The sequence below is a fragment of the Triturus cristatus genome, chromosome 4_1, assembly GCF_964204655.1.
Source record: "Triturus cristatus chromosome 4_1, aTriCri1.1, whole genome shotgun sequence".
NCBI lineage: Eukaryota > Metazoa > Chordata > Amphibia > Caudata > Salamandridae > Triturus > Triturus cristatus.
In genome coordinates this window covers 421,791,558-421,906,028 of record NC_140585.1, presented here as the reverse complement: position 1 = coordinate 421,906,028, position 114,471 = coordinate 421,791,558, and the positions used below count along the sequence as shown (strand labels likewise).

Genomic DNA, 114,471 nt, shown 5'->3' with positions numbered 1-114,471 from the left:
TAAGGTCTTTGCGTCTACGTAGGGTTACCGGGGCAATGTCCTGGAAAATCTGGATCGGGTAGCCATTGTAGGCCAGGTAAGTGGCACCACACACCTTGTGCAGGATAGCTTCCTTCTCAACAAAAAAGTGGACTCTGGTGAGACTATCGGGAAGAAGTCAGAGCGAGTCAGGAGACTGGCAATACGATGGGCTCTATCCAGGCCAGGAGGGGAGGCGTCATCATCAGCTCTAATCATTTGGAGAAGAGCAGCCATAAAAGACATAATATCCTGTCCTAGAGTAACTCCTCTAATGTGGATGCTGTTACATCTACTTCGGTTCTCCATATTTTCCTGCTTCAGTTGAAGATCGTTATATTGGTCTTCTAGCACCGCCATTCTACACCACAGGTTTTCGGGATCTTCCAGCTGTGTGTCAGCAGAGTGCTCGAGGTCATACAGTTGACCCCCGATCTCCGGGATGTCCTGCCAGATCTCTTGCAGGCAAGCTTTAAACTCGGTTTTGAGGGATCCAATTTCCAATTTGATTTATTGTAGGAAAGTGTTCATGTAGGTCTGTGTGACAGGAGCTGGTGTGGGCTCCTTAACGGCCATAGCCCCCAGAGGCTCAGACGTAGGCAGTGGAGGAGGGTTAGATTTAAGCCATAATGTGGCCACAGGACATTCTTTAGCCGGAGTAGACAGAGCATCTTTGCTGGGTTTAGTGCATGGCATGGCCAAATGGGTGTCTCCAGCTGTACAGTATCTGTATGGGGTCCCCTGCTTGAGCTGGTGCACAGGTGGCCAGGAGGGCAGCCAAAGTGGTGCTTGTAGCCCAGTCAGCCCCCGGGTATGCAGCAGCGTCGATGTTACAGAAGAATTTGCAGGCCACAGGTGAGCTCAGTGTATGGGGATGTTTTGCTGGGCCCTGCTGGTCCCTATGGAGATCACGCCCGTCCAGGAGGAGAGATTCAGGGGTGTGGGGGCACCTTCCAGCCCCGGGTACACTGCTGCAACAGTGGTAGGCGGTATGTAGTCTCCGGTGTGGCCAGGGAGGGAGGACCCCGGTTAAGCACTTAAACTAGGCACATCAGTTCCTCCGAACTGGCCAGCCAAACGGGTGCAGCCGTGAAGAGGGGGGCCCCCAGTGTGACCAGAGCCGTAGTGTGCAACTGCTCCACAGCTGATCCCCCTTACCTTAGAGCTTTGCAGTTGACGTTTGTGCTCCTGTAGAGGGGGCCAGCAGATGCATATAGAGGTGGAGGCCCCAGTCAGTGGATGGCTGTTGAAGGAATATTCAGGTGTATAGGCAGATCTCCCCTGCTAGTGGTGGCAGGGCAACCCCAACGTCAAGAAAGTTTGTGGGCGAAGTCCCGACCCCGCCCGACAAAGTCTTCAGGGACTGCTGATGGGGCCACACCCAACTTCAACCACACAACGATCAGGGAAGGGGAGGCAGCTCCCAGGTGCAGCTCATGCTGATCTGACGGCAAGGAATAGTCCTCTCTCACCCCCGGGTTTCAGCAGGGGCAGAAAGGCAGTGTAATCCCTTTAAAGTGGCCTCCCTGAGGAATTTAGGTGGTCTTCAGGGCCTCGAGAGCACACGTCTCACTCCATTCACCGCTTGGCCACGCCCCCTCAAATCCTACCCTTTTTTGATGGTTAGTGGGCTAAAAAGCATGTCAAATAAAATCATTCATATCCCACTCGTCTCCTCTGACAACCTTCAGAGACACCTTTAGAAACCAAAACACACTCAACTGATAGTTGTTCGTTCAAATAATTTGCTAGTCCATCTACAAAATGAATTCTATAAATCTCCCTAAATGGAAGGGTAAAACAGCTAACTTTTACCGGTGTTTATTGAAGTTGACAAGGTTTCCAAAATTTCTACTATACATGTATATATCAAAATGCTAGATTCTTCTCTTAATTTTTGAACCATGTGATTAGCTTAAACTGATCGAACAAGACTCTTATCAAGTTCAGGAAATACCCATAGGGAAGATAGTTTGTTGCATGTAATTACCATTTTCATATATTTACCTTTTGGAGTAGTGTAGATATTATGTAATGTAATGTAATAGCCATTTCTAAAGCACGTGGCTATCTCTGCGGAGGTGTCCCGGTGCTAGTGGCAGGCTCACGTGAGGGTCAGCTGGCAATTATGCATGAGTGAAGAGCCAGGCTTTTAGTGCTCTCCTGAATTCTAATTCGGATTCTATCCAGCAAAGGTGAACTGGCAGAGAGTTCCAAAGTTTTGGTGCTCTTACCGCCAAAGACCTTTGCAGAATCTTAGAAGCTGTAAAAGCGGCATGTGGTTGGATGTCAAGGCACAATCTTGATGATATAGATGCACCCTCTTCCTAAAGTACCTAGGGTCCAGGTCTCTGGTGGCTCTAAACACCAGAATCAATGACTTGAACTTTACCCTCCTGGTTACAGGAAGCCAATGAAGCCATCTCAAATGAGGGGGGATGTGGTGACGGAAAGGTATCCGCCTGATCAGTCTTGTCGTGGAATTCTGGATGATTTGTAGCCTGCGAGTCAAGTATACAGGCAACCCCAGGTATAAGCTGTTAGCGTAGTCCAGCTGTGAGATCACCAAAGCATGAACCGTTGCTTTCAGGTATTCCTCTGACAAGAAGCAAATGAATTTCCGAATAGATTTCATTTTCCAGAAACACGTAGAGGAGATGTGTCGTACCTGAGTGTTGAATGACAGGTCCTTATCTAGCCTAATTCCCAAATTTCTAGCGGAGTCTGTTCGGGATTGGAGGTGGATTCATCTCTGGCAGCCACCAAAGATTAGATGGAGGGGGATGAGCCTGACTAAAGAACAAAACTTCCGCCTTTTCTGCATTCAATTCAGGCAGTTCTCATTCATCCATTCCGAGATGCATTTAGACATTCCTTCAAATTGTGAAAGGCCGCCACGGAGAGTTCTTTACAAGAGAACACAAGCTGCTTATCGTCCGCATAAGAGACTACCTTCACACCCCAAGATTCAGTAAGACTGACTAATGGGGCGAGGTAGAAGTTGAAAAGCAAAGGGCTCAATCCAGATTCCTGCGGCACCCCACACACCAAATGTTTCTGTGAAGATAGAAAAGGGCGAAGAAACACCTGTTGAGAGCGATTCTCCAGGAAGGAACGTAGCCAGGACAGTACCGTTCAACAGACACCCACCGGATTCACTCTCCTAAGCAGAATAGGATTTGCCACCTATCACATAATGCTGATAAATCTAGCAGCACCAGAATGGCAGAAGCCCCTTGGTCCACAGACTCTCGTACAGACACAGAGCCTTCCAAGAGATCGGTCTCAGTACTGTAACCAGCTCTGAAGCCCGACCGGGAATCATGTAAGAATCCATTAGTTTCTATAAAGCCAGTCAGTTGCTTATGGACCACCCTCTATAAACTTTTGGGAGGGGCTGGCAAGGAGATAGGCCTAAAGTTATTAAGCACCCCAGAATCAGCCTCAGGTTTCTTTATTAAGGGAAGCAGGAGCGCTTGCTTCCATGCCTCAGGTAAATGTCTGATTTCAAGGAGGAGTTCCAGATCTTATTTAGTGTAGGATTTAGCCAGTGCTCCAGCATACAAAAAAAATGGGCATGGCAGGGATCACCCAGGGAGCCTGATTTACATTTGAGTTGTTCCAACAATGACTCCTTAATTGACAGAGGGAGGCATTCTGGAAATGAGATGTGTAAATCGGGGATCAGCAGATGGGTGGTGGGTTCGACAACTGGTGGAAAAGTGGCATAGAACGTCAAGATCTTTTCCTCAAAAAAAGTTGGACAGGCTCGAGCATAGAGCGAGAGAGGGGAGAAACGGGATGTCTAAAGCTGTATGATCTGTAAAAGATTTAACAATCTTAAAAATGTCTTTGGTGGAGCTATCTGAGGTCTTAATACAATTAGCGAAGTAGTCTCTCATCTTGCAATGCTTCCACCTATGAAATTCTTTCAAGGCTTCTTTATAGAGGCCATTGTCTTTCAAATTATAAGACTTTCTCCAGGTCCGTTCCAACTTCTTGAAATGACTTCCCCATTCTTAGTTCCTCCGAAAACCAAGAGGCAGAAGGTTTAGATCTTTTCGAACTGGCTAGGGCAGTCGTAACCCATGCATTAAAGCAAGACGAGTCGCTGTCCAGGTTGCCTGACAGCTATAGAAAAGTTTCTGAAAGTACTGGCTCAAGGTCCTCTTTAGGGACTTTCTGTTAATCTCCTTTCATTGCCTCATTTGTCCTGTGTATGGTGACCTAGATTCTAAAATATAAGTTAGCGGTACCAAAAAGTGATCAGTCCAAGGTAAGCTTAGAGGGACTCCCACTCTAAAGATTTGGATTAATAGAGAAAATCAGATCTAGCATATATTATCTGGGCGTGTATGGTCAATTGTACATACGTAACAAATTTTGAGATGTGGCGTGCCTACGATATTAGATTTAAGTCTTCTTACTTGCATCTACTGCATTTCAGGTGTGCCCCTTCTTCCATCCTGACCATATATTTTTACCTTCTAACTCATCTCAATTTATTCCACTCAGTCTCTAATGTCCCATGCTCAGACAGCACCTACCTGGATGTTATTTAGTTAGCAGCAAAAATATTCACGTCACAGTTCAGATTTTACTGCCAGTCTCTTTCCGTTGAAATGCATACATTATAAGCTTGCTTCAGAATTCAATACAACAAAGCTTTCGTTTACTGTGCAATTCACCCACAAATGATATCATTGGTACTGCAGATTGGACAATGCTGCTTGTGACTTCCTCTGCATTTTATGTTGATGTGTTTCCAAGTATTTATATTCGTGGGGATCAAGTATCTATTCATTTTCAGCAGAATACAAATATTGAAAGGCTGATAGAGTGATCTTTCTATCAACAAGGATAATCCCAGCTGCTTTGAAGAGATTTTGTCATGGCACATATTTCAGGCTGTCAGCCTAATTATTGCGATCTTTTGTTTATGTCAGTATGGCTCTTTATCTAGAACCAAAGAGATGTTTTCATCAATGTACAACTGAACAATTTCCTCTCCTGATTTTTTTTTTAAATGGTATTGGTCCATGTTGCTATATGTTTGATGAGCCAAATTTAAAAGATTTTTTTCCAAACAGGGTTCCTGTCTTTGAGTGAATCCAGGAGTAAAAGTTGCATCAATTCCATCTCTGTAACGATTGATAACTTTAAATATGAGGTTAGTCATAACTTGATAGACTAAAGATTGTTGCGGTGCCAATGGCTCATAGATGTTCTGGTACTGGGACTAGTCTGGGAAGAGGTTGAAGGAGATGACATTTCTCTACTTCCTTACACTTGCAACATTTTTCACGCACCTCCTGTCCATCTTTGTGAGATCTGCCTCTGAATGGTAAAGAAACCTAATCAGTGGAGTTCTGTACCATGGATCGAATACAGTGGCACAGATGTATTTATGTGTAGTCACGGACACCCAGTGGGAGAGCTGCTGCCACCCCAAAGGTAAGCCTGTCTGTGCGCATCTGGATCGCAGCCAACGCCAACTATGCTGCCGGTAATCCCGGCCATAATGTATCCTTTTTATCTACACTAGGGCCAAATTATTATGTACCTCATTCTGTGATCATACACGCGAGTTCACCGTTGGTAACCCAGGAGTGAGACCCAATTGCCCTGGGTGCGTCTTCTCCCTTGAGGCCCCTAAACCAGGCAGCCCCCTATTCAACTAGGACTACGGACTTGTGCCATAGGGTGGGTCATGCAACTCTACTTCTTTCTCTCCAGGAGCCTCCTTTTTGGCAGGCCAATTGTCGCTCCTTACCTAGACATGCCCTTGATATTTTCAATCTGCCACTGATAACAACTGGAATCTGTTGTTTCCTTACTGAAACCTTGTTAAAAGACAGTTCAGCCGCGGATATTGCTTTGGCGATCCCACAGGACTTTGATATCAAATAATGACAAAAACTTGGGCAGGGTGGCTATTATACATCGCTCTGCCTACTCCTGCTGTGTTTCGAATCTAATCAACATGAATAATATTGAAGGATTGTTCTTCACCATTAGTTTAGCTCCCGTCTTTACAGTATCAGGTGCTCTTACCTATTGCACCCCTGATGGCTGCTCCCTATAGCTTTTGATTGTCAACTATCCTTCTTCACGCAAAGTATGTGGTAATGGCTGATTTTCACCTTCACATGGACGACCTTAATAATAAACCTGCACAGCAATTCATGAGCTATTTGGAGGACTTTAACCTTGAGCAACTGATTAAGGTGCCCACTCACAAAGCTGGTCACACACTGGACCTTATCTTAGCTAACTCTTTGACAGTTATGGTAACGGCAGTTTTGAAACTCATATGTTCTGACCATGTTTGGATCCATTTTAATGTTTTAACCACGACTTGCTGCAACCGCAAAGTCTGAGGAAAAAGATGTCCAGACCTGGTCATAAAATGGCTCTCTACTTTCGCTTCAGTCATTTACCTGCTGAAGGACTGGGAACTTAGAACAAGACCCACTGTGTTTCAACAGCTGGCTCACTAAGGCTATTGAAACCGTTTCGTCTTTGTAATCACACTCCTCAGAGACTTGAGCTCTCTGCACCTTAGTTCTCGGATGCCCATAAGTCACTGTGTAAAAGATTAGAAAGGCAATAGAGTTTTAAGTATGACAAGGGCACACAATTAATCTATCAGACCACTCTCAAAAAATAGCATGCAACTATTTGGATGGCCCCAAAAACATTGTTTCGTCTGTTTTAGTAGCTGCTTACATACCTCAAGAGTTGTTTAAAACTGGTCAACTCTTTTCTCTCCCCAAGGGCGACTAAAAACACCCTCACCCACTCTATTGAGCTTTGCGAGGGATTCTCAGACTTCTTTTATAGGAAAATCCAAGTCATATATCATCACTTTCCGGCCCAGATTCCCACCAACCAAGGAGCAATGTCCCAGGCCTTTTCCAGCCATTTACTGTCTAGTTTTGCCCCCATGACCTTTGAGGAATCTGCAGAGGAACTAGCAAACTGCAAGTCAGGCTCTCCTCTTGACCCCTGCCCCTGGCCATCCTCAAGCTTGCTGTCCCTGTGGTAAATCCCTGCTTGAATAGACTGCTCAATGAATCCCTTGACCGGACGCTGGTTCCTTTCTGGTAGTAGATGTACTTGCTTCTGTAATCTCTTTATGGTTAGTGGTGTGGTTTAAGCTTCAGCTCGGCTGTCGTGGCTTTTGCTGTCCCTGCCATGGTTCTTAATTTAATTTAATGAAATTAAATTAGGGCTGGTACAGCACTCTGCTAGTTGAAAAGGTGCACTGGTGCCATTCATGCAAATATGTGGGAGGAAATCAGCTAAATAAAAAAAGCACCAGGGTTTCAGAGCTTTGAACTGCAATTCTCAGCTGCAATAAATGGAAATGGTTCTAGGTCCATTTGTGATCCTGACGGGCTTTGGTGATTACTGGCATTTGAGCATCTGCTTATCTGAGATGGTGGATTTTCTGTCAGCAATGGAATTTGGCATAATGTAACACTAATTTATGTGGTTTTGTCTTTGCTGTGGTTGCTGCTTTTGTCTCTGTCATTGTGTCAGCTGTGGTCCCTACTGTTGGCTAAGCTGTGGTTAAAGCGTCAATGGTGTGGTGTCTGCAATTATTGTTGAAGGTCTCGATACTCCTGTTGTGGTGGCCATGCTCACCCCTGCTGTGTTTTCAGTTTGGCTCCACTTATCAATGCTCAGGTCCGTATTGTGGTAGAGGCTTTGCTGCGGTCATGGTTGCAGTTAGGATTAATGATGGATCTTGGAGGTTGCAGCTGTCCTCAATGCAGTCCCAGCTGTTGTCACAGCTGTAATCCTTGCTGCATCATTGAAGCTCTGGTGACAGTTATGGTCCCGTCTGTGCTTGCAGTTGTTTTTCCTGATGTGGCAGCTGTTGCTGCTGTGGTAGTACTGGCAGCTGGTGTAGCTGAAGTGGTTGCAGCTGTTGTCCATGTTGTGGTAGAACATGCTACGGTTGTTCCGGTTATTGTGTTAATAATAGTCACTACCATGGTTAAAATTGTGGTCGCTACTACTGTTCTTGACTTGTTAGCAGCTATTGTTGCTGTTTTGGTCCCTGGAATGGTGGCAACTGTGGTCGTTGCTGCTGTGGTCCCTGCTGTAGCAATAGAAGTGGTTGCTGTTGTAGTCCCTGCTGTGGTTCCAGCATGTCTGCTGCTGTGTGCTTGAAACAATTGTTGGAGTTCTGGTTGCTGTTGTGGTAGTAGCTTTGGTTACAACTATTTCAGCTAATGTTGCTGGTCCTGCAGTAGAAGCTTCGGTGCTGTAAAGGAGGCAGTTGTAGTTCATGCCATAATTTCTGCTGAAGTTCCAGCTGTGATCACAGCTGTAGTCACTGCTGCAGTGGCTTGGTTATCATTGCCGTGGTTGCTGGACTAGTCTCTGCTGCAGTAGTAGATAAATTGCTGTTGTTTTAGTGTTTTTTTGTCAAAGCGCCAGCTGTGGTCGCTGCTCTGGTCCATGCTGTGCTGGAAGAAGTTGGTGCTGGTAAGGTTCCGGTTGTTTTGAAATCCGTTCTCTTTGCTGATGACCCTGCCTTGGTGGCAGCTGTGGACTTTCATGTGATTACTTCCGTAGTCACTGCTTCTATTCTCCTTTTCATGCTGGTGGCTGTTATCACTACTGTGTTTCCTGATAGTTACAGTTGTGATGGATTCGGTTGTGCCTGCTGTGTTGCCTATTGTGCTTGGAACTACTGTTGCATGTGTTGTTACGACTGTATTGGTGACTGTGGCCAAAGCTATTGTAGATATTGATATAGTTCATGCTGTCGTAGAAGCTATTGTTGCTTCTTTGTCCCTGCTGCTTTTGAAGTTGTGGTCACTTCTGTGGTTCATATTCTGCGGAAGCTATCAACATTATTATGGTTACTGCTGTTGTCCCCTGCTGTGGTTACTACCTTGGCGTCCGCTTTACCTTGCACTGCGGTGGTGACAGCTATGAGCACTACTACTGTGGTGCCAAAACAGGCTAACCACAAGCACCTCTCAGTGTATTGTTTTTTTTTTTTGTTTTGTTTACAACGAGACCTACCATAATTTCTTCAGGTCCTTGGTGAATCATGCTGCAGCATGGAGGATGTCTTTCAGGAAAACCAATGCAGCATATAGGAGGCAGTGGAGCATGACCTTTGCACCATTTAGATGTAAGGGCGCTGAAGGACTTGAATGGCAATTCTAACGTTAATTTCTTAGAGGAAAGGTTTCATATATTTAATTGAGAAAGCTGGTACTAGGTCATCTTAGTGAACTATCCTTTGAGGGTGAGGTTGTTGTCACATAGTGAATCTGAATGATTTACTGTTAATAGTTGGGGAGGAATTATGTTTTTGAGCCAGGTTTGATCAGATTGCTGTTTGTTGTTGTCAAATAACAGGAACATTGTCTTTAACTCTCACATACATGCTAGATATTCAGGACTGGAATAGGCGCATGCAGGTTATACACTGCCACATACACCACTGCCACATACTTAATAACAATCATAGAAAAACATGAACATATTTTATCAAGGTCACTGTGCTGGTGTATATTTCCATGTTACAGTATTTGATGCGCCATACTATTAAACATTTCAGATGTCTTGACATTAAACTTTATTTTAGTGTTTACATCTTAATTTTTATATAATAAATCTAAGGATTATACTAATCATCTACATCCAAAGGGGCAACTGGATTAAACAATGGGCGCTGTGCCTTTGGCTGAATTTTATTGAAGCTGACTTCAAAATCCTTTTTTGTACCAATCAACTGTTCTGGCTGCATATATTTTTTATTGTATCCTAAACTACCGATTTTCTTAATCCTGTGCTGCACAATCTGGGTCGTTAGTTCCAATACAGAGGGTGATTTCTTAATCTGTTCCATAGAAATGCCTTCTGTTAACAGGCCCTCAATCCTCTCTCTTAAAACAGGAACAGTATAGTAAAGGAGGGCAGGACAGTTCACAATCATTTGCTTTAACTCTATGTCGTTACATTTAAAAATGTTTTTAGTGTAAACAGCACTGCTCTCCATATTGTTAGTAGTGACATTAAAAAGAAGCCCTTTTAACTTGGACAAGAGTCTCAAAACCTCTGAATCTGTGAAACCTAGTTTCTGGAAACATTCCAAGTTGTTTTTTACTGCCCCAGGAGACTTTGACAAAATAAATGGGTCTTGACACAATAACTTTACCAACCAGACTGTCATATTGACTTCTGGACCACCAAGTTTGAGGTAGCTCTCCTGCAATGCCTCGACCATTCTCTTGTTTTTATCAACAGAGTTACAAAAGATCTCCGGTGCAGTGACAAAAAATCGACTTATAATTTTCTTCCTTATTCCCAGCTCTTGAAAGTACTGGATATTACTTGTCTGATTCTCCTTGTGTATGAAAGTGAAGAAAGACTCAGGAAACAGTTCTATGTTTTTAACCAATTCCTTGTCGTCGGGATACACGGATCGCCAAAGATATTGCTGAGCTTTAATCACTTCAGGGGGCTGTAGGATTGCCTCAGGACAGCGTTCCAAAACTGAAGCAACGGCGGTACTATTCGCTCCCATATCTGTTAAAATATTAGCAGTTTCTTGAACGTACGCTTTGTCCCTTAAAAGGACCCACGACTTCAATCTTCGAATTTTGTGAACGTCCACATTTAGTCTGTAGAGGCTGTCCAACATCTGTTTATTTTCTTTTTGTGATGTTCTTTCATCTGTGTAACAGTAACACTGTAAGCAAGTCAGTTTATGTCTTGCACTCAAAAGGGACACGAATGTCAAAGGGTGGGAGCACTTCTGGCAACCAGATAGCGTTAATCGGAACATGTTTACGAAAGTATGGCGACTTGCTTTCAGCATGTTTCAGTAATACGCCACAAATATGTACCTGTAATGAAAAATATGAAAAACATTAATTTTTATATGGATTTAGAATTAACAAAATGTACAAGGATCTGAAGTCAACCAGAATGGAAGAATGGGCATCACTCATTCACAACAGATTTTTAAACAGTTCAATTTCATGGCCCTCAGACATACTTGGAGTTTACATGGCCTTCGTGTTATTTTCTCTAGTTAGGCCAGTCTATTCTAATAGTAAAGGGCATCCATCACTTTAATTGGTTAATAGACAGTGTTTCACCTTTTTAATTCCCTGTATACTTTCATTTAACTTTTTCGATTTTTTTTTCTGTTCTTGACAACTTTGAAAACACCCAGAAGGAGGCGTCTGCAGAACTTTTAACACCAGAAGTGTTATTCTGGAATTACACACAAGGCTTATTCAACTGGAGGTGCAACAGACGTATGAGAAGTGAATTTTAATTACCTAGCTCAAGGTTTATACCAATTTTTTTTGTGTGTAGGGTTTTAGATAATAAATATACGGTATAGCAAATGTCAGTGTGCTTGTATTTCAGCACACTGACTTACACGTGGTGCGGAGTCAGCCTAATCTATTAAGGAAGAAAACTACATCATATGTGATAGAAACATAAATAAGTTCCATTATACAGTTTAGTACTAACCATGCACAGAAGTTGACTCGAGTTTGTGGTATCACAAACCTTTCGATTCAGTAAATCAGGGTTGGGGGAAGGCAGTGGTACAGGGTGCTACTAAACTCTAACTGAAGTTGTTTAAAACTGAAAACTTAATTTAAAAAAAAAAAAAACGAAAAAGCAGCTCCATTCCCTTTAAAGAAATCTGGTTGTTTGGAAAAAAAATATATCACATTTTTAAATGCAATCACAGGAAATTTGGTCTGCTGTCCGTTGAATACCGCCATTCCTAGGATTCTAGCCAATCGCAGGGGGAGACAAACTTTAAACTGCTTAAATAATATTCAATAGGCATCTCATTCTGCTACTCCCCACGATTCCTTATTTTGTGAACTGACTTCTTGGTACATTCGTTGGTGCGCAAAATTAGATACTGATCACAAAACGTTGGTTTATAATTTGTGATCACTTTTTCTACTGGTATCTTAGTAATAATAATAATAATAATAATAATAATAATAATAATCATCTTTATTCGGCATATCTGAAAATATGACCATAAAAGATACAATTTCATCAACACATCAATCTGAAAACAGTGATCATAATGGTAAAAAGGAACTCTCAGGATAGAATAATACAGTAAAAAAAGTACTCAATAATTACTAAAAAGCATTTAAAAACTCTACCGCCTATCCTAATTGATACATAGATTCAATAGGTGGTCTACTGCTTTTATGATCCCCTGATATTTCTTAGATTTAATGCAGAGCTTAAAAAGTTCGAGACACAGAATAAGGTAAAAACGTCTGGGGCAAGTTTTAAAAATAACAGGGCCACACAGGCCTGTTTAAATCTGAGTTTCTTTAAAAGCCCCTTTAGAAACACTTTTCTTGGGAATGAGTAATACGGGCATAGAAGAACAAAATGTTGGGTATCCTGTGGAGACCTAGTGTCGCAGCCACAGGGCCCCTTTTGTTCAGGATGTGCCACGTACCCAGCCGGTACAGCCAGTAGATGGTGAAACAAATTCAACCTAAACCTCGTAATTAAAAATCTATCATGTGCACTGGCTATAAGGGTTAGATACGGTTCTATGCTTTGTGTCGACACGACCAAAATATAGTTTCTGACCGTGGGTTTATTCAGTTCGATTTCCTCCCTTTGGGCCACAGTATGTTTAAAAAATAGATCTTTAGTAAGCGCCTTGTCCTGTGCACACACCGTATCTGGACTGGAGAACAAATCTGAACTACCAAGGATAGTAAAGGTGTTTTTTACGTACTTCAGCCATGCGATTTCCAACACATGGGCCAGAGAGAGACAGTCCTGAATTATTTGCCTGTTAAAACCTATCTCTTCATTGGACCATATATTTACCCAACACAGAAGAGGCTTCACCGCCACCAAGTCGGAAATATATTTTGACCCCAGCTCCTCATGTACAATAAAAGCAGGGGTACTCCGGGTGACTTTCAATAAACACCTAAAATAACAGTTTTCTTCATTTTGGAGTTTGTTTGTCCTCACTTCCATATAGGACTTTAGAACTACAAAAGGTGTTATACAATTTTAAAATTGTTCCCGGTGACCATCTACCTAATCTATGGGCATAGCTTGTAATCGCTCCAGTAGACTTTATCAAACCGAGACACTTGCCCTCTAATAACTGTTTAAAACTGAGTTTATCATCGAACATGATGCCTAAGTATGAGAAGGCAGGTACTTTCCCCAGGGTATGTGTACCTACCTTATAGGTATTAGGCTTTCTACCCCAATTCCCTAATTCCATTATATAAGACTTAGTTAAATTAGGGGACAAATCCAGCTTGTTCATAAACCCTACAAACCCATCTAATAAAACCTGCAAGCCCTTCGGTGTACGAGCAAGGAGGACCGCATCGTCCGCATAAAGTAAAACAGGGACTGATCTTGGGCCTACTTTTGGGGTATCTGCTTGAAGTGCGGTTAATGCAGAATCCAGGCCATTGATGTATATTGTAAATAAAAAAGGTGCTAAAATACATCCCTGCGTTTCCCCTGGGCAGCCAGCATGCTATTTGAATTAGTACTGATGTTCTGATTTGCGCCCCCACTATCTTCTGCTCCAGCTCCCTCATTCAAGATGTCTCCAGCTCCATTTCCGGCCACATTTTCCTTACCAGTGCCATATTCCCATCCGGTGGTGATGCTGCTATAGTAGCACTTCCCCGTGAAAGCCTCCTCTCGGCTTTGTCAATTTATTTCGAGATAGCTTGCACTGCCTTTGTTAAAAAAGAGTCAATAGTTCCCATGGTAATATCCGGTGATGAGCCAGTGGCAGGGCACTTCCTTTTCCCCATAATATACTTGTGTGACGGTCTTATCCAAAGCAGCGAAACGCAGACCAGTTAAAAAATTCTTGCTGCCACTAAGCAACACCCCCGGCCCCCCTGCACAGTCACCAAAAGTTAATTATGAGCTGATCATTACTCACAGAGGAAGTCTTGTAAGATCGGAGGTAATAATATCCAAAGACAAATGTTAGAGATGTAGCCCAGCCCGGCCACCTCCGGTCAGTGACGGGCAAGGACAGGCCTGCCCTTGGCCCGGGCACCCCCGCACGCGTCCCGCCAAGCGGGAGCCGCGAGTAGCTTTATGCACCTCCAGGCGCGCGGAGAAACGCCTCTTGGCGAGAACAGGGCAGTCTGGGGGCTGAAGTCCTCCTGGTGCAGCAGGTGCCGGTGCCAGTGTTTAGGTGCACGGTATCTTAGTAGATCTTAGTAGATCTGGCTGTAAATATTTTGTTGAAAATTAGACAATAGAAAAACTATAAATGCTAATCTCTGGCCGAAATTGCCGATGGCAAATCCCATTTCATGCGCAAAATCCTGTGCTCCTGAAACCCAATCACATTGTCAGGTGCAAAATCGCACCCTGAGGATTTTGCCAGGTAAAATGTGGGGGAAAATAGAGTGCATTTCTGGCTTGTCCACCTCAGAATGGAGGAAAACATGCACGATTTGTGTATGCAGGTTTTAATCCAATTCGGAGGTCTGAGGTGAGCAAATTACCCCCAAGTACCTGCCATTTCTTTACAAGTGGTAATTTTAGGATGCGTGACTGAAAAAGCCTAAAATCTGTGTCACCATCGTTTTACTCAGTTTTCACTGATCTGTCCATGCCACTATTTTCCTTTATTCCCTTAGTTTATTCAAAACTAGGTGAAAGATGATGTCCTGCTTCATACAGAATGTCCATTTTAATACAGATCTACTTTAGATGAATAAACTGCAACATAATTGCAATGCATATTAGCACCCTTAAATACCTTTTTTCCCCAAAGCGCCTAAATTAATGCATGAATTGCCTGCCTTGACACGGCAAAACAACCCCTTAGTTTCTCGATTGTTCCAATCATCAATGTATGCTGAAACATGAATGTTAAGTATTTCTGCATCAGCATAAAATCACTTTGTTGATCCCAATGTATTACTGACATTGAAAATGCTTGTTTTGGTTGTTGTTCTAATCTAGATCAACTCTGATTCCAGACAAACGTCATGGAGAGTTTATGGACCAAGCTTTGCACCATTATATTGTCACTCTCATTTGAGCGGTCTTCAGTTAATCATCAATGAGTTTCAGAGCTGTGGTAAAATCACAATTTTCTATTTGGCACAAACAAGGACACGTGAGGCTACTTATTGCAATCTTGAGTCCTTTTGTAGCCTCTTTTGGTGGCGCCATAAGTGAGATGCCTAAAGGGGCCTCATTGCGGCACGGTCTTTGCTAAAGATAGTCCCCAGTAGCGACCTTGTCAACCTTACCTGCGAAACCCTCGTTATTAAGGAGTACCTACCAATTACAAAATAAAAGCTGCTCTAGCCTCACTGTCACAAACCAAGAACAGTGCAACACATCCCACGTGAATCAACTTGCCATTCATAATAACTTTTATCAGAAAACATTAAGGAACTCATTGGGAACATCAATTAACAAAGTATAAACAAGCCCGTTAATGTTTCAAGCAATCAAACAACATTTGTAGAGCGCACTATATACCAGTGAGGGTCTCAAGGCGCTGGAGAGGGGGGTTTGGGGGGGGGTTGGGGGGGGGGGAGTGGTACTGATCGAACCGCCAGGTCTTGAGTAGCCTCCTGAAGGTCAGCAGGTCTTGGGTCTGTCGTGGGTTCAGTGGGAGGGTGTTCCAGGTCTTGGCGGCGAGGTGGGAGAAGGACCTCCCATCAGTGGTTGTTCTTCATATGCACGGGACGGTGGCGAGTGCGAGGTCGGCGGACCGGAGCTGGCGGTTGGGGGTGTAGAAGGAAAGTCGTTTGTTGAGGTAGGCTGGGCCGGTCTTGTGCAGTGCCTGGTGTGCCTGGGTGAGGAGCTTGAAGGTGATCCTCTTGTTGACGGGCAGCCAGTGCAGGTTTCTCAGGTGGGGGGTGATGTGGCCGTGGCCTGGTACGTCGAGGATCAGTCGTGCCGAGGCGTTTTGGATGCGTTGCAGTCGTTTGATGAGCTTGGTCGGGGCTCCCGCGTAGAGGGCGTTTCCGTAGTCGAGTCTGCTGCTGACGAGGGTCTGCGTGACTGTTTTTCTTGTATCTGTCGGGATCCACCTGTAGATCTTGCGGAACATGCGGAGGGTGTTGAAGCAGGAGTTGGAGATGGCATTTACTTGTTTGGTCATGGAGAGCGTTGAGTCGAGGATGATTCCCAGGTTCCGTGCGTGGTCGGTGGGTGTCGGGGCTGTCCCCAGTGCCGTCGGCCACCAGGAGTCATCCCAGGCTGAAGGGTTGGAGCCGAGGATGAGGACCTCCATTATGTCCTTGTTCAACTTCAGTCGGCTGTTCTTCATCCAGTCGGTGACGGCCTTCATACCTTCGTGGAGGTTGGCTTTGGCGGTGATGGGGTCCTTGGTGAGGGAGAGGATCAGTTGAGTGTCGTCAGCGTAGGAGATTATGTTGAGGTTGTGCTGTCGGGCGACGTGTGCGAGCGTGGCCATATAAATGTTGAACAGTGTCGGGCTGAGGGAGGAACCCTGGGGTACGCCGCAGATGATCTCGGAGGCTTCGGATCGGAATGGGGGGCAGCGGACGCTCTGGGTTCTGCCGGAGAGGAAGGAGGTGGTCCATTCCAGGGCTTTGTCTCGGATCCCTACGGCGTGGAGGCGTGCGCGTAGTGTGCGGTGGCAGACGGTGTCGAAGGCGGCGGAGAGGTCCAGGAGGATGAGGACTGTCCAGCAGTATCCTGATGTCGTCGGTGGCGGCGATGAGGACGGTCTCGGTGCTGTGGTTGCTGCGGAACCCAGACTGGGACGGGTCCAGGATTCGGTTTTCTTCGAGGTATTGGGTTAGCTGTCTGTTGACGATCTTCTCGATGACCTTGGCCGGCAACGGGAGCAGAGAGATGGGCCAGAAGTTCTTGAGGTCTCTAGGGTCTGCCTTGGGTTTTTTGAGTATGTTTAACAGGGTCTGAGGCATGCCAGATGGTGGTTGAGTGAAGGCAGACTGATTTTGGCATCCTTTGTTTCCTAACTTAACTTATCGTAATCAAAGCATGAACTTCAAAATGATAATAATAATAATCCATTTTTGGAAAGCGCAAACATATCACCCCTTAAGGTGCAAGGCCCCAGGGCCGTTGTGGAAATTAAGAGAGCTATTACCCAGAACCACATTATGCTGAGCTGCCGCTGGTGATCGAACCGTGAGCCCTGCGCTTCGGAGTCAGCCACTCTGGCTGCTGTGCCATACCTCTCACCTTCAGGACACCCACAAAGGAAACAAGTCTTTACAATCTGTGGGCAATTAGGAGTAGGAGAGCGACTCATTGACTCAGAAGAGAGGAGAGATGCTTTCATAAATGGAAGGAAAGGGGATACATACTACCTCCCTATTCAATCACCAATAACCTATGTGGTATTTTTAACAGCGGTTTTAACATTAGGGTCGTAGGACCACAATATCCTGCTTGCCTGGCATATTTGCAGTTTTAATCTTTCCCATCCCCCCCCACGAATAAAGGGATACCTTGGGGTAGATGAGTAATTTTTATCCAATAGTATATAACCCCCACAAAACACAAACACCTATTCAAAGATCTACCTGAAATACGGTTAAGCCCACCCTGACCTTTAGGAGTCAGGGTGAACCAGATGATGAAGCATGCCACTACTGGAGAGGGCGAGGGTTGTATAAAAAAGGTGTTTCCTTTTCCCACCACTGAGTCTGGTGGAGTAGAGGTGCAGTTTAATCTCCTTACCACATTGCCAACTAAAGAGGAGGATACCACATAGGTTATTGATCTTTACAATAAAACCATGTGTCATTTCTCATTGTAACAACTGGAGGAAACCCAATCCCATCTGTGTTCATATGTGGAAGTTTTTTATGGTACCCATTTACCGGGTTTATAATAGATGGTCAACGGATTTGGACATTTCTTTTTAAACTGTAATGCAGCATAGGGCACTAAATATTTGCTGCAGTTAAAGAACAACATTAATTAAATAAAAGGGAAGCTACTGGATGGATGCCGATTTGGATACTTTTTCAGTAAGTGGGAGCCCATTCTGAGAAGACCTGTAGGCTTCACGTTTGAACTTCCAGTTTTCATGGTTCTTCAGTTTAGGCCTAATCTGGAGGCAATAGAAATGCATGAGATTTTAGGACTGAGCAGGTATGCAGCTCTACACATTCCCACAGAGTACTTTTGGAGCTAATGTGTTTTTTTAGATTCTAGGAGGATGTGGTATTGGTTAGACCTTTGTGGAGCATTATCAAAAGTGCAGAGACACCCTGCAACTAATAAAGGCCTAGGTACAATAAGAAAACAATAAAGGTGTCCACAGAGGGGTCAATTACTTAAATCTAGATTCAGTCCTTTTGTACATTCATCACAATTTGACTCTACCATGCAAAAATGTTTGCTAACACAATAAATGAAGCCAAAATAAAAAAATCATAAATATCCAGAAATGCTATTAAGAATCTGAGAATGTATACAAGTATATTCAGAAAACATCAGTGATAAAAAGTGGTTAAGGGTATGTACCGATTGCTCATATCATGAAACCAATATTAAAAGGAAGTCTTTGTTTTTGAGAAGATCACACATCTTTATTTTAAGTATACACATTTAAAAGGTTACAAACATTATATAGTTCTCCATTTAATGGTAAAACAAAAATTCAGATATTTCAACCATTCAAGTGAACATGGCTGGGTATTTATCAGGACTACATAATAATCAAAACAGCGTAATAATGGATCCCTGTACAATTAATATGATTGGATAATTGCTTGAAGGAGATAGAGGGGAAAAGGGCAAAAAATGATAGATGGCCCTCGATATGGTTAGTGGGCCTAAATGGTCAAACAAAAACTTAATTATTATGTATCCTGATACATGGGGTCTACATGTACCAAAGAGGATGGTAAGAAATACTTAAGAATTATTCTGTTTAAACAATGTTATTTAAAGGCACTGAAAAAACACGTTGCTCTTTATTTGCAAAGCTTGGAACCAGCAAAACCTTTAATCTGGATTCTTGACAGAAAATACAGATTTTCCACAGCTTAATGGGAAGGAAATTGCAATCTTGTAAAAGATTGCTAATATGATGCTAACTAAGACAAGAGCTTACCTGTTTATGTTTTTTCTTCAATTTTGGTGTTTCAGCTTAAAAATGCAGGTTGAACACTCAAGGTCCTCAAGTGAGATTTAAAGGTTATAGTATGAAGAAAACCGGTCACCCTGAGTATCCAAAGAGAAGCAAACTGGTGGTCTTTGTTATAAATATATCAGAATGCCTGCACAACATACAATTAAGCAAGTTGTGGTTTATTTCTCTAAGGAGGTTTGCAATTTCTTGATCAGAAAGTTCAATGTGAAGAAAAAAGTTTCAAAAATAGCGACTCATCAAGTATGTTGCCAATGTTCATTCTGTCACTAACACATTTCTTCAAAAGGGTGTGAAGTACAACTTCCCTCATGTCAGAATTGGCTTGGAATACCCAGAAACCATTGATAGGTACGTTGAAATCAAATTCTTAGCAGTCATCACATGAAAATAATCTTGCGAATGCATGTTGAGTATTACTGATCCTAAGGGATGGCATTACATTGGTCTGTAATGCGAGTGTGCACAATCGAGAAATATATAACAAATGCATTAAATGTATGGTGTTTGAGAATCCAGAAATTTACTAAGTCAGGTGTTCAGGAGGGCCTGGTCCATTTTAGATTTTAAGGAGCTCCAAATAAATTTAAATGTAATGAATCTAAATGTGACCTATTTACATATCAGAGGTTATACTGAAAATCTGGTTTGGATCAGGCTTTCCTGGCCCTATGCCGCACACTACTTTTACTATTTTACTAAATTTACTTTGAGTAGCAATAAATTAAGTAGATCATATTAGTCCTGTTATGTGTAATAGAATCAGGTTTGCTTCCCCCGTCAGAAATAAATGAACAGCTACATAAATTTATAAGCTTTCAGGTATGGTGCTAGGAACAATTTATTCAATTATCATTTATGAAAGAGGTTTTCCAGCAAAAACAGATTTCTGTTTTCGATTTTGCCAGATACTGCTTTTGGACATCAACCTATACACCAACACAAGACCTCAGTAGGGTTTCAGATTCCATTACCAATCTCCAGTAAAACCTGTAGATACAGTAAAGATGCACCGGTAGACTTAAATCTCCAGATTCCGACAGCGAGCTGGTAAAACGTGTCAGTAACAAATCTAGAACGGCCATTATCAGAGATCCTCACCATACAAGAAAATGAAAGATACACCTAATTAGAACATTGTAATGTTGAGTGCTCCATTGTAGACAATGGAAAGCTTCGGGATTCTACTGGCTGGTAGAAGCCCGGAGAGCAACATTCCAATGTGTTTTTTTAATTTCACAGCTGTTGCTGTGAACAAAGGCCTTTCGGAGCCAAAGGGGATGTAAAGCCCCTGGGACTCAGGGAGGGCTTTGTTTTTACAAATTAGAACATTCTGCCCTCTAGGGGCAGAATGTTCTATTAGCCTTAGAGCCCTCCGTAGCGGGCTCTACCAGCCATTAAAGGCTCGCTCCCTTGTCAAACTCTGGAGCGGGTCTTTAATGGCCGTTAGAGCCCGCTATGTCAGGCTCTAAGGCTATAATATATGTTTTGGTTCCATGCCAAGTATTGATTTAGGTGCCAGTAGAGAAAGATCAGCTTACTATTACATTCATTGTATTTACTTCCCTAATACCCAGTGGCATAGCTATCATAGTGCTTTTAATAGTATATAAAGGCCGGATAATTCCTGTGATCGGATTTAACCAGATGTCTTAGTTCAACTTCGGACCTGCAAATGCGGAGTGATTTGGCAGAGTGTTTTCAGAGTGACTGTTTTGTGTCACATCACCAATCAGGAATTAAGGTGGCATTTTCTCGATTATGGTTTACAGGGCAACCTCGAATAGTGTGTAACCTTTAGCACCAGTCTGACTAAAAATGCATCTCAGCCAAAAAGTTTTAGAATTTGTATGCATAATAGTTCAAGAATCAGGGTATGACACGTTGTTCTACCTTTCTTTTTTAATTTCACTTTCTCCAATACGTACGGCCTTGCAGCACCATTTGGATTGGCCCTGTTTTTGTATATTCCATCACAGACCGAAGTCTAGAGTTATTTGCGAGTTATATATACACATGCATATTTACCACAGTTTAATATGCCTACTAGTGTGATAGTAGAAATATGTTTGTATTTTCAAAAATACATTGTTGGTATCACTAGGAGTTCCAGTGCGACTGAGAAATTAAAGGGTTCTCATAAAAGCACAAAATATGTCTGGGTGACATCAGGTCTGAAAAAAGACCTGCTGGTATTAGTCCCAGGGTAAACACTTACAGGTGAGAGGCAACAGTATTAGCAATGAATTGTTGAGGTTTTCTCTATTTAGTTTTTTTAAAAAAAGTGTTACACAACAAATAGAAAAAAATACGATAGTAAATTGGCAAAGCATCATCCCAAATTCACCAATCACCAAAAGCTTCTAGGCAGAGGCTCCGTTCAAACATTACAGTCCGAATTAGGTGCTTTATCATTGGATACCAACTGGTTTAAGGATTACCAAGCCACACCATAGGACAAAGGCCAGCCTTGCTTTGAGTCTATGATCCAGTGTTTCAGCCCGGACCTCTCTCAATGGCCACATGGATGTCTGCATGTTGATATGAGCTCTGTTAATAAGGTGTGCTCTCGCCTAAAAGCTCCAGTACGTTTTCTAACCTTTATAATGGGGTTTTTGGACCCCTGGCCAGTAAAGAAAGCTAGGCAGCAAGAAGCTAGCCTAATAAGCGTGAAGGAGAGTTGTGCAAAGATCCTCAGTTGCTAAGACAGATGACCCGGAAAAACAAAGCAGGTCTACAAATCACCTGTATGTAGCACTTGAAGATGTAACAAAGTAAGTATTGCTAAAAAACTTTCTTCAATCATCAAAACATTTAGATAGGCTTAGTGGCAAAGGAGGCTTAATATTTTTAGGTGTACAAAAAGGAATTAATTTTCATAGCCCATCTAGAAAACCAAATATCATAGAAATGGGGTACTAGGAACAGGAAGCCAGGCGAGAAAGGGGAGCGTTCAAGAAGGCATCATTTCTCACCTGTTCGGTGTCGACAAAGGCCCAAGTTGGGGCACATTGAAGTTTAATCTAGGAGCACAGAGTTCCCATGTAATGCTCAGGTTTGATATGGATTGTGAATCAGATTTCGATCTCGTTAAAAGACTTTGAATTTTGCAACTGAAAGGAAATCAACATGGACAGACAATGTAGTATACATTATTGCAAGCTAGGAGAGGGGGTAACAATTGTCCATAGAGGGTCAATCATTATATTTCTCAATTCACAGGTTGAGACTGGTGCACAGTGTTCCCTTCTAAGAAAAAGACTGTCCCCTTTAACTAAAGGTCAATGGACAAAGGAAGAGTATGTTGTTAATGTGTAGCTGCTTGATCTTTTACCCCTTTGCATTATCAGAAGTAAGTCTAAGAGTCTAGGTAGTTTGTAAACGAGCGAGAAGAGATTAGTGTGGCCTAGTGGCATTTCCAACAGGCGGGGGAGATTCAGTGGAGTGCTGGAAAGTTAGAGTAATAGTGTATTTCTACATTAGGCCACTAAATACTCTTGCAAAAAGTATTTTGTGCAAGAGCATTTCCGTCATCTTAATGTGAAGAATGTTGTAGCATGGATATCAGATTTGATTGCTGAGAAAGGTCAAAAAGGTGGATGTCATATGCCGTACGGTTACATAAAACATTGATAAAAATGACTGAAACTAAAACTTCAAACCAGAAAATGCAAGTGGTGGTTACACACCAATTTAAGGGCCTAAAGACAGACTTTGGCCAACTTTGAAGTGCAGATTCCGATAGAAGAGACTGCAGATCCCTTACCTGTAGATTATTTCCCAGGTGCCAGCCAGACTGGCTCCGGAAGCTTTATCAGCAATACTCTAGCAGGTCACTAAATGGCGCCGTACGGTTCTGCATTGGCTCCATAACACCCTGGAAATGACAGCACAGAGCCGCATACAAGAACCACATCTGCAAGCTGATGTCAGTTCCTTTCTTTACGCACCGTGTAACATAGATCCGGAACACCACTCCCAATTTTGTCAGCCTTCCCTCCTAAACAGAAAGACATCCAGCGTGCTAAGGAATAATGCCCCATCCTAAAACTACAGATTTCAAACGGTGCCGACCGCCACAAAGTTTGGTTTTGGTATCAGGCTGGTGTTTGGGCTTGGGACACAACTTGAAGTCATGCAGCAAGTGTGCCCTAGTGCATTCGAAGGCGATCCGATATCGAGAATCGAAGCTGAACATCACCGAACACAAGGCCTCCAATAAATCCTGCCCCTGATCAAAGTTAAAGGTGCAGAATAGCTCCTGCCACCAAGGTCACTCCTGCAAGAGGTCTACTTCACGGTGTAAGTCCTCTGGCAAGTGAAACTTGAAGCCCAAAAGCAAACCCAGGAAAGCAAAGCAGTACTCAACCCATCCCGCCACTATCTAAAGAGAAGGTGCAAGATCATTTGGACCTCCAAACGGGAGGTAGTGAATTATATGCAGTGGTACTTAGACAAGCAGCTCAGATCTTGGACCTAGAACTGCCCTCTACTGAAGTTAAGACAAATGAACTTACAGAAATATTACAGACAAGCCAGCCACAGCTAAGCACTTGATCCCATTCAATTAAGCTCTCAATTACACCTAATAGGCACCTGGCCGAAAGCCCTGCTCTTGCCCATCAGTGAATAAGCAGGGGGCCAGACATCACAGACTGGCACATGGAGACCATGATTTCCTCACTAAAGCATCCTACTCCAGAGAGTCTGGTTCTTGAGGCTTCAACCAGCCTGAACCCCAATTCATTCAGTAGGTCTCCACTGAATGTGGAGTCTAAGAGGACTGAGGATTTCAGAAAACAAATGTTCTTTTTGGCTATCCTAGCACGGAGGCTGGTCAACTCACTTTGTTTATTGGGAATTCAGGTATTCAGTATGGTGAAGATGCGGCAAATATGTAATTCATGCTGCCCTTGATACTACTGATTGTCTGAGAAGGGCAGATGGTACCTGTGTAGTGCTCCACTGCCATGTATGGATATGCTCCACAGGAGTTTGGACACATAGACCTACCTCATAGATATAGCTTTCGATGACTCTCGCCTGTTCGGCGAAAGAGATGATCGTGCCAGAGGCTATGTCTCTGGAGTTGGTTGGACATCAGGGCATTTCTCAGATCTTGAACCACCTGGTGGTATCCTTGAAGGCCAGGGTGACCAAGCTCAGTCAGCAATGTCTGGAGGATCATAACTCCAGGTGACCCTTCCAAAAAATCAATTTATGAAAGGCACTGGGACAAATTTGTGGCCGGGTGTTGATTCTGCAAGAAAGACTCTTTATGAGCAAAGCTGCCAGATGTTTTATTGTTTTTTTTTTCTTTGGCCCATCAGAGACTTGCAATGGGCACCTTTAAAGGTTATTTGTAAGGCCTTTCAGCCTTTTTGCGCTTGCTGGATTACCCGTCCTAGTATCACTAAAACCCAATGTGAGCTAACAAGGTGTCATGGGGTGTGCAGTGCTAGTGAAATGGTGAGTTAAAACTAACTATAAGGTTCACCTTCTAACTTTTATTCTGGCTACCCTGTGCTAGGACTAAAAACAAGGATGCGCGACTGAAATCATTAGATTCAGTCGTGTTGAATAGTAATCAACATGTTTCAGCCAGTGGCCTAGCTGGTGTCGTGACTTTCTTCAGGATCGCTAAATAGCTACTGCCGAGAAAGGTGCGATTAAACAAGCGAAACAAAATAATGCATTGGTTATACATCTCCTCGAACAGAAAAACCTCAAGACATACTGGTGTGTGTGAACATCTTCTGTACCCTATCAAATCAGGTCAAAACGTTGATTAACAAGAACTGGCACATCCTAAACAAAGGCAAACAATCCTTACAAAAACCAATGTTTGCCTATGAACGTAGTCACAATCTCAGAGACGATCTGATACATACTAGACCATGTCCAGTCAAGTCACTAAAGCAGAACGCGCTTTAGGGTCTGCCTCCAGGGCAAGGTCATTATCCTTGTGGCGCCTGTGGAGTATGCGCCCAGACTACTGCAACCAAAACAATTGACATAGGCAATAATAAACTCTTGGTACTTAGTCATCATACTAATTGTAATAGTGAGAGAGTAATATATCTCATTACTTGCCCATGCGGAATCAGATACATGGGTGTGACCATCCACAAAGTAAGAACTCGAATATCCGCGCATAAGAGCACTGTAAGGTGTGAGAAGCAGGCAACTAAACTCACGAAACACTTTTTGGAAAAGAACAACCATGCAGATAGCTTGAAATGGTTTGTGCTGGACAAACCGAACTTGTCCCCTACAACACCCAACCTGACTGAGAGGTTACTGAGAATTGAAGAGAGATGGGTGTTCAGACTGGGCACTGCAAAAACTGGGTTGAACGATGAAATACCTTGGCTATCTCTCACCTAACACGCTTGTCAGTAATTAGGTGTATTTGAAGGCAGCACTAATATGTAGATGCAGTTCGACATTAGCTAGATCAATTTGATTAGATATCAAATATGCTGGATGTGCAGAGTCACCCCTACCTCAGACACGCACACTACTCATCCCACAACGGGTCATTTCCAGTTGTCCCCTGTTTTTGATACATGAGTTGATATACTATACCAACCATTGTGGGGCGTTTTTGCCGGACTATGTTTAAGTTTTGAGATTTCACAGGCACATGCACCACCTGTCCCACACACAGTGAGCTATATATATTTTTCTTCCAGTTGTCCCGTTTTTAGTATCCCTATCGTAATTCAACGAGATACTGACGGGGTTATCATTCATTTTTCCCAGAGCTCACATGAAATCGAGGGAGGAGGCCTGCTCTCCCGAATTTGGGAGCTTTTACGCCATCATAAAAGCCAAGTCCCGTCATACACCTTGACAATAAACTTGGAAACGATTTTAATCTTCTGTAATCGGGTTTGGACTACAAATCCCGGCAGGTCTCGGGAAACGGACCCATAAATGGTAGCTCGGCAAGGATTCCCATTCTATACAAGTTCCAGCACTCCAGCCGCACTCAGCTGACTTTCCTGTTCGAGTGCAGACAATCCTGAAGCTCCGTGCATAAGAGCGATAAGCGACCTCTGGGCATTTCCAGTCCCAGTATCTCGTTTCCTTGAGTGATATTGACAGCTGTCAAACAGGATGACATCGAGTATATTCAGATGACACATGAGCATGCTTGCAATTGATTAGAGCTGCTTCCATAGCGCACACACAGCCATAAGAGTCGCTCCGCTTTCTGCTCTTGTAGCGAAACCTTCTGATGGCACGATGCGTACCTAAGCATGCATGTAATTGATTAGAACTTCTTCCAGAGCACATGCACAGCCATAAGAGAATCGCTCAGTTTTTTGCCAATGTAGCGACATCCACCATATGACGGTGCTGCACACTATAAGCACCCTGGCCCCTGATTACATGAGATCACTTTTGTGCGCTATGATTCCTTATACCCTAACCTACACATGCTGGTGTTAGAATTATATCATGGCTAGTTAATTATGCACTGTTGCTCGCTGAGTTTACAATGATCAAGGCATATAACCAATGATTCATGCATTCTAATGCTTTTAATAGTTTTAAAGGATATATCACGAGCTTCTAAACATGCCTTCCCCCTGAGGAGAGAAAAACATTTCCTCTCCATTTTGTCCACTCATCCATCGCCCTAGGCTGGAAATAACACAAAGAATTGGTTGACTAGCTAGGTGATTAGATGGCTTCTTCTTCACAATGCATTGAACTGGTCTCTGTTTCCTCCTCTGTTTATGCTTGTCACTATGACCACATCATTGATGTGTAACTAATGCCATAACCTTTACCAAACAGGTTGGAGCTGCGTTTGCACCCTAGGCAATTTGCCATGGACAGATGGGTCACGATGCTGGACTTTTGCAGGTGAGTGGATCCCATTACAATAAGTGTTAGATTGAAACAACATACGACATAACCCTGTGAGAAGACATACTGTTAATGTTTATTTGACCCTTACTAAGAGTGCTCTGATTCTCACAAAGCTAAACTGGCGAATATGGGCTTTTATTCACCATTTTCATCCACCTTCCTGATTCCCGAGGATCACTGGTTTTGTATTGCAAGCAAATCTAATCAATGCTTGTTTTAGTTTCACTTGTTTCATCACACCTTTCACGGCAGTAGATATTTAGCGGTCCTGAAGAAAGTCACAACATTAGCTAGGTCACTGGCTGAAACATGTTGATCACTTTTCAACACAACTGAATCTAATGATTTCAGTTATGCATTCTTGTTTTTAATTCTAGTACAGGGTAGCCAGAATAAAAGTTAGAAGGGGAACCTTGTATTTAGTTTTAACTCACCATTTCACTAGCACTGCACACCTCACGACACCTTGTTAGCTCACATTGGGTTTCAGTACTAACCCTTTGTTAGAAATGGGGGGTCTCTAGTTGGCAGAGGTAGGTACCTTTGACCAAATAGGGACCCTTGCTTCTAGTCAGGGTAAGGGGGATACACACTTTAGATAACCCTTGCTCACCCCCTTGGCAGCTTGGCATGAGCAGACAGGCTTATTCCAAAGGCAATGTGTAAAGTATTTGTACCAACACTCACAGTAACACAGTGAAAACACCACAAATGGACACCACACCAGTTTAGAAAAATAAAATATCTTTATCTAAACTACACAAGACCAAAACGACAAAAAATCCAGCATACAGATACTTAGTAGAATGTCTTTAAAAAGGTTGCTACATGTATAAAAATAAAATGCGTAATATTACATCGGTGCTGGCAGCAGACGAGCTACTGATGATTATGGGGAAAGATAAGGGGGCATCAGGGCAAGCGTAGTGTCATTGTATGTTATTGTAACTATTCCGAGAATGTATGAGAAACTATTCCGAGAATAGACACTTAGTAATACATGGTTATATATGTACGGGTGCACTATTGGTAGTACGCAATAAGCAGTTGGCTACTTTGTATAGTGGGTTGACGGACGGGAACCCAGTGAGGGGGTACTACCTTCTGGAATTTCCAGATAGATAGGGTAAGGGTTTCCCATGGGAGGGTGAGGGGTAGGGTAGGACACCGGGAAGGGTTGCATTGGGTAAAAACAAAAAAATTCCTCATTTTCGTCCTTGTTTTAGTTTATGTTCTGAAGAGTTGCTATTGCTATTGTTGTAGTGTTGAAGGGTCACCTTCCTATTTTCTAATTAAGAAAGCTACTGGGTTTGTTTTGTTTTTGCTTTTGGATTGTTGGGTTTCTAGAATGAGGATGGTGATGTTGATGGTGGGAGGATTTCTTTGTTATGAGTAAGCTGAAGATTATCTCTTGGAATATTAATGGCCTGCGCACTAGCCCCAGGAAAAATAAGATAATGCAATATCTTTGCGACTCTGACGCACAGGTGATTATACGCCAGGAGACTCATCTAACGGAATGTGAGTTGCTCTCAGTGGTTAAAAAGAATAGATGGATCGACCTTTGTGTAATGACCTCGCAAACAGCACACATTAGGGGTGTAGCAATTCTTTAAGAAATCTGTAAACGTGAGATTAGTTTCTAAGATGGTGGATTCAGGGGGTAGATGGGTTATCGTATCTGTAATTATAGCTGGATCTCCTATTACTATAGTAGGATATTATGGCCCCAATTGCGATGACCCTTCAGTCCTGAAAACTATCTTTTCCCACTTGCTTTTGTTCCCAGAGCTAACTATCATAGCAGGAGACTTTAATATTGTTTTAGATCCTATATTGGATAAGTCCCCGACCAGTAGAGCTATAGCTTTGTCTAAAACCAGGTCCTTTTTGCTTGATAACATGAAACAGTTTGGTTATGTAGACATCTGGAGGGTAAAATTTGGGCAACAAAGAGCTGTTTCATTTCGTAACTATAAGTACCATCATCAGTCGAGAATTGACTATATCTTGATCAGTCAAAAATTGGTTAACTCGACGCAAACCATATCTTATCTCCCATTTCATCTTTCGGACCACGCGGCAGTTTATTTAGAATTGGGGGGCTTTTTTTAAAAGCCCCACGAGAAGCTGGACTTTTTATCGCTCTTTGCTTTCGTCGTTAGAGGTTATTAACTCTCTTAAAATTGAAGTCCAGAATTTTATGGATAACAACATTGGTTCAGCCTCCCCGGAGTGGGTTTGGGATGCATTTAAAGCGTTCTTAAGGGGCCTGATAACGAACAAGGCCACATACAAGAAAAAGATCTATAGAGAATTAGTAGCCTCATTGGAAGCTGAGATGGTTAGAGTGCAAGCAGAAATAGTGTTACACCCGGATGTCCCTGCTAACACTCTACAGGAGTGGCAGAACAAGTTAGATATCCTGAGAGGGGAACTGGGTTCAGTCTTGAATTCACGGGTCCTTGAGAGGCGGGAGGCGAGTAAGTTAGCTCACTTCCAATATGGTGAGGGGGCAGGGAAGTGGTTAGCTTGGAAGGCAAAAACCGACCAGGTTAGAAACAATATAGATTCAGTTACTTCTGGGGGTGTAACATACTCTTCCGATGAAGATATTAGAGGAGCATTCCGGGACTTCTTTAGCAACATATATCACGAAGACAAAGTTATTGAGGAAGTGCAAGTGGAAAACTGGCTGAAGGATATATCCCTTCCTGAACTGACGTCTGAACAGAGTATCTTTCTGGATCGTGAGATTTCGCAGGAAGAGGTTAGGCATGCTATCTTAAACTGCAAGAAGGGTAAGGCAACCGGCCCAGATGGCTTGCCATCTGAAATCTATATTGCCCTGGAGACAATAATCCTCCCTTTTCTTACAGCTTTGTTCAATCAGATTCTTCTGGAAGGTTTGTCTCCTCCTATTTCATGGAATAAAGCTTCCATAACCCTCATGTTGAAACCAGGAAAACCAGCTACCTGTTGCGGCTCATATAGACCGATTTCCATCTTAAATTCTGACTATAAAATCTTTACGTCAGTTTTGGCAGATAGGCTGGGAGCAGTAGTAACGGGGGTCTTACATCCAGATCAGAAGGGTTTAGTGAGGGGCCGACAGCTGCATGAGTTGACATATGATCTAATAGCAGCCATTGATATGGCAACTATAGAGTCTCTCCCACTGGCTGTACTTACATTGGACGCCACCAAGGCCTTCGATAGGGTGAATTGGGTGTACCTGTCGAGGGTGCCTGGGTAGGTTTAACATCGGGGAGAGATTCCGGCGAGCTGTGAGACTCCTATATCAGAATCCTTCAGCTTCTTTGTTGGTAAACGGAGAGTTGTCCATGCCATTTAACATTTCACGTGGTACGCGTCAGGGCTGCCCTCTTTCCCCCCTACTATTCGATTTATATATTGAACCCTTCGCTCAACGGCTGAGAGATGAGCGTAATATTAAGCCCTTCACTTATGGGGGGTGGGGAAAGAAGGTAGCCCTCTACGCGGATGATATTCTCGTCTTTTCCTCAGAGCTATATACGGCTTTCCCCTCAGTGATTGCTTTGGCTCTTGATTTTGGTAAAGTGTCAGGTTATGAGATTAATGCCTCCAAAACTGACATCATGGTTTGGAATGATCCTGAACCTGTGGCAGGGGCTCAGTTGAGCTCTAGTTTGCGGTATCTAGGCCTTAATATTGTCAAGGATATAAATAAAATTGTATTATTAAATTTTTCCAATGTTGCCAAGGAATGTCGAAGACTTATGCGATCTTGGTCTTCACTTCCTCTATCAATTTTGGGCAGAGTAAACTTAATAAAAATGTCTATTTTGCCAAAAATATCTTTTTTGTTTAACACCATTCCCCTATTTTTTGAACCCTCTTTGATAATTAAACTTCAGAGTGATATTAGTTCTTTCATTTGGAATGACCATACACCCAGGATTGCCTTGAAAAAACTTAGGCGGCGTAGAGAGAAGGGGGGCTTAGCGGCGCCTGATATACAATTATATGCATGGGCATTTCAACTCTCCCATGTCAGGATGCTGCTAAAAATGCCCACAAATTCTGGAATTGGATGTATGTTTGCAGCATTACTTAGTGGAGAGGGTGTGACCCAGCAGGGTTTTTTGTTTAAATTTGGAGATCCGAAATTTTAAAAAAAAGTGAAATTGAAGGTGTTGCGAGACATGGCAAGAACATGGGGTAAACTTAGGTGTCCTTTAAAGATTGGTTATTTTACAAGTAGGTCACCACTGTGGAGCTCACCGGGTAGCCCAGATTGGCTTTTGGATAGTCTTGCAATACCATTGAGAGAGGCAGGTTTGGAGGTCTGGGGGGATTTATTTGTTGAAGGTTGTTTGCTTCCATGGGAGGCTCTGCTATCTAAAATAGGGCCAGGATTCTCTAGGTTTAAGTTCCTTCAGATTGCAAGTTGGGCACACTCACAGATCTCCGCTAGGGTAGATGCGTGTTAGGAGGAGATAGTAATCTAGTGACGCAGTTATTGGATAAGCAACCAGCCACCCAACCTGACTGAGAGGTTACTGAGAATTGAAGAGAGATGGGTGTTCAGACTGGGCACTGCAAAAACTGGGTTGAACGATGAAATACCTTGGCTATCTCTCACCTAACACGCTTGTCAGTAATTAGGTGTATTTGAAGGCAGCACTAATATGTAGATGCAGTTCGACATTAGCTAGATCAATTTGATTAGATATCAAATATGCTGGATGTGCAGAGTCACCCCTACCTCAGACACGCACACTACTCATCCCACAACGGGTCATTTCCAGTTGTCCCCTGTTTTTGATACATGAGTTGATATACTATACCAACCATTGTGGGGCGTTTTTGCCGGACTATGTTTAAGTTTTGAGATTTCACAGGCACATGCACCACCTGTCCCACACACAGTGAGCTATATATATTTTTCTTCCAGTTGTCCCGTTTTTAGTATCCCTATCGTAATTCAACGAGATACTGACGGGGTTATCATTCATTTTTCCCAGAGCTCACATGAAATCGAGGGAGGAGGCCTGCTCTCCCGAATTTGGGAGCTTTTACGCCATCATAAAAGCCAAGTCCCGTCATACACCTTGACAATAAACTTGGAAACGATTTTAATCTTCTGTAATCGGGTTTGGACTACAAATCCCGGCAGGTCTCGGGAAACGGACCCATAAATGGTAGCTCGGCAAGGATTCCCATTCTATACAAGTTCCAGCACTCCAGCCGCACTCAGCTGACTTTCCTGTTCGAGTGCAGACAATCCTGAAGCTCCGTGCATAAGAGCGATAAGCGACCTCTGGGCATTTCCAGTCCCAGTATCTCGTTTCCTTGAGTGATATTGACAGCTGTCAAACAGGATGACATCGAGTATATTCAGATGACACATGAGCATGCTTGCAATTGATTAGAGCTGCTTCCATAGCGCACACACAGCCATAAGAGTCGCTCCGCTTTCTGCTCTTGTAGCGAAACCTTCTGATGGCACGATGCGTACCTAAGCATGCATGTAATTGATTAGAACTTCTTCCAGAGCACATGCACAGCCATAAGAGAATCGCTCAGTTTTTTGCCAATGTAGCGACATCCACCATATGACGGTGCTGCACACTATAAGCACCCTGGCCCCTGATTACATGAGATCACTTTTGTGCGCTATGATTCCTTATACCCTAACCTACACATGCTGGTGTTAGAATTATATCATGGCTAGTTAATTATGCACTGTTGCTCGCTGAGTTTACAATGATCAAGGCATATAACCAATGATTCATGCATTCTAATGCTTTTAATAGTTTTAAAGGATATATCACGAGCTTCTAAACATGCCTTCCCCCTGAGGAGAGAAAAACATTTCCTCTCCATTTTGTCCACTCATCCATCGCCCTAGGCTGGAAATAACACAAAGAATTGGTTGACTAGCTAGGTGATTAGATGGCTTCTTCTTCACAATGCATTGAACTGGTCTCTGTTTCCTCCTCTGTTTATGCTTGTCACTATGACCACATCATTGATGTGTAACTAATGCCATAACCTTTACCAAACAGGTTGGAGCTGCGTTTGCACCCTAGGCAATTTGCCATGGACAGATGGGTCACGATGCTGGACTTTTGCAGGTGAGTGGATCCCATTACAATAAGTGTTAGATTGAAACAACATACGACATAACCCTGTGAGAAGACATACTGTTAATGTTTATTTGACCCTTACTAAGAGTGCTCTGATTCTCACAAAGCTAAACTGGCGAATATGGGCTTTTATTCACCATTTTCATCCACCTTCCTGATTCCCGAGGATCACTGGTTTTGTATTGCAAGCAAATCTAATCAATGCTTGTTTTAGTTTCACTTGTTTCATCACACCTTTCACGGCAGTAGATATTTAGCGGTCCTGAAGAAAGTCACAACATTAGCTAGGTCACTGGCTGAAACATGTTGATCACTTTTCAACACAACTGAATCTAATGATTTCAGTTATGCATTCTTGTTTTTAATTCTAGTACAGGGTAGCCAGAATAAAAGTTAGAAGGGGAACCTTGTATTTAGTTTTAACTCACCATTTCACTAGCACTGCACACCTCACGACACCTTGTTAGCTCACATTGGGTTTCAGTACTAACCCTTTGTTAGAAATGGGGGGTCTCTAGTTGGCAGAGGTAGGTACCTTTGACCAAATAGGGACCCTTGCTTCTAGTCAGGGTAAGGGGGATACACACTTTAGATAACCCTTGCTCACCCCCTTGGCAGCTTGGCATGAGCAGACAGGCTTATTCCAAAGGCAATGTGTAAAGTATTTGTACCAACACTCACAGTAACACAGTGAAAACACCACAAATGGACACCACACCAGTTTAGAAAAATAAAATATCTTTATCTAAACTACACAAGACCAAAACGACAAAAAATCCAGCATACAGATACTTAGTAGAATGTCTTTAAAAAGGTTGCTACATGTATAAAAATAAAATGCGTAATATTACATCGGTGCTGGCAGCAGACGAGCTACTGATGATTATGGGGAAAGATAAGGGGGCATCAGGGCAAGCGTAGTGTCATTGTATGTTATTGTAACTATTCCGAGAATGTATGAGAAACTATTCCGAGAATAGACACTTAGTAATACATGGTTATATATGTACGGGTGCACTATTGGTAGTACGCAATAAGCAGTTGGCTACTTTGTATAGTGGGTTGACGGACGGGAACCCAGTGAGGGGGTACTACCTTCTGGAATTTCCAGATAGATAGGGTAAGGGTTTCCCATGGGAGGGTGAGGGGTAGGGTAGGACACCGGGAAGGGTTGCATTGGGTAAAAACAAAAAAATTCCTCATTTTCGTCCTTGTTTTAGTTTATGTTCTGAAGAGTTGCTATTGCTATTGTTGTAGTGTTGAAGGGTCACCTTCCTATTTTCTAATTAAGAAAGCTACTGGGTTTGTTTTGTTTTTGCTTTTGGATTGTTGGGTTTCTAGAATGAGGATGGTGATGTTGATGGTGGGAGGATTTCTTTGTTATGAGTAAGCTGAAGATTATCTCTTGGAATATTAATGGCCTGCGCACTAGCCCCAGGAAAAATAAGATAATGCAATATCTTTGCGACTCTGACGCACAGGTGATTATACGCCAGGAGACTCATCTAACGGAATGTGAGTTGCTCTCAGTGGTTAAAAAGAATAGATGGATCGACCTTTGTGTAATGACCTCGCAAACAGCACACATTAGGGGTGTAGCAATTCTTTAAGAAATCTGTAAACGTGAGATTAGTTTCTAAGATGGTGGATTCAGGGGGTAGATGGGTTATCGTATCTGTAATTATAGCTGGATCTCCTATTACTATAGTAGGATATTATGGCCCCAATTGCGACGACCCTTCAGTCCTGAAAACTATCTTTTCCCACTTGCTTTTGTTCCCAGAGCTAACTATCATAGCAGGAGACTTTAATATTGTTTTAGATCCTATATTGGATAAGTCCCCGACCAGTAGAGCTATAGCTTTGTCTAAAACCAGGTCCTTTTTGCTTGATAACATGAAACAGTTTGGTTATGTAGACATCTGGAGGGTAAAATTTGGGCAACAAAGAGCTGTTTCATTTCGTAACTATAAGTACCATCATCAGTCGAGAATTGACTATATCTTGATCAGTCAAAAATTGGTTAACTCGACGCAAACCATATCTTATCTCCCATTTCATCTTTCGGACCACGCGGCAGTTTATTTAGAATTGGGGGGCTTTTTTTAAAAGCCCCACGAGAAGCTGGACTTTTTATCGCTCTTTGCTTTCGTCGTTAGAGGTTATTAACTCTCTTAAAATTGAAGTCCAGAATTTTATGGATAACAACATTGGTTCAGCCTCCCCGGAGTGGGTTTGGGATGCATTTAAAGCGTTCTTAAGGGGCCTGATAACGAACAAGGCCACATACAAGAAAAAGATCTATAGAGAATTAGTAGCCTCATTGGAAGCTGAGATGGTTAGAGTGCAAGCAGAAATAGTGTTACACCCGGATGTCCCTGCTAACACTCTACAGGAGTGGCAGAACAAGTTAGATATCCTGAGAGGGGAACTGGGTTCAGTCTTGAATTCACGGGTCCTTGAGAGGCGGGAGGCGAGTAAGTTAGCTCACTTCCAATATGGTGAGGGGGCAGGGAAGTGGTTAGCTTGGAAGGCAAAAACCGACCAGGTTAGAAACAATATAGATTCAGTTACTTCTGGGGGTGTAACATACTCTTCCGATGAAGATATTAGAGGAGCATTCCGGGACTTCTTTAGCAACATATATCACGAAGACAAAGTTATTGAGGAAGTGCAAGTGGAAAACTGGCTGAAGGATATATCCCTTCCTGAACTGACGTCTGAACAGAGTATCTTTCTGGATCGTGAGATTTCGCAGGAAGAGGTTAGGCATGCTATCTTAAACTGCAAGAAGGGTAAGGCAACCGGCCCAGATGGCTTGCCATCTGAAATCTATATTGCCCTGGAGACAATAATCCTCCCTTTTCTTACAGCTTTGTTCAATCAGATTCTTCTGGAAGGTTTGTCTCCTCCTATTTCATGGAATAAAGCTTCCATAACCCTCATGTTGAAACCAGGAAAACCAGCTACCTGTTGCGGCTCATATAGACCGATTTCCATCTTAAATTCTGACTATAAAATCTTTACGTCAGTTTTGGCAGATAGGCTGGGAGCAGTAGTAACGGGGGTCTTACATCCAGATCAGAAGGGTTTAGTGAGGGGCCGACAGCTGCATGAGTTGGCATATGATCTAATAGCAGCCATTGATATGGCAACTATAGAGTCTCTCCCACTGGCTGTACTTACATTGGACGCCACCAAGGCCTTCGATAGGGTGAATTGGGTGTACCTGTCGAGGGTGCCTGGGTAGGTTTAACATCGGGGAGAGATTCCGGCGAGCTGTGAGACTCCTATATCAGAATCCTTCAGCTTCTTTGTTGGTAAACGGAGAGTTGTCCATGCCATTTAACATTTCGCGTGGTACGCGTCAGGGCTGCCCTCTTTCCCCCCTACTATTCGATTTATATATTGAACCCTTCGCTCAACGGCTGAGAGATGAGCGTAATATTAAGCCCTTCACTTATGGGGGGTGGGGAAAGAAGGTAGCCCTCTACGCGGATGATATTCTCGTCTTTTCCTCAGAGCTATATACGGCTTTCCCCTCAGTGATTGCTTTGGCTCTTGATTTTGGTAAAGTGTCAGGTTATGAGATTAATGCCTCCAAAACTGACATCATGGTTTGGAATGATCCTGAACCTGTGGCAGGGGCTCAGTTGAGCTCTAGTTTGCGGTATCTAGGCCTTAATATTGTCAAGGATATAAATAAAATTGTATTATTAAATTTTTCCAATGTTGCCAAGGAATGTCGAAGACTTATGCGATCTTGGTCTTCACTTCCTCTATCAATTTTGGGCAGAGTAAACTTAATAAAAATGTCTATTTTGCCAAAAATATCTTTTTTGTTTAACACCATTCCCCTATTTTTTGAACCCTCTTTGATAATTAAATTTCAGAGTGATATTAGTTCTTTCATTTGGAATGACCATACACCCAGGATTGCCTTGAAAAAACTTAGGCGGCGTAGAGAGAAGGGGGGCTTAGCGGCGCCTGATATACAATTATATGCATGGGCATTTCAACTCTCCCATGTCAGGATGCTGCTAAAAATGCCCACAAATTCTGGAATTGGATGTATGTTTGCAGCATTACTTAGTGGAGAGGGTGTGACCCAGCAGGGTTTTTTGTTTAAATTTGGAGATCCGAAATTTTTAAAAAAAGTGAAATTGAAGGTGTTGCGAGACATGGCAAGAACATGGGGTAAACTTAGGTGTCCTTTAAAGATTGGTTATTTTACAAGTAGGTCACCACTGTGGAGCTCACCGGGTAGCCCAGATTGGCTTTTGGATAGTCTTGCAATACCATTGAGAGAGGCAGGTTTGGAGGTCTGGGGGGATTTATTTGTTGAAGGTTGTTTGCTTCCATGGGAGGCTCTGCTATCTAAAATAGGGCCAGGATTCTCTAGGTTTAAGTTCCTTCAGATTGCAAGTTGGGCACACTCACAGATCTCCGCTAGGGGTAGATGCGTGTTAGGAGGAGATAGTAATCTAGTGACGCAGTTATTGGATAAGCAACCAGCCAGAAAGGAGGTTTCACTATGGTATGAACTACTACTAGAAGAGATGGATGGCGAATTCCAACAGCCAGAGTTGTTGTGGGAACCACCATTACTGACCAGAACATCGAGAATCTGTGGTTTACATCTTATAAGATCATGTGGGATATAGTGAAACCTGCTTGGCTTCGAAGGAACCATCTTTTTACCCTACATAGGGCCTACTATTCGCCACAGAGACTTTCAAATTGTTCTAAGGACTCGTTAGTGGCCTGCCCTAAATGTGGGCTGTTAGCTGCCTCAGATATACATATGTTCTTGGAGTGTTCCCTTCTGTCCCCCTATTGGAATGCGATAAGTCTATCACTTTCAACTGCTTTGGGTTTTGAAGTCCTGATAACCTCTCCTCTCGTAATTTTTGGAGTCTCACCTGAGGTTCGGGGTCCGGCGAAAAATCTTCTCTTCTACTGCATATTGTTGGCAAGAAGAGAAATTTGTAGAAAATGGAAGGACCCGAATCCACCTACCTTGCTGGACTGGCGCACTTTAGTTCTACAAACCTCTAAAGTTGATTTAATAAGAGATGGTAATCCCAACAAGAGAAGTTTTTGGCTTCTGTTGAACTGGGCGTAATTGGTACATCGGTCGGTGTTTTGTTTTTCTTTTTTTCCCCCCATGGTCCAATGATTAATCTGCTTGGGGAACTCTATGTGCTGTATATCCATCAGGGCGTTCTCGATAATAGCAATGGGTATTTGACTGCAGCAATATAACCCCTTCTTTCTCATTGGTTGTCTTGGGGAGGTGCTATGGAAGTAATGAGACAATACTGAGACACGATATTCTACAAACAGGTTTGCGACTCTACCAGTTTCTCTGCGACAGTACCTCTCTCTTCTTGCGCCTCTATATGGTAACCAAGGGCGAAAAATGAGGACCAAAAAGAAAAGGTTGCTGCAAAAATAAACTTGTAGATGGTGAATGCGACACTTTACTCTCAAAGTAACTTGGATGTGTATCGCAGAACAAGCAAAAGGGTTGCAGAGAAGGGGATGCGTTGATTCTTCCTGCGGTCCGGTTACGATGCGACAAGATGGCACCTCGATGCGTTGCGACGATCCGGTGCGATGCGACAAAATGGCGTCTTTGATGCGATGCGACAACGTGGAGGCGATGTGTGCATTCCCGACGGCCGTGCGGTGCAATTGGTGGTTTCCTGAGCCGTGACAGGCCCTGCGACACACTTCTCCTGTGACGCGATCAGCGGCTGCGGCGACATGATTCCTCAGCGATGTGACAGCCCTGCGACACGCTTCTCCGGTGATGCGGCGGTGAACAGCGGCAGCACGGCGCGCTTCCTCAGTGATGCAACGACACACTTCTCCCTCGTTGCGTCGCGCTTCCAGCTCCCAACAGAAAATGGCCTCACACACAGTTACAGGCACCTCCTGGCAGGCTAGAACTCCCAGCAAGGAAGTTCAGGGAAGCTGGGGGTGAAGTACTTTTGGTCCTGGGACTTCAGAAACAGGAGGCCAGCTCTTCTCAAACCTGCGGAGACTTTTCTTCAGATGGACACAGCACACAGCAAAGTCCCTTGGTCCTCTCCTCAGTAGAAACAGCAAACTGCAGGCCAAACCCAGCCACACAGCAAGGGCAGTACTTCTCATCAGTTTCTTCAGCTGATCTTCTTTGGCATAGAATCGTCTTGATCATGAATAGTCTGACTTTCAGGGGTTTCAGCTCTAGTATTTATACCCCAAAAGTCTTTGTTCTCTATGTGTGAGTGGTCCTGGACCCAGTCCAAACCAGTTCTGGCTTCACTCTGCCAGTGCACAACTTCTTCCTTTGTTAGTGTGGGCCAGGGTCATCAGACAAACCGCAGGAGGTGGAGCCAGCATTGTGGAAGGCAGGCACAGCCCTATTCAGGCCCAGGTGCTACTCCTCCCACCACTCCAAATGCAGATTGGCCTATTCAACCTAGTGCTGACTCACCCAGAATTCTGGAGCCACCCCAGCCCCTGTCGCTCTCAAACCAGAGTCCATCCACAAACAGACAGAGGCACACAGAAAGGTTGAAGAAAATAGCCACTTTCTAAAAGAGCTATTTTCAAACACAGAACTTAAAAAACATCCTTCCTAAAAGATGTGTTATTAATTTCGGAGTTCAGGGATACCAGACTCCAAGTTTCTATCTCACTCCTATGGGAAGATATGCATGTAATCATGTTGCAAAGCATTCCCTATTCTCTCCTATGGGCAGATAGCCTTTCGATAGTGAAAAACGAAATTGGCAGTATTTCACAATCAGGACATGTAACACACACTAGTACATGTCCTACCTTTCACATACACCGCACCCTGCCCAAGGGGGTACCTTGGGCCTACCATAGGGGTGTCCTAGGTGTAAGAAAAGGGAAAGGTAAGGCCTGGCAAGTAGGTACACTGGCCAGGTCCTCATGACAGTTAACAAACTGCTCACAGGCACTGCAGAGGCAGGCCTGAGACCTCTTTCCGGGCTACTCATGTGCGTGGCACAATCAGTGCTGCAAGCCCACTAGTAGCATTTGAATGACCAGCCCTGGCACACTTAGTGCACTTTACGAGGGACCTACTGGTAAAACAAATAAGCCAATCATGGATAACCAATCACAATAACAATATACACTGAGAGCATATGCACTTTAGCACCGATCAGCAGCGGTAAAATGACCAGAGTTCTATAGCCAACAACCACAGGTCAGGAAAAACAGGAAGAAGCCAAAAGTTTGGGATAACCCTGCAAAAAGGGCCATTTCCAAAAGCCTTCAATTAAAACATCCCTTAGCTCCTCTCTCGCTGTGAGGGAGTTGTAACCCGCACCATGACTGGGCCTCATGGTGCGAGGAGCATTCCCAATGATGAAGCATGCCACCATTGCTGGGTGAGGGAAACTGTCCTGAAAAGGGAAACCTCTCTGTAAGCTGGTCCCTATTTTTAGCAGTTTGACACCAACATTTTGTGGTCTTCGCTGGGGCAAAGAAAGAAAAGGATGTGCAGTAAGCAATTCTGTTGAGGTGGATAGTCCTCTGCATTAAGATTGGCTATGCACTGGGAAAAAGCATCCTCTGGAGGACTGAGAGCCCATTCCCTCAGGGCTAAGGCTGTTCCCCTTGCGTTAGCATGTGGAGTGACTGTCCTTGTCATCAGCTAGGCTGCAGCATGGCATCGGTGCACACATACGCGAAGCACTACTGCCTTGACAATTAGGTCCTTTAGAAAGAACATTTCGCTCGCTTGGGCCTGCAAGACTTTGGTGGTCTGAGTCCACTCCAAACACACTTCACCTCTGAGAGGAATTGCTTTGGTGTCTATTAAAAAGTTGAGTCCTTTTATGCAGCTCCACTGGGGAACATTCTGAAGGTGAGGAATCGGAGGTTAGATAGAATATCGACCAGAAAGGGTCTTACAAAAAGGTAAGTAACGTGTTCATTCATTTAGTAATAATTTTCAGAGCTGGACTTAATCAGCGAATGTACTCAGATGATTATTCAGCCAAAAGCAAGATATATGTGTTCTCTTCCAGTAATATCTAATAGTGCTTATTAACGTAGGTGTGTTTCTCATTTGTGTTGTGAAGCCTACAAAGCCTAAATAGACTTGTGCTAATCGTTATTTCCTCTTGTTTCACTTATCCTGTCAGCCATCTTGTAACACACTGGAACTAGGCTGCCAAATAATATAATTCAAATTCTGGGCTGTTTAGTTCGGTCATAGTGATCTGTAGTTTACATATTGATGTGACAGTAGTTATTTATTTCTTCCAATACACCTCCGGTACCTTTAACGAAAGGACAGAAAATAATAAAAGTAATCAAGAGAATATTATCATTTGACTAAGTCTATTCTCTCCAGAGCCTATAACGGGAGACAATTATAGTCTGCTTTCTCTCGGGTTTTTGCTGTTGCCCTGAGTATGCTGCTGGATATTAAATCTGTTTCCAAGTGGTATGTTATAATACCCAACTGTTTAAACGTGAGCATGCTCCAGCTCAGCGGCAGCTTCGGTTAAGTTTGGGTCCATTCCTTCCGGTGTTGGGTTTCAGTGGAAAAAAGCAGGATTTGGTTTTATTTAATCTAGGACTCAGACCTCCCTGCATAACTCAATAGCTCCCATTACTTGATCTAGATTCCTATTTGAGATTTTTTAGTACACCAACATCAACCACATATGAGGATATCATGTGGGGATTCATACCGCCTCCTGGTCTGACGCAGGACAATCTTGTGACTCTCTTTGTCGTTCCTGCAAATGCAAATCGCCGGACCCGCTGCGCGGGTCCCGCAGCGTCCGTAGATCATCGTAAGGGCTGCTACACGGGGTTGCCTCTGCCGGGGTGAGCGCATTTGGCCAGGGCTGCGAGCAGCAGGGGACTTCATTGTCCAGGAGTCCCTGCGAGCCCAACTGGCTACACCTGGGCTGCTCTCCCAGGACGCCACACCCCCCTCGCCTACGTGTTCTCTTATTTAAAGCAGTCACTCCTCCGCTGCGCGGGAGCGCCCGGGGCGAAGCCCGGGCAAAGGACAGGCCGTTTGAGGCAGATCGAGGACGGAAGAGACCGGACCGGGCCACGTCCCTAATTTTGTATAAACTTTGAGGTCTGTTTATTTATTACTATACTTTGCGTGAACTTATTACCTTCGTGTTTGCACGTTCCCAAAGCCTCAGCTGTGTTGATAACTTGTGTATATAAGTCCCTATCTACCCATATTGGCCTCTAGAAACTATGGTTGTAACGAGAGGAAAGAAAACCAAAGTAAGGGGGGGGGGGGGAAGCTTCTAGGTCCTATGGATGATTTTATTGTTAAGGCAAACACATTTATTGACCAAAGTATTAGTTTAATTGAAGGTAGGGTGTCATTGGACTTAGAACTGGCCAAGAGATCATCTATAGGAAATTTAAGGAACGCAAAAACCCCGGAAATGCCCAACAATACTGGGCGTCGGCCGCTTTGTGAGGGCAGGCGCAGCCTACCAAACAATGTGGACTTGTCGGCCTCCGAACTTTCTGATTTCCAGCTAAGTCTAGACCTAGAAAGGACACCAGAAATGATTCCCAAACTAACACCAGATAAAATAAGGCAAACAAGGGGGAGGAGAGAGGGTGCGATAAAGAAACGTAAGAAAAACTTAAAAAATCTTATCCCCCGTGAGACTAGTGACCACCATCTTGGGAAAGAGATAATGCCACTTAGTATAGACCAGTCAGTCGACTCTGCGGTCATCAATCAGTCCACACAAGAAAATCAAGATCCTATTAGTGTGGAAGCCTCTACCTACTCACCATCCAGTTAGATAATAAAGGACTACGAAAACTCACAATTGATAAATCACATCGCAGATCTCTTAAAATCTTTCCTTGCTCCACTTGAAGTAAGATTGACAGAGATTGAGTACCAGCTATCGAATCTTGTCAATATTACGAAATCCAAGCAACCAAAGGGGGACAAAAAAAAGGGAGGGAATCAAGCCGCCCCCTAAAAATACTCCATACAGACAAAATAAAACACTCGAAACCTTACCCCTAGAAATCTCATCTAAAATACCACCTCCTGAAGCAAGAAACATCAATAGAGCAGTGGAACCCCTCATTAACATCACTATAACCCCTCCCCAGGGTAATGCCTTGACAGCAAAAACTCCAGTCTCTAAAATATCTGCACCAAAAAAACTCTTGCCTAAAACTAACATTTTGTCTTCAAAAAAACTTGCCACTAATTTTGTGGCGCCCGGAACTAACAGAGACGATACTGGGCAAATTCCCGAAATTAGATTGGCTGTCGATTTGCCACCGGAAGCTAGTCCATACGTAGTAGTCATGACAGGTGTGCCTGAGCTAGAGGATCATAACACAGAACCCACATGGTCACTGAAAAATAAGGTCCAATACTGGTTAAACATTAATCGTTCCATTCCAGCAACTGGGTCATGTAGGATCCTGATGGTACGTAGAACCCCCTGGGTGGGAAACAGCAGGAAAACGATATCGGGAGACTGCATTCTGATCTCATTCGAAGACCCCAGGGCAGTAGATCATATTTGCTCATGGGAGTTTCCGAATGTTAAGGGAGAAATAGGAACTAGGCGACTTTCTTTCTTTTATCCTTTTAGGTGTTCTAGAGAGTCTCCCAATAATAACTACGATCATCCCTGGGAAACAGCAGCCATACGTTATGGTAAATATGCCAACCCATGGCAATTAGCGGGTCCTCGTCTCTGTGAGTATGGTGGGCCCCGGTATATACCGAGACCACGATACGGGGGTGGAGGACGAGACGAGTGGGGTTCCCACAGTCAGAGGATGCCAAATAGAGAGCCGCCCCAAAGGGACGCCTGGGCCAGTATTTCAACGGCAAATAGGTTCAGTGTTCTTGAATTGGTCGACTGACCATTAACTTCGACTGAATCTACTAATTCTAAGATACCTAATCCAACGTTCGAGGGAAAAACGATTCGATTAGCAAACGAAGTCGTGACCAACATAGAATCGCAGCCTTTACCTATCCTCTTTTGGAACGTAGCGGGTCTTCGCTCCAAAATTGAGGACGGGTCGTCTGCGAATTTTTTGGAGCAGGGTAAAATTATATGCCTACAGGAGACATGGTCCATGACGGAGCTCCATCTCCCGGGCTTTAAAACATACTTTACTCCAGCCCTGGGCAATAGTATAGGCAGACCCAAGGGGGGGCTGATTACATACATCGCTAATACAGTTAACCACCTAAAAGTATCCGTAGTTGCTTCCGACCCAAATTTTCAACTATTCATCCTAGCCTTCAATAAAAAAAGAGTCCGTCCTTCTGCTTAACCTCTATAATAACTTAGAGGAGGACCAATTTTTGACCCTTCTTTCTAACATCAAAGAGAAACTAACCCATAATCTTATGGCAGGAAAAGGGGCAGTTCATCTTATATGGGGAGGAGATCTGAACCTACATCCATGCCCACACGTCGGAAAAAACCGATGTGGGATAGTGGATGAACATGATGCCCCCATTATGCACTTTGTCCATAGCAAGGTGGGGACTGCCATGAATAATGTCCTATTAGACTTGGAACTTGTAATAGCTAATGAGCCAAGTCCAGGTTCAAATTTCCTGCAACCGACATATGTGGGTAGGGGTCATAAAACGACAGTAGATTACATCTTCTTGTCATCAGGACTGCCCCCCCGAGTTAGGTCCTTTGAGGTCCTGTTAAACATTTTAAGCGATCATTCCGCTCTCAGGATTGAGTTCTATCCAATCAAGTCTCAACCTTTAACTGTTGCTATAGCGAAAACTCTTGCACAGAATAACCTGGAGCTAGGAAGGCAAAATGGATATACTCTGAAATGGGGGGTGATAAATCCAGAAGAAATTACCAGAAAACTGGTGAAGGAGGCATATACAAACATAATTAAGTGCCTCGATTTATTAGAATCTGATGAAGGAGTCCTAAATAATTTCTCACAAATATTAGAGAAAATTAAGGGACTTCTTACAATAACTCCAAAGACCGTAAATCCAACTACCAAAGGGTGGTTTAATCATAACTGTACTATGGCCTTAACTAAGTTAAAGAAGGCTCTGAAGAAAACAGACAGAGACCCGGCCCAGATCCAACGTTTGAGACAGTAATACGGAAGTGTACGTAAGCAAAGAATTAATGAATTGAAACAGAAATTATGGGACGATTTACATACTAGTGCCGTCTCTAAAAACAGTCTGGCTTTTTGGCGAACTGTCAAATCCCCATACCTATTAGACAAAAATAGTCCCAAGATAGAAGTGGCCATAGACGAAGATATTTGGGTGGCCCACTTTTCAAAGATTTTTAAAGATACAGATTCATCATCAGGGTTAGAATTTTCACTCCCAAAAGTTGAATATCCAATTTTTCTGTACTTTGATTTTACTGAGGTTGTAGTGGCCCTGGAACTAAGTAAAAATGGGAAAGCCCCAGGCCCTGATGGGGTCCCAGTAGATCTCTTTAAATACAATCTGGATCTCTGGTCCCCTATCCTTACCAGAGTATGCACTGCAGCGGCAAAGGTAGGTCTGTTAAATTCTTGGACTAAATCAATCATGGTCCCAATCTTTAAAAAGGGAGATCGTCAGGACGTTAAATGTTATCGTCCTATCTCTCTATTGGATTCTTTTGGTAAGGTCGTTGGTAGAGTCGTGCTTGAACGTCTCCGGCAGTGGGCTGAGGAGGGACATATTATCTCAGATATCCAATTTGGATTTCGGGAGGGGTTTGGAACAGTGGAGCAGGCCCTTAATCTTAGCCCGATACTGGGAAAATATTTTCAAGCAAAGAAGGACACGGTGTATATGGTCTATGTAGACCTATCCGCCGCCTTCGATTGTGTTTCACACGTAAAACTCTGGACAATCCTGACACACATGTGAGTGGATCCCCCTCTTATAGACTTCCTGAGAGAGCTATACTCAAAAGCATCAGCAAGGGTGCGGTTTGGTACGAAGGGGGAGTTGACGGCGCCTTTTGAAGTAAAGCGTGGAGTCAGGCAGGGGTGTGTCCTGGCCCCCTTCGTCTTCTCTCTGTACACAAATGGCTTGGAGGTAGAGATGCTGAGGGGGGCTCTGGACCTTCCTCGGGTAAAACGGTGCTTGATTCCCGCCCTGCTCTACGCTGATGACGCTGTCATCCTGGCACGCACCTCATGTGAACTACAGAAGTCCCTGAATAGATATGCTGACTTCATGGCTGGGCTGGACTTACAAGTCAATGTTAAAAAAACGTTCGTCATGGTAGCAGGCAGAGGAAAAAAACGATCAAAGAATATCTGCCTTAAATACCAAAAACTTGAGGTAACTGCCCAGTACTGCTACCTGGGTATTATGATTGACGAAAGACTTAATTGGAGGCCAGCAGTTGAGGCTAGATACCATCTGTTCAAAAGAGCCATAATGTCCTTGATGAGTTTTTCACAGAGATTAGGGAAAAGGCCCCCAGTGGAGTTACTAAAAATTTACATAGCCAAGTGCCAGGCGATTGCTTTGTATGGGGCGGGAATCTGGGGATTTGTAAATGTTGATGCCCTTCAGGTGGCTGAAAATACTTTCCCCAGATTCCTCCTAGCTACACCAAGTAGTACCTCAATTTATGCTGCTCACCTGGAACCCCTTACTTAGAGGATCTATTACGGATCCAACCATTATTGCTCTGGCGGCGTATCTGGACCTCCGATAAAAATGCCTTAACCCAGGAAATTATGACAGACTCAATGACTCTTGATCACTCTCCAAAAATAAAATGGCTTCGGTATGTAAGAAACTTCTTCAAGGATCTTGGCCTGGAGAAATATTATCTAATACCAAAATATATTATTGAAATACCGAAGAGAGAGCTGAAAAAAGTGGCCCTGACTCATCTAGAGTCTTTGAGGCTGACATCTGAGTCAACAAAATCCTCGGTCCTCCATGCTAACATGATTCAGACCACTTACTCTATCCAGCCATATTTAACATTACAGATTAGTACCTATGATAAAATATTACTGACAAGATTCAGATTTAATTTTTTCTATAGACTAGTAACCTTCCCTGAGAGAAATATGTGGGATGTAACTCTCACTATTTGTCCTTGTGATGATGAATCAATGCAGTCTAATTTACATACAATTTTGTTTTGTAAATTTTATCACTCACACAGGAAGGTTTGGCTACTACCTCTATTAAAACGATGGGGACTTAGACAATGTCGCCCTGCCATGCTACGTCTCCAACTGCTAGAATCTGAACTGGTGTGTTATCTCGTTCTTAACTTTCTAAAATGTATTATAAAGCATAGGAAAAATCTGTAAAATTCATGCTGGACCTAATCCCTGACGATGTAATGATATTATGAGAGTCCTTATTTGTAGGATATACGATTTTGTAACGGTGTGAATTCCAATTTTAATCTTGTAATATTACTCTTGTTTTAACATGTATTTGTATGCTCAACATGTTTCTTTTATGGTTTTTCTTTGTGAAAAAAAACGAATAAAGAAGATATTATTATTATTATTATATCATGTGTTGATAATTGACAAGCTGTATTCCCCAGTTTACATTGTTTGCATTGAATTTGGTAGCTAGTGGCTTCATAGTGCGAGCTAACTGAAGCACAGCTGCGTCTTCTCCGCTAAGGCGGAGGAGCCCCGCCCCACTGCTCTTTGAGCAGTGTAAAAAGAAAAAACTAAATGATAACACAATGTTATTATAATTTTATTTTTCCGTAATGAGGCAGTTTTACGGGGCGGGCGGGGCTGTCACAGGGAGGGAGGAGTAGGCACTGAAGTGCGCATGACGGTTTGGCCGGTCGTCTTGGACCGTCCAAACAGCCATGCGCACTTAGCATGTTCTCCACCTGACTGTATTTCACATCCTGGGTCGAGAGCATACACAGGCTCCCAGTCCTCGTCAGACCAATCATGACTCTGCTGTCATGCTGGTGACAGCAGCGCTGTGATTGGCTAGGGGAGTCTGTGGGACTGAGTGCTTGAGGACAGAGGAGAGGTGCCAGCTGGCTTTGGGCAGGCAAGTCTTTTTTTCCTCTCTTTTTTTTCCCAACCCCCACTCCCAAGTCCCCTGCCACCGTTCCCTGGCAGCCGCCATTGCAGAAGAGGGATGTGGATAGCCATGTTGTGTGCCCTTTCCTAAACGGTCAGTCCTGTTGTGTGACTTCTACAGTTTTATGGCCATACTTTGAATGAAGATCGTGTGTCCGAAAATCCAGATACATCCTTTCTCTGGACAGCCCATCTAGTCAAGCTTCAACTCTGCCATGCTTGCATTTATTAGAGGTGAAAAAATAACTCCAATGCTCTTTTGTATGCCATGAAAGTCTCTAGGGCAAATCCATCTGCGAGCAATTGTTAAAGATTATCTGCCTGCAGACACTTCTATGTGTTTCCTGTCACAATCCTTAAGGAGATGGCATTTCCCAACTCACCAAAATGACAAGAAAGTGCTTCTTAAACTAGCTAGATTTCACTTTTTACAGGGGCTCAGTACTGACCTTAAGACAATAGCCAACACTGACTAAAATCTGATCTTTCAAAGGAATTGTTAAATGGCGACTATTATTAAGGTCATCGATTTAGGTGAAATTGAAAAGTTGTGCTTAATGCCATCGTGAAAGTTGCCTTTTTGAATATCCGAAACACCCACTTCTAAGCATCAAGGGAAAAGCTTTTCGTATGACAGAAAATAGTCTACTGCACATTCTGAGAAAATACAACGCCAAGATGCAGCAACACTAATAACTAAGCAATGTGCGTACACAGCACTTCTGTTAAAGATCGTGATTTAAAGGGAGCATTTGTGTACTAAAGAGACTAAGGACCAACAGGCCTGCATGTCTAAGCACTTATTAAACCAATAAATAATACACGATGCCTGAAGAACTTTTACAGCAGTCGGCACCACTAGTGTTTACAACCAATAAATCCAGCAGTGAGAATAAAAAAGAAAAGAGTTAAAGCAAACACAATTGGTTGCTCTAAATGGTTGTACTGGCATCAGTAGTTACAGGTTACTGGGCTATTGTAAAACTGCCAGCCATTTTCAATGCCCCCATTACTTACCGGCAATCTTCATTACTCTGATCATCCTTCCTCCTCCAAGTACTGACTTGTTGAGGTATGTAACATAACATAACATAACATGAGTACCTGTAAAATGCACGTTCACCCGTAGGCATCGTGGCGCTGAACAACAGATGTTTATTGTTACCCAACTCAATGGTACTCATTTGATCGACCTCAGATGGATGATAAGCTGAGTGGATCCACCTGGATTTGAACCTGTGGCCATGTGGTCGAACACAGTCCCCTGCAGTGGACGCATTAGTCCACTGAGCCACCAGACTGCTGACACCAAGCAATCTAACAAAAACGGATAAAAATCGCATCCCTTTCAACCCTCCTACAGACCCATTATCTCATGAGACATAAAGGAGGCGAAGACCACCAGACCTACTTGCAATACGGAAGTAGTAAGGATCGATGTTGTGACTCTTAGTAAGTCCTGGGACAAGGAAGGATAATAAATGTAATGAAGATTACTGTTAAGTAATTAGTGCATTACCTCATGAATCTTCCGTATACAAGTACTTAGATAGTGAGGATATGCCAGAGCAGTAATCTCACACCTCGGTCACTACTCAATACCTATTTGTTATTGGAACATAGATCACCAAGGGTAGTGTAGTTGGGGACGTCTGAGTTGACGAAAAACTGAGAAATCACTGCATACTTAAAAACCTTAAAGAAACCTACAAGCATGCCTGAATAGAACCTTTAACTACTGGGCAAAAGCCAGTGAAACCACAAGTCTTATAGTTAACATGAAAAGGGAGAGCCTCGAACAACTAGCTCATGAATTAACCTAAAATAGAGGTAAAAATAAATACAATGACCAGTGAAAATGGTAAAAGAGTTAAAAGCCCAAGGGGGTGATCCCAGTCTAGCAGTGAATTATTCCCTGCAAGAATGAACTAGAAAAAGACTTCCCCTGCCCAACAGGAAGTACTATTAAACACTAAAGCAACCAGTTTCTATAATCCCAAGCCCTAAGTCCAAGAAAGAGAACAAGAGGGAGACAGAGTAACGTCTAAATCAAATAGTGGCCAACCCTCCACCTTCCACGCCCAGCTGGAAGCGAGTGTGCAAGCCAGGGTGACCAGGTTCTAACACCTTCTTAAGCCCAAAGTCCAGCAGAGTGTAACAGGGAAATAAGGGAAACCTTAAAACCAAGTATTGGCCAGTCCTCTACTCTCCATGCCCAACAAAAAGTACTAGAGACAGTCAAAGCAACCAAGTTTTAATAGCTTTAGCCCAAAGCCCACCAAATAGCGTACGAGGGAACCAGGGTAAGCCAGCAAACAAATATTATACAGTTCTCCACCTTCCATTCCCAGCCCGAACTGCCAGCAAAAGCCAAAGGGTCTAATTTTAAACACCTCAAACCACAAGTCCAGCCAATGGCCAAAGAGGAAACCATGTGAAATCACACTCCAACTTGCAAGCCTTGCAAAGCTCTTTTGGATTCAAGCAAGTGAAGAAAATCATTGTGCCCTCCCCAGAAGAGCTCTCTTGTTTCGTCCATCCAAGCATCTAGCCATTTATCCTTCCTTCCACCCACAGATATCCACCATTTCACTTGTACATTCTGCATCCATTTATTCTTTAATCCATCATTGAGTCTTTCACCATTCTTTCTGTCCATCCATCCGCCCATTCGTATCCAAACCTATCCATCCATCTCCAAACCAATCCAGCAAACCTATCCATCCATCCAACTCTCGATCCACTGTGTCACTCAATCCTTTCGCTTATCCATCCATCCCCCATTTCACTCATACATCCATCCATCCATCCACCTTTTTACACATCTACCCATTCTTTCACTCATCCATCCTTCCACCCATTCTTTCATCCATCCAACTATCCATGCACCCTTTCACTCTTCTATCCATCCATCCATCCATTATCCATCCTTCCACCAACTCACCCACCCACACTTTCACATTATGAACCTTTGCCTGCTGACTTGCAGACAGAAGAGGGCCATCAAGAACTGCACCCCACTGTAGCCGCTGCTACTAACCCTGTCTAATCCTATCAATTCATCTCCAAACCTATCCATCCATTCTTTAACTCATCCTTCCCCCAATCCATCCTTTCAATCATCCATTCAGCTTTTCGCTCATCCATCCATCCTTTCACTATAGCCATCCGTTCATCCAGCCTCCCTTTTGCTCAACCATCCATCCACCCTTCCACTCCCGCTGTAGCTGCTAAAGCGGGGGGTTCACGATGCCCCTGTCCTGACCACTCAAACCCCATCCCAGCAAGTAGCTTAAAGGGGAACCAGGAAAAACTACCAAACAAATACTGGCCAAACTTCCATTGTTCATACCTGCATGAAGTACCAGTGAAGGTCAACGCAATCAAGTTCTAATACCTCAAACCCCAATTCCAATAAAAGTGCAAAACACCTGATGGTCCAAAATTGAATATACAAATTATGGACACTCTCAGAAGTTACACTGGCTACAGTTCAACACTCCATCATCCAAAACAGAAACATTTAGGTGAGCCAAAAAGTCACCCAGCCCAAACGTAGCCGGGGCCATAAATGGGAACCAAGGATTAACCCTTGAATCCTGCTACTCCAGACGATTTCAGATCAATATCCAATATCCCACTTCTAGCGAAAGCTGTGAAGAAATGTATACAACTTCAACTGAGCCAACATATCACTAACTTTGATCTGCTAGCCGAATTCCTATCTGGGTTCAGCCCTGGGCACAGCTCGGAAACTACTTTTCTCCATATTGTGGATGATGCTCTTCAAGCCCTTGAGTAAGGAAAAACATGTTGGATTTATCGTCCTGGGTACATGTAAGTACCGCTTTACTAGGGTCCTATAAGTAAATTTGCCAATAGAGTGTAAGCCAAATTTGGCATGTTTAGAGCAGAGAGCACAAGCCCTTTAGCATTGGTTAGCAGTGGTAAAGTCTACCGAGCCCTGAAAGTCAGCAAAAACTATTCACAAAACCGGAGTGAAAAACTCTATTGCAAGGCCTCTCCCAGGAATGTCATGTTTGGTGCCTGAACAATTGTGTTAAATACAAATGTTTTAATGGTAAAGTTGAATTTTAAGTTGCGATTCTGAAAATGCCACTTTTAGAAAGTTAGCATTTTCTTGCCTTAACAATTTGGTGCCTAGATCCTGTTCCTGGGTCACGACTAGGTGTAGATGGTAGCTGGCCTTTGTGTATTCCTCCCAGACACACACACATAATAGAGAGTCTGGGTGTAGGCAGGATGGGCAATCCTGACTAGATGAGGGAGACGGAGCTGTCACCTGTCACACGTGCACGTCAAAGTCACAGCCTCAGGTCACATAGAAAAGACTTCCCACAAGGCTATTGTGCTTGGAGGTAAATTGGGACCAGGACATAGAGGAAGGAATTTCCAGACATTTCTTTAGGGGCAAGACTCCGGAGCTTTCTTCCACTTCAAAGTGGGCACCAAGTATAAAAAGGGGACCCTCAGACCTACTCTTCAGCACACTCCTAGGCCTGCGGATACTACAGAAGAAGGACTGCCCTGCTGTGAGAGGCCTGCCCTTCTGTCTGAGAAGGAAGACTAAACATGCATCCTTCATTCCAGGCTGAAGTGACTCCAAGGGTCATCTTACTGACCTCCTGTTCTAAGCGACAGGGACACAAGTTTGAGAGGCCTCCCTGCAATTGCCCAGCAGACGTACTGTACTTCAACTGCAACTGGACTTGCTTGAGCCCTGCTGGCTCCTTTTAGAGTGAGTTTCTGATCCCCAAGAGGTGCCTCCACAGTCCTGGACCCTTGGCCGGCATCACTTGAGCTCTTTCTGAGAAGAAGAGAGAAAGTTCAAAGGGTTTGGGCTCTTCGCAACCGTGAACAGGCATTTTCACACCCAGACTGCCATCCGCGACAACTGGCAACAAGAAGATCCGGTAAACCTGACTCTTAGTGCTACAGCAACCGCTGGCGACGACTGCCAACGTGAAACCTGCTCTTCACGCTACAGCAGGCACAGCCCGTGATGACTGCCAACACAAAGTTCTAGGAACGACAGTATCCGACCAGCTCTTTGCACTGCAGTGACTAAAGCCCGTGCCACCCAGCATACTCTTCGCACTGCAGCGACGACCATTCGCAATGCTCTCCCTGCTCCTCGCGGCTTCCTTTATTGCACCGGGCTTTAAACAAGTTAACTTTTTCAGCAGAACTAACCTAGTCCCCGTATCTGGCTGGCGGTTGGCCTAAACTTGTGACTTTTTCCTGGTCTAGTGTTACCAGATGACCGCAAGTGGTGCTTTGTGCTTTTAGGCGCTATAGTGACCTAAAACTTTGAAATTGCATATCTCCGGTTCTACTGATTAGATTTTTGCCATTCTGGTCTCATTTTATTTATAAAAAATGCACACTATCTAAATTGGATTGGGACATTTCTTGTGCTGTGTATCTGTTTGAGTGCTGCATAAATACTTTATGCATTGCCTACAAGTTAAGCCTCACTGTTTTTGGGTCATGCTACCAGAGGGTTTAACACAGGTTAATTTTGTGATTCTCCCCGACAGGGATTGTGGCTGTTGCTTGAGTAGGATTTCACACCCCCGAGACCCCCTCAGAAGACGCACTAATATTGGCCAGCCAGGCTGGAATTATAACCGGCGAAGTGGTGAGGGCATTTACCAATACATTTCACTTATAGCACTATAGATCGTTTTTGTTTCATTAATTCCTATTTCCCTGAACTTAGCTTACTGGAAAGAATACACACTTGAAGGACAGGTAGCATAACTTTGAATATCAATTGAATGGTTCGAAATTAATGTACTATGCACTGAATGAATATTTCCCTATTTATTTTTGTAAGTTGGTGAATTCTGCTACTGCTAATTTTAATGTCAAATCACTACATACCATAGGCACTTAATAGATAACTAGGATACATTGTGACCGTCCTATCTCACTCTCACCTATCTAATGAAGCAAATAAAGAGTCACGTTTGATTTTCATGACAAGTTTAGGGTTTCCAAGATAAGGTGAAAATGTTTCTCACTCAATTTTTTAACAAACCTGGAGAGGCATGTGCACCTCCGACCTAACTTCACAAAATGTGAAACGATGTAGTTATACATGATTTATTGTCTCATTCACAGCCCTGAAGAAGTCAAGGGATATTTCCTGTTGACGAAACACATGTTGGCTGGATGCTCTTGTTTTTTTTCGAGCATAGAACAACGAGAAACCTACTCATGGAACTTTATTGACATTCGTATTTGAGGAACTCTCATTGAGTAATCATAAGCGCGTGCACAGGATCTTTGTTTAACGTCAGATGGTTGACTGTAATGACGCTACTGCTGGAAAAACACAGTCTCGCCATGAATCGGTGCAGGGCCACTGTACCATCGAAGGATGACTGTATTAACGATATGGTGATTTGCCATGATGCAGTGGACACATAGCATTCATGCAGCTGTGGAAATATGGATTTTTCTGGTCAGTTATGTCCCCTATCTTGGACCCCAACGGTTCTATGTGCATGTTACAAGTACATGTATGTTCCCTCCAGTTCCAGTTATGAAGACGCAAATACATGTGCGTCCACCGTTAACATGTCCTCTTTTAGATCCGCCATGAATGGGCCGGATATTCCATTCCTAAGTACGAAAGGCCACCGCCTTTATATGGTTCACTTATGCCATTTTACAGTTCAGACGAGTAGGCCCCGATTCTGTCATCAAGCTTTTCTTGCTTTCTATCTCTGAAGCTCCAGTCCGAGCCTGCATCTGTGACCATGAACTTTGTCTCATCCTCTGCACGGCTCACGATGCCTGACATCAGCTTGCTGCCTGCCAAGAACTGTATTTCACCTTCGAAATTATCTGCTCCGCTCCCTGCCCAATGCATTCCTGTCTAGTAGTTTAAGTAAACATTCTGCCAGCTACCGAGCAAAGGCCCGGCTTCTCTGTCTTTATGCAAGTAATTCATAGCCCTGTTACTATGGAAGATTCCTGCCCTCGCATCTAGTGTAGACACTTAGACGCTTGTACACGCACTAACAGTCAGTATAGTCAGTATAGAATAAGATTCTACTCCAAGAAGGCCTCTCTTTTGGATAACATAGTTCTTTAAACATAGGATGTTAGATATGATTTGGGATTAGGTTGACTTGACCCTCCAGACATCTGTCGCCACATGTAGAGCTAAATGTCAAGTCCCCTTCACCCCCTAGCTGCACGTCAATCACACGTCATGCTGCTGCGCGCGCATCTCTGCCAAGTATTTCTGCTGACATTGCGAAATTCTTTCATGGAACCACCCCATTATGACATCATACCTGATGACGTTCCTTTGTTACGCCCAATCACGCCCATTTTCAGCTACGCATGTAAAATGTTATCTTTGCTATCAATTGTTACGCCTCTCGCATTTGCTTCACTGTAATGCCTATTGTATAAAAGTGATTAATTATCAATAATGTATGTACTTCACTTCCTGAACCTCCGTGGTGATGGAACCTGGAGGCCACGATTCTGAATCGTCCATTGGAATAAAGCCCATTCCGAACCTCTAATACCACGGATTCTGCCTCTTATTTATTGAGCTATTCTTATTATGTTCTGTATCAAATTAAGTCCCGGTAATTAAATTATTTACCACAGAAATGGCGCCCGAACAGGGACACTTTCTCATCTCACGCGCCGGCGGTGCGTTGCAGGCCCGGTCTCCTGCCACAGCTGGACGGACAACAACACGTACCAGCAGGATTTCCTGTATCTCCCTCCGGTCAAGCGGGGGCGACTGAGGCTGCGATCAACACCCAGACGAGGCGGTGAGAAGTGCGAAGTATCCCGACCAGAGCCTAGCTGAGAGAGCAAGATCCGAGGTATACAGAGGCCCACCAGATTTCCGATGTCCTGAAGTATCCGAAGTTGTCGAGTCGAGTCCAGTCCGGTCCAGTTCAGTTCAGTTCCGTTCCGAGGCCTTCCGTTCCGAGCTACCCGGTGAGTACCATTACTGGGGAGGCGTTCTGGCGTGCACATAAGTTGTGCCGGTCCAGACGGGTTTGGGTACACAAATCCGGTCTGCACTGTTTTAGCAGTGTATCTGTACTGTTTAGCAGTATATCTAGTATATCAAGTATATAAATTCAGAATAATTTCCGTTAATGTCAAGAATTATGTTTTATGATTAAGTTTTCTTAGATCGTCATCATCATCGCTGCTCATTTAAATGTTAAATGTTAAATGTATTAATACGTCCTGCATATTGTGGTGTGAATGACTGTTCATTATTGTGTTTTATTGTATTAAGTTTGTTCAAGACCAAGTATCAGACCAGTTCTCAATATGCCGCTCTTTTCGAAACTAAGACAGATCACAACTAGAAAAGGGGTACTCGAAGAAGCTGTTCCCATTCCTCCTAGGGACACTCCAGGGTACTTCATGTATCATAAACACGGCCTAGACGCTATATTATTTCTTGATCTATGGGTAGACTACACTAAGGAATTACCAGAAAGTCAGAGGTGGCCCGCAGCTGGGACCTGGGATGCAGATTGCATCGTTAAAGTAGAGGAAGAGTTATGGAAAAGGAAAGCCAGACAGTCACAGAAAGACGCCATTGAATTATGGCGTAAAGAATCGTATAGACGTACAGAAAAAGCACGTAGACATGAAGAGAAGAGTAAAGAGAATTCAAATAAAGTCCGAGAAAATCTATTAATTGAAGAAGGTACACGAGTGAAATCAGAACAAGTAGACAGACAAAGAAATGCCCTTATGAAGGGTATGTATCCCCTTCTGGCCGAGGGATTACCTAAGGCTACTCCGGGGATACCAAAAGACTTGCCACCCCCGTTATTTCCAATAAAGGTACATCCTAAGGGGCATCCTAGAACCGCAGAAGATGTTTTTCTTTCCTCATATTTAGATGACGCAGCTCCCGAGTATGCTAGCCCCGCCCCGCATAGACCGTCGGCCGGGGAGGTTCAACGCCAAGATCCTGTATCTGTATCTCTACAACAACAAAACCTGACACAAATTCCGGCAAGCACGTCCGTTTCCACATCTGTTCCTACAGCTACTTCTATAGCTGTGTCCACACCTATAGTTGCTGTATCGCGTTCTACGAATCCTTTCATGCCCGATACTCCAGACGGGGCTACTGGAGGTGCTACCAATATTTTTTCTACGCCACCCAGAATAAATAAACTCACCTTTCAAGAGTCAGCACATCCACGTACCCCCAAACTCATAAATTCCCGCACGCTTAAGGAACTTCTTATAGATTGTAGATATGACCCTGTGCCCGGCAAAGAGGACGAAATGATCCTGGCATCATTACGTATCAGACGAGCCGCGGTGTATTTAGGAAAGCTACCAGGAATGACTATGCATTTAGACAATATATATCATTTTGTCCAAACAGGGCGAGATTCTGAAAGTATTAACAGAGCTATGGAATACCAGAAAGTGGAGATACAGGGGGAACTGTTACGTTTCCTCATAAATTGTGTGATCAGAAATCAAGACCGACCGGGGGTAGACCCGGAAACAATGGAAACTCTTACCAGATGGAGCCAGAATATATCAGAAGGGAGACATGATAGGCAAAAATGTATAATAGCCATGTGCAGAAAGATCCGTAAAGAAATAGAACGCCTACACGAAGAGAGATTAGCGGTAGACCAGTTTGAACAAAACGAGGAGGAGGAAGGATCAGGACCGTCCATAGGACAGTCAGAAACCATAGCCTATGTAGGTAGAGGAAGATCTTGTAATAGTACTAGATGCTTTACTGACCCGATACGTCCGATATGTCCAGATAATAACAGGAATTTCCAAACACCTATAATAAATATGAGGTCCCCCGAGCATTCGTTCCAAGCCGCTGATAGATTACTCCGAGAACGAAGGGGTTATCATTTACTCGATTCTATGGATGAACAAGAATTAGCCAGGTCAGCCGTTCATTGGGTTGACAGTCCCGGAAAATATGGTGATGATACAGTAGCACACACATTTTTGAACCTCACCCCAGATGAACAGCGTTTAGCTGGGATTTATATGATTCAACAACTTCTTATACTATATAAAAGCCAACATTCAGATCCTGGTCCCTTACCTGATATATTGACTGAATTACTCACGAATAGATGGAAAGGTTCAGGTACTAAGTTAATTAAGGAAATACTAGAATCCAGAAAGCAGTACATTCTTTTTGTATGTCCAGAACATGATTCACTGCCTATCAAGGAAAGACCGATGTATTACATGGACAGACAGAATCCCTTACGAGAAGTACACCCAATAAAGGGCGAGGACAATCAGTTTAAACGTGTATATGTATATACGCCCATATCGAAAATAGAATTGTTAGAAATGAAGAAAGTGGTACCCAGTCATGACAAAGACCCAGCGGGTTTCCACCGAGAAATTAAAGACATGTTACTCATGGGAGAGTATACCTATCCCGACATTATGACAATATTAAAGGTATTAATGCCTGCTGGCATTTATGAAAAACTCAAGGAAAAAGAGTGGGAGGTAGGAGACCAAAAGATAGATTGGACAGCATTAGAAAATGAAGAAAAGGCCCGAGGTCCAGGTTCGGGGCTTGGGGACAAAACTAAAGCACTACCAGGTTTACTAGTACAGGTACTGCCACGTTTATTAACCACGAAAAAGGAAGACTGGGGTGCAATTTCAGCCTGTAAACAAAAGCAAGATGAAGACACTAGTGATTTCTATGCCCGATTCGAAAAATGTTTTGGTATAAATAGTGGTATAAAAGCAAGTAGCGAGTCATACCCACATCTGTTTGTGACAAAATTAGTTGAAAATTCCTTGCCCCAAGTGAAGAATAGAGTATTAAAATTCGAGAGTACCTGGCAAGGTAATACCCCATCACAAATGTTACAAATGTTACAGTACCATTACAATAGAATTAGAGAGGAACAAGAACATGAGCAAAGACGCATGAAAGACACGAAAATGAAAATGCTAGTCTCCCAGACAGTTCCAGCTGAAGGTCATAAAAAGGGTACGACACAGTCCGGTGAGTCAGCAGGACCTGTAAAAGGGACATGCAACTATTGTAAACAGCCAGGACATTACATACACGATTGCCCAGTCCTGAAGCGTAATATCGCCACAGGTATTACAAAAGAAAGACCACGGCCACCTAGACAGGATCAGAATGAACAAGGAGCACCGCAGCATGCACAGTCCATGCCAGCTCCACAACAGTCTATACAGTTTGTGCCAGCCGCACCAGCGTTGCCTGCTGCTGCCACACAAACCACGACACGACAGCTGTACCAGACCGCACAGTATGACTATCCTGATTATCAACGATATGCATGAACCAGCCTAGAGAGGGAAGTTGACTTACCCCTTATCGAGGTCCCTGTAGACCAAGAAGGACCTTATGTACATAGTGAATTATTAGGCCAAGATAGAAAATTTTTACTTGATACAGGGGCAAGTCGAACAACTATAAAACGTAGTGAAGTTCCAGGGGCACCCCTCTCAGGCTCACAGAATATTTCCCTTGGTTTTTCAGGAAAACCTATTGTTAATGAAGTATCACAGCCTCTTCCACTTACGATAGGACCCTTGACCAGAACTACAGATTTATTGCTTACTAAATCATGTCCAGAAAACTTGTTAGGTATAAAAACACTGAAAGCTCTAGGAGCTATAATATGTTGTTCTCCGGAAGGAGTAAGATTGTTTTTACGTGATTTCAAAGGTCATTATGTGTCTCGAGACATGGATTCCCGACTGCAGACTTTACCCACACATTTATGGGCACAAGGCCCTACAGATGTTGGTTGCATGAACATTACACCATATCGAGTCACACTAAAGGCAGGAGTGGTACTACCACGAATGCGACAATACAAGTTACCCCCAGATGCTGTAATGGCTTTACTGCAAATCATTGACGAGCTTATTGGCCAAGGAGTGGTTGTGGAGACCGACTCCAATGTATGTAATTCACCGATAATTCCGATTCTTAAACGAACTGATCCAAAGGCTCCCCCAGTATATCGATTGGTTATTGATCTGCGCGAATTAAATAAATGTATTATACCACAATACCCCGTAGTTCCAGACATCTCTTCATTACTGACAGCTATTGATTCCGAAGCAACGTTCTTTACTGTAATTGATCTCAAGAATGCCTTTTTCAGCGTCCCAATAGATCCGGAAAGCCAATACTTGTTCGGATTTAGTTTAAATGGACGTAGCTTTAAATTCACACGCGCACCTCAAGGATTTACAGAAAGCCCCAGCATCTATAGCCAAGCACTGAAACAAGAACTTGACAGTATACACATGCCAGTCAACACTGCTCTGCTTCAATATGTCGATGATCTGCTGATCACCGCCCGAAGCGAACCTGAATGTGAAAAAGCATCACTGACGGTTTTACAATTTCTAGCCGAAAAGGGGCACAAGGTGTCCCCTTCTAAGCTGCAATTCTGTGTCCAGCGAGTTATTTACCTTGGTCACTCGCTGTCCAAGGAGGGAAGGCAGCTTACACCAGATCGTATCCAGCTAATTGCAAATATGCCAATACCCAAGACACAAAAGGAGGTGCGGGCTTTCATAGGCCTCACTTCATATTGTAGGCAGTGGATCCCTCAGTATGCATTTCTAGCAAAACCACTCATTCAATTGACAACACAGGAGGCAGCCACATCGACTGTCCTCCCGTGGACTCAGGAACACACACTAGCTTTTGAAAGCTTAAAGAAAGCTCTATGCCAAGCACCTGTTTTAGCAACACCATGTTACAGAAAACATTTTACACTCTTTGTTACAGAACGAGAAGGTACTGCCTTGTCAGTACTCACACAGGAACAAGCAGGATCACACAAACCGTGTGCTTATTTTTCTAGTACATTAGATCCCGTAGCTCAGGCTCTGCCTGCGTGCCTGAAATCAGTGGCAGCGACAGCTTTAGCAATCAGACAAAGCGATGCCATAGTGTTAGGACATCCGTTGACAGTCCAAGTACCACATGCAGTAGAGGTTCTTGTGAATCGAACGCAAACACAACACTTGACCATAGCAAGACTTACAGGTTACGAATTAACATTGTTTCAGCCACATATAGAAATCAGACGTTGTAACACATTGAATCCTGCCACACTTTTACCTGTAAATGGAACAGACCCACTAGCTCATGATTGTATTGAAGTTATTACAATAACGACGAAACCCAGACAAGACTTGACAGATGTCCCATTGTCAGACCCAGACCTGACGTTGTATGTAGATGGTTCATGTATGAGAACAGGTACAGGAGAGTTAGTGGCCGCTTATGCAGTCACAACAGACACTGAAATTATTGAAACCAAGTGTATAAATACCTTGTCCGCTCAAGCAGCAGAGCTCGTCGCTCTGACACAGGCCTGTATTCAAGCCACAAATAAAAGAGTCAACATATACACTGATTCACGTTATGCATTCGGAGTTGTACATGACTTCGGCGTGCTGTGGCGAGAGAGAGGTTATTTAACTTCTCACGGTGCCCACATTCAGCACGGACCCCTCATTCATGCCTTATTAGATGCAATACATCTACCCATTGCAATATCGATTATGAAATGCAAAGCTCATACGAAAATTACTGATATTTCTCAAGGCAATGATCTAGCTGACAGAACAGCTAAACAGACTGCTCAAACTCAAACATCCGACATGACAAAGACAATAGTCCAGACACCAACACATTGCATGATGGTTAAGGATCCCGCTCTTGATGTAATTGACATACAGACACATGCTACTCCAGACGAAATAAGGAAATGGACTGAATTAGGAGGGATCCAAACGGATCAAGGATGGATGACGAAGGAAAAATCTGTGTGGTTCCTTCCTGATTCAATGGTCCAAGTCATTATTAACACTGTCCATAGTCCAGCACATCTAGGAGAGAAAGCTATGCTAGACAGCATTCAACATATTTGGTTCAACAAGCATTTACGAGCAGCAGCGAAACAAAAAGTTCGTACCTGTATGATCTGTTGTCAGTTCAACCCAGGAAAAAGCATTCCCGTAGAGCAGGGTGGATTTCAGCCTCCTGATCACCCTTTTGAAATTCTCCAGATGGAACGATGTCGAGGATTCAAATATGTTCTCGTAGTTGTCTGTGCTCTTTCCCGTTGGACAGAGGCATACCTGGTTTCAGATTACACTGCCCCAACTACTGCCAAACAGTTAGTTCGAGAATTCTTCCCACGATACGGTTTACCACGTGCTGTCTACTCAGATAACGGCCAGCCGTTCTCATCCGAACTAATGAAACACGTTTCACTTTTGTTAGGCTATCAGTGGAAATTCCACTGTGTCCGACACCCCGAGGCAGCAGGTCTCGTGGAAAGACATAATCAGACCCTGAAAATTAGATTGTCCAAGATATGCAGGGAGAAAGGTGTCGACTGGGTAGTAGCATTACCAGTTGCACTCTTTTACATGAGAATGGTAGCACACTCTCGAACAGGGCTATCCCCGTATGAGGTGATCTTTGGCAGACCACCAAATATGTGGGGGACGCCTATACTACGTAAAATAACTGATATTGACTGTAATATGCTGACAGATTATTTGGCTTCCTTGATGTCTGCACTACAATCTTGTCGTTCACAGGTAGCTGCAGCTTTTCCTGACAACACTGAGGTGAAACCCCATGACGTAATTCCGGGGGATCTCGTTTTAGTGAGGAACTTTGATCGAAAGACTCAGCTGGATCCTAGGTGGAGGTCGCCGCAATTGGTCTTGCTCACCACAAGGACAGCCGTGAAGATCGAAGGCAGAAAAGGCTGGGTACATTCAAGTCATATCAAGAAATTTTATGGACTACCATCAGATGTAAAACCTACACCTCGCGTGTCTTCACCCATTGACTCAAAACTTCCTTTGGTTGAAACAAGTAGTCACGAACATTATAAACTAAAACTCAGATCTAATCAGTCGGGCAATTTGATTGTTTAAGTCCTCTCCAAGGTGAAGCGGTTGAATTTGTCTCTGACATGTACCCCTTAGATCTGAATAGAGAAAAAACCCGAAAAATGTTGAAACGACATGCATACTGTAAATCACTGCGTAGTCATTGCACAGTGACGTTATTAATTTTGTTTTTCTTAAGTCTTTTAATAATTATTGCAAGTATATTGTTGCACATATATTATCCTATTTCTAGACATGTTTATAATATTACTGCTGAACATTCTTTTAGTGAATTACCTCCGCATGAATTGTCATACAGATTTGCGCTGCGCAATAACACTTTTATTAGTATGTTACATCATTCCCATCAGGTTAGCAATGCTACAAATTGTTGGATATGTGGCCGACTTCCTCCCTATCAGAACTATAAAGGAATTCTACCTCTTTTTCCATACCCGTTCACACACAACGGCTCCTGTGGAGCATGGTTTAGTTTAATTAACTCCTTAGATTCAATTTCTGCAGTTTATCAAGACAACTGGGTATGGGGAAATCTGAACTTAGGTTTACTTAAAGTCTGCCACCCCAACAAGGAGGGACTTCCCAAAAGAACAGGAACTGATCTAGAAAATGAAGTATATGGATTAGGTAATTTTACGCTTAATCTTATGATCCTAAATATCGAATCCGAAGCTACTCCAATTTTGCCCGCCATGTCAGTATTTCCAGTAAAAGGTGAATTATGTGTAAGAAAGAATGGTTCCATAAATATGGGCCATAGTAGATGCACCACTGTAATAGAATTCAGTGATCAAGGCAAGTCGACATTTAGAGCTTCCCGCCATTCCTATTTTATATGTGGTCAGACGGCATATGTACGTTTGCCTCTAGATTGGGATGGTACCTGCTACATTGGATTCCTTTTGCCACCTGTTTTTCTAGCTCCTCCTGATTATCACAGAAATACTCATTTAGTACACAATAGAGAAAGGAGAGATCTCCCACTAGTCGATTACACTGAAACAGCATGGGAAAAATACACAGATTTCAATAAAGGTCTCTTTCCCTATATAGGTACCGTTACTAATAGTAAGCTGATACGTAGATTAACTAGAACCCTTGAAGCAGTAGTGAACGAAACTATTTCCGCCTTAGGCAATTTAACAGAAGAGCAGTCTGCTATGCGGATTGTTGTGCTTCAAAATCGTCTTGTCCTTGACGTCATCCTGGCCGATAGGGGCGGAGCTTGTAGGGTCATCGGATCAAGCTGTTGCATTTTCATACCAGAAAATTCGCCATCTGTATATAAAGCTATAACCCGCCTTCATAAGATTGTGAGCCAGATACACCAGAATCCAGGCACCTGGACTTGGTCCGGTTGGTTTTGGAGCGTGTTATCAGCCTGGGGATGGAGAGTTCTATCCTTCCTAGGTATTGGCCTTCTCATACTATTCAGTTGCTGCTTATGCCTGCAATGTGGACCAGCGATTTGTGGTCTGTGTGCCACATCGTGTATTCCACATCAAGATTTTCGTTCAAGATCAAGGAATCCAATGTAGCAGGTACCATCCCAATCTAGAGGCAAACGTACATATGCCGTCTGACCACATATAAAATAGGAATGGCGGGAAGCTCTAAATGTCGACTTGCCTTGATCACTGCATTCTATTACAGTGGTGCATCTACTATGGCCCATATTTATGGAACCATTCTTTCTTACACATAATTCACCTTTTACTGGAAATACTGACATGGCGGGCAAAATTGGAGTAGCTTCGGATTCGATATTTAGGATCATAAGATTAAGCGTAAAATTACCTAATCCATATACTTCATTTTCTAGATCATTTTCTTGCCTTAACAATTTGGTGCCTAGATCCTGTTCCTGGGTCACGACTAGGTGTAGATGGTAGCTGGCCTTTGTGTATTCCTCCCAGACACACACACATAATAGAGAGTCTGGGTGTAGGCAGGATGGGCAATCCTGACTAGATGAGGGAGACGGAGCTGTCACCTGTCACACGTGCACGTCAAAGTCACAGCCTCAGGTCACATAGAAAAGACTTCCCACAAGGCTATTGTGCTTGGAGGTAAATTGGGACCAGGACATAGAGGAAGGAATTTCCAGACACTTCTTTAGGGGCAAGACTCCGGAGCTTTCTTCCACTTCAAAGTGGGCACCAAGTATAAAAAGGGGACCCTCAGACCTACTCTTCAGCACACTCCTAGGCCTGCGGATACTACAGAAGAAGGACTGCCCTGCTGTGAGAGGCCTGCCCTTCTGTCTGAGAAGGAAGACTAAACATGCATCCTTCATTCCAGGCTGAAGTGACTCCAAGGGTCATCTTACTGACCTCCTGTTCTAAGCGACAGGGACACAAGTTTGAGAGGCCTCCCTGCAATTGCCCAGCAGACGTACTGTACTTCAACTGCAACTGGACTTGCTTGAGCCCTGCTGGCTCCTTTTAGAGTGAGTTTCTGATCCCCAAGAGGTGCCTCCACAGTCCTGGACCCTTGGCCGGCATCACTTGAGCTCTTTCTGAGAAGAAGAGAGAAAGTTCAAAGGGTTTGGGCTCTTCGCAACCGTGAACAGGCATTTTCACACCCAGACTGCCATCCGCGACAACTGGCAACAAGAAGATCCGGTAAACCTGACTCTTAGTGCTACAGCAACCGCTGGCGACGACTGCCAACGTGAAACCTGCTCTTCACGCTACAGCAGGCACAGCCCGTGATGACTGCCAACACAAAGTTCTAGGAACGACAGTATCCGACCAGCTCTTTGCACTGCAGTGACTAAAGCCCGTGCCACCCAGCATACTCTTCGCACTGCAGCGACGACCATTCGCAATGCTCTCCCTGCTCCTCGCGGCTTCCTTTATTGCACCGGGCTTTAAACAAGTTAACTTTTCAGCAGAACTAACCTAGTCCCCGTATCTGGCTGGCGGTTGGCCTAAACTTGTGACTTTTTCCTGGTCTAGTGTTACCAGATGACCGCATGTGGTGCTTTGTGCTTTTAGGCGCTATAGTGACCTAAAACTTTGAAATTGCATATCTCCGGTTCTACTGATTAGATTTTTGCCATTCTGGTCTCATTTTATTTATAAAAAATGCACACTATCTAAATTGGATTGGGACATTTCTTGTGCTGTGTATCTGTTTGAGTGCTGCATAAATACTTTATGCATTGCCTACAAGTTAAGCCTCACTGTTTTTGGGTCATGCTACCAGAGGGTTTAACACAGGTTAATTTTGTGATTCTCCCCGACAGGGATTGTGGCTGTTGCTTGAGTAGGATTTCACACCCCCGAGACCCCCTCAGAAGACGCACTAATATTGGCCAGCCAGGCTGGAATTATAACCGGCGAAGTGGTGAGGGCATTTACCAATACATTTCACTTATAGCACTATAGATCGTTTTTGTTTCATTAATTCCTATTTCCCTGAACTTAGCTTACTGGAAAGAATACACACTTGAAGGACAGGTAGCATAACTTTGAATATCAATTGAATGGTTCGAAATTAATGTACTATGCACTGAATGAATATTTCCCTATTTATTTTTGTAAGTTGGTGAATTCTGCTACTGCTAATTTTAATGTCAAATCACTACATACCATAGGCACTTAATAGATAACTAGGATACATTGTGACCGTCCTATCTCACTCTCACCTATCTAATGAAGCAAATAAAGAGTCACGTTTGATTTTCATGACAAGTTTAGGGTTTCCAAGATAAGGTGAAAATGTTTCTCACTCAATTTTTTAACAAACCTGGAGAGGCATGTGCACCTCCGACCTAACTTCACAAAATGTGAAACGATGTAGTTATACATGATTTATTGTCTCATTCACAGCCCTGAAGAAGTCAAGGGATATTTCCTGTTGACGAAACACATGTTGGCTGGATGCTCTTGTTTTTTTTCGAGCATAGAACAACGAGAAACCTACTCATGGAACTTTATTGACATTCGTATTTGAGGAACTCTCATTGAGTAATCATAAGCGCGTGCACAGGATCTTTGTTTAACGTCAGATGGTTGACTGTAATGACGCTACTGCCGGAAAAACACAGTCTCGCCATGAATCGGTGCAGGGCCACTGTACCATCGAAGGATGACTGTATTAACGATATGGTGATTTGCCATGATGCAGTGGACACATAGCATTCATGCAGCTGTGGAAATATGGATTTTTCTGGTCAGTTATGTCCCCTATCTTGGACCCCAACGGTTCTATGTGCATGTTACAAGTACATGTATGTTCCCTCCAGTTCCAGTTATGAAGACGCAAATACATGTGCGTCCACCGTTAACATGTCCTCTTTTAGATCCGCCATGAATGGGCCGGATATTCCATTCCTAAGTACGAAAGGCCACCGCCTTTATATGGTTCACTTATGCCATTTTACAGTTCAGACGAGTAGGCCCTGATTCTGTCATCAAGCTTTTCTTGCTTTCTATCTCTGAAGCTCCAGTCCGAGCCTGCATCTGTGACCATGAACTTTGTCTCATCCTCTGCGCGGCTCACGATGCCTGACATCAGCTTGCTGCCTGCCAAGAACTGTATTTCACCTTCGAAATTATCTGCTCCGCTCCCTGCCCAATGCATTCCTGTCTAGTAGTTTAAGTAAACATTCTGCCAGCTACCGAGCAAAGGCCCGGCTTCTCTGTCTTTATGCAAGTAATTCATAGCCCTGTTACTATGGAAGATTCCTGCCCTCGCATCCAGTGTAGACACTTAGACGCTTGTACACGCACTAACAGTCAGTATAGTCAGTATAGAATAAGATTCTACTCCAAGAAGGCCTCTCTTTTGGATAACATAGTTCTTTAAACATAGGATGTTAGATATGATTTGGGATTAGGTTGACTTGACCCTCCAGACATCTGTCGCCACATGTAGAGCTAAATGTCAAGTCCCCTTCACCCCCTAGCTGCACGTCAATCACACGTCATGCTGCTGCGCGCGCATCTCTGCCAAGTATTTCTGCTGACATTGCGAAATTCTTTCATGGAACCACCCCATTATGACATCATACCTGATGACGTTCCTTTGTTACGCCCAATCACGCCCATTTTCAGCTACGCATGTAAAATGTTATCTTTGCTATCAATTGTTACGCCTCTCGCATTTGCTTCCCTGTAATGCCTATTGTATAAAAGTGATTAATTATCAATAATGTATGTACTTCACTTCCTGAACCTCCGTGGTGATGGAACCTGGAGGCCACGATTCTGAATCGTCCATTGGAATAAAGCCCATTCCGAACCTCTAATACCACGGATTCTGCCTCTTATTTATTGAGCTATTCTTATTATGTTCTGTATCAAATTAAGTCCCGGTAATTAAATTATTTACCACAGAAATGGCGCCCGAACAGGGACACTTTCTCATCTCACGCGCCGGCGGTGCGTTGCAGGCCCGGTCTCCTGCCACAGCTGGACGGACAACAACGCGTACCAGCAGGATTTCCTGTATCTCCCTCCGGTCAAGCGGGGGCGACTGAGGCTGCGATCAACACCCAGACGAGGCGGTGAGAAGTGCGAAGTATCCCGACCAGAGCCTAGCTGAGAGAGCAAGATCCGAGGTATACAGAGGCCCACCAGATTTCCGATGTCCTGAAGTATCCGAAGTTGTCGAGTCGAGTCCAGTCCGGTCCAGTTCAGTTCAGTTCCGTTCCGAGGCCTTCCGTTCCGAGCTACCCGGTGAGTACCATTACTGGGGAGGCGTTCTGGCGTGCACATAAGTTGTGCCGGTCCAGACGGGTTTGGGTACACAAATCCGGTCTGCACTGTTTTAGCAGTGTATCTGTACTGTTTAGCAGTATATCTAGTATATCAAGTATATAAATTCAGAATAATTTCCGTTAATGTCGAGAATTATGTTTTATGATTAAGTTTTCTTAGATCGTCATCATCATCGCTGCTCATTTAAATGTTAAATGTTAAATGTATTAATACGTCCTGCATATTGTGGTGTGAATGACTGTTCATTATTGTGTTTTATTGTATTAAGTTTGTTCAAGACCAAGTATCAGACCAGTTCTCAATATGCCGCTCTTTTCGAAACTAAGACAGATCACAACTAGAAAAGGGGTACTCGAAGAAGCTGTTCCCATTCCTCCTAGGGACACTCCAGGGTACTTCATGTATCATAAACACGGCCTAGACGCTATATTATTTCTTGATCTATGGGTAGACTACACTAAGGAATTACCAGAAAGTCAGAGGTGGCCCGCAGCTGGGACCTGGGATGCAGATTGCATCGTTAAAGTAGAGGAAGAGTTATGGAAAAGGAAAGCCAGACAGTCACAGAAAGACGCCATTGAATTATGGCGTAAAGAATCGTATAGACGTACAGAAAAAGCACGTAGACAGGAAGAGAAGAGTAAAGAGAATTCAAATAAAGTCCGAGAAAATCTATTAATTGAAGAAGGTACACGAGTGAAATCAGAACAAGTAGACAGACAAAGAAATGCCCTTATGAAGGGTATGTATCCCCGTCTGGCCGAGGGATTACCTAAGGCTACTCCGGGGATACCAAAAGACTTGCCACCCCCGTTATTTCCAATAAAGGTACATCCTAAGGGGCATCCTAGAACCGCAGAAGATGTTTTTCTTTCCTCATATTTAGATGACGCAGCTCCCGAGTATGCTAGCCCCGCCCCGCATAGACCGTCGGCCGGGGAGGTTCAACGCCAAGATCCTGTATCTGTATCTCTACAACAACAAAACCTGACACAAATTCCGGCAAGCACGTCCGTTTCCACATCTGTTCCTACAGCTACTTCTATAGCTGTGTCCACACCTATAGTTGCTGTATCGCGTTCTACGAATCCTTTCATGCCCGATACTCCAGACGGGGCTACTGGAGGTGCTACCAATATTTTTTCTACGCCACCCAGAATAAATAAACTCACCTTTCAAGAGTCAGCACATCCACGTACCCCCAAACTCATAAATTCCCGCACGCTTAAGGAACTTCTTATAGATTGTAGATATGACCCTGTGCCCGGCAAAGAGGACGAAATGATCCTGGCATCATTACGTATCAGACGAGCCGCGGTGTATTTAGGAAAGCTACCAGGAATGACTATGCATTTAGACAATATATATCATTTTGTCCAAACAGGGCGAGATTCTGAAAGTATTAACAGAGCTATGGAATACCAGAAAGTGGAGATACAGGGGGAACTGTTACGTTTCCTCATAAATTGTGTGATCAGAAATCAAGACCGACCGGGGGTAGACCCGGAAACAATGGAAACTCTTACCAGATGGAGCCAGAATATATCAGAAGGGAGACATGATAGGCAAAAATGTATAATAGCCATGTGCAGAAAGATCCGTAAAGAAATAGAACGCCTACACGAAGAGAGATTAGCGGTAGACCAGTTTGAACAAAACGAGGAGGAGGAAGGATCAGGACCGTCCATAGGACAGTCAGAAACCATAGCCTATGTAGGTAGAGGAAGATCTTGTAATAGTACTAGATGCTTTACTGACCCGATACGTCCGATATGTCCAGATAATAACAGGAATTTCCAAACACCTATAATAAATATGAGGTCCCCCGAGCATTCGTTCCAAGCCGCTGATAGATTACTCCGAGAACGAAGGGGTTATCATTTACTCGATTCTATGGATGAACAAGAATTAGCCAGGTCAGCCGTTCATTGGGTTGACAGTCCCGGAAAATATGGTGATGATACAGTAGCACACACATTTTTGAACCTCACCCCAGATGAACAGCGTTTAGCTGGGATTTATATGATTCAACAACTTCTTATACTATATAAAAGCCAACATTCAGATCCTGGTCCCTTACCTGATATATTGACTGAATTACTCACGAATAGATGGAAAGGTTCAGGTACTAAGTTAATTAAGGAAATACTAGAATCCAGAAAGCAGTACATTCTTTTTGTATGTCCAGAACATGATTCACTGCCTATCAAGGAAAGACCGATGTATTACATGGACAGACAGAATCCCTTACGAGAAGTACACCCAATAAAGGGCGAGGACAATCAGTTTAAACGTGTATATGTATATACGCCCATATCGAAAATAGAATTGTTAGAAATGAAGAAAGTGGTACCCAGTCATGACAAAGACCCAGCGGGTTTCCACCGAGAAATTAAAGACATGTTACTCATGGGAGAGTATACCTATCCCGACATTATGACAATATTAAAGGTATTAATGCCTGCTGGCATTTATGAAAAACTCAAGGAAAAAGAGTGGGAGGTAGGAGACCAAAAGATAGATTGGACAGCATTAGAAAATGAAGAAAAGGCCCGAGGTCCAGGTTCGGGGCTTGGGGACAAAACTAAAGCACTACCAGGTTTACTAGTACAGGTACTGCCACGTTTATTAACCACGAAAAAGGAAGACTGGGGTGCAATTTCAGCCTGTAAACAAAAGCAAGATGAAGACACTAGTGATTTCTATGCCCGATTCGAAAAATGTTTTGGTATAAATAGTGGTATAAAAGCAAGTAGCGAGTCATACCCACATCTGTTTGTGACAAAATTAGTTGAAAATTCCTTGCCCCAAGTGAAGAATAGAGTATTAAAATTCGAGAGTACCTGGCAAGGTAATACCCCATCACAAATGTTACAAATGTTACAGTACCATTACAATAGAATTAGAGAGGAACAAGAACATGAGCAAAGACGCATGAAAGACACGAAAATGAAAATGCTAGTCTCCCAGACAGTTCCAGCTGAAGGTCATAAAAAGGGTACGACACAGTCCGGTGAGTCAGCAGGACCTGTAAAAGGGACATGCAACTATTGTAAACAGCCAGGACATTACATACACGATTGCCCAGTCCTGAAGCGTAATATCGCCACAGGTATTACAAAAGAAAGACCACGGCCACCTAGACAGGATCAGAATGAACAAGGAGCACCGCAGCATGCACAGTCCATGCCAGCTCCACAACAGTCTATACAGTTTGTGCCAGCCGCACCAGCGTTGCCTGCTGCTGCCACACAAACCACGACACGACAGCTGTACCAGACCGCACAGTATGACTATCCTGATTATCAACGATATGCATGAACCAGCCTAGAGAGGGAAGTTGACTTACCCCTTATCGAGGTCCCTGTAGACCAAGAAGGACCTTATGTACATAGTGAATTATTAGGCCAAGATAGAAAATTTTTACTTGATACAGGGGCAAGTCGAACAACTATAAAACGTAGTGAAGTTCCAGGGGCACCCCTCTCAGGCTCACAGAATATTTCCCTTGGTTTTTCAGGAAAACCTATTGTTAATGAAGTATCACAGCCTCTTCCACTTACGATAGGACCCTTGACCAGAACTACAGATTTATTGCTTACTAAATCATGTCCAGAAAACTTGTTAGGTATAAAAACACTGAAAGCTCTAGGAGCTATAATATGTTGTTCTCCGGAAGGAGTAAGATTGTTTTTACGTGATTTCAAAGGTCATTATGTGTCTCGAGACATGGATTCCCGACTGCAGACTTTACCCACACATTTATGGGCACAAGGCCCTACAGATGTTGGTTGCATGAACATTACACCATATCGAGTCACACTAAAGGCAGGAGTGGTACTACCACGAATGCGACAATACAAGTTACCCCCAGATGCTGTAATGGCTTTACTGCAAATCATTGACGAGCTTATTGGCCAAGGAGTGGTTGTGGAGACCGACTCCAATGTATGTAATTCACCGATAATTCCGATTCTTAAACGAACTGATCCAAAGGCTCCCCCAGTATATCGATTGGTTATTGATCTGTGCGAATTAAATAAATGTATTATACCACAATACCCCGTAGTTCCAGACATCTCTTCATTACTGACAGCTATTGATTCCGAAGCAACGTTCTTTACTGTAATTGATCTCAAGAATGCCTTTTTCAGCGTCCCAATAGATCCGGAAAGCCAATACTTGTTCGGATTTAGTTTAAATGGACGTAGCTTTAAATTCACACGCGCACCTCAAGGATTTACAGAAAGCCCCAGCATCTATAGCCAAGCACTGAAACGAGAACTTGACAGTATACACATGCCAGTCAACACTGCTCTGCTTCAATATGTCGAAGATCTGCTGATCACCGCCCGAAGCGAACCTGAATGTGAAAAAGCATCACTGACGGTTTTACAATTTCTAGCCGAAAAGGGGCACAAGGTGTCCCCTTCTAAGCTGCAATTCTGTGTCCAGCGAGTTATTTACCTTGGTCACTCGCTGTCCAAGGAGGGAAGGCAGCTTACACCAGATCGTATCCAGCTAATTGCAAATATGCCAATACCCAAGACACAAAAGGAGGTGCGGGCTTTCATAGGCCTCACTTCATATTGTAGGCAGTGGATCCCTCAGTATGCATTTCTAGCAAAACCACTCATTCAATTGACAACACAGGAGGCAGCCACATCGACTGTCCTCCCGTGGACTCAGGAACACACACTAGCTTTTGAAAGCTTAAAGAAAGCTCTATGCCAAGCACCTGTTTTAGCAACACCATGTTACAGAAAACATTTTACACTCTTTGTTACAGAACGAGAAGGTACTGCCTTGTCAGTACTCACACAGGAACAAGCAGGATCACACAAACCGTGTGCTTATTTTTCTAGTACATTAGATCCCGTAGCTCAGGCTCTGCCTGCGTGCCTGAAATCAGTGGCAGCGACAGCTTTAGCAATCAGACAAAGCGATGCCATAGTGTTAGGACATCCGTTGACAGTCCAAGTACCACATGCAGTAGAGGTTCTTGTGAATCGAACGCAAACACAACACTTGACCATAGCAAGACTTACAGGTTACGAATTAACATTGTTTCAGCCACATATAGAAATCAGACGTTGTAACACATTGAATCCTGCCACACTTTTACCTGTAAATGGAACAGACCCACTAGCTCATGATTGTATTGAAGTTATTACAATAACGACGAAACCCAGACAAGACTTGACAGATGTCCCATTGTCAGACCCAGACCTGACGTTGTATGTAGATGGTTCATGTATGAGAACAGGTACAGGAGAGTTAGTGGCCGCTTATGCAGTCACAACAGACACTGAAATTATTGAAACCAAGTGTATAAATACCTTGTCCGCTCAAGCAGCAGAGCTCGTCGCTCTGACACAGGCCTGTATTCAAGCCACAAATAAAAGAGTCAACATATACACTGATTCACGTTATGCATTCGGAGTTGTACATGACTTCGGCGTGCTGTGGCGAGAGAGAGGTTATTTAACTTCTCACGGTGCCCACATTCAGCACGGACCCCTCATTCATGCCTTATTAGATGCAATACATCTACCCATTGCAATATCGATTATGAAATGCAAAGCTCATACGAAAATTACTGATATCATTTCTCAAGGCAATGATCTAGCTGACAGAACAGCTAAACAGACTGCTCAAACTCAAACATCCGACATGACAAAGACAATAGTCCAGACACCAACACATTGCATGATGGTTAAGGATCCCGCTCTTGTTGTAATTGACATACAGACACATGCTACTCCAGACGAAATAAGGAAATGGACTGAATTAGGAGGGATCCAAACGGATCAAGGATGGATGACGAAGGAAAAATCTGTGTGGTTCCTTCCTGATTCAATGGTCCAAGTCATTATTAACACTGTCCATAGTCCAGCACATCTAGGAGAGAAAGCTATGCTAGACAGCATTCAACATATTTGGTTCAACAAGCATTTACGAGCAGCAGCGAAACAAAAAGTTCGTACCTGTATGATCTGTTGTCAGTTCAACCCAGGAAAAAGCATTCCCGTAGAGCAGGGTGGATTTCAGCCTCCTGATCACCCTTTTGAAATTCTCCAGATGGATTATATCCAGATGGAACGATGTCGAGGATTCAAATATGTTCTCGTAGTTGTCTGTGCTCTTTCCCGTTGGACAGAGGCATACCCGGTTTCAGATTACACTGCCCCAACTACTGCCAAACAGTTAGTTCGAGAATTCTTCCCACGATACGGTTTACCACGTGCTGTCTACTCAGATAACGGCCAGCCGTTCTCATCCGAACTAATGAAACACGTTTCACTTTTGTTAGGCTATCAGTGGAAATTCCACTGTGTCCGACACCCCGAGGCAGCAGGTCTCGTGGAAAGACATAATCAGACCCTGAAAATTAGATTGTCCAAGATATGCAGGGAGAAAGGTGTCGACTGGGTAGTAGCATTACCAGTTGCACTCTTTTACATGAGAATGGTAGCACACTCTCGAACAGGGCTATCCCCGTATGAGGTGATCTTTGGCAGACCACCAAATATGTGGGGGACGCCTATACCACGTAAAATAACTGATATTGACTGTAATATGCTGACAGATTATTTGGCTTCCTTGATGTCTGCACTACAATCTTGTCGTTCACAGGTAGCTGCAGCTTTTCCTGACAACACTGAGGTGAAACCCCATGACGTAATTCCGGGGGATCTCGTTTTAGTGAGGAACTTTGATCGAAAGACTCAGCTGGATCCTAGGTGGAGGTCGCCGCAATTGGTCTTGCTCACCACAAGGACAGCCGTGAAGATCGAAGGCAGAAAAGGCTGGGTACATTCAAGTCATATCAAGAAATTTTATGGACTACCATCAGATGTAAAACCTACACCTCGCGTGTCTTCACCCATTGACTCAAAACTTCCTTTGGTTGAAACAAGTAGTCACGAACATTATAAACTAAAACTCAGATCTAATCAGTCGGGCAATTTGATTGTTTAAGTCCTCTCCAAGGTGAAGCGGTTGAATTTGTCTCTGACATGTACCCCTTAGATCTGAATAGAGAAAAAACCCGAAAAATGTTGAAACGACATGCATACTGTAAATCACTGCGTAGTCATTGCACAGTGACGTTATTAATTTTGTTTTTCTTAAGTCTTTTAATAATTATTGCAAGTATATTGTTGCACATATATTATCCTATTTCTAGACATGTTTATAATATTACTGCTGAACATTCTTTTAGTGAATTACCTCCGCATGAATTGTCATACAGATTTGCGCTGCGCAATAACACTTTTATTAGTATGTTACATCATTCCCATCAGGTTAGCAATGCTACAAATTGTTGGATATGTGGCCGACTTCCTCCCTATCAGAACTATAAAGGAATTCTACCTCTTTTTCCATACCCGTTCACACACAACGGCTCCTGTGGAGCATGGTTTAGTTTAATTAACTCCTTAGATTCAATTTCTGCAGTTTATCAAGACAACTGGGTATGGGGAAATCTGAACTTAGGTTTACTTAAAGTCTGCCACCCCAACAAGGAGGGACTTCCCAAAAGAACAGGAACTGATCTAGAAAATGAAGTATATGGATTAGGTAATTTTACGCTTAATCTTATGATCCTAAATATCGAATCCGAAGCTACTCCAATTTTGCCCGCCATGTCAGTATTTCCAGTAAAAGGTGAATTATGTGTAAGAAAGAATGGTTCCATAAATATGGGCCATAGTAGATGCACCACTGTAATAGAATTCAGTGATCAAGGCAAGTCGACATTTAGAGCTTCCCGCCATTCCTATTTTATATGTGGTCAGACGGCATATGTACGTTTGCCTCTAGATTGGGATGGTACCTGCTACATTGGATTCCTTTTGCCACCTGTTTTTCTAGCTCCTCCTGATTATCACAGAAATACTCATTTAGTACACAATAGAGAAAGGAGAGATCTCCCACTAGTCGATTACACTGAAACAGCATGGGAAAAATACACAGATTTCAATAAAGGTCTCTTTCCCTATATAGGTACCGTTACTAATAGTAAGCTGATACGTAGATTAACTAGAACCCTTGAAGCAGTAGTGAACGAAACTATTTCCGCCTTAGGCAATTTAACAGAAGAGCAGTCTGCTATGCGGATTGTTGTGCTTCAAAATCGTCTTGTCCTTGACGTCATCCTGGCCGATAGGGGCGGAGCTTGTAGGGTCATCGGATCAAGCTGTTGCATTTTCATACCAGAAAATTCGCCATCTGTATATAAAGCTATAACCCGCCTTCATAAGATTGTGAGCCAGATACACCAGAATCCAGGCACCTGGACTTGGTCCGGTTGGTTTTGGAGCGTGTTATCAGCCTGGGGATGGAGAGTTCTATCCTTCCTAGGTATTGGCCTTCTCATACTATTCAGTTGCTGCTTATGCCTGCAATGTGGACCAGCGATTTGTGGTCTGTGTGCCACATCGTGTATTCCACATCAAGATTTTCGTTCAAGATCAAGGAATCCAATGTAGCAGGTACCATCCCAATCTAGAGGCAAACGTACATATGCCGTCTGACCACATATAAAATAGGAATGGCGGGAAGCTCTAAATGTCGACTTGCCTTGATCACTGCATTCTATTACAGTGGTGCATCTACTATGGCCCATATTTATGGAACCATTCTTTCTTACACATAATTCACCTTTTACTGGAAATACTGACATGGCGGGCAAAATTGGAGTAGCTTCGGATTCGATATTTAGGATCATAAGATTAAGCGTAAAATTACCTAATCCATATACTTCATTTTCTAGATCATTTTCTTGCCTTAACAATTTGGTGCCTAGATCCTGTTCCTGGGTCACGACTAGGTGTAGATGGTAGCTGGCCTTTGTGTATTCCTCCCAGACACACACACATAATAGAGAGTCTGGGTGTAGGCAGGATGGGCAATCCTGACTAGATGAGGGAGACGGAGCTGTCACCTGTCACACGTGCACGTCAAAGTCACAGCCTCAGGTCACATAGAAAAGACTTCCCACAAGGCTATTGTGCTTGGAGGTAAATTGGGACCAGGACATAGAGGAAGGAATTTCCAGACACTTCTTTAGGGGCAAGACTCCGGAGCTTTCTTCCACTTCAAAGTGGGCACCAAGTATAAAAAGGGGACCCTCAGACCTACTCTTCAGCACACTCCTAGGCCTGCGGATACTACAGAAGAAGGACTGCCCTGCTGTGAGAGGCCTGCCCTTCTGTCTGAGAAGGAAGACTAAACCTGCATCCTTCATTCCAGGCTGAAGTGACTCCAAGGGTCATCTTACTGACCTCCTGTTCTAAGCGACAGGGACACAAGTTTGAGAGGCCTCCCTGCAATTGCCCAGCAGACGTACTGTACTTCAACTGCAACTGGACTTGCTTGAGCCCTGCTGGCTCCTTTTAGAGTGAGTTTCTGATCCCCAAGAGGTGCCTCCACAGTCCTGGACCCTTGGCCGGCATCACTTGAGCTCTTTCTGAGAAGAAGAGAGAAAGTTCAAAGGGTTTGGGCTCTTCGCAACCGTGAACAGGCATTTTCACACCCAGACTGCCATCCGCGACAACTGGCAACAAGAAGATCCGGTAAACCTGACTCTTAGTGCTACAGCAACCGCTGGCGACGACTGCCAACGTGAAACCTGCTCTTCACGCTACAGCAGGCACAGCCCGTGATGACTGCCAACACAAAGTTCTAGGAACGACAGTATCCGACCAGCTCTTTGCACTGCAGTGACTAAAGCCCGTGCCACCCAGCATACTCTTCGCACTGCAGCGACGACCATTCGCAATGCTCTCCCTGCTCCTCGCGGCTTCCTTTATTGCACCGGGCTTTAAACAAGTTAACTTTTTCAGCAGAACTAACCTAGTCCCCGTATCTGGCTGGCGGTTGGCCTAAACTTGTGACTTTTTCCTGGTCTAGTGTTACCAGATGACCGCAAGTGGTGCTTTGTGCTTTTAGGCGCTATAGTGACCTAAAACTTTGAAATTGCATATCTCCGGTTCTACTGATTAGATTTTTGCCATTCTGGTCTCATTTTATTTATAAAAAATGCACACTATCTAAATTGGATTGGGACATTTCTTGTGCTGTGTATCTGTTTGAGTGCTGCATAAATACTTTATGCATTGCCTACAAGTTAAGCCTCACTGTTTTTGGGTCATGCTACCAGAGGGTTTAACACAGGTTAATTTTGTGATTCTCCCCGACAGGGATTGTGGCTGTTGCTTGAGTAGGATTTCACACCCCCGAGACCCCCTCAGAAGACGCACTAATATTGGCCAGCCAGGCTGGAATTATAACCGGCGAAGTGGTGAGGGCATTTACCAATACATTTCACTTATAGCACTATAGATCGTTTTTGTTTCATTAATTCCTATTTCCCTGAACTTAGCTTACTGGAAAGAATACACACTTGAAGGACAGGTAGCATAACTTTGAATATCAATTGAATGGTTCGAAATTAATGTACTATGCACTGAATGAATATTTCCCTATTTATTTTTGTAAGTTGGTGAATTCTGCTACTGCTAATTTTAATGTCAAATCACTACATACCATAGGCACTTAATAGATAACTAGGATACATTGTGACCGTCCTATCTCACTCTCACCTATCTAATGAAGCAAATAAAGAGTCACGTTTGATTTTCATGACAAGTTTAGGGTTTCCAAGATAAGGTGAAAATGTTTCTCACTCAATTTTTTAACAAACCTGGAGAGGCATGTGCACCTCCGACCTAACTTCACAAAATGTGAAACGATGTAGTTATACATGATTTATTGTCTCATTCACAGCCCTGAAGAAGTCAAGGGATATTTCCTGTAGACGAAACACATGTTGGCTGGATGCTCTTGTTTTTTTTCGAGCATAGAACAACGAGAAACCTACTCATGGAACTTTATTGACATTCGTATTTGAGGAACTCTCATTGAGTAATCATAAGCGCGTGCACAGGATCTTTGTTTAACGTCAGATGGTTGACTGTAATGACGCTACTGCTGGAAAAACACAGTCTCGCCATGAATCGGTGCAGGGCCACTGTACCATCGAAGGATGACTGTATTAACGATATGGTGATTTGCCATGATGCAGTGGACACATAGCATTCATGCAGCTGTAGGCATCTACCCTGAAAGGATGTATGGGGCCTGTCAAGGACACATCTTCTACAAGACATGAGGGCTAAGGAGGCATATCGTAGTGATGGATCACCCAAGAGCAACACAATCCCTGGCTGACTGAGTTAGTCTACCTCTAATCTGTTGTATGCTGAACGGATGAGATGTTGTATCCTGACCTACTGAAGAAATATGGAACGAAAGTGTATTGGGGCTTAGGAGACTGTGAACTGTGTGCTCGATGCACAAAAACACTGCTATTGGCCGGTGGCTGAGGAGGCTACAGTGCTATTGTGCTTCACTGCCTAACCTTTGGAAACCTCATGTAACAAATATGTGCTATCTGGGTAGAGTTCCGTGTTTAACTACAAGTGCATGACAAGATCATTGATATTTCTATGTTCTTTATTTTTGTGAAATAAAAGTTAAACTTTTTTTTAAAAGCATGCACGATTAAGTCAACTGCTTTCTAGTACATTCTACAAACTGCCATGCCAAGTTCGCCACGACTGGAGCACCAGCCGATTATCATAGACCACAACTCTACTCGCACAAATAACTCTCTTGCAACACAACCTACTGAGGAGCATGCTATATGGTCATTCAGTACCTTGTCAGTATGAAGCGCTATACAAATATAAGAGCAATACAATACAGTATAGTTATGCCTGTTACAAATGACTCATAACATTGCATAAGTCAGAGAAACAAGAGTTTTTTTGTCACAGGTGCCCTATCTAGTCAGAAGGAAAGGGCTTACATAGTATCCAAGTGCAAAGTGAAAAGGTTTTATTTTGCCTAATCATACCAAAGGGCGGGTTTTTGTTTTATAATGGGGAAAACGAACAATTTGACAAAAAAATCTTTAATTAGTGTAGTTCATCATTATTTGTTCTTGGGATTTCTACAAAGAAAACCTATTATTTACAGTTAACGTTTGTGCAGGTTACGACTACCAATCTCCTACTGGCACATGTAAAATGCACTTCTATTTTCTTGTTTGAATTAGGGTAATTTTACCCATGCTTATAGTATTCATACATCATGTGCGTAAGTCTCATTATGTTGACGCCTCCTTGCTAAAATAACTTTTTTCACAGCCAATTAGACCTTGATTGCACACAAAAAAAGCATTTACGTCGTAAAAATTACACATTTTAAATCACAGAAAGAGGATATGTGGAATCTAAGGATTTATGGGGCCTATTTTCAGTTTTTATATCTCTGGTATCACGTTTAGGAGGGAGAAGGGGTTGTAGCTGAGCTAGTTATTGTGCTTGGTCTTGCTATATTATTGCTATTCTCGCACATTTAGAATGTCCATTTCCACAACTAAAACACCTGCAATGTCCTCCCAAAAAGGTTTGCAGTACACACAACTTCCAGATTACGAAGGTACCATTGCCAAATTTCATGTCGAGTAAGCAAGGGATTTATTTAACGTATAAAGAACAATAAATGCGAATTTTCACTATACCTAGTCAGGCATATTGTGTCATGATTCACTCACCACGCTGTCGTACCCATCACAACTGGGCCCATCTGTGGGACTTTACAGTGTCCAAATAAGTTTCCTGATAGTTAGCTACATCCATTTACCTATGTATAGCTTACAGTTCTGGATTGGATTACATTCCAGATCAGCGTGCCCGTTTTTGTGGTAGCCAAATGTTTTTCTGAGCAAAGACTTAAATTCTGAGAATTTCTTGCTCACTGCTTTGCCACCACCCTTTCAGAGCAAGGATGAATGACAGAACCACCGTACCTGTGGCTGGATGCCTTCTGTCCAGAGTTGGTCATTGTACATGCTTAACTCAGAGTTGGTCATTGTACCGGGGTTCCTGTTTGGCTGACCCCTTTGTTTCCAGAGGTCCTGATTCTTGCAATAAAGCTATCCTTGTTTACTGTTTTTCGATTCCTGAGTGACAGACAAAATCATTGTACCTTGAACTAGAACTGTCCTGCAGTGCGTATTTACTTAAAGGGCCAGAGCTAGCACTAATTTAGAGCTTGCATGTTTCTTATTTCCACAAAATCAGTTACTCTTACCAGACCCTGTCTTTTTATTCCCTCTTCCTGGTGTGGTTTGTTTACTTGTTTTCTGAAAATGTCTCACCTTGTTTTCCTTTCTTTCTTGTTAAGCACTTCTCCTACAGCTACTTGTCTATTGTGGCTGTATATTTAGTTCACCTGCCTGCTACGGTTTTGCATGTTCCTCTCTGATAGTTAGGATTTGTAGAGACATGGCAAACAAGGTGGTGTTTCTCATCTAATGAAATATGTTGCTTCATGACATCATCATAGGTAACTGCTCCACCGACCCATCCTTACTATGTATATCCGACCTGTAGATATTTGTACTCTGCTTCAGTGCTACTGGATGGATGGACGGACGGACGGACAGATAGACAGATCGATCTTGCGGTCACGTGGCCCACAGAGACATTGTCGTTTTTAGGTCAAGCCTGGCATTAGCAGCGCGCATGCGCTGCTCTCGCCATGCAAAGGCCTTTTGGAATCAATACAGTTTCAGAAGGGACTTTAAGCCCCGCCCTTGTTTTCAATTGGCAAGTGTCATCATTTATGTTAAAAGCTGGAGCGTGATTGAAAACAGGGCTTTTGGGTTACCGCCTTGTCCACTTTTAGGACGGCCCATCTGGACAGGCCAATGCCATCTTGGTTTGGCGTGACTTAGGAGGGTGTGCTCCTAGTTTCATTTTACAAAGACAAACGCCGTGCGCAGGTCAACTGACTCACCAGGATATGGCGGCACAGATTACGAAATAACCTCCAGTTCTACACCTTCACTTCATGGTGTAGAACTTCACTACCTTTACTACGCACTATCTGTGAGTGTCTGCTTCGTCCTATTTCTGGGCTTACACAATCTGCGTGTGTCTGTTTCTATTTGCCTGTGAGCTCACATTGGAGAAGTGTGGCTCAATGGTTAGAGTGACATGGTTAATTAGAGTGGCAGACCCTGATGCAGAAGTCTGGCCCGGGACCAGGGTTCAATTCCCACCTCGGCGGGTCTTGGGCTCAATTTCCTCGGACCTGATAATTCTCGCCTCGATGCCTATCCTAATCATGGGTCCCACTCTGCAACTCTGGGCAATAGCTTGCTTAATCTTCACAACGGCCCCAACAACGCTAGGATGCCTGGCCTCACCTTGGGGGTGCCCAGGAGTGGACACTTCACAGGGAAAGGCCAGGAAGGGTTCCTCAGCGGAATTCGTACAAGCACCGAGATGCCTCCGGGCAGTCCTGCACTATACATTTACACATTATCTGTGGATGTCTGCTTGGGCCCATTCTGGGCTCACACTATCGGTGGGCACCAGCCTCGTCCAGTTTTTGGGATCACACTGTTGATTATCTGCTTTGTCCTGTTTATAAGGTCACACTATCTGAGGGTGTCTGCTCTGACCGGTCTGTGGGCTCACTCTATCTGTGGTTGATTAGAATTCCAGTTTGTAAGCTAACACTATCTGTGGGTAACTTTATCGTCCTGTTCCTGGGCTCACACTGTCTCTGGGTGTCTACCTGTTTCTGTCTTTAAGCTCCCAATATCTTTGGGTGTCTGATTGGGTCCGTTTCTCGGTTCATGCTATCTGTGATCATCTACTTTGTCCCATTTCTGGGCTTACACTATCAGCGGGTGTCTGCTCTGTCTTGTTTCTGGGCTCACATTATCTGTGGGTGTCTGCTCTGTTCTGTTTATGAGCTCACACGAACGTCTGTTCCGTCCTGTTTCTGGGCTCCCACAATCAACAGAGGTCTGTTCCGTCCTGTTTCTGGGATCACACCATCAACGGGTGTCTGCTCCGTCCTGTTCCTGGGCTCACGCTATCAGCGGGTGTCTGCTCCGATCTGTTTCTGAGCTCAAACTGTCTCTCAAGAACCTACTTATTCCGGTCTGTGAGCACCCAATATCATTGGGTGTCGGATGGGTCCGATTCTAGGCTCACAATATCAGCGGGTGTCTGTTACGTCCTGTTTCTGCGCTCACATCTTCAACGGGTGTCTCCTCCTGCCTGTTTCTGGGTTCACACTATCAACGGGTGTCTGCTCCATCCTGTTTCTGGGCTCACAGTATCAATCTGTGGTTATCCGCTTCATCCTGTTTCAGGGCTCACACTATCAGCGGGTGTCTGCTCCGGCCTGTTTCTGGACTCACAACCTGCTAACCAGGGCAGCTCCACTTTCCCAGGTAAACAGGTTCAAAACAAGGACAAATAAAGAAGCGAGCTCCCCCTGCAGCCAGTATAGGAGCGAAGGCGAGGGCCTGCGCACAAAATCCAAATGGTGTCTGCACACAAACCCAACATTGCATCCCACAATGTGCGTGTGCTGAGCACTTTAAGCGAACACATTGTACAGAATGTAGTAGAAGTTCTGTCTGTGTGTGGACTAAAATGCCAGCCGTATGTGTACATGTGCACATGTAAATGGTATATAAAGGAATAGCTATGCATTTCAGATCTATTTATATTTTTTCCTGTCTCACTGACCATCCACCGACGCTTTTATCCAACTGTTCATCCATTCATCTATCCATCCTTCCACTCATCCATACCTTAATTTCCACTCCTACATCTAGAAGCAGGTGTACCCGTCCTTCTGTGCACCACCATCCATCCATTCATTAATCCACACAAACCCATCAATATCCATCCACTCATTCATTCACTATCTACCCACCCACTCATTTATCCAGCTATTTATATACCTATCAGTATGCATCAGTCCATCCACCCACCTGTCCGTACAGTCCAGTGCTTAATTTGTAACAAATTAAGTGCCAGGGCCATCATCAAGACGCCACTGCAGCCAGTACCACCAATGACAGCAGCAACACCAGTGCTAACCATCACACTCCTACAAGTGAGACAATTCAGACCATCACAGGCCCCAAAAGCTATAAGCATGGATTGGCAGCTATTAGTGGTTTTGAATCTATATTGAATTCATAAACAACTGCTGTTGTGCTCATCTATCAATCAGATAAATCATGTGGCAAACCGTCATAAGTGTCAGTAGATGTCAGCACCGGAAACAACCGGCTCAAATTAAGCACTGCTGTACACCCACCCCTCCCTCCGTTTTTATAGCTAAGTACATGACACACTACATCAGCGACCCTGGCAGAACCCATCTATATGTGATAATATACAGCATATAGATGATTCTGGTCCCTACACCTTTCGAAGGTGCGCATATGTACGAGTAGGCAGTGTAATATGGCATGCATGTTCCTGTTCAGTGAGAGGGCGACCCTGTCATACAAGGCTGCAGGAATGCACACTTTGTTACTGCTTTCTAATAAGAGTTCCTGTGTACTGAAAAGGAGCTATAGTCACGGCTTACGCTGGTTCTCGTCGTGCCCTGGTGGTGATGACAAATGTCGCCAAAGGACAACCCTGTGATACTCTTAGGCCTGCACTTTGCTATACAATACCATTAACAAAGCAAATGGCTTTAACTTAATAAAAGGCGAGGTCTATTGCATTTCCAATGCTTGTTATTTATTCCCAGCACTTTTTACATCTCTCTCTATATTTCTCCCTCAAACTCTTCTTTTTAGGCCTGGGTCTGACAGAACAGCAGTCTGAAACACTATTGTTATCAATTCTTTAGAGTGTTCACAGACTGGGCTTGGTTCCACATAGCCCTATTACCTCATATGATTGGCTGTTTGGTGCATCACTCCACCTGCTAAGAGTGTTCGCTTGCAAGACATGAACATTTCAAGAGTACACACCATTGCCGCACAATCAATTCTGGATCTCATAGATGCATTATATACATAAATGCTTTGGTTTTTCAGGGCAGCATGCATTTTAATATTTTAATCATGACTTTTTGCACATTTTCATTCTCAGTTTTACACCTGCCTCTCTCACTTTATTATTCTGCTGTCTTTGTCATCACTTACTAAATCGCTCCTGTCTCTCTCTCTTTCACCCCCTCCCTCTCTCTGTTCTTTCTCACTTTAGCTCTCTCCTATTCGCCCTGTCTTCCACTTACTCTCTTTCTCTTTCCCTCGGTCTAATTCTTTTTCATTTCTTTCTCTCCTTTTACCATCTTTTCCTGCTCTCATTTTAATAAATGTATCATTTATAATTAATGCCATGGATTTCTTTTTTTTTTTTATTTTGCCAAAAGAGAAAAAAAAATTACATAACATAACATCAAGACTGGATAAATACAAACAGTGACCAGGCACATAAGAGAAAAAAAGGGAATTTACAATCTGTAACACTTAGTCCCAATGTAGGCAGAGCCAGGTTAGTTCTGTTCTAATTCGAGAGGAAAGGCCCCTAACCTTGGCAAGGGCTATCTCCATCTCGTATACCCCTCTCAATAACTGCCAAAACTCCGCAATCGTTGGAGGTTTGGGCTCGATCCAAACCCTAGCAATACATAAACGGCAACAAGCCATAATAATAGAAAATAAAGCAGCTGAAATTGAGCCTGGATCCTCTATTAATCCCAACAGTATCTCTTTCTCAGAAATAATAATGTTACTGCCTGAAAGGTTACACAGCTCCTTTGCAATCAATGACCAGAAAACAGAGAGTGCTGGACACGTAATAAACATATGTCTAATGTCCGCAGCAAACAATAAACATTTAGGGCAGTGGGTTTTTGGTGTCACACTAGGCGCAGCCCACTTAGAGATAATTTCAGGCGTGTAGTACAAAAGAAATAACATACGATGTTGCTGAAGTTTTAAATGAATAGAAGTAACAGATGTATTAATAGTCAGTAGTGACCTATGCAGATCTACTGTAGTAATACTAATTCCAAAATAACGGTTTAGTTTTTCTACGGCTTGAACATCGTCATCAGCTACACCTATAATTAAATGTTTGTAAATTTTTCCTATACAGCCCCTGCCCCTGAGTTGTAAAAATGAGCCTGCAGATTCCCCCAGCATATTAGCTGTCACTAAACTTTCCCCGTTAATGAAAAAATCTCTAATTTGCAAAAATTTTAAAAAAGAATGGTTCGGGACCCCAAATTCATCTCTAAGGGAGGAAAATGATCTAAATCCGTCCTGATCATACAGTTGTCCTAACTGTAGTACACCGCAATGTTGCCAGATCTTCCAGGCAACATCCCAAAATAGGGCCCCCAAACGGGGGTTCCCCCTTAGATAAGTACTTGCATGTAAGTCGGGGATATTATACAACTTTACAATGTCCCGCCATATCCACATAGCGTGTCTCAATATCTTAAAACTAACGCGTTTAAAGTAATTCAGGTCAGACATCCTAGAGAGTACAAACCTATACTCAGACCCGCATACTAGCTGATATGCAAGACACATTTGTGACATACCAAAACCTTCCAGCAAGCTCTGTAGACGCGTGGCAAAAGCAGCCCAAAAGTATAGCTTAAAATCCGGTAATCCGAAACCCCCCCTTTCGTATGGCAGTTTAAGAAATTTGATAGCCCGCCTAGCCCTTTTATACCCCCAAATAAAACTGCCTATGATGCCATCCAGTCTTTTAAAAAATGAAGATGGAACCCGCAGAGGAATACTCCCAAATAAATACAGGAACTTTGGAAGGACATTCATCTTAATAATATTAACGCCCCCAAATAGTTAAGGGCAATTGATGCCACTTACGCAGGTCCGTAGCAACTTTCTTGAATAATGGTTGATAATTAAGCTTCACTATTTCTTCCGTGTGGCTATTAAGACTAACTCCTAGATAAGTAGCTTTTTGAGTGACGCCCAAAATGGGTGTAAAAGGGATACTTTCAATATTAGTTATTGTTTGAGTCTTATTAGTGTTGAGCTTATACCCTGAGATTAATCCAAATCGCTGTGCTTCCACAACGATCTCCCCCATCGCTTGAACCGGGTCTGTAGAAAAAACAGCTATATCGTCCGCATAAGCGGTTATTTTAATGTGTACTTGATTATAAGAAACCGGGCTGATATGCTGGTTCCGTAACTGATGACGAATAAAAGGTTCAATATATATAGCAAATAGCAAAGGTGAGAGGGGACACCCCTGCCGGGTGCCCCTCTGAATGAAAAATAAATCCGAGGTCAGTCCATTAAGCCTAATAACAGCCTGCGAGTTCATATAGATTTTCTGAATAGCCGAGACAAACTTACGGCCAATTCCTACTTCCAACATTATAGCCCAGAGTGCCCCCCACGTGACTAGGTCGAACGCCTTCTCGGCATCCAACATTAGCATCGCTGCTTTGCCACCCAAACAATGGGCAGTATCAAACACGGCTATAGCGGTATTAATATGCATTGTAGTATCCCGCCCGGGAACAAAACCGTGCTGTTGATCCGACACTATTAGCTGTATAGATGGGGCAAGACGAGAGGACAGAATTTTAGAAAAGATTTTAGAGTCATGGTTGATAAGTGAGATTGGACGATAAGAGCCTCTCTCAATTGAGGGCTACCCCCTTTTTAAGAAACACAATTATATTAGTCTGTTTCCAAGACGGGGAGCGTCTCTACCATTCAATATGTCATTCAACACCTTCAAAAAGACAGGACCGAGAGTTCCTAAAAAAGTTCTATAAAACTCCAGGGGTAGAGCATACCCCCCCAACGGCTTTCCCTGAGGGTAGAGCCTTGATTGCTTCCAGAACTTGAACTCCATCCACATCCCTATCCATTGATAGCGTAGCAAGAGAATTTAATACATTCAGACCACTCTCCTGTAGATAAGCTGCCAACACTTGTTGGTCACATGCCGTATTATCGCTATAAAGGTCTATGTAAACGCCTCCAACGTTACTACCCTGACACACAGTTCCTTTGTCCCAGATGCAGCGCGCAGGACGCAGATTTCCAACACATGTTTTGGAGTTGCTCCATCATTCGAGTGTTCTGGCAGCGCATTCACGCTGCTCTGAGTGACCTCACGGGGATTACCACTATGAACACATGGGAGGCCAGCGCCTTAGGGATCTTCCGAGCACGTAAGCAACAAAAGGTGCAGACTCGTTTTCTTTCCCTAGCGATGCTATTGGCCAAACGCAGCATAGCCATGTACTGGCGATCCCCCACTGGCCCTCCCCTGGCAGCTTGGGTGGGAGCGACACATAAATGGGCGGCGGCAGAGGAGGAGACATTACGGGAGGAGGAAGTTAGAGGGGCCCGCAAGAACCCTATATCAATGGAATGGGCCATGTTACTATTTCGATTCAAGCAATGGACCCCTGGCGAGGACCCTACAGATGACACATTCACACAATCTGCCCCACTAGAGTAGTCCCGCATAGACGGATAGGGCACACTAATGCCGCTGCCGGTCGACCCTAAGAGGAGTTCCAAGCGCGAGTTTACGAGGGGCCACACCCACACGACAGTTATACACTCGGTCACGCGGTCCGGAGGTGAATTTCCATGCCCTTCCCCTAGTTTAAACCTGTGTTACACCCCAGTTCACGTGACATAGTAGTCATGCGTATCCATGGGATACACACACTGCCTCGTACTTGATCATAACATCTTTCTGAGGACTCTACGTCAGGATTTACAGTTGGTGTGTAATACCGCATACTGTACTTTATGCCATACCTACTGGAAAGATGTGAATGATGTATGATATATTAAATCTGAAAATGTCAATAAAAATATGTTACAAAAATAATATAAAGGTCTATGTAAAATTGCCTAAATTGCTCCAAAATCTCTACAGGTTGATGGTACATTAGGCCATCCCCCCCAGTAATGCTCTTAATTTGTGTATGGGCCCTGGAGTCTGCCAGCTGATAGGTTAGTACCCGTCCAATCCTCTCTCCGTATTCATACTGTCGTACTCTAAATTTATGGTACTGATTGGCAACTTTCTCCCTTAACTCGCGAGTAATCTTAGCTCTCGCTATTATAAGTTGCAGATAAATGTCAGCTTCTCGAGGGTCTTTAGTTAGTATTGATTTAATATGACGCTGTTCTAATTTCATACATTCCCTGCGCCCCGCCTCCGCGAGCCGTAGTCTAACCTGGTTTTGACGAAACAAATACTGTTGGGTAATACCCCTGATATATGCCTTGAGACTATCCCACACTATGGACCATGAAGCGGTATGGGCATTAATATCTATAAAGTCCACTAGTTGTCCTTGCATATACTGAATATAATCGTAATTTTTAAGCAGATTTGTGGGAAATGTAAAACCCCTCACCAGCCGCTGTGTTGTCAATCCTAGAAATATTGAAAACAATAGAGGATTGTGATCCGATGTGATTTTTTGACAAATCTCAATGTTAGAGTCTGCTGAGCGAGCTTGATTAACAAACACCATATCTATCCTAGAATATTGACGGTGTGGTTGCGAAAAATATGTAAAGCCATTAACTGAAGGGTAAACCTCCCGCCATAAGTCAACCAATTGGTGTATGCGCAATAAGTCTTTAATAGCCGTCCTAGTAGATACCATTCTAACCCGACCCATGATATTTGAAGAATCTAGCTTCTGATCTAGAACGCAATTAAAGTCTCCCATAAGTATAAGTTCACCATCCCAGCCCAACAACTCTGAATTTAAAAAAGAAATATCCTCTGGACAATCATTGTTCGGGTCATAAACCACGCAAATCGTAAGCTTATGACCGTGGGCCAAGAGTTGAGCGATAACCCATCGCCCCTTATAATCGCTAAGTGAGCGTAATAACGTAAATTTAGTGGTTCGAGCTTGCAGAAGAGCAACACCACGTATTGAAACAGTCTGGGAGGTACACGTTATTAACTCAAATCCCATTTGCTTAAAAAAGTTACGATCCTTAAAGGCCAAATGAGTCTCTGTTAGTCCTACAATCTGTGGTTTATATGCTTTCAGTTCCTCCGACACTAATCGACGCTTAATAGAAGAGTTCAAACCAGCTACATTCCAACACATTATACGAATTCTAGACATTATCTTCCTGTTATTGCTCTTAGCCACAGTCCCTCCAGCACCAATCTTGTCCTGCAGAACAGTTCCTTTGTAAGCTTTTAACAATCTTTTGGCTTTTTTCAGTTTTTACACCCCCCCCCCCACCCCCACCCCCACCCCCTACCCTACCCACTCCAAAAACACCCACCTTAACCAGTGCGATCGAGCAGATTAAATCCGCCAATTTCAAAAACAGTTGGACCTGTGTCCACCCCCCCACAACCCTGTACCTACAGAACGGAATCACCCCCTTTCCTGCTGTCATCAAGACAGCACTACACCAAAGTGCACCCCCAATGCCCCCCCCCCTCCGACTGCCCTTCTGGCTAATAAACACAGCAAAGTAAAGATATATTGTGAAGCCCCACCAAACGTACCACATGGGTCACAGCTCATTAAAGATTAGATCTCAAGAAAGACCATGAATATACAAACGCCGTTACAGGTCCCCCAACTCATTTCTTAGGTAATTGTTGCCATTTAGATAAACTGTTTTTAGCCTCCTTCTCATTAAAGAAAATATGCGGGCGCCCATCTTTGATCACCTTAAGGCGGGCAGGATCTTGTAAAAATACTGATGCACCAACAGCCTTAAAGGGATCCATGAGCTGCCTTAACTGCCACCTTCTATCCAAAGTTTGTTTACATAGGTCAGAACGAACAAAAATAGACATTGAGTCATATTGTACTGGGGTCATTGGTCGGGCTTTGAAGAAGATGGCTTGTCTCAATAAAAAGTTCCCTATATACACCAATATTGGTCGAGGAAATTTTGAAGATCGAGAGGTGTTAGCTACTAGAGGGAGCCGATGCGCTCTTTGAACTTGCGTATCCATGTCCCAGTCAGCAAGATCAGGGAATACCTTAGAAAAGAGATTAACAATGAAAACCCGAGCATCAACGCCCTCTCTTCCTTCAGGTACCCCAAAGACCCTCAAGTTCTGGCGTCTTTGCCGATTTTCTATATCCTCGACCTTAGATTGCATAGTCGTCATCAGCTGATCTTGGGCTTTAATTGAGGCACAGGTAGCAGCATTAACCTCCTCCACTTCGACAACCCGCTGTTGGAGATCCGAGACTTCGATACCAAGATTAGAAACCTTTGTAGCAACCTCCTCCAGAGCAAGTTTGATCTCCTGTCTGTCCATTCTAGCCTGTTGGAAGTAACGCTGTGTCTCCTCGTGTTGGGCCGCCAGCACTGAAAGTACTGTAGATAGAGTAGGTTCCGGTTGCAGAGCTATCTTAAAATTCAAAGCTTCGCTGCTATAATTCTCGACTGACTCAGCGGCCACCGCCACACACACAGATGTCGAAGATGCCATACCCGGAGTCAAAGAGGTTGAGGAGGGCTGCTGCTCCCCTACTCTGTTCGTTTGGTCTTCCTTTTCTTGTATTTTATCTAAGAATGAGGCAGGGGTCGCTGCAGAGGGGGTTTGAATGGTGGGAGTTGCAAGAGTCGCTGCGCCTTCGAAATTTATAGGAGATATTACACCATCACCGTCTCTAGCTTGAGCCATCGAGGCTTGGTCTTCACCCACCACTGTAAACAACGCTGCAGGGGTGGCAGGGGCGGACCTAGGTCTCTCAGATCGAATTGCCGGGCCTGGGTTTGGATTACCCTGACCAGCAGGTAAGCCTATGTTAGATAAACGTGCGACCAAGGATTTCACCTCGCCTTTTGAAGACACCCATTTACGTAACGGGCTTGCTCCTAAATCCTTGTTCGGGGTATTAACAGCCGGTCTTATAGAACCTTTGTCCCCAATAGCACCACCAGCTACTTGTGTCTTCCCCTGGCCACGGCCCTTTCCGCCCCTACCGCCAACACCATAGACTTTTATGCCTTTAATTTTATGTGTTTTTGACGGCCGCGCTAATGTTGTTGAAGCTTGACTTATATATCCTTTCGTTCCCCCTAATATACCTTGTGACTCTGGCTGCTCAATATCTGTGGCACACTCCGAAATAGATATATTGCATGAATCATGAAGTGAAGATAAACCTGCATCATCAACGCTCCCAAGCGGTGAACACACAGCGATATGTCCATTATCAAGAATTTCCGGGGGGTGAGCAGTATTAGAAAGACAATGTTTCTGCACAAAAGGTGTACCTGCTGCCCCACCACTCCCATCCTTAACCATCCCGCACTCAATTGCAGCATTAAGTGTCTCGGCTATGGGAAAACCTGGAGTGGAAGTCTCTGAACCAATAGCTTGAAAAAGTGCTGAGGCTTGTCCAGATTTCAAAAGATTCATAATAGGTTTGCCAAAATTGCTTGCAGTGTTAGTATTTGAAGAACTCACAGAGGCGCCACCGCGACCCCCCCTATCTCGACCAGGTACCGAAATAGGACTGCGGTGAGCATTGCTGCTTACCGCCGTTGACTCCTCCTCGTCATTGACCCCTAAAGCAGCTTCTTGTGAGAGTTCTTGTTCTCCCCCTTGGCCTGCCCGGGCTCGTCGAGTACTCCGAGGGGGGGCCATCCCGGTTTCACCAAACTTCGCGCAACACGCTATTCCGGATCGTGTTTTAATGAGTCTGCAGCCGGGACGCCACCTTGCGCTAGGGGCGCCGAAAACTGTGCTGCTGATTTGTGTTAGACGGCACATCAAGCAAATATTTTTTTGCAGCCTCGATGTCCTCTCAGCTCCGTCCTTTTCGAAGATTTAGATAACGCTGATATTCCCACCTCTTAACCCATCTGGTGAGGCGAAACCGTGGCCATCAGTCGGAGCAACGGGAGGGAGCTCTAGGAGGCGTCCTTCAGCGGCGTAGCAACATCCGCCATCTTCCCTTCCCTCTAATGCCATGGATTTTTAAGTTCCCTTGTACACTTCTGCAACCGTCTGCACCCAGGTCACTCCCCTGCTCTCTTCTGTGCATCTCTACTTAGCTTCTTTTTCTTTCTCTCTTGTTGGATCTCTTTCTCCTTCTGTCAGTTCCTTTCGTTCAAATTCTCCTCCTCTCTACTCTCTCTGTCACCTTGTTCTTTCTCTTTCCTTTCTTCTCTCTTTTCTTCCTCTTCTCTTCTTTCATCTGGCTCCCTTCTCTTTATTTCCCCACGCTCTTTTTGTCTTTCTCTAAATCATTTTATCTCTCAGTTTCTTTCTCTGATTTATTCTTCCTTTCTTTCCCTCTTTCCTCCCCTTCTCATTTTCCCTCCCGCAATCTGTTCATATTCTCTCTATTTCTTCTCCCTTCCCTTCTCTTCCTCTCTGCATGATTGTCACTACTTCACTTTTTTCTCTTTCATTCTCTCTCGCTCTCTCTCGTTTTTCTTTTCCAGCCTTTCAATTTATCTTCCTCGTTAACCTTTCGCTGTCCTCTTTTCTCCTTGTTCTCCTCTCTCCTCTTTTTCCTCTTTCTATCTCTTGCACCCTTCTATTTTATTTCTGTTGTTCTTTTTCTCTATCTTTCTCTTCTTTTTATCTCCCATTTTCTTTCTCTAGTTCCTCCTCCTTTCTACTCCCTATTTGTCTTTCCTTTTCTCTACTGTACTCTGTTCTTTTTCTCCCTTCTCTTCCTCTACCTCTCTTCATCCCCCTGCTTTGCACAGTCTTCTTCTCCGTTCCTCTAGCTGGACTGTGAATATTTCAGTCTTATATATATCTCTATAGATAGGTGCTGTGTGTGTGTGCATGTATGCTAATAGTGTGCAGTATATCAATGTTGTCCCGTATTCCTCTCTATTTCTGCGCACGTTTCGGTTTGTGCCTGTGTTGGTAGTATCTATCTATCTACCTACCTACCTATGGTTTTTAGTACTTAAAGATGGCAGTCAACACACAAGCATTGGCATAGCCAATAGGTCTTGCCTTTGGGACCTTATAAGTGTTTAGCCATTCAACAGTTGATGTTGTTGCACCAAGGATATTGTGGTGCATAACTTAATACATATAAGGCCCCAAAGGCGAGACCTATTGGCTATGCCAATGCTTGTTCATTAAGTTAGCATGAGCATCTCGCAGCTTGCCTTCACGTTACTACACGTCTTTATTTTTGCAATATTTCAATGAGTGCTTTCACATGAGAACTCATCGCTGTGTTCACTCTCTGCATGCTCCTGGGATTTTGACTGAACATTATGTCTAAGGTCGAACAACAATGCCCCTTGTTATTTTGTTCTTGTTTAATTAGAATACACAAACAGGTAGCACACACTTGGACAGGGACCTTTCCAAAGAGCGAGACAGCACCTAGGATGTAGATCTCCCATCTATAGGCTAATGTATGGGGTCTGCTGACAAAGCCCAGATATCTTCTATTATATAATAATACTTTTTCTTAGTAAGGGGAGGGAGGTTAGGCACTATAGTCTTTTCTCCAGTGGCTCTTCCTACGATGACATCTCCCTTCATGATATATGGACTAGCTGCAATGCTGACTGTATTTGTACTATGCATTTTTCTTCTCGTTATGGCACGTATACTGCATGTTGGGGCATGTTAGTTAAAATAAATATTTTAAACTGTTTCGTGTCTCTATCAGATCTTATTGTGGACAAGTACAAGAGAGTGGGTGAAAGGGTGTGTCTTGTTACCGCGATTCCTCAGATATCTGGGAGTGTTGTGTTCTGGAGTGTCTAATCATTTGTTTCTTTGTGAGTGAGTAGGAGAGCAAGTGAGACACTAGTCGGTCCTGGGTTTGTGGGTACTAAGGTGGTAGGAAGACCCAGTCCCTATACACCAAGGTCCCACATTCCTGTGCATAGTTCTGTGTTTGTGCAGAATCCCTGCAACAATGCAAGCCCGGTTTATCAGTTATTCCGAATGCTGAATTTCCTTGAATGCCTGTTCTTTCTGAGCTTTGCCTTTCTTGTTACATTACATTATAGAAAGCTTTCCGATTTGGATCCCTTTTCAACTGTGACCCTATGTGTGATCTTGAGCAGCTCTGTTACCAATATTCTCTTCAATTTGTCTACTCTGCCACCAATCCTTGCCAGATTCTTGACAGATTGCCTGCAGAGTAGAGGACAGTTTATCTACTACCTGAACAATCTTGCTGACTAAATATAAAGGAATACCCCTTGAAATGTATGACTGTCAGAGATTTGCAGTACCAACTGATTTTTTGTTAATCTCATGTAAGTTAATGGGTTGCTGGGCATCAAGATGGAAGCAAGGAAGGAGATAGTGACATGCATGATGACAAGTGATGACACCCTACTCCTATACATGAAACACACAAAAGGTGATGGGACGCTGCTTGCAATAAGTCTAATCACTAGCAATCGCTCGAGTAGCACTCCAACCCATCCTTCTTTAGCTCACCATACCGCCTCAGTTTGGATTCAGCCATATGCATATCAGTCTTGACCCTGCTTCTCATGCGAACAGTCCAGCCACAACTGCCATGCCAAGTCCTCCCTGAATTGGAACACAAGCAACCCAGGAATGGTATCGCCCTGGTTATGGGCTTTTAAGCTGGGTACAGCTTGGTTTCAGTGACACAGTGAGCATGGGACCCATATGCAAATCAGTCTTGACTCTGCTCCTCATTGGAACAGTCCAGCCCGAACTGCAAAGCCAGGTCCTACTCCTGTAGACCCTACACATAACTGAAATTGCAATCCCCTGGTTGGTGAACAAATGAGTAGGTTTGCACTGTTAGACAGAAAATGCAACCAGGAAAGGCAGAAGACTGAAGCCTGCGCACAGAAAGAGTGACAGGTAGGACAGATGACTTCAGATTGATAGTATCTGGTGTGAGGACCTATTTATTTCCCCAAATGCAGTGGATATCCTTATTATCTTGGTGGGAAAGTAGCAGACAAAAGATGAGCTGTAAGGAAGAGTGAAAAAGAACCTCAGAAAAGTAAGAAAATCGGTTCTGAAGAACATTGTGTAAACTGAGGGGGAACGAAAGGGGTGCATAGACTTGCCAAACAGAGGAGAGTGATCTGTGCGCCCCCTCCAACACCCCGTAGGCTGGAGTCAGCATGGTGGAAATTGGTGGATGCTTGAATGATTCTGCAGGACTTGTGGAAGTGTGTCAAGGGCTGGATGCATTACACAATGGGCGTGGGTTTGGACTCAAGCTGAAACTAACTGATGAGGTCAATACGGGGCAAAACATATTTAGCAAAACAGGTTCGGTTATGCTTGTGTTCTGTACTAGAGCAAACCTGGCTGGATGGCTCCTAGTGGGGCAGGACCAAGTCTGTTTTCATATGGCTGGTGTGTGTCTTGACTCAGAGTAGCAGTGGGCAAAAACAATATTGCCTGGATTGTGGCTGCAAATAATAACCCGTGACATCCATATTTTCTTTTCTTTTTTAAAAGGAATCTTCCATTTAATTGAAATGAAAAAAATAATAAAATTCTACTTGAAATAAGCGTTGGAAAAGCCATGAAATGGTTACTATTTTTTTATTAATTGGTATTGCAAACATATTCTCCAAAACTAAAATGAGAAAAACTAAAAAGTACAGCCAAATGCTTGCACTATTATGTTTTCATTTTTGAAGAAGTAGAAAAAGGTCAGTTTTATAAATATTTACATAACTTAGTTTATTAAAAAAAAGACAAGAATTCCATTAAAAGGTCTACTTAAGAAATTATTCAGTTATTTAAGGATCCACAGATGGTGTACAGCGACTTCAGTCCCTATAGTCCCTATGCCCAACACATAGCAGCCTTTAGTCCACAGATTGCTCAGAGACAGGTCCACCATTGATCTTTCTTTGGATGCCCTGGCAAGTCCAGTCTTTAGCAATACAGAAAAGCATTACAGTAACAGCCATGAGACAGACTGGTGTTTGTTATCATTGACATTAAGCAAAATTGTATGTGCTGATAATAAGAAGTCAGAGTTTGTCATTTTCATAAGCTATTCGATAATTTCCACCCATATTCCTTTCAAAGCATTGTAAGTGACAAACATGCACATCATCAGCTTCCTTGAACCTACATAGAGAATCAATCTGACATTTCTAGTCAAACTATTTCAATGGTGCAGAGCATAACATATGAATTACCTTCAACTGTTGAAGCTTTAAATTAGCAGAAAGACCTGTCCTAAACTAAAGCATTTTATTAACCTATCATCCAACGCATCAATGTTCAGTTAACTGCCCCATTTCACTGCCAATTGCTCTAAATCATCCCCCACCAGTAAAGATAATAGCTGGTAGAGACTTTAATACTGATAAATTATTTATTCTTTGTTAAAAGTTTAAATAAATTAATCCTACTCAAATTAATATCAGTTTTCCCATTATCTTAGGCCCTTTTTGCCCCCAATCCCTGCATACTAAATCTCGGACAATATCTGGAAGAAAAGATTGGTGTCCAAAGTCAAAATCTATTAATATCAACGCTCTGACACCAAGCCTGCAATACAGTTGCTGGGATGGGAATCACCCATGCAAGGTAAAGGGACGTGTACCCCTACCCTAAGCGACCTGACTGCATATGAAACTGGTATCCTGCCTTTCTGTTGGCCCAACAGACATGCTAAATGATCAAATATTCTGAAGCCTAGCGCTGTCCATGGTAACTCCATTGTTCAGAACCTGTTCAAAGAGACGGAGGGGTGCACCAACCGTGCCCTCTATGATAACATGTGAATAGTGTCCATGTCCTTGTTTGTTGACATGAAGTAGCGGTGGCAGTATATCGATTTTTGTAATTGATAGTAGCGACCAGACTACTTTTCTGGCTCAGGGGAGTTAGATGCCTACTGGTCCTCCTTGTGTAATGCTTGATGTAACAACTTGACTCTTCTAACGATATCCTGGGGGCATTCTGCGTGCAAGTAATGGATGTTGGTGTGACTCACAGTATGGTGGGGGTATGGTTGCTGTGACCAACAGGATCCATTCTGGATGGCACCTGGTATGACATGGTACAAGGTGGAGTATGGGATACAGCATCCACAGAAAGGAGAGGATGTATGCCATAATTCCTGGAGCTAATGAGAGATGCCCCAGTCCCTGAAGTGAGGAAGGATGGCGACAGGGTTACCCTTAGAAATTCTATCAGACATGGGACTGCTTCTTCTTCTTGAGTATTGCCATTTGGTGGATTGTAGGGTAATGGGAGTTAGTAAGCAGTTTCTTTTGTTAAGGCTAAATTATGATTCTAGGCAGGTCCTACCCTATTGTCTTTCCCCGAGTCCTACTTGGGAGAGACCAATGACAGGAAGATACAGATTTCTCACACTTTATCGTGCTCATGTTTTAGGAAGCTTCAAACTGGAGCCAGAATCATCAGAGTCTGCGTTAAAATACATTACCTTGCACACATTCTGTGTCTGGACTGTAGCCAGAGAGTGAAATTTGAAAATGAGAAACCTCAACTGGTTGCTGAATTTTGGACAATGGAACAACATCCCCCGTCTGGAAAAACCAATGTAAAAGGTGGGGACAAACCACCCCACTTTGATCCGGTTCCAAGCTCTTGTTGACAAGCAAGGGACTGCTCCAGAGAGTTCTCAAAGAGCTGCTGTGATCCAGGTGGCCTGCTGTCAGTCTAACAGTCAATCTCTTACACCTGAAATCAATTGAAGTTTGCACCCCTAATGGTACACTAAGCGTCTATCTAGCACCTAGAAGCCTGCCTCCTAAGGGATGGGTGGGGGGAGAACGACTAGGTCTTAAATGCGGGGCAACATTCCCAACACATCACCTGACAGAGATGCTGCCCATGTGACTGCAAAGCACGCACACCAACAGCAGTGCTGAGCACATTCTCACAGACCGGTAGATAAGAGACTGGTTCTTGCTCTACGGGCATAGAGCTGTAGATTGAAAGGAGAAATGAATTCCACCATGAACACTTTTGCAAGATACAAACTGAATGCACTTGCTCACATAAGCAGATAGTGAACACACACCTATGACAACACTCATCCCTACATTTTCCTTTACTACTAGGTCACTGTAGTAGTGTGAGAACTCAAGCCTTTTTGCTAAGAATGCGGGCTGGACTGTTCCCATGAGGCACAGGGTCAAGACTGATTTGCATATAGCCAGGTCTAAACTGGGGTGGCATGGTGAGCAAAAGAATGATGGATTTAACCCAGATCGCTTGACTGGGGTAAATGTTTTGATTTGTTTTGCATTCCGTCCATCAATTGTGTGTCTTTTGCTTTCTCGCCCTAAGTGCGCCAGGTATGCTCAGACGTGAGGCCTGGGCTCACTGTGCCACTGGAATCAAGCTATCCTGGCTGAAGAGGGGTGAAACCCCGAAACCGGTCCTAGGATGCTAGTTTCCGGTCCAGGGAGGACCTGGTTTGGCAGTTCGGGCTGGACTGTTCCCATGAGGCACAGGGCCATGACTGATTTGCATATAGCCAGGTCTAGACTGGGGTGGCATGATGAGCAGAAGAATGATGGATTTAAACCAGATCTCTTTACTGGAGGTGAATGTTTTGATTTGTTCTGCATTCCGTCCATCAATTGTGTGTCTTTTGCTTTCTCGCCCCAAGAATGCTTGCTGGGCATGGGCCTATCTGCAGGGTCAACCCAAACCTTTTGCCTTCACTCCCTTCCTTTGCTGAACGCGTTTTTGTTGGCTTTTAGGACCATATGCACTTTACCATAGCAAACCAGTGCTAAAGTGCTTATGCTCTCTCCATAAAACCTGGTAACATTGGCTTACACCTGATTGGCACATTTAATTTATTTCTAAGTCCCTAGTATATGGTACTACATGTACCCAGCACCTGTAAAATAAATACTACTAGTGGGCAAGCAGCACTCATTGTACCACTCACTCCAGCAGCCCTTTAAAACATGTCTCAGGCTTGCCATTGCAGCATTAGGGCAGTTTTTGCCAGGTCTAAGCCTTCCTTTTTAATACATTAAAGTCAACCCTAAGGTAGGCTCTAAACAGCCCACAGGGCAGGGTGCACTGTATTTAAAACGTAGGACATGCGTTTTTAAGTTTTACATGTCCTGGTAGTGTAACCTAAAGCTTTGAAACTGCATATGTCCGGTTCTACTCATTTGAGGTTTTGGTCTAAGTTTACTTATTAAAAGGTATCCTGTTTCTCTAAATTGGTTTGGGATTTTTCTTATTTTGTGTTTACACGTTATTACTGTTTATGTGCTGCATAAATACTTTACACAGTGCCTCTAAGAGAAGTTAATTAAGCCTTACTACTTTTGAGCCAAGCTACCAGAGGGTTAAGCACAAGTTAAGTTAGTGACCATTGTGGTTCACCCCGATAAGGATTGTGGTTGTTGCTTGAGTAGCCCAATATCTTACAATGCTGCAGTAGGGCAGGAACTGTAACAACAGCACCAGGTCACTGTGGTTGGAGTGGGAGCTATAGGAATTGGTTAATGCCCTTTAGTATGCTCTGTAACCATGCATCTTAACCCCCTTGCTGTGTGTAGTATTTCATATTGCTATTCTTTTAAAGTAATTATTTTTTTACTAGCACAGCACTAGGCTAGCAAGAGAGTACATTATTCAGTCTTCTGTTTTCCGAGATCTCCCTCCTCCCCCCACAACTTTCTGATAAGCCTGTCTGCTACCCTGAAAGCCAAGTGCAGAAAGAGTGCACTTGGCCCAGTTTGCAGAGCCATAGTGGGACAGACCCCATGTACCAGGGACAAACAAACCTAACCCGCAGTGCTGTGGCCCAGTAGCCACTGCCTGCCCTGTGTCCCCTGAACGGGTTGTGACACAGCCCAAGCAGATGTCATTATCGTAATCTTCACCCGCTATCACTAATTAGGATCAGTAAATCTTAAAAGGGCAACCAGATTTATTCTTGTGCAGGTATACATGCTACTGCCTGGGAGGTACAAAAATAACATATTTGGCCTACTCCGATGACTTGGTGATCCTGTCACAGATGCCAAAAGGAGTACATCATCAATTGCATAAATCTAACTTGGAGATTGGACTAATTGCCAATCTGCCCAAAACGAAAGTCATGACCTTTTGGAAGCAAACTAAATCTGTGGAGTGGGTGCTAGGAGATACTACAATTGAAATAGTGAAACAATAGGACTATCTCTGAGTAATATTTGACAGTAAGATATCATGATCGAACCATCTGGCCATTACAAAACTGAAGTCAGGGATGATCACCAATTCGGTCCGAAGATGTACAAAAGTGTACGGCGGCAAAGCAATTAGGCCAACATTGAAAGCGTTAAACAAGAAATTGATTCTATATCTGCTGTATGCATCTCCCGTGTTGAACTACAAGACTATTTCCTGTCTTGATAACATTTTTATGCAATGTGTATGTAACCTACTACACCTTCACAGAGCCCCCCCCCCCCCACTGTGTCATAAGACTAGAATTAGGTTTAAAATCTCTAATATCACTCCACCATAGAAGCACTATGAATTACATCTGTGACTGTGCAAAAGTGGATCCGACATCACTAAAACACCTAGTTTACAAAGAAGTAAGCAAAACTGCATATAAGGATTTAGATTTGAACACCGTACTGATGGGCTTAGAATCTTATGATTTACTGGATCCACAGTCACTGAGGCAGATGAATCGACCAGCCCGGAAAATCTTACTCCGTGAAACTTTTACTGTTAGACAGTGTGACTCAAACTTGGCACAAGCTTAAAAATACAATCATATGGACCTACTCTCTGCAGAGTCAAGAATATTTAGGGTCGAATTTGCCTGGCTATGTTAAAAATATTTTTTTTAGGTTTAGATTGTTTTATTTTCCGATTTGTGAATTTGAAGGGAAATGAAACCCAGCTTTGAAAGGCAAAACTGTTTGTCGTCTTTGTGGTCATGCAATTGAATCCCTTCTGCATATCATATTTATTTGCCCTAAACTGTTGCATTTAAAGAAAAAATATTTACGCTCCATGTTCAACAAGGAAAAAATAACAGTGGAAGCTGTCAGATACTGTTTTAGAGTCAGGGAAGATAGTGCAATAATAATGTTGACAACATGTTTTAGATCAGGCTTACAAAGCCTTATCAATATTATTTTATGCCCTATACGATTACATTTAAGGAAAAAGGGTTTACGCCCCATGTTTAACAAGGAAAAAAACCAAGATCAAATGTGGAAGCCGTCAGATACTGTGTTACAGGCAGGGAAGATAATGCAATAACAATGTTGATAACATTTTTAGATCAGACTTATATAACCTTATCCATATGATTTTATTACTCATTTATCTATCCTGAATTGACTGGAAATAAACTGTTTGCACACAACCTATTTAACGTATATGCCTTTTGCAATTTTTTGTGTATTTGCACCAGATCGGAGCTGGTAGGGAAGGTAAGTAGGTCAAACAAGATCGAAGGAAGAAGCTAAATGTGGTTTGACCAATAGTATGAATAATAAGGCTAGTGATGCTATTGGTCGAGATTCAAAAAGCTTCACTTCTGAAAATATGTAAATGTCTACAATTCGTCTATTATGCTCGTATAAAGTTTCATGAAAAATGCTCTTAAATAATGAGTGCAAAAGAAATGTCGTAGGACTTTTGTATACTTCTGAAAATGTGCATTTAAGAAATGACAGTTTTTCTTTTTAATGACATTTTCAGATTAGATGCACTAATTATTAAGTATGTGATTTAAATATTATGCTTATACTTGGAATTGTATGCCATGAGTTCACATGCAAAGAAACTGTTCTTTAGTATGTCATGATTTTATAAATCTATTATTTTAAAACTACTTTTGACATTTTCCGATATTTATAATGAGTGTGATGCTTTTTATTGTAATCCTTTGATTAATACAATACACTTTATAACTGCTACATAGATGCTGTGTTTTTATCCCATTCTTCTGCAAAGTGCTCAAACATTTCCCCATGGATGCGCAGAAATAACATCTCAAATCTGGAGGTGTCAATCCCCCCTGTGCAGCATTTTCCTAAACTTGATAGCTCTCTTGTAACCCTTGATAAAACAATCTACTGTAAATTTCAATCTGCGAAAGAAGGAATTAGGAACTAATAATTTGATAGTCTGAAAATAAACAAAGAAATGCCGGTAACTTGATACAGGTGTATTGACTTACATTGCTAATGGGTAAACACTGCCATTTACACATCAGAGCCACACACTGTCTAAGCCTCATAATTAATCATACCTACTTGATCAAACTCACTATCAATGTAAAACCCCAGGTATATCATCTTTAAGAATGCAGTCTTCTGGCATGTAAGTTTTATCATTCATCATAACCTTGCTGGGACTTGTAGATTCCAGCACTGCCAAGTACCACACATCAGGTGTTAGACTAACGCATTTCAGTGTTGGGGTCCGCATCATCGCATTGAAATGGTTAGTCACGCATATTGCCAACTGATCCTGTCAACCGCTGTGGCCCAAGCGTTGGCTGTTAGTTATTAGAATAAAGCAAAGTTGAGTTACACAGACAGGTAGGCAGCGCAAAGTGTGCACTGCTCAAGACTTACTGGGGGCTGCCAGCTGAACTGCTTATTACTAGCAGGACTGGAATGGCTTTTGGCAAAGCTATGAAGCCAGAAGGGCACTGCTGGCACCTTAGTGCCACGCCTCCTTAGAGCTTTCTGGCCTTGTTGGGGTTGTCTTTCTTTATCTTCTCCTCCGAGCTAAGCTCTGGCGGGGGACCAGCCTTAATAATATATTCCACCCACTGCGTTGCTTAACTATAGGCAACTTTTCCTGAGCCCTCCGATCATCTACGAAACATTTGTGGAAACCAGCAGGCCCATCGAGCTGCTGCCAGAGTAGCCCCTCCTTCACGCATGGCCATAGAGGTCACGCTCACTGGCGGTGAGTTTTGGAAACGCCTGCAGGCTGGCCCTGCACCGTCCGCCTGCCTCAGCAGCCTTTCCCTCTCAGGCGGATTGCCATGGCTCAGGCACCCTGGCCAGACGGATTGGTTATATTCACCTGCCCTCCACATGGGGGCCGAGGAGACACATACTGCACTGAGGCAGGCAGTTTCAGAAGTGCCTGGAGCAGCAGTCCCTCCCTGACCCTCCCGAGTCACGCAGATTGACCGCCCCCTTTCTCTGGCCTCAGGCCCTTTGAAATTAAATGATACTAAGGTCCAGTTCCAGGTCAACGAATTTACAGCAGTGCTGCAGGGCTCAAAGAGAGCGTCTTAATATTTGGTGTATTGTAATTTGAGATTACCGTTTCCACATTTCAGGCTGGAGCCAGCAACTTTAAAGCAATTTTTGGCTTTAAAAATCGGGAGTCTCCCATCTGAATAGGATCTGATTTTTTTTTAGCATTGCTTTTCTTGCTTTGATTACTTTATCAGTCAAGGATCATTAATGCAGCTCAAACATATCTTTAAAAGCTTTTTTCTTATATTTGCAGTTAAAGTGTGTACAAATGAGGGTAAAAAACACTGGCTTTTGGTGATAATGTTACTTTTTGTTAACTGTTTAATTAGATGGCATGAAATGTGCATAACGTTACTGGAGAGTACTATGCTCAATGACTCATGAACCCATATACTACTCTTATAAAATTGATGTTACAGTCATGTACCTAGAGCGCAAAAGAACTATGGTCATATTTATGACGTTGCTTACTACCGAGTCAGCATTATTTGCTTACATCTTCTGTCGTAGGAATTCTTTTTCCTATGTAAAGAAATCTCATAGCTGCCAAGATTTCAGATTGCAATGTGTGACATTTTCATAATTTCGCTGCAATTATGAGTGACATTTTAACGACTATGAGTGACACTATCTCGTGAGCAAAATCAAGCAATGACGACGAGGGAAACATATATCAGAAAGTACACACATTTGAGCAATGAGATGGTCTTAAGAATCTTGTGTTCGAAGACACGTAGTTAAGCTAAACGGACCGCATTATAAAAAATATAAGCCCATGTCCAAATTGTAGGGGGGGGAGGGGGGAAGTGATGAGGCGGGCCAGATATCATAACGACCATGGGACTGAACATCTCAATGTGGAAATGAATGTGAGTGGTGGGCAGGATATACGCGCATTAGAAGTATGGTCCTACAAATCTCAGTAACGCTTGGTGCTGTAGGCTTACAAAGCAAAAACTAGCCTAAACTCACCATCCTGATATGGAACAAGTTGGCAGCTAAAGCGGTAATGTTTGACTAAAGTCAGATAGTTAGTAGCCTAGCACAACCCTTCCTAAAATAAATTAAACGACATAGTACCAATTAAAAATAGGCCACTCAAAAATGGCCGCCCTTTTGAGAACCGAGAACACTGCGAATGCGGACTGCCCTCTGCTTCTGTAACTTTTTATTTCTAGCTTTGTATTTTTATAAATATCCCTGCCCCTAAGCTTTTCTACAACAGCTTCGATCCCAAGTACGGAAGAAATTATTATTCCATTAAAAAAATGCCAGAATAAAAGCAAGTCTGCAGGAAGCATGTCTACAAAATCCATAATAAAAGCAAGTCTACAGCAAGACCGCCACTACAAACCTGAAGCTGCTGGGATAATCGAAAGTCACGTGCACTCGTTTTCCCTTCTAAATTTACCATCTCCTGCTAGGGAGATGTACGCTGCACCGAGCTCTTTCTGTTTCCGCAGTCGCTTGGTGGGAGGCGGGTTAACGACTTCCGTTTGTGTGTTCTGCGGCTGCGTAGGTATAGTATGAATATTGCTGACATATTTTATTTCTTAGTGCACTCTTTCAAGCGTTTTACTGCCATAAAGTGAAAGTAATGTAGTATAACAGTTTCCGTTCGGAGATAAAGTGAAATGTAAGATAAATGCATAACTGCTTTTTTTCTCTCTTCGGGGTCGCCGAAACCTAACCATACCAAAAGGATGGGAATCAGTAAATTGTATCTTGTTTCTTTCCTAAATGTAGAATGTAAATATAAACTTGGTTTCCAACTAAATTGTATGGAAGAGCTCAGTGCTAGTGTGATCCAACCTCCAAAATGGGTGATCCAACCTCCAAAATGGGTAATAGCTATTTCATTAAAATCCTTGAGATTAAACCCATACATTAAACACCATGGGCCCAATTCACAAGAATTGTTGTATCATATGAGTTAATGTGATTTTACTATTTTTTTTAATTTTTATTTATACTCATTGGTAACAAACTTGGCAACAGGTGCGCAAGCTATCCCATTGACCTTTTACCTGTGAAGGGAAAAGGTCACGTTAGTCAAGTACATACAGTAAATAACTTCCTTTTCTCCACCTTTCTTCATCAGTCTTCTCCTCTTCCCCCATCGCCAACGGTTCCAGGGTTAAAGAAAAAAGGACAAAACAGGTTAGTGGCCCCTCCAGGGTACCTCCCCCCCCCCCGTGCAAGGGTAAATGGCGACCCGTTTGGGTCCTCGGTCGTCGTCTTCATCTGATCCATCCAGTGCTGCGTAGTCACTCAGGAGGCTGTGGATCATCTTACAGCATATCAGGGTTGATATCTCCTTCCTCCCTACTACCAGGAGGAACAGAAGAACATCTTTAACCCCTTCGTCGCAGGGAAAATTCCCCCGTGGTGCGGGGGGGGGGGGGGGCGGCAGCGCTGTGCTCGTGACGAGCCCAGCTCGTTATGAGCACAGCTCCACTGTGCCTCATGACGAGCTGGGCTCGTCATAAGCATGGAAGCAGTTAAGACAGCACAGGAGCCTCCAGCAGACCTGGAGGTCACCTAGTGCATGTGTCCCTGGAAACAAAATATACATCACAGAGTCCGCGGTGATGCATGAAGTAGGTATCCAGGCCCTAAGCTCCGTGCCTAGGGCCTTCAGCAGCTCCTGTGCGTATGTGCACTCCCAGAGGAGATTTCATCACGTCTGCGGTGCACCCTCTCGGGCAGGACTTGTATCGGTTGAGTCCTCTTGCGTGCATGAAGGCTCTCACAGGAAGTCCTCCTTGGATGGCAATCCAGGCGATGTCTGGTTCGTCAGGTGCTTAGATACGACTTTTCCCCAAACGTGGTCTGCTGTGGCAGAGGGGAGGGAGCCGATCGGTTCGCTGATGTCCTTTGCTCCTATCTGGCGTTGGACAAGCTTCAGGGTCCATGAGGCGGGGGCGGCAGCCTCCAGCCCGTACTCCTTCACACACTTCTCCACTTCCTTGTAGAACCACCGGGTCTCCCAGTTGTACGGGATGGCGCTCACCCACTCTGCCCATCTGAGGCGCCTCCACGTTGGCAACAGGAAGAAGCGTGCCATCAGAAAGCGGACATGGCTCTCTTCGGTACTCAAGGTCCTCCTCATGCAATAGCACACAAAGATTCCCCTCAGGATGGTGGCGATGTCTGGCACTCCCTTACCTCCCTTGTCATGGGTCTTAAACATCATTGCTCTCTTCACTCTGTCCATCTTCGAGCTCCAGATGAAGTAGAAGATCATTCTCGTGATTTCCTTGGCTGTTTGGGTCTGCACAGGCCACACTTAAGCGACATACTGGAGTACTGGCAGGGTCTTGTTCCCTTTGATCGCCAGCTTTGGGAGGCTCAAGAGTCCCAGCTTCTGCCTCGTCTTCGCTAGTTTCTATTCTCATGTCTTCTCTGCTGCACCTTTTCCGCCTAACCAGACTCCAAGGATCTTCAGGAAGTTCTGCTTGATGGGGAATGGCAGTGGGTCTTGGGTGGTGATCCAGTGTCCTAAGAGTAGGGTTTCCGATTTGGCGCTGTTGATCGTTGCTCCCGATGCTTTACCAAACTCAATACAAGTCCTCTCCAGCTCTTTCACAGATGGTTCATCCGTGCAGAAGACTGTGACGTCGTCGATGTAGAGGGAGCACTTCACGTTGCCTTGTCCCCTGCTTCCTGGTGCCTTCACTCCTCTGATGTTCTTGTTCTGCCAGATGTGTTCGGCGAGGAGCTCAATCATGCTGAGGAACCGGAGGGGGGAAAGCAAGCCGCCCTGCCTCACCCCTGACAGGACGGGAAGGGGACAGTTCTCCAGCTCTTTACCAATGCCGTGCTGGAGATGTCTTTATAAATTGTGGTCAACACGTCACAGGAGATGTCCCCCAGTCCCAGTGCTCTGAGTGTCTGGTCCATGAACTCTTGGGAAGCACGGTCAAACGCCTTTTACCTGATCCAGGCTCAAGAAGGACTTCGGGACTTGCAGCCCTTGACGTACGCGATCGTGTCCCGGACCAGGGTCAGACTGTCCACGATTTGCCGGCCCGGTATCCCACAGGACTGGTCAGGGTAAGCTATCTTCGCTATCACTTTCTCTAAGCGGTTGGCCATCACCTTCGCGAGAATCTTGTAGTCCACATTGAGGAGAGAGATGGGCCTCCAGTTCTTGAGATGTTCTCTCTCTCCCTTCTGTTTGTACAAGAGTGTTATCATACCCTCTTGCAAGGTTTGCAGCATTCTGCCTTTGCCCACCATTTCCTCGTAGAGGTCCAGCAAGTCCGGCCCGATCAGGTCCCACATTTCAACATAAAGTTCCACTGGGAGACCGTCTTTTCCAGGTGTATTTCCTTTCTTGGAGGTCGTGGCGGCCAAGTGCAGCTCTTCCAGGGTGAAGGGTGCATTCAGGTCCTCTCTCTCTTCCGGACCCAGTATCTTTGAGATGCCCTCCAGGAAACTATCTGCCTGGGCTTGAAGGAAGTGACCCACTTAGGGTCACCCAGGTCACCTCAGACCACTTCTCAGCTTTCCATACCAAATAAAGAGTCGGAGGAACAGTGGAGAATATACCAATAATTGTTTTATTCATATGCAATCAGAGTGGGGCCCTGTCTGTAAGTGGGAGCTAAAAATCAGCAAGCAAAACAATACATTATGTACATTTCTTATTCAACTTAGAACACGCCCACAATGGAATTTTCCAGGCAGATGCAGCTAGACAGTGGAATACAAAAAAAGGTTTCTGTTCTTGTATCTTCAAAACTCCGCACAGTCCAAGGCCATTACACCCTGAGCCATGACCAAAATACCAGACAGGTGGGAGAGGGTCTTTATCTAGTAAGAAAGCTATGCACTGGCACTAGCAGTTCATTATTGCAGAAACAAAACTCAGCAGAGGCATTTTTCAGAAACAGTAAAGGATTAGTTTCGATCATCATTCAAAATGGCGTCTAGACAGAAAATGGTGCCGTGAATGCTCACTTGTATAGGGCACTGCGTAAGCATTTACAAGTCCATTCTAACAGGCCCTCCTTTTAGCATGAGCTAAACATTTTCTATTATGGCAAAAAGAAAGAAACAGGAAGTGAAATTAGAGCATCAGATTCAATCAATCAAGGCATTTATAGAGCGCGCTACTCACTCGTAAGGGTCTCAAGGTGCTGTGGGGGGAGGGAGGGTGCTGCTACTGCTCGAACAGCCAGGTCTTGAGTAGCCTCCTGAAGGTCAGAAGGTCTTCGGTCTGCCGTAGGAGGATGGGGAGGGCGTTCCAGGACTTGGCGGCGAGGTAGGAGAACGATCTGACGCTGGTGGTTGTTCTTCGGATGCAGGGGACGTGGCGAGGGCGAGGTCTGCGGATCTGGCGGTTTGAGGTTTAGAAGGTGAGTCGTCTGTTGAGGTATGTTGGTCCGGTGTTGTGGAGTGCCTTGTGTGCGTCGGTGAGGAGCTTGAAAGTGATCCTTTTGTTGACGGGAAGCCAGTGCAGGATTCTCAGGTGGGGTGTGATGTGGCTGTGGCGAGGGATGTCAAGAATCAGGCGAGCGGAGGCGTTCTGCATGCGTTGCAGTTGTTTCAGCAGTTTGGCCGGGGCTCCTGCATAGAGGGCGTTTCCGTAGTCCAGTCTGCTGCTGACGTGAGTCTGGGTGACCGTTCTTCTTGTGTCGGTGGGGATCCACCTGTAGACCTTTCAGAGCATGCGGAGGGTGAGGATGAGATGGCGTTGACTTGCTTGGTCATGGAAAGTGTTGAGTCGAGGATGAATCCCAGATAGCGCCCGTGGTCGGTGGGTATCGGTGCTGCGCCCAGGGCAGTCAGCCACCAGGAGTTGTCCCAGGCTGAGGGGGTGGGGCCGAGGATGAGGACCTCCGTCTTGTCCGAGTTCAGTTTCAGACGGCTGCTCTTCATCCATTCAGCGACAGCTTTCATTCCTTCGTGGAGGTTGGTTTTGGCGGTGTGAGGGTCTTTGGTGAGGGAGAGGATAAGCTGCGTGTCGTCGGCGTAACAGATGATGTTGAGGTCGTGCAGTCTGGCGACGCGAGCTGGGCCATGTAGATGTTGAACAGGGTCGGGCTGAGGGATGATCCTTGGGGTACGCCGCAGATGATTTTGGATGCTTCGGATCGGAAAGGGGGGAGGCGGATGCTCTGTGTTCTGTCGGGGAGGAAGGATTAGGGTACGGTTATGAGCACTCCATACCATCAACATCAGAAAGCGAAACATCGACGAGAGATGAATCCTCAAATACTCCCTCGTCAATATTCATCAAATCATCAATATCTTTCTGAAGCATTATAGCGGCATTTGTGTCATGAATTGAGATTATCTTTTTGGGCGTGCAACAATAAGAACAACACTAGGGGAGACACTGAATGAGGACACAGCAGAGCAGCAGTACCACAATAAGATAAATCACTTTTTCAAGAATCCAGCCCCAGCTGCTAAGGGACCAACTCCAATTCCCACTTTCCATTCCCTTGTCATTTTCAAGAATATCCAAAATGTGTTTGGTAATATTCATTTCCATATTCTTGATCCCAACCACACACTGATCGCCAACTACCGTGCATACACTACCACTCTTGGCCAGAATAAAATCCACTAAAGATCTAGTCTGTTCCGAATATATCCACATACTTTCCAACTGAGTGGAGATGTCGCGTAAAGCTTCCATTGTAGTATTGGATGGAATTTGCAGCTTGCATCCAAAGTATTCTCTAGCCTTCTTACCCCTGGCCATGGAAGTACCACCCAATGTGAAAATACAAGAAAAGATTAATCGAAAGGTGATACCATTGCTGTAATTATTGACCTCTATATCGGTCACTCCCTCACAGAATTCTTTCGTTAATGTCCGTTTAACCCATCTTATTTTAGGTTTGTCATATTTACAGGGCACACCCAAAGGCAATACCATTCCAAGGGCCACATAGTCTGTACCATTATAGACATTCAAATAAGTCCCATTTGTCAGGAAGAAAAACCCTGGGTGTGCATAAATCGGCCCCTTGTAATACACTGCAGCGTACCTTGAGTTAATAACGAAAGTACTTGAATCCTCTTTATTTACTAACGGAACAGTATGTTTGACAACACGATCCCTGAAAAATGTATGTACAATGAAGTATCCGTACTGTTCACAATGGGGCAACAAGTAGGGTAATAACCGGCCTCTCGAGGGACTGTCAATTCCTTGTAATGCCAACCCACTAATGTTACGCCCCGGATAACCAAAACCAAACCCTCCTTTCACTTCTGTAAACTGATGTGGCCGAGTATATGTGTAATTTACGAGTGACACTAGATATTCAGTCCACAGACTGGTGACAGATTGGGTGGGGTAACAGGCGGTCCCTTCACCAAAGAACCTGTTATGTGTTTCCAACAATACATTACTTAGGGCAGTTCTTTTATTTCGTCTTGAAAAAATAACTTTACCCTTACTGCGTAGAGTCACGCTCTGAGCATCTTCCAAAACCCATGATACTCCACACAGTATTATTATTACCAGTATCAAAAGAATAACGCATGTTATTTTACTTCTGCTTGACCACATCACATTACGTTGTACAGTAACCATTGCCTGCTCCTCCTCAGCAAGATTCCTGCCGAAAGGATGCACCGTGAATTCAAAAGGAGAAATATACAAAAAAATATAAAAGTTCCCAGTGTCCGTTAGAGCCTCACTGGTAAAGGCTCTTATTGTTCATCAATAAATTGGTGCTTTTGAGCACTGGCGGTGCAGCTTGCTCTGTCCTAAGCTCTTTTATCCCACGTCGATAAAGGTGGTATACTTTTAAGTATATATTTTTCCCTGACTAATGTTCAAACAACAAACGCAAAGCAAATGCAGTATTTTCACTTATATCTTATACCCATTAGTACCATTACTCAGAACTACCTATCTTGTGCAGTCTGTCCCTAACCTTTTTTCTCCTTAGATTCAGTAGCCCTCAGCCGAGGACGCAAATTGTACCTGGCTGCCCCAGGCACTGTATGATCAATGAACAAAGGCTCCTGGATAGCTCGTATTTCTGGTGGGACAGCCTCGTTCAAAACATTGTTGTTCTTCTTGTCTGTTTGTATCCAGGTCAGTTGAGCATCGTTGAAGGGGACAAACCTGGGCACTTGCTCACATTCAGTATCTCCTTGACCCACTGGTCATATGGCAATGGCAAAGGAACCGTCCAACAACAGGTGGCATGCACCCAGTTTTTTCGACCAGCAACCATTACAGTCGTCCGTGTCACCAACAGAACATACTCAGTGCCTTTCAAGCGGTCTCCAGACTTTTCTTACTCTGGAAGTTCTTAACCAAAATATAATCGCCAGGCTGAATGTTGTGGCCGAGCCCCTCTGGTATAGGAGGTAGGGATTCACGTACCTGCTGGTAAATAGAACACAAACTTTCTGTCAATTGTCCCAGATAATCAAGCAACACAGGATATTTAATATCAGAATATTTACGAGGACGTGGGACACCCCAGATATTTGCCCGGCGTCCAAACATGACCTCGTAAGGTGACAAACCAGTTCTAGAATGGGCTGTAGCTCTTCTTGACAAAAGAGCATCTAGCCATTTCAACCCTGTCGTCTCTTGGATTTTTGACAATTTCAGTTTGAGTACCATTGTACTTCTCAACCAAACCCACTGACTGCAGATGATTGGCAGCATTACATTTCTGTTTGATATGTAATACCTCACACACTAATCTAATCACTTTTCCATTAAAATGACTCCTGTTATCACTCCAGATAATTCGGGGAATAGCAAAACGAGGAAAATACTCTTTAAGGAGTACCTTCGCCTTTGTGGTGGCTGTATTGTCTTTAGTGTGATACGCCTCTACCCATTTACTGAACGTGCATAAAACCACAAGGACATACTTGAGATTGCTGCAACGTTTCAATTCAATAAAGTCAATTTTGAGGACTTCAAATGGGAATGTTGGTGGTGCAAAATTACCAGGTGGTGTGGGAGTACCCTTCCCTGGATTCTGCATCATGCAAATCATGCAACTTTTTACTACCTGTGTAGCCGTTCTAGAAATGTTTTCATTGCACCAAACCGGGGTCAATCATTTACAAATGCCTTTTGCACTAATGTGGGCTGGACTATGGGCCATTGTAACCACAGGGAGTACATATGCATCGGGGACATTAATTTCTGTTCTCCAGACTTATCAATCCAACACCCTTCATCATTTAACTGTGCTGTGCGTTCCTGACATATTGCTAGTTCTTCCACCGTTGCCTCACTTTGTATCTTTTTCACACTCCCAACCTGCAACAAACATTCTCTTCCTCCTGCTTCGAGCAGTTTCCTTGGCTGTCTGATCTGCAAACTCATTTCCTCTACCCACATCATCTGTCACTTTACTGTGGGCGCAACACTTGATAATTGCCATCTTCTTGGGGAGTATTAAAGCGGATGAAAGT

At 43.7% G+C, this 114,471-nt stretch overlaps 1 protein-coding gene across 1 annotated transcript; it reads right to left on the bottom strand.

Annotated features, from left to right (window-relative positions):
- Window positions 1-9,516: 9,516 nt before the first annotated feature.
- On the bottom strand, window positions 9,517-106,558 carry MTERF2 (mitochondrial transcription termination factor 2). Its single transcript, XM_085652543.1, has 2 exons — window positions 106,409-106,558; window positions 9,517-10,898 (listed from the first exon to the last, which is right to left on the bottom strand). The coding sequence occupies exon 2, from the start codon at window positions 10,868-10,870 to the stop codon at window positions 9,677-9,679; it is 1,194 nt and encodes a 397-aa protein (XP_085508669.1). The 5' UTR covers window positions 10,871-10,898; window positions 106,409-106,558; the 3' UTR covers window positions 9,517-9,676.
- Between the last annotated feature and the right edge of the window lie 7,913 nt (window positions 106,559-114,471).

What these genes read in the sequence shown, in the direction of transcription:
- MTERF2 (XM_085652543.1), bottom strand. Translation starts at nt 10,870, where the DNA reads ATGCTGAAAGCAAGTCGCCATACTTTCGTAAACATGTTCCGATTAACG.